General features: G+C 43.6%; 1 protein-coding gene across 1 annotated transcript; it reads left to right on the plus strand.

The window, feature by feature from the left end:
* Window positions 1-13397: 13397 nt before the first annotated feature.
* On the plus strand, window positions 13398-112207 carry LOC147732725 (NXPE family member 1-like). Its single transcript, XM_086958856.1, has 5 exons — window positions 13398-13464; window positions 84733-85442; window positions 88232-88293; window positions 95433-95651; window positions 111313-112207. Exons 1-5 carry the CDS (start codon window positions 13417-13419, stop codon window positions 111846-111848), a joined length of 1575 nt encoding a protein of 524 aa, XP_086814982.1. The 5' UTR covers window positions 13398-13416; the 3' UTR covers window positions 111849-112207.
* The last annotated feature ends 31972 nt before the right edge of the window (window positions 112208-144179 follow it).

Consider the following 144179-nt stretch of genomic DNA (forward strand, 5'->3'; position numbering starts at 1 on the left):
CAAATCCTTTTCTATTTCATTAAAACATTCTGACATGCAGTCTCCCAAAATGGCCACCAGAGACAAAAGAGCCCAAATGTAGCCCAAATATCACCCAGATGTAGCCCAAGTATAGCCCAATGACAGAATGTTCCAGAGTGTTCTAAAGAACAACTAGAGCGCTAACAGTCCTACTTATTACAAAGGTATGGCACACCTGAAGCCATCTTGATTGGAATAAAGTGGTAACTCTTAAAACATTTAATTTAAAAAGAAACAACATGAGGGGGTATATTTTGCCATAGAACGTATGATTAGTGCTGCAGAATGAAAAATTAGGGCACATTTTGAGTGACTTCTCAAATCCTTTTCTATTTCATTAAAACATTCTGACATGCAGTCTCCCAAAATGGCCACCAGAGACAAAAGAGCCCAAATGTAGCCCAAATATCACCCAGATGTAGCCCAAGTATAGCCCAATGACAGAATGTTCCAGAGTGTTCTAAAGAACAACTAGAGCGCTAACAGTCCTACTTATTACAAAGGTATGGCACACCTGAAGCCATCTTGATTGGAATAAAGTGGTAACTCTTAAAACATTTAATTTAAAAAGAAACAACATGAGGGGGTATATTTTGCCATAGAAAGTATGATTAGTGCTGCAGAATGAAAAATTAGGGCACATTTTGAGTGACTTCTCAAATCCTTTTCTATTTCATTAAAACATTCTGACATGCAGTCTCCCAAAATGGCCGCCAGAGACAAAAGAGCCCAAATGTAGCCCAAATATCACCCAGATGTAGCCCAAGTATAGCCCAATGACAGAATGTCCCAGAGTGTTCTAAAGAACAACTAGAGCGCTAACAGTCCTACTTATTACAAAGGTATAGCACACCTGGAGCCATCGTGATGGGAATAAAGTGGTAACTCTTAAAACATTTAATTTAAAAAGGAACAAAATGAGGGGGTATATTATGCAATAGAAGGTATTATTAGTGCTGCAGAAAGAAAAATTAGGGCACATTTTGAGTGACTTTTCAAATCCTCTTCTATTTCATTAAAAAATTCTGACATGCAGTCTCCCAAAATGGCCACCAGAGACAAAAGAGCCCAAATGTAGCCCAAATATCACCCAGATGTAGCCTAAGTATAGCCCAATGACAGAATGTCCCAGAGTGTTCTAAAGAACAACTAGAGCGCTAACAGTCCTACTTATTGCAAAGGTATGGCACACCTGAAGCCATCTTGATTGGAATAAAGTGGTAACTCTTAAAACATTTAATTTAAAAAGGAACAAAATGAGGGGGTATATTTTGCCATATGAATTATGATTAGTGCTGCAGAAAGAAAAATTAGGGCACATTTTGAGTGACTTCTCAAACCCTCTTCAATTTCATTAAAAAATTCTGACATACAGTCTCCCAAGATGGCCACCAGAGACAAAAGAGCCTAAATGTAGCCCAAATATCACCCAGATGTACCCCAAGTATAGCCTAATGACAGAATGTCCCAGAGTGTTCTAAAGAACAACTAGAGCGCTAACAGTCTTACTTATGACAAAAGTATGGCACACCAGAAGCCATCTTGATTGGAATGAAGTGGTAAGTCTGAAAACACTCAATTTAAAAAGGAACAAAATGAGGGGGTTAATTTTGCCATAGAAAGTATGATTAGTGCTTCAGAAAGAAAAATTAGGGATCATTTTGAGTGACTTCTCAAATCCTCTTCTATTTCATTAAAAAAATTCTGACATGCAGACTGAAACATGCACTTTGAATACCAGCAGCAGACGTCCCTGGTGAGCAGTAGCTTTACTACAGTGATCTAATGTGCATCTAGAGTGCTAACATTCAGAATGTATGGCAAATGTGTGACACATCTGAATGCCTTCTTGATGGAACCAAAGTAAACAAGCATTGAAAATGCAATAGATCTCGCCCTCGTTTAAGTTAAAGCCATTCTGTTTGTAATGAGGTGGGTTTTTAGCTCTGCTTTTATTAGTGTTTTTTCAACTTTCATGTAAATAACATGCATCTGTATGCATACAAGTATATGTATGCATGCATTTATGTTTGTATTTATATAGATATACAGATGATATATGTTTATATATGTATGTATATATATATATATATATTCACTGAAAAACCCATAGGTTATAGACCATATATAGTTAGGAATTAGCATTTACAAAACCTTGAAAATTCACTGAAAAAACCATAGGTTATAGACCATATATAGTTCGGAATTAGCATTTACAAAACCTTGAAAATTCACTGAAAAAACCATAGGTTATAGACCATATATAGTTAGGAATTCGCATTTACAAAACCTTATTTTACTCACACAAAACCATTGAAATTCCATATATAGTTAGTTGCACTAACTATATATCGCGCACCCGCAATCCACTGCTGATGATGTCACATATTACATCATTCATGACATGGTCAGTGACATCACTGATGACATCACTGATGACATCTCAAATGACATCACTGATGACATCACTGATGACAACATCCAGTGACTGTATGTTTCTGTAAAGTTAAAATATGTCTTACATATTGAAGAATGAGTGGATGTATAAGTGTCTGGATGAAGGATTTAGTAGGTACATGACTGACTGTATGAGTGAGTGATTAAATGTGTCTCACTGAGTGCAAGGGTTAGTGACTAAACTGTCTTAATTTGTGCATCATTATGTCTGTTGTTCTGTAAACTGTTGCATGTGTTGATAAGTAGCTATATGAGTAACTATATGGGTTATTGATTGGTTGCCCAAGTATTTGTATGGGAGACTGAGTGTGTGTGTGGGTGGCTGGGAGGTGTATGACTCTGTGCATAGATGTGTGAGCAGTTGATTCACTAGATGTATGGTTTCAAAAGTGCATGTGGAAACAGCTGTATGGGCGGTTGACTGTGTGCATGAGTGTATTGGTGAGTGAATGGATATCTCAGTGCTACATGTCAAAGTAAGTACATATGTAAAACACAGTACATGTGAGAGTTGACATATATAAATAACTGTGCATAAGAGCCAGTGAATGTGTGAGTGGCTGTATGGATCATTGTGAACTTGTATCAGGGATTGTATAAGAGAGTAAATATGTGTTAGTATATGTTTGAATAAGTAAAGTTTGTATAACTGTATAGTTGAGGAAATGGAGGTGTGATTGATTCTTTGCATGACTGACTAGGTGTGTGAGTAACTCCATGGATGATTGACAGTCTGTGAGTGTCTGTTTACACTGATTGTATCTAAGGTTATATTAGAGTCTGAAGAGGTTCATCGTATTATCACATGAATGATATCATCAGTGATGTGATCAGTAATGTCAAATGAGATGTCATCAGTGATGTCATCAGTGATGTCATTTGAGATGTCATCAGTGATGTCATCAGTGATGTCACTGACCATGTCATGAATGATGTAATATGTGACATCATCAGCAGTGGATTGCGGGTGCGCGATATATAGTTAGTGCAACTAACTATATATGGAATTTCAATGGTTTTGTGTGAGTAAAATAAGGTTTTGTAAATGCGAATTCCTAACTATATATGGTCTATAACCTATGGTTTTTTCAGTGAATTTTCAAGGTTTTGTAAATGCTAATTCCTAACTATATATGGTCTATAACCTATGTTTTTTTCAGTGAATATATATATATATATATATATATATATATATATATATATATATATATATATATATATATATATATATATATATATATATATATATATATATATATATATATATATATATATATATATATATATATATATTCAATGAAAAAAACATTGGTTTTATGTCATATATAGTTAGGGATTTGCATTTAGAAAACCTTATTTTACTCGCATAAAACCATTGAAATTCCATATATAGTTATAAGCGCTAACTATATATCGCGCACCCGCAATCCACTGCTGATGATGTCACATATTACATCATTCATGACATGGTTAGTGACATCACTGATGACATCTCAAATGACATCACTGATGACATCACTGATTACAACATCCAGTGACTGTATGTTTCTGTAAAGTTAAAATATGTTTTACATATTGAAGAATGAGTGGATATATAAGTGTCTGGATGAAGGATTTACTAGGTGCATGACTGACTGATTGAGTGAGTGATTAAATGTGTCTCACTGAGTGCATGGGTTAGTGACTAAACTGTTTTAATTTGTGCATCATTATATCTGTTGTTCTACAAACTGCTGCATATGTTGATCAGTAGCTATATGAGTAACTGTATGGGTTATTGATTGGTTGTCCAAGTATTTGTATGGGAAACTGAGTGTGTGTGTATGGGTGGCTGGGAGGTGTGTGACTCTGTACATAGATGTGTGAGTAGTTGATTCACTATATGTATAGATTCAAAAGTGCATGTGGAAACAACTGTATGGGCGGTTGACTGTGCATGAGTGTATTAGTGAGTAAATGGATATCTCAGTGCTACATGTCAAATTAAGTACATATGTAAAACACAGTACATGTGAGAGTTGACATCTATAAATAACTGTGCATAAGAGCCAGTGAATGTGTGAGTGGCTGTATGGATCATTGTGAACATGTATCAGAGATTGTATAAGAGAGTAAAGTAAATATGTGTTAGTATATGTTTGAATAAGTAAGGTGTGTATAACTGTATAGTTGAGAAAATGGAGGTGTGATTGATTTTTGGCATAACTGACTAGGTGTGTGAGTAACTCCATGGATGAGTGACTGTCTGTCTACACTGATTGTATCTAAGGCTATATTAGAGTCTGAAGAGGTTCATGGTATTATCACATGAATGATATCATCAGTGATGTGATCAGTCATGTCAAATGAGATGTTATCAGTGATGTCATCAGTGATGTCATTTGAGATGTCATCAGTGATGTCATCAGTGATGTCACTAACCATGTCATGAATGTTGTAATATGTGACATCATCAGCAGTGGATTGCGGGTGCGCGATATATAGTTAGCGCTTATAACTATATATGGAATTTCAATGGTTTTATGCGAGTAAAATAAGGTTTTCTAAATGCAAATCCCTAACTATATATGACCTAAAACCAATGGTTTTTTCATTGAATTTTCAAGGTTTTGTAAATGCAAATTCCTAACTATATATGGACTATAACCTATGGTTTTTTCTGTGAATTTCAATGGTTTTTTAATAGCAAATATCAAAAGCTGTCAAATGTCAAGTACGTGATAGGTAAAAACGTTTTCGTGTTTATGCACGCTGATGTGCTTTGAACGCTGCCCCCCCCCTACCACTCCCCTCTTTTCTCTTAGTAGTACTCTCTCTTTGCAGATAGTGAACGGTAGTTAACGCAGACCTTTACCCCTGTTGTAATCCGTCGTACCTGCTTGTCTCTCCATTTGATTGATTATTATCCAAGCATTTACTGTTTTACAATTGGTTCTCTTTGGATCATTCTCTATTTACAAACAAGCACAAAGTCGCAATACTCTGTTTAGTCTTTGCAGATAGTGAAAAATCGTGAAAAAAAATAAAAGTAATCGAGCAAAATCAGTAGACCACTAATTCGATCTCTTTTTGACCTCGGTAAAATACAAACATTAGGAATAACCCTTCATGAGAAATACGAAAATAGTGAAATGAACTGAGCTCCACACCATGAGGGCTGCAAAACAGCTCGACTCCGCCACCCACACCGCCCAAAATAACGACAAACCCTATGCAAATATTATAAACATACACAACACACCAGCAAAGAAACAGAGTAAAACATTTTATTAAATAACTATTTACATAACTATTTTATACTTTTTATTGCCCGATCCGGCTAGCTCAATCGAAAACTCATGCACTGATAACAAGCGTTGAGAGTTTGTAGAATGATGGCTTCAGATTTTCCACATACGGTGTAGTGGCGCGAACTGGCAGGGGGCGTTTGGATTCTACCCCTTCTCCAAATAAGATTTTCATACGTGAATGTTCGTTCATGCTTTTTGTCCCTGAGTTGCTTCCATGTCACTGCCTTACATAAATGGCATAAGTCCTGGTTGTTGAGTGCCATACTTCAGAGTTCTAAGCAGCTCTTGTAACACTGTTTAAACCTTATTTGCACCTGCTGCAGCTTCACTATTCAAAGTAAGTGGAGTCCATTTGTGGACCTGACTGCATTATAAAACAATGTGATACGGTGCCTCCCTAAACCGCTTGACGGAGGCCCCCGAGGGGCGGTGAGATGGCGCGGACTGGGAGGGGGCACTTGGCTCCTGCCCCCTCCCCAAGTCGTGTTGCCCTGGTGAGGCCTGAGATCGCCCCCGGCATAGGCGGCCGGCTCCCGGGGTCCGGCGGAATTTTTTCCCTTTTGAAGAATCTTCCATTCTGGACCTTGTCCCACAATCCGTTTGACCTGAAGACACGCTGTCGTGGGACGCCCCTTTACCGTTTTAGTTGCCATTCCGCCCGCTTTTGGTACTCTGTGCCTCTTCCGCCATTCAGCTGTTTACCGCCCGCTCTTGCGACTACAACGTCTCGCTCACCATGTAGTTGAGTTGCTCCCACTCTTAAGATTTAACCAAACTTTTTGGACTGCTGAAAGCGGTTGTATTCCGACCGCTGGTTGGTGGAGACATTTTGACTATATTCTGGACCTGCATTGTCGCGTAATGCGTCATATGACGCGACGCGTTAGCGCACCCGGAAGTGCTCCGCTGCGCAAGGCGCAGCTTCCCGGAAACGATCCAGAGCGCGCCGCGCAGCGCGTAACGTAAGCATAACAGGTCATGTGACTTGTTAATAAAACTTTTCATTGGTTCATTTTACTTTTCTTTTCCTAATTATGTAAGACTAGGTCATGTGACCTAAAAATAACACTTTTCATTGGATTAAAACATTTTTTTTCCCAAACGATGAAAGCCCCACCTTGTTTCTGGATGTTTCAGACTGAAGCTGGCGTCACCATGAGAGCACCACCATCTCGTAGTTCCGTCGTGGCCATTCCGCAAGCAATCATGGCAGCCGCTCCCCACCGGAAGCCTGCGGGAGTCGACGGCCCCCAAAACTTTTGTACAATCTTCAAGGCTGAGGGGACGCTTTCGAGAATGGAACCCAAGCCCTGGCAGACAAGCGTCCGAGTTCCAAGGTGTCCCAGGGCCATTTTACTGGACCAGGCCCAAATCCGAAGAGCCGACCGCCATTTTAAGAGTCCTGTGGAAGCCGCCTATCGCTGCACCGCAAGAGTGGGAGCAACTCAACTACATGGTGAGCGAGACGCTGTAGCCGTAAGAGCGGGCGCTAAACAGCTGAATGGCGGAAAAGGCACAGTGTAGCAAAAGCGGGTGGAATGGCGACTGAAACGATAAAGGGGCGCCCCACTACAGCAGACAAGCCTCCGCCATGTGCTTCAAAACTGCATATGTATCTCGTGATATCAAGGTTGGGCAACCAGTACACAACAAGCAGTTACGAGTCCCATTTACACCGGCGCCATTTTGGGCGCGGCCGGGCAGGTCCAGGATCTACTGAAGCATAACAAATGAGGCTGACGTCTCTGAAGCAGTTGACGAACAGCAGGACATAGCAAAAAACATGAACTCTCTCAAGCTGTTAACTCACTGCAGAACAAAACAAGTGAACCTGAAACCTCTGGAATAATTGTCGCTGAAAAGAACAACACACAAAACTCTGTAGAGCCTGAAGAAAAAAAAACAGAAGGGCACTGTAGTTTCAGACACACTTAACACTAATGACTAAACAAAGATATCGTCTGTTTATGAAGCAGTTATCATCTTGACAGAATTGACAAAGAAGTGTACAGACACCAATGCTATTAAGAAACACAAGGAAATCCTAACGCATCAGCATTCTCGGAAGAGGTTGACACAGATAACATCTTAAGGAACAAAGAAAGACCTGTTCACTCTTGACACCCCAGGTGCTGTGTATGTTGCACTATAGTGCTGCATCGAGAAAACGGACAACCCTATTGATGTGGATTTTTCATTATTGCTTATTGTAAAGAAATGGCGACTCCCCCCTTTAGCAGATTAGCTAAATGTTTGCGTAATTTAGGCATAAAAGTTATATTATTGTTGTTGTTGTTGTTATCGTTATAGTTCTGGTTAATTTCAAAAAATGGTTAAATATATTTACAGTTTTTGTTGCGTTCGTTATATTTAAATGTTAATAAAGTTTTAAAATCTAACTTTGTTGGAGTGCTATATATGTTTAAAAAATCGGGTGAATGGGGCCTTGAATCGGGTTATTGTCATGTGTGGGCTTTGCAAGTGTACTGCTACAAGATCGGACATTTCAAACTCAAATGCACGTTCTTTTTCTTACCTTTCCGAAGCATGGAGCGCAATAGCAGGCAGAGAAAGGGTGATGCACGTGTTGAACACTGCCTGGCCTGCAAATTGCTGGCAGTGCCCCCCCGCCCGCTCCTGAAAGAGGGCACGCACACACACAGCCGCCCCGAGTACTTCACAAATCTTTAAAAGACCATGCGCTTGTTCATGAGGCTTAAATGGTTTATCACCCCTTCTAGAACCCCTGCATCGACCCTCTGACGTTTCCTGGAAGAATTAGCACGTAACACAATACCAAGCCCTGTCAGCTGAAACCCCCGAGAAATCATGGGGCATATTATCAAGGGGGTTTATTTCCGCTTTTTTGGCTTTAAAAGCCAAAAAAAAAAGAGATAAAATTATCTCCCTATTACCAAGCTGTCGCTAACACCAGTTAGTGACAGCTAAAAGGAGATAGCGACCATCTTGGGCCCCGCTTTGCATATCAGTGATATTTATCACTAATGACATGCAAAGTGGGCGTGCCAAGATTTTAGCGACTGGAAACAGTCCCTAACCATCGCTATCTCCTATTACCAACTTTTGGAGATATTCGCGCTAAGCGCGAATATCTCCAAAACCTAACACCTGCCCTGAGCAGTTTTAGCCATGTTATCCAATGGGAAGTGGATAACATGGCTAAAAGCATTTGCTGGATAATGCATGAATATCGCTGACTTTTCAACGATATTCATGCATTGCGGCCGTTTTTTATCGCATTTGCGATAAACCTTGCTAATAGCAAGGTTTATGTGCGATAAAATTCGCCAAAGTGCGGCGATAATTTTTGTCTCTAAACAAGTTAGAGACAAAAACTACCGCTAGTTGTTGGTAATATGCCCCCGGGTTTTTCCTTGCAGGAATCGGGAAGCGAAAGACTAGCACTGAAATCAGTAGTCTCACGCCTGAATCGGGAGGGTTGGCATGTCTGCATACTCTACAGCTGGAGCCATAAACTACATCCGCAGGGCTAGGTGATAGCCTAGGTCCGGCCTGGACAATCGGACACAGAGGAAGAGGAGTGTCAGAGGGTGCGGTAGTGAATAGGGTGAAAGGGAGGTGTCGGGCGGGAGCAGCGCAGATGGGGGGAAGTATATGTCCCATGCATGAGAGAGAGAGCGGGGGTGACCAGTGCGTGGGGGAGATGCTTGCGAGGGTGGGGAGCCATGCTGAGGATCGGCGGCGTGCAGAGAGTGGCCCTGGTCAAGGCATCTAAAATGGCTGCCGTGCACGACAAAATTGTGGCATTGGACAAAAACGCAAGATGGCGCAGACAATGTTTATCAATAAGGATTCATTTATAACAAAATATTTACTCGCAGTGACAAAATGGTGGTCAACACTTCCTGATTTCCATCGAATCGAACGTTAACAAACGTCACGCAGCAAAAAAAAAAAAAAAAAGCTCACGCACAGAGCAGTTTTTAGCCATGTTATCCAATGCAAGGTGGATAACATGGCTAAGAGCATTTGCTGGATAATGCATGAATATCGCTGACTTTTCAGCGATATTCATGCATTGTGGCCGATGTGCAGCGATAATTTTTGTCTCTAAACAATTAAAACGAAGCACAAAATGGCGAATTCCCGTTTCGCTACCAGTTTGCGGCCCAGTTCGCGGCCCGTGAAGCGCTTCTACCGTGAAAAATCATTTTTTTTTATTTTCCCCACGGGACCCTTTAATAACCCCAACAACATTCCTAGGGGGTCAAGAGGGGTATACCTTGCCCCCTTTCAATAAATTCCCCCTTCGTTTTTCACCTCTTCTTCTCTCTCGATCCTACCGAGAGATAAGATGGTGGCCGCTCCGGACTCTTTAGAATGTTGACAGACACCGGAGAGCCAATCAGCTTTCTGCGCGCAAAGTTCCGTTTCGCGAAAAGTAAGCGGACCGGATCGCTGCCCGGAGCGCTGTTACAGATATATATCTTGTTTTGAACGTTAATTTCTCAAAAACTACTGGAGCACATATATTGAGACCTAGCAAAGGCACATCGGGCTAACAGTCCCTACAATTTTGCCAAGTTTCGTGCAAATCCATTCAGCCGTTCGAGCTAAAAGTGAGTCCAACCGCCCTATGGAAAAATGAATGGGAAAAACGCGTTTTGGGACCCCCCTTTTTTCTCAGCCCCCCCTTGACGAAACCCCACCAAATTTTCAGGGGCTGCTCAGAAACAAAATGTGCCATTTTTCTGAAAATTTCAGCCGGTTCCGTCCTCAAACGCCAAAGTTATTAGACATAGAATTTTCAAAAATCCCATAGGGAATTAATCCTAACTATATATACCTACTGGCGATAGCCAGTAGGTAATATATAGTTTAAAGTAGTAAATGTTGAATATTTTAATATATACCATTAATATAGTGTTAATTTAATAATTATCACTAATATGTATTTCTATATATAAATATCTACTTATATAAACACACATTACTGTATATAAAAAAAATTAAACTGGCCCCAGCCCTAAAGGCTGCCCCTTTTCACTTGCTTTGAGCCCAAGACACTGCCACCAGCTCTAAAAATTACCCAGACCACAGCCCCTGCTCCCAGCCCCAGCTCTACTTACAAAGCTGCGTCTCGATCCTTCCTCTCCTGATCCTTCTTTTTCCTAAGTCTGCCCAGCCGCTCTGCATCTAAGGGCGCTGACTGCCTTAACCACACATATGTGTGGTTAAGGCATATGCGTGGTTAAGGCAAGCGTTGTTCTGCTTGCCTAGAAACAGCACACAAGGTTAAACCTCATTGTAAATGATGTTTCTCATAAACAAATACTATACAATTGCAGTTATAAACAAATATTAATAATAAATATTTTGAACCTATGTTGGAAAATGTATTGGAGTCTAAGAATAATAGTAGTTATACTATTCACATTCCAGTTTATGCAACAATAGAGAAAGTGTAGGACTCTGGAGGGTTTAAATAAATTATTCCGACTCCAAACAGTGCAACAACAGGGAAAGCCGAGGACATTGAAGGGGTAGGATTTACCATTCCCACTCCAGCTTGTGCAACAGTAGGGAAAGCACTGGACTGCAGAGAGATAAGATTTACTATCCCACTCTAGTCTGTGCAACAGTGGTGAAAGCATTGGACTTTGGAGCGGTAACATTTACTATTCCCACTCCTGTCTCTGGAACAGTAGGGGAAGCGTTGGCCTTTAGTGGGCTAAATGTACTATTCCCAGTTTAGTCTAAGCAACAGTAGCCCAATTACTTCACTTCAAACACAGTACATTTTGAATAACGCTATTATTTTAGAAAAAATATAAAACTCTTATTATAAACATTATTAATTAACATAAGATATATATATTTAAATATATATATATATATATTAACCAATTTACGAAATTCATAAACAATGCGAACATGTATTTTTGTTAAAAAATAATGATTATTTAATTATTACATAACTACTTGCCATCCTATACTCTATAAACCTAGCAACCTACAGCGAAAATATAACTAAAATAAATAAGTATAACACACTTTACATAGCTGATAATCAATTGCGAGACCAATTAATAATCACAAATTAGCAGTTAACTAATTATTACATAATTAACAACACACCCAATAACCCTAAGAAACCAGCAGCACACTTCTAAAACATAACCAAAATATATCATTATAACACAATTTACATAATTATTAATCAATGAAATATTTAATTAAACATTAATAATAATTATTTTATATATATAACTGTTCACCATATACTTCTGTAAAGCTAGCAACACACAACTCAAATATAAATAAAATTATTAGGTATCACATATTTTACAAAATGAATAATCATTTCAATATTTAATAATACATTAATAATTAATTTCTGATGAATTATTACTTAATTACCTTCCCACACTTTATCCCTACAAACCCAGCAGCCCACACCTGATAACTAACTAAAATATATGATTATTACACAATTTACATAATTAATAGTCAATTATAAATTACAACTTTTGTGTTATTAATTATTACCTACCTACCTTCTCACTCTATACCCCTGAAAATTGTGCAACCCGCACATGAAATATAACTGAATTAAATCAGTATAGCATAATATAAAAATTAATATCAATCACATAATTCCTTAAAAATGATTTAAAATAATAATTAATTATTACTTAATTAACTTCCCACCCTATCGCCCCTCAAACCCAACAACCCACTACAGCACTATAAATTACTATTAGGAATTACAATAAAAATTCTAAATTATTACGGTTACGAACTATATTTAAAAAATAACAATTTTACAAACAATAGTAACACATAAAATTAATATGTAAACTAAAAACATTAAAATAATTTTAAAACGATATTCTTTCTATGTTTTTTAAACGATATTAACAACAATGATATTCTTAGCAATTGTATTACTTACCTGAAAAAATGATATTCTTGACAACAATATTTCATCATCACAATATTTTTGTATCACAACATTTTTTTCCCAATATTTCTGTTTCCCGATATGTACAGCTCTATATTTTGTACAAATACCGCTCATATCTCTTTAGGTAATCTTTTTCACATTTTTGGGTGTTATATTCTCAAGTATAAACTAGACCGCCGAGTGATAATCAAATAGCCCAATAAGTATACAATCTGCACAGGAAACTGATGTGTTTAAGTTTTGTTTGCAGTGTTCTGTGTGTGCTGTCTTCATAACCAGTGTTAGTTTAATTACGTTAGACTCACACGACAGCTCTAATGATGTGCCTATTTGTATTTTCCTTTTTTGCAGATACTGACGTCTGCACAGTGTCGGGAGAAAGAAACACAGAAGCCCCTGAAACTCCTAAAATAAGCAAGGACAATTCTGACTCCTCCAATCTTGTCCATGCGTTAAGTCACAATCTTCACCACCATCACACTGCTGGTCATTGCAAAATGGCATCCCGAAATCTCCCAGTCAGGTTTGTATTTTGAGGAGCTTGATCATTGTTCACTGCATCTTACACGAAGCTTTAGGAGATTCATGGGATGCAAATGGTTTATTCTTGTTATCGCCTGCAATAGTGCCTTACTAGAAACACTAACTTGAATATTTACTCACATTTTTTTCAACAGAGCAAAAAAGGCCTTTCTGTTGATGGTCATCGCAACGTACATATTTCTGATTTATCTACTCTTGGCACAGGTAGGAGTTGAAATGTTTTGTTTCTAGTCAAAAAGACACTTTCTTCTGTCAACACTGGACTTGAGTATTTAGCACCACTTGAAGGGAAAAGTAACAGTGAATAACTGCCCCTCGACACAGTTACCATCTGCCAGCAAACATTAAATATTAGAACTCAAAGATGAACACAATAAATATGCCTATATTGGCTGCAGAGAATTTGCCAGCAAACCAGTACCTGCCACGCTGTAGGTGTTCCATAGAGAGTTAAGGGGCATATTAGCAAGGGCTGGCGATATAATTATCGCCGCTTTAGCGTCCGTTTTCGTATATCGTAATATTATCAAGGACACGCCAGCGCGTGTTTCTTTGATCAAGAGCTCGATTTTTCACAGCCTCGCATCGCTAATGAGATGCAAAGAAGGCGTGGCTGTGAAAACTACACATGAAAATATCGCGAAGGCAGCTTTGCGATATTAACAAGGAGGTGCAGCACTTAAAAAAATTGCGCTACCTCGGCCTTAACGCTGGAATTTAACATCTGTTAAATTCCAGACTAAGGCTTATTAATAATGGCAGGTTGATTTATGCTGATACGACCACAGGGTCGTATCAGCAATGTTATTGCTGTTTTCCATGGAACATCGCTGGAAAACCAGCGATGTTCCATGGTAAACACCGCTATCACTGAAATATTATCGCCATAGCGCTATGTATTGTTAATATAGTGTTATCATGGCGATAATTTTCAGCGATAGCCGGCGATAATATTCCTCCCGCTATGTGGGGCCAGTGATAATTAGCGCTGGTTCTTGTTAATATGCCCTATGTTGTTTGAAAGGGTTCACTCACTGAAAAAGATGACCAGGTTGTGCAATCCCTAATGTAAGGATTTTTTCTTTTACACTGTGGAATGCATTATGTGAGGAAATGAAGAGATGCGTGATAAAATCATATTGTGCCAAACAAGACCATCGAATGGTTGATACCAGTGGTTCTTGCGTGTAAACTTGGCTGAATGGTAGGATAAGGATATTCAATGATTTAAGTTAATGAGTGTATCTCGATGGACTGGCATGTCCAACCGAACATTAACAAAAATGAGCAACTCTGGTGTTTTCTCTCTCAATTTTTCAAATGCCCACCCTTTCTTTTAGTCATATTTCAGCTATCTATATTTGACTTCATTTGTGTCACTGGAAAGTGCATACAATTTTCTATGAATGTCCTTTGGTTTGGCTTTGACTTAGTTATTTTCCAGAGGGCACTTCATATATTGCTGGAGATTATCCCTAAACTTGTATATTCTTCTAGAATGATATATGTTGGAAGTGGGGCTGACATAATTTTAAATAATAAGCTGTTGAAAATGGTTTTGAGTAAGTTGAGGGAGTCAGATTTAAGTGTAGGAGCAGAGAAATGTAAGTTTGCTGTCAGTAATGCGGAGAATATCTTGGACAATCCATATTAGCATAAGGTGAACAGCCTTGGGGGAATCCTGTTGAAGCAATTGAGAATGTGCAGAGGTATGTGGATAAGTAGCAATTAATATGTTTTTAGGGCTTGTGGAATGTTATTCTTAATTTGATGATCATTTTTCTGAAAGGACTTAAGTGTTGATTGCATTATTAAATAAGCATTGGCAAAGCCAATAGGGCTCTCCAATACAAGATGTTTGGCTTCGTCGATTTGTTTTAGCCAAGTTGTACAGAAGCATGGCAGCTGTGCCGCATGGTTGACAGAAAACAAAAATGCGCTATTACATGGCCAGTGCCCCCATTCTTTTCGATTTTATGCCTGATTGAGCTCACAGGATCCGATGCACCTCACAACTTTTAAATATCATGTTGAGAGTCATTTTACATTCAATAGACAGATCCAAAGCCTAACACTCCCCACTGAAACGTTAAACTCCAGAGGAGGAGAGGCTAACAGGAAGATTTTAACATCATTAAGCTGTTTGTCGGGCTGGAAATTTAGTCCTGTCACTCAGAAGCAGTAACACAAAAACGAAACATGCCACGATGGGGGTTGTTTTTTGGCCAATTGTGAGAAACTCACAATCTTCCCCAATCTTTTCCCCTTTAAAATGCCCTGAGGAGTAATTGATATCTGGGGCAGGGCAGCAGGGATGCACATCTCAAAAGGCCAGCTGCAATTGTTTATAAAGAGGAAACTTTGCTGAAAATGGGAGTAGAAGTGTAAATCAGTATTATTTGTTGGAAAATAACCTTGGGTGTCAGTTGTATCTCAAAAAGTTTAATGCGTAGTATAATGTATAAAGAGGATTTTTTAAGGGAACGAATAGTCAGGAATCTTAAAAAAAAAATTTTGCGGAAGGGAATGTGTGTCCAAAAGCATGTGCTGTGTTGTCTTATAAGTAATAGGGAAATGAATGACCTCTGTGCTGCTTCCACCCAAACTTCAGTGAACTGGGCCCAAAAAAAGAAAAAAAATCTGCACAGGCAGATCTTCAATACACTTCAAACAGCATTAACACCTTAGTTATTTGATGCTCTCCACAAATTCAGACAAGAGGTTTCTGTAGGTGTGATGGTGATGGGGGTATGATTGCATCAAACAGGTATATCCTAACGAAAAATTGTGCTTCATTACAACCATTCTAACCCTTGACCCCTACTGGGAAGCTAGGGCTTGAAAAATACCTCTGAAAATATGCAAAGCAGAAATACTCAAAACTTCAAAAGCTCTTGAGAGGAGCAATTTAGCCCAGCAGGGCCGCAAATGAAGCTTCTTGAAGCATGATCATTACAAACACAAATAGCTGTGCACTTGAAATCACAGCAAACATCGTAGTTCCATTAGGTCGAAAGTTATATCATGAAATATTAAAAACAGCAATCTGTACCTCTAAGAAAGGAAGCATTTTAGAAGGGCCAAAGGACACACAAATAAGGTAGATAAAAACAAATCAAATGTTTATCCACTTGACCAAAAATGCCTCTTATTTTTTTTTATGTCAAGTGTGTAAGAATAGCATCCCAGTCGCACGTTTCCAAAGAGAGTGAAAGTAAAACTGCAAAATCACATTGCTTAAAAAATACCTGAATCCCAGCGCGACCTAATAAAGTATTTCATTTGTACTTGGTCCATGCTCATCAAAGAAACAAACACACAAATACATGAAAAAGAAAGTGAAATTGGCAGGTGCTGACAAAGGAGATGCAAGACAGTGAGAGTGACAATGAAGCCTCCATTAAGGTTTTTTTTTAACAAAAAATCTCGCAAGCATTCGCTGGCTCAGGCGAGATCTAAAAATGAATGTAGTTGAATGGGCGAAGGAATATGACAAAGCACTTGGGGCCCGATGTAGGTAGGCAAATACCGGTCGGTAACGGCCGAAATTCGGTAATTTCGGCTGTTACCGACCGGTATTTGGAAAATGAGATGTAGATGGGCATTTTACTGATTCGGTAATTTACCGAATCGGTATTTTAAGGAATCGGTAAATTACCGATTCCTTAAAATACCGATTCGGTTAGTTACCGATTTTGCTATGTAGGGAGCACTCAAATGAGTGCTTTTCCCCTTTTAGGATTCGTTATTTACCACCAACTACAAGTTGGTGGTAAATAATGAAAACCTTGGAAAAAGCATTTTTTTGCTTTTCCAACAGTGCCATGTTGCAGACATACATGCCCTTAATTGAGGGGTGCAACAGGGTGTCAAAGTGACACCCTGCCGCCCTTCAATGTTTCCCCCTTTTACCGAATCGGTAAATACAGATACGGTAATTGGCATTCATTCCTATGGGCCTCCAGGCCCATAGGAATGAATGCCAATTACCGAATCGGTATTTACCGATTCGGTAATTACCGAAACTTATCGATTCGGTAATTTTTTCGGTAAAAATACCTACATCCCATTTGCCTGTTCTTAAATACCGAATCGGTATGATTCGGTATTTAAGAATCTGTAATCTGGGATTACCTACATCGGGCCCTTGATGACTTAACAGAGGCTATTGTTGATGCACTGACACTGAAACCTTAAAATGCTAAAGATATGACTATCGTTTGACAGATGGTAGTATGTCTTGTTTGGTTGGAATGGGAGAAAACAAGGTAGGAAAAAGTTTGTTGCATTTGCATGTTATTCTTTCAAAAGAGCAGAAGTTAGTTATTTAGTCATTGAATAGGAGGCCTTAACATGAAGGTGGGGAGTGCACCATTTAAATATTCATTTGAGGGAAATTGCTTCAAAATTTGTACAGATCAGAAACCATTGGTTGAGACTTTCTCTAGAAAAGTGGTTAGAGTCAAAGCTGCTCATTGACAAATGGATTTCTTGAATGCAAGAATGCTGTTTTGTGAGCAAGTATATGCCTAGCATAAAGCATGTGTAGGCTAGAGGCACTCTTGTGGTCTGACACCACGTGATGACCTTTGACTACCATAAATGTAATTATCTTTGATGTTTTATTTTACCCTAGCCTGAATCTACAACATCCTGCATATGCCTTGTTTCTGTTTTTGACTTCTTCTGGTAGTTTTAAAGTGGGAGCTGTCACAGTTAACCCCTTTAGCGCTAAGGTACAATTACTCTTTTGCTGCACTTTCCATTGAAATCAATGGAAAGTCCATGACGAGTTACCCTTGTCATTAGCGGCGAAGAGGTTAAACAGCTTGCCAAGAACAAAACATGTGGGAAGTGCATTTGAAAGCATGAGAGAGAGAGAGAGAGAGAGAGAGGTGTGGAATATACTTTTTGGTCTCGAAGTGCAGCATTAAGAGCAGTCGTGCATAAATGTGCTCTATGTTGTACATTGGGAGATGAAGTATGTGATGCTATAAGCAGTGGTGCAAAAAATGTGCACTGTGTTGTACATTGAATATCGACTTACAGAATATCGTCCTACAAAACATTGACGCTGAAATATCGAAGGCAAGTATATCGACACCCTATCTACAATATGGTAAGTACAAAAATATCGAAACCAAAATATCAATGTTAAAAATATTGTAATTAAAAATATCATTTTGTTTCTGTAAAAAAAAGTTTAATAAAGTAAATAATACTTATACATAAAATAAACATATTTAAATATATTTAATAATGTTTTACATTAATAATTAATACATATTTAATAATAAAACTTTAATTTTAACAAAACATAAAATATATAATATATACTTAATAATAAGTTTTTAATAATTAGTTTCATTACTTATAAATTATTAAAAAATATTATAAATTACAAATACATCTACACACATAAAATAACATAAATAAAAATAAATATTTATATTTAATTAATTAAAAAAATAAATATACTTTCAATATTTTTAAAATTAATGAAATACAACATTGTCTAAAATAATAAATAATACAAAAAATATTAGATACATAAATAAATAGAACTACTATTTAAACTCCAAAAAAACGACAGTAATGAAAACATTGGACAGCGTAGAACGTACAATTACTCTTCCCACTCCAGAAAATTCAACAGTAGGGAAAGCGTTAAATAGCTGTAACAACCGGATTTTCGGACTAGATAGAATCAGACTAAAACACCACTAACCAGCCGAAACGTAACCATCTCCCTCCTCAGGACCTACTTACAAAAGGCACCTAAGGATGGGGAATTAGCAATATACAAGCTTAGATCCTTTACAACACCACACTCATACCTTATAGTCTCGCTGCAACATGGGCCCAGACTAGACTACCCTGAGGCAGTTCCGATTATTTACCATTACACACTGATCACCATCAGTGCTCGCGCAAGCCACAATCCTGTGGGTATACACATTGACAACAGTCAATGCCCCCGTTACACACCGTGTCCTCACGGTGCTCTCGCAAGCCACAATCCTGTGAGTATACACATTGACAACAGTCAATGCTCTCGTTACACACCGTGTCCTCACGGTGCTCTCGCAAGCCACAATCCTGTGGGTATACACATCGACCACGGTCAATGCTCTCGTTAACGCCGCTACACAACCACGATCACTTTCCTATGAATACCTTCTCCATATTGGGAAATCTCTCTCTCTACCAGGAGTACAGATAATACAATATTATAGATTATGGGATAGATAGACAGGTCAATCCTCTCCCACACAAGAATGGCCAAATTACACTATTTTGAGTGCTCCTCTACTCCCTTGCTCAGTTACCATTAACCTGGACGGGAGACGCCTCCGTTCACATAACAGCATCTGACTAGAAGAAAGGTTAACTTTATCATAAGGAAATAACCATCATGCACTAGTTCACTAAGAACTGGGGTATCTTTATTCATTAATAACATCAACAATATAATACTGCAATATAACACATATAGCCTGAAAAGCAAAAGGAAAGGTTAGAATGTGTGTGCACACTAATAAGAAAGGGTCGACGTCACCTTATGAGTATGAAGTCTGGACTCGGTAGTCATCTGGGCTCCCTTCTCGTCAGTGCCTTGGCTCATCTTAGGATCACCCCTGCAGTCACGGATACACGTCTGCACCACTATGCTCTGTCTCCTCCGTTTCCCTCCAAGTCACTGGAACCTTCCTCTATTCTCTGTCCCGTCAGCTGCACTCTCGCTGTTCTGTACTACTCCTCTCTCCTCTCAATCACGAACTGTCTTCACCTTCCAGCTTCGATCTTATGAATTAGTTTCTACCGCTCTGGTATTCGTTCTTTCCACTAACTGCTTCACTCTGCATGCTCTGATCTTAATGTCAAAGCTCGCCAGCTGCTCCAGCTAAAATAACCTCAATCTTTCTAAGAGAGTATTAGCCTTCGGTCTTTCTCGGACTTCAAAATGGCGACTGTCTGCCTTAAGTTGATTAACTACAATGATGCTAACGGCTAGCTGCTGCCTATGAACTGACTCCCTGACTGCTTCGTACTTTCGCTAATATGGAACCTTGTTCATGCATGGAAAGTTACGGCCAGTAATTCCTGTACCTCCCCGTACCAAGGACACGTTCTCAGCTGGCCAGCCTGATGTTATGTCTTTGATACGAAGAAAAATACAGTTCTTCGATAAGGGCCAGCCTGAGCCGGTTCTCTCCAAGCGAAAAACAGCTCATAACTAACACATTACATTTGACCTAAAAGCATCTCAAGCTGCCGAGGCAGAAAGAAAGAAGGAGTCTCTCCCGTTCGAGGCCTACAAGGCCCGAAATAAGCATAACTCCATTAGAAGTATACTAGCAACCTTACAAAAGGACGGATTAATGCTAATACTAAGGAATCTATCCCTTAGCATAAGTTTATAATCCCTAGAATAAAGTAAAGGGCATGGAGTTGCATCAAACGCCTTGTAAGTAGGCCCGGTCTGAGGTTCTAGTCCTCCTATTAGAATGATAGCAGGCTAAAGTCACCTTCAGTCACCTTCATTCAAAAAGGGGCGGAAAACTCGGTCAGAACACTTCACCCTTGACTTTAGACAACTAATCATTTGCTAAATGGAACTAACATCTGTTGAGGAATAATATGAAGCAAAACTAACTGATCTATGTCTAGTACCACATCTACAGGTGTGAAGTAAAGAAGGAATACATTGAATAAATCAACAAATAGCGACTAAAATGCAAATAGTAATCCGGATACCCCCTAATATCTGACGTAAAGAATGTAAATCTGGTAACCAATTAAAGAGACAGTCAAACCAGCCCTGCTCAATGTGTTTTCTAACTTCTTTGGTCAAGTCATGAAGTTTGTAGATATGAGCCTGAATGGATCTAGTATGATCTGATAAATTGAAACAACAAAGGCCCTCAAAGTCAGAACAGTCTTGTCCATGTTTAAGCAAAAGATAGTCGATTGCAGCCCTGTTCTGCAAAATACCTCTGCGTTCACCCTGGGCGTGTCAGATAAAATTGTAGAAGTGTGATTAACAGATTTAACCATCCAACAGGCCATTTTTCCGATGGATCCAGCATTATAGACTGCTAAGGCAGGGACACCCAGAATAGAAAAAACCAAAGTAAGATATTCAGATTCAGAAAATAAATGTAGTGTAGAGTCACCATTGTCTTTTAACATCACTGCATCACGGACAACACAGGAATGCATATTAGGATGTGAAGAAAACATTAGTAAACTCAGTCTGGTAATGGCACAAGGTCCTCCAGTAATATTTGCAGGAATATAAGGCCAAGATGTATTGCCACAAGAGAAAAGCCATCCAGAAGGTAGGAGCATTGTACGATAGTGGCTAGGGGTAACTACAAGACTTTTACAGGTCATGTTATTTTTGACTGAAATACACGACTTCGGTGATCTCCGGGAACATAAAGTCTTTTCATGAACTGTGAATGAAGTAGCACCGTTCAATTTTAAATGCACACATTCAATTATGGCATTTGGATCACAGGTAAGGAAAAAACATAAATCACCTTGCGTGATATTATATGTAATTATTTGGGAATGAATTGGGGATACTGGGTCTGAAAGCACAGTACATAAAGGGCAATATTCATGTGTTGCGAAATCACCAAGAATAATATTAGGACGAGCATTTGATATATTGAAAATATGGGCCAGAGTCTCCAAAGAAGCGGGGACGGCAACCAAACAGGTCGCTAAAATGTCAGTCACCGAACGCATCGGTGTTAAACAGAAATGTGGGGAATTTGTCACCCTTCGTGCCAGGGTAGTCCAAAAGTTAGATGATAAATCCCACGCAGCAAAGGAACGCGGTACTCGGATTATCGAATCAACCAAAGTCTGTGGGTTCCTTCCTCTCCCGACGTAGCAAGCCAAAAGGAGTCCAACGCCGGCACATCCTGCAACAGCAGTCAAGAGAATGATCTGAAAGAAAATCAAATACAGGCATTATTCATTCCCGTAAGTAACATTTGTCAGCCGGGACAGCTTCCCAGCTATCTTTCCCTGGTCTCATGACGAGTACTGTGTTATCATGACCGGTTGCAATAATTTCAGCTTGTTCAGGGGGATTTTTAGGCGATTGCACCCACACTCTCGCTCCTGGATTATCAGTGGAGCCAAAACCTTTTGGTCCTCGAACAGTTAACAAAGTCGGGGCAGTGCCTTTCTGAATCTCACCACTGAAAACAGGCATGATTAGTAACTGAGCAATTCGGTCAGTCTTATGAATCGGTAAATCAACTTCACTGCTATTCAGCAGGAGTACCTTAATCTCTCCCTGATAATCGCTGTCAATGACACCTCCAAGTACTTGAATGCCTTTTAAGGCCAGGCCCGATCTAGGGGCAATTAATTCAAAATTTCCAGCTGGTATACAGACACCAATGCCAGTTTCAATGAAAACTCGATCTCTGTTTTTTACAGTAATGTCATTCATGGCATGCAGGTCCAGGCCTGCGGAACCTGGGGTTGCTCTGCATGGAGCCAGGGCTCCAGGGGAAATTTCCCAATACATCACAGTATTTCCAACTGTATTCGGTCTAGCAGCAACAGCTGGGGGAAAAAAACGCATTCATGGTGATTCAGCATTTAAAAAGGGACGATTATTCAAAATCAACAGTGCCTGAAAGAAATATCCTCTCCAATTCTTATATTTATTGTCAGTTAAGTTACATAATTGATCTTTTAACAAACCATTCATTCTTTCAATAAGGCCTGCTGCCTGTGGATAGTATGGTATATGAAACACCCATTCAATGTTGTTCTCCACACAAAATTCCTGCACCAATCTTCCCTTAAAATGGGATGCATTATCAGATTGAATTTGAAATGGAACACCATAATACAGCATAATCAATTCCAATGTTTTAATGGTGTTCACTTGGGTAGCTCGTTTACAGGGAAGGGCCACTAAAGGGCCACTGTATGTATCAACGATGGTGCAAATATATTGGCAATTTTTACTCATAGGGAGTGGACCAATATAATCAATCTGCCAAATTTGAGCAGGTAATTTTCCTCGGTGTAAATGTCCTTTAACAATTTGGGGCACTTTTCGCTGTCTAGAATGTTGACAGATAGGACAATGCAGTATAGTATCTTTAATCAAATTTAAAGGAATATAAATTCCTCGATCAGCAGCCCACCTTCTAGTGGCTCTCTCTCCAAAATGTCCTGCTTTCTGGTGGGCCCATTTCGCCAATCCCGCCAAATCAGAATCCTGCATGTCAACCACTGCCTCAGCAATTTTAGATTTCTCATCTGCAATGTTGTGAAAAAATTTGTCAAGGGAATCTATCGATGTATGAGCATCCACTTGAAAGATTGTAACAGTACTTTGTGGGAGTAGCTCCCAAATTTCTTGCCATAACTCTTTACCCCAAAGTTCTTTAGAATGCAATTCCCAATTACGAGAATGCCAAGTTGGTAACCAAACCGCCAGTCCGTTAGCAGTGGACCAGGAATCAGTAAAAAGATTACATGTACCAGGTAACTCCTGTTTTAAAACTTGGTAAACAGCATATAATTCAGCAAATTGACTACTCTTTCCTTCACCAGTTGTACTTAGCAATTTTTGTGTGATAGGATTATAGGACACTGCCTTCCAATGCCTTTTCTCTCCTATGTACCTCGCTGAACCATCCGTAAACAACACATGGTTTATGTCCTCCGCGGACAGATCATCAAACGGCTTACCCCACTTAACAGGGGATTCCTGTACTATAGGTACGGAGCAATCACTCACAGTCTCATTCGATGGCGCCTGCGCCACTTGCTCACGTAACGTCGCAACACCTTTCGGTCCCACGCGTGCCCTGGCTTGTATGTACCATTTTCACTTAATCACACTCGCCTCTTGAGCATGTCCGATTCGATGAGTTTTCGGCGAACTCAAAACCCATTGCATAATAGGAATTTCAGGTCTCAATACCACATCATGTCCCAAAGTCAATTGCTCGGTATCCACCGGAGCCCAATAACATGCAAGTAACTGTTTCTCAAAAGGTGTATAACGCTCACCAGCATCAGGTAACTTTTTAGTCCAGAAACCCAACGGTACTTTATTTCTGCCTTGTTTTTGCCACAGACTCCAATTTGCATAAAGACCTTGCACAGACACATTCAGACCCACATCACCGTCACGCACGGGCCACAAATCCAAAGCATACTGAATTGCTTCTATCGCCAAATCAAACGTATCCTGCTGCAGTTTACTCCATTCAAACGCATTCTTTTTACGAGTAACTCTGTATAAAGGGGCTAATATCTGACTCAAATGTGGGATGTGTTGACGCCAAAAACCAAATAAACCAATAAAGCGTTGGGCTTCTTTTCGGTTCCGAGGAACCGCAAAATCAAGAATTTTCTGCTTCACTTGTGGAATCACTTCTCTGTTACCTTTATGCCAATTGATGCCTAAAAATGTCACACTTTGTGACGGACCTTGCAACTTTTTGGGATTGATTTCCCAACCTTTTTCACGTAAATGATCGATGACCTGATCTAACTGAGTCTGAACTTGAACCTGTGTCTCACCTTGAATCAAAATATCGTCAATATAATGACACATCTGAATTTGTGGGTTTATGGGTACTTCAGATAAATGTTCTGCCACCAGCCGGTGACAAATCGTAGGACTGTGTACATAGCCTTGGGGAAGACTTCTAAACGTCATTTGACATCCATTCCACGTAAAACTGAACTGTTCCTGACAGTCAGAGGCAATTGGGATTGAAAAGAAAGCATTAGCAATATCAATAGACGCATACCATATTCCTGGATGCTTCTGAATTCTTTCAATTAAAGTAATCATGTCTGGTACTGCAACAGTCAAAGGGGGTGTATGTTTATTCAATTCGCGGTAATCAACAGTCATGCGCCAAGAATTATCACTTTTACGCACAGGCCAAACGGGATTATTCCAAGCAAAAGTAACCGGAGTTATAACTCCCGCATCCACTAAATCCTGAATTGTAGAACTAATCTCTTCGTGACCACCTGGGATACGATACTGCTTTTGGGAAACAACTTTTGTAGCCTGAGGAATTTTTATAGGGGGCATTCTCAAACGACCAACTCGTACAGGTCTGGATGATATATAACCTTTACTCCCAAATTGATAACAACCATCATCTAGATGCAATGTCATACCTTTTAAAATATCAATTCTAATTATGTATTCCAAAAGTGGCACAACTAAAACAGAATATTCTTTTCGAGGAATACTACCTATTTTCATTTCAATTTTTGTTTGCACTGCGGGGGTTTCCTTTCCACCTAAACCAGTAATTGTGAAAAATTTTCCTTTAAATTTCTTCGATTTTCCATGAATTAGAGTGGTCTCCGCTCCTGTATCTACCAATGCTCGGGCCCTTTGTATATTACGATGTTTCCAAAAAGTTTCAATATCTACATAGGGTCTATTGTCTTTTTGAGCCCACCTGCGTACTGGAGCTTGACCTATTTCCTAGTCATTTTTATTGCGTTCTGACAACCAAGACAAATCAGGATAAATGCTCTCAAATTTTTTGGACGATATAATGTCATGTTCATATCCATCCCCATTACGAAATGAATTCTTGTCATCTGCATGGTATTGTGAGTTTCGTTCGGAAAATCTGTGTCTATCCTCCCTTCTCCTCTTCCCGGGGGATTGATCCCTTTCATCTTTATATCTGCTGTTAACACGGTCATCTCTCCCCCTTTCCCTTTCCCCCTCTCGCCCTCTTTCTCTTTCACGCCGAGGGGACACATCTCGCTCATACCGTCGTCTATCATACCAATCTGAATCATCACGACGTCTATCATCCCCACTGTCATCAGAATATTCACGATCACATTCATTCTTGCGCACACGTCGAGCACCCTCCTTCCGATCCAAACCACGCTAGTGAAACATCTCCCACAAGCGATTATTAGGTTCACCATCAATGTCTTCTCTCTTCACACCATCATCCAACAAAGCAAGAAACATATCACGTCTAGTGAATCTATGATTCCCAGCAGTACGACCCTCAGGTCTGGACTGTCTTTCAGGTTTAACCCATTCGCCCAGCTCACCAAGCTGACGCACAGATTCAAGCACCATAGATAACGCATTGCCAGTCTGATTGATCAACAAAGTCATCATAACCTGTTTATAAGAAACAGGTGAAGAACGGATAATGCGATTCCGCACAGAAGATGTTAATAAACCATCCAACAATCTGTCAGACGTACCCGGAAAAATCGCAGTTTTCATCACTTCCGCTGTTGTGCTGCATCGTGTAACGAATACCATGGCTTGTCAATCAGAGGCCAATCAGATTCAGTAGGGTATTTGTTATTACAACCCTCAGTCGCTAACTGAAGCAGACTAATTTGACCAGGAACATTATAGTTACGGAAATGATCCTGAACAGTAGAATCAGAACTGAAAGAGCAAAATTTCAAGGCATCTCCTGCATCTAACATGATGCCTGCAGCACCAAGTTCATAAAGGCGCACCATCCATGTAAGCAAGGCCTCACCGGGCCGTTGCTGAAATCGTTGCAAAATGTCACTAACTTCCTGTTGCGTAAAATCTTCCAAACTATCCAAAGGAATACCATTCGGATTACCAGGAGCTTGCTGTAATTTACGTCGAAAAAACGGATGCACAGAAACCTCAGGACGAGCAGCATAAGAAGCTCGATCAACAGATTTAGAGGGACAGTCAGATTGAGAAACGTCATCATAATTAGAACAGCGACCGCGGTCGCTGGAATCATCATAGTTGTCAAAAGTATTAGATTTACAATCACGTCCGGTGCGAGAAGACTCGCGCTTGTCAGACTCCTCAGCCGAGGAGCCAGAATCATTCGAGTCCCAGATATTATCATCCCATTCATCAGGATTCCAATCCAGTCCGGCTTTTGCCACGACCAGACGCACTTTCCGTTTACAAACCCGACCACGACGATTCTTATATTTGTATTTAGCAATACGAACAGCAGCTCTTTCAGCTATTGTCTGATAAGTCTCAAGTTTGTCAGCAAGCAATTTATTTTGACATCTCAAAAGAGTATGAGCATTCTGCATTTCAACAACTTTTCTTCCATTTCCACAAATTGTCTCTGTAATTTCAAAAATTTCTCATGTACAATCCTGTACGCAGATAAAACAATCCAACCTCTGCGTCCCAAAATAGGAAACTCCTCACCCTTCACAACTGGTGCTTTCTGTAGACAAGCAATCACATTAGCCGGCTCCGCCAGTTCCAAACAGGAACTCCAATTTTCACTCAAACCAGTAGAATCGGCCCACTCACGGGCCAAAGCCTCATAAGGCGATGATTCCCAGCCGGGAATTTCAACAGGCAATTTAAAAGTAGATTTAGACCTATTCATAACCATCGTGCCAAAAGGAAAAGATATATACAACTATAAACAAATAATATACAAAATGAACACCGTACACGCCGAGCGCAAACCAACAAGATGTAAACAACACTGCGCAAACAGGCTATCGTAAACGGTTCGTGGCGCCAGATGTAACGACCGGATTTTCGGACCAGATAGAATCAGACTAAAACACCACTAACCCAGCCGAAACGTAACCATCTCCCTCCTCAGGACCTACTTACAAAAGGCACCTGTGTACCTACCTAAGGATGGGGAATTAGCAATATACAAGCTTAGATCCTTTACAACACCACACTCATACCTTATAGTCTTGCAGCAACATGGGCCCAGACTAGACTACCCTGAGGCAGTTCCGATTATTTACCATTACACACTGATCACCATCAGTGCTCACGCAAGCCACAATCCTGTGGGTATACACATTGACAACAGTCAATGCTCTCGTTACACACAGTGTCCTACCGGTGCTCTCGCAAGCCACAATCCTGTGGTTATACACATTGACAACAGTCAATGCTCTCGTTACACACCGTGTCCTCACGGTGCTCTCGGAAGCCACAATCCTTTGGGTATACACATTGACAACAGTCAATGCTCTCGTTACACACCGTGTCCTCACGGTGCTCTCGCAAACCACAATCCTGTGGGTATACACATCGACCACGGTCAATGCTCTCGTTAACCCCGCTACACAACGACGATCACTTTCCTATGAATACCTTCTCCATATTGGGAAATCTCTCTCTCTACCAGGAGTACAGATAATACAATATTATAGATTATGTGATAGATAGACAGGTCAATCCTCTCCCACACAAGAATGGCCAAATTACACTGTGTAAAGGTTATTCCCTATTTTGAGTGCTCCTCTACTCCCTTGCTCAGTTACCATTTACCTGGACGGGAGACGCCTCCGTTCACATAACAGCATCTGACTAGAAGAAAGGTTAACTTTATCATAAGGAAATAACCATCACCCACTAGTTCACTAAGAACTGGGGTATCTTTATTCATTAATAACATCAACAATATAATACTGCCATATAACACATATAGCCTGAAAAGCAAAAGGAAAGGTTAGAATGTGGGTGCACACTAATAAGAAAGGGTCGACGTCACCTTATAAGTATGAAGTCTGGACTCGGTAGTCATCTGGGTTCCCTTCTCGTCTGTGCCTTGGCTCATTTTAGGATCGCCCCTGCAGTCACGGATACACGTCTGCACCGCTATGCTCTGTCTCCTCCGTTTCCCTCCAAGTCACTGGAACCTTCCTCTTATTCTCTGTCCCGTCAGCTGCACTCTCGCTGTTCTGTACTACTCCTCTCTCCTCTCAATCACGAACTGTCTTCACCTTCCAGCTTCGATCTTATGAATTAGTTTCTACCGCTCTGGTATTCGTTCTTTCCACTAACTGCTTTACTCTGCATGCTCTGATCTTAATGTCAAAGCTCGCCAGCTGCTCCAGCTAAAATAACTTCAATCTTTCTAAGAGAGTATTAGCCTTCGGTCTTTCTCGGACTTCAAAATGGCGACTGTCTGCCTTAAGTTGATTAACTACAATGATGCTAACGGCTAGCTGCTGCCTATGAACTGACTCCCTGACTGCTTCGTACTTTCGCTAATATGGAACCTTGTTCATGCATGGAAAGTTACGGCCAGTAACCTGCCGCCCACCAAATTCCTGTGCCTCCCCGTACCAAGGACACGTTCTCAGCCGGCCGGCCTGATGTTATGTCTTCGATACAAAGAAAAATACAGTTCCTCGATAAGGGCCAGCCGGAGCCGGTTCTCTCCAAGCGAACAACACCTCATAACTAAAACATTACATTTGACCTAAAAGCATTTCAAGCTGCCGAGGCAGAAAGAAAGATGGAGTCTCTCCCGTTCGAGGCCTACAAGGCCCGAAATAAGCATAACTCCATTAGACGTATACTAGCAACCTTACAAAAGGACGGATTAATGCTAATACTAAGGAATCTATCCCTTAACATAAGTTTATAAGCCCTAGAATAAAGAAAAGGGTAGGGAGTTGCATCAAACGCCTTGTAAATAGGCCTGGTCTGAGGTTCTAGTCCTCCTATTAGAATGATAGCAGGCTAAAGTCACCTTCATTCAAAAAGGGGCGGAAAACTCGGTCAGAACAATAGCCTAGGGGTAAAAATGACTATTCCCACTCCAGAGAGTGCAACAGTAGGAAAAACATTGGATAGCGTAGGGGTAAAAATTACTACTCCCACTCCAGAGAATGCAACAGTAAGGAAAGCGTTGGATAGCGTAAGGGTAAAAATTACTATTGCCACTCCAGAGAGTGCAACAGTAGGGAAAGCCTTGGATAGCGGGTGGGTGAAAATTACTATTCCCACTCCAGTGAGTGCAACAGTAGGAAAAACGTTGGATAGCGTAGGGGTAAAAATTACTATTCCAACTCTAGAGGGTGCAACAGTAGGGAAAGCATTGGATAGCGTAGGGGTAAAAGTTACTATTCCAACTCCAGAGGGTGCAACAATAGGGAAAGTGTTGGATAGCATTGAATTTAAATATAACATACTTATAAATAATTTCTATATTTAAAATAATGTATAATTAAATTTGTAAATAAATCTACATCATTTACAAACAATTAATAATTATTAAAAGCAATTACAATTGAATAATTAATTAACAGTAAATTAACAACAAATACCAATAAATATTAATTAATAAATAATATTCACCAAATAATAAATATTAAACAATAAAATATTTTTCATTACAAAAAAATATTAATTTAAAACGAATTCACAATTAAAAATTATTAAACAATAACTTTATTTTTCATACCAAATAATACTTTTTATGGAACATTGATTACCAATTAATTAAAAAAAAATCCAATTAATAAATAATAGTTACCAATTAAAAATATTAATTGCCAATTACAAAATTATTTACCAATTAAAAAATTAATTACCAATAAAAAAAGTATTTCCCAATTAAAAACATGAATTACCAATAAAAATAATAGTTAATAATTAAAAACAGCAATTACCAAATCAAAAAATATCAATTAAAATAATTAATTGCCAGTTAATAACTAATTATAAATAAAATAATTATCCATTACAAAAAAATCATTAATTAATTACAATTAAATTACTTCCCATCCAATTCCCCTATAAAGCCACAACCCGCTACAGAAATAAAAACAAAAACAAATTAAAATTAATTTATAATTCCTAAAAATTAATCATTAATTTAGTATATTTTTTCATTAATTCCCACCATATTCCCCTATAATCCCACAACCCACTCCAGTACTGAAAAGTAAAATGTACTTAAAAATAATATTATTAATACATAAAAATATTATACATATAATTTAAAACAATTAAAATACTTAACAAAAACATATTACACATACATAATAAAATACTTAAAAATAATAAAAATATCGATATTAGTATTATCGAAATTAGTTACATCGATATATATGCTATCAATATTGCTAACTTTGATATTACTTAAATCAATATAAAAAAATTCGATATTACTTACCTTAGGGTTGATAATCTGTCCAACGATATTCTTGACATCGATATTCTGTACCTTCGATATTTCCAACTCGATATTTCTGTAGGTCGACAATTAGGAATCGATATTTAGACTGTGTACTGTACATTGAGAGATGAAGTATGTGATGCTGAAGGCAGTGGTGCACCAATGTGCATTGTGTTGTACACTGGGAAGTATTATGAAGGTCTTACTATTGGTTTTGACATTGCCTCATGTTATCATGAATTCTGACTCTGCCTTGCTTGAACTTCTCTGCTCACATAGACAGGCATGCAAGTTGTTAGGGTTAATCACGTTCAAGGTTTGTTTTGTGAGAGATTGTTTAATGTACCCTGGAAGGCTTTCATAAGCCTCATCAAGATAAAGGCTGGAACATGTGAGAATGTAGAGGGAATGTGGGAACTTCTTCTTGCTGTCATATGCTTGCCTGGAAATTGGCCAGTTCCAGTAAGTTTCCTTGGCGCAGAGGAAAAGACTCTCAAACCTTCTAGTGTGTTTTGAGATTCTAAAGCTGAGGGTTGTTGACTTAGAAACTGGGATTTTGAAATCTAAATGGGGACGAATGCGTCTACTTCAGTACAGCGGAACCCTGTTGCTGAGGCTCCTAGCCCCAGCTGGTAAATACCCCAATCTGTAGTGGGCTAAGATGCGGTGTTTGCACCAGGTGAAGTGTTGAGTTTTTAATATTGCCATTATGATGTGTGGCCAGTGGCTTTGATCATTTGAGGTGTTTTCTTTGTGATGTGTGAGGGAGTCAAGGTGCATATCCAAAGTAATCATTTGATGTATTTAGTGTATATGTATCTTTCTGATCTCTTGCAGGACATCCAGTATATTTTCTTGAGTTTTATCTCATATTATTTGCTGCTTGTATTTCATATTATTATCCATGCATTCACCTGTTGCATTTACCAAGTGTGTTATTATTGCTTGCATATAAATATATATCTTTATATATATTTGAAGAGTGTTCATTTGACATCTGGGAAACCCTTTCTGTTAGAGAGCATTGCATAAATAAAACCCCAAGCCTCAGTCTAAAAAGAGAGTCTGTGCATTTTGTAAAGTGAAACCCCTTTCTATGTGTTGTGTTTTATGTCTCCTGCTTTGCTTTGTTTAAGCCACTGTGTGGAAGTGAGATTTGTGGAACTCTGTATTATAGGAAAGGCAAAGTAAGACAGCATGTTAAAGTAGATTGTATTTTAAGATTGCCCCGGTGGTGTGATAAACAGATAGAGGAGAATGATTGGGTATCAGTAGGCTGTCCGGTTTTAGGTTTAAACCTATAATAACTGATAAAACCCCACTGAAAGTGAAATAAAAATCACCAGTGAAAACATATAAACACTGAAAAAACACCTGCACAACCACAAACTAAATGCCATTCAAAGAAAGGAAAAAGGGAGTGAAAGAGTCAATTTTTATCTTACCGAAGGGGTCAATACAATGTAACAATGTACAAGCTAGCAGTAAGAAAGTCTGGGCTAACATTATTCTGCTTTAGTTTTGTTGTTTAGTAATGCCACTAAAATATTGTTTCTTCTTCCTTTTGTTTTTTTCAGTTCTGTGGCCTTTGGTCTAAAGATGCAGCGTTTAGAAGCATGTTTTAGGGTTGTTTAATTATTATATAAACTGTAAATAATCAGGAAATATCAAAATCATATTTGATTCTTTCACTGATATGTAGAATGGCTGTTTTCATAAGAATATTTACTAATATGTGTCAGCACAATCACCCACAGAGAATGGGTAAAAACCCTTAATACATCAGCCAGGGCTGAACTGACTACCGGGCAGTTTGGAATGATGCCGAGCTAGGGGCTAATTTCACTGCAGTGGGGGCTGATTTCGTTCATGGAAAGCTGTGTGTGCTTCGAAATAATTCAAGCAAAACGAATTTCATTTAGCACACGCAGGTCTCCATGAACGAAATCAGTCCCCAGCTCAGCAGCATTCCAAACTGCCCGGTAGTCAGCCCGGCCCTGACATCAGCCCCCAGAGTCTAGTGAGTCAGTATTGATAGAAGGCGAATTGCCAACACCTCAAGTTTAAACTTTCAATGCAAGGTATAGTGACAAGTATATGTGAAAAGAGCGCTATCACCAAGCATCTGAGATAGTGTTTAACCCCTTCGCTGCGGCAGCTATTCCGCCGCAGCGCTAAAGGGGCGGGGCGGCCGCGCGGCCGCCGCATGCTGGTGACAGAACCGCTCCGTCACCAGCTACAGTTGAGCTGTGCTGGTGACGGAGCGGTTCCGTCATGACCCGCCCCGCTCTTTAGAACGCCCGCGCAGGCGCGAAATCAGCGCCGCGCAGGGGCGGCGGCCGGGCCATGACGGAACCGCTCCGTCATCAGCACAGCTCAACTGTAGCTGATGACGGAGCGATTCCGTCATCAGCATGGAAGGGGTTAAAACAGAACACTAGACCTTTGGAAAACATGGAATGCAGTGTCGCTGAAGATGTATTATATGGTGTACTACAATAAGTTTAATTTGCAAAATTCTATTTGGACCTCATATACACTATACTTACACTTGTCTATATACCACGTGCTATCAGTGCAGAAAGCAAGCAATATTAAAAGCGAAACGTTCCATAAACACCGGAAAAACACTGTTTCTGTAGTTTTTAATGGCGCGAAAATGTGTAACCACTGATAACCACTGTTTTTTTAAGGTATTGAAATCACTTGAAAACACTGAAAAAACCCTACCAGAATTTAACAAAAATAGAAACTGAAAACAGGAAATCCTAGGTATCAGAAAATGTTGAATCAAGTTGAAGTGGAGCAACTGGTTAAGAAGAATGGATTATAGATGTAGATATTGATATTTTCTGATGGATGTCCAAAGCCAGTAGAAAGGATTACTAATTGAGGAAATTTCAAATTGTAGTCAGAGTTGCCAAAGATGATGGTCTGTTGAGAAGGGTAAACAATTGGCCAGATCTAGTCTCAATGGTCGCACAAGTGGTGGTTGTTCGATAATGATCAATAACATAGTGGAGTGCCAAACTAAATGAATACCTATAACTACCAACCGTATTCTGGCTGTTGAACTTCACATGAGACAACCACCTGCCAATAAAGTATGTTTTAATCATTGATATTTATTTACAACCTGCCTTCAAATATACCAACAAGCTAGATATGCTCAAACAAGAAATTAAATATTTAGACTCTGCCAACCACTAAGCACTCCCCATGATCATAGATTTGAACCCCATCCTCTTTCTAGAGCACACCACTTATGATTCCCAATCAGAATGAGAAAACTGCTTTCAGATACTAAATTAGAATCCGCTGTCAAGATGCACCACACAATGCACGGTTTTCCAGTTCCTAAACAACACAGGACTAGAGACATTGGAAAACAGAATAATGGAAGATTAACAACACATATAACCCACATTTCAGCAGTTACTAGCATGCTACTTGACTATGTTGTCAATGGGGGCTCTATTGAAGCAACACTGAGCACTGCGGGGGCATTTGTTGGTGTTTGAAGGCTCACCTGGAGAACGGCAATACCGCAGGGGTACTGAACTCTGCCCCAGTCACTTCCAGTACACGGCAGCATTACCTGTTGGTCTCCCCCGCCGCCGCTGCTCCTGACATTTGTGCGGCCGCTGAGAGGGGGGACTACAGGCACCAGGATCGCCTACGCTCTGGCGCAGGCGCACACACCCACTTCCACGCCCGGAGGCGCTTGAAAGGCAGGCTGAGCTTCGGTGGAGCTGGGCTCCATTGAAGCAACACCGAGCACTGCGGGGGCATTTGTTGGTGTTTGAAGCATACCTGGAGAACGGCAATACCATGGGGGTACTGAACTCTGCCCCAGTCCCTTCCAGCACACGGCAGCATTACCTGTTGGTCTCCCCCGCCACCACTGCTCCTGACATCTGCGCGGCCACTGAGAGGGGGGACTACAGGCACCAGGATCCCCTGCGCTCTGACGCAGGCGCACACGCCCACTTCCGTGCCCGGAGGCGCTTGAAAGGCAGGCTGAGCTTCCGCGTCGCGGGACGCATGCGGGCAGCATCGGGAGAAGCCCGGGACAAGGACGGGCTGTCTAAGGCCGTCAGAGGCCATCAGAGGCCGGGCTTGGGCCCCCTTTGATATTTGCTTTGGGGAAAGGTACTGTTTGATCTTATTCATTAACAATGGTCAGGAAGAGAACCGATGGACTTAAACCAAATGGAGGCGGAGGGGCTACCCTGGACTCATACTTAGTAAAAGTTACCAGCCTGTTAAATGAGGAAATTGAAAGAACTGAAAGACGTCTCTCTGTGGACCCAGGTCACACCATTACTGCTATCGTACATGATATTCCAGAGGGCGACGATTCCCAGCCACAAATGCTAACCCCAGGGCTACCATGATGATAGACGTGGACCAGGCATCCTGCCCGTCCTTAAGCTGTCATGATCTGTCCCAAAATGTATTCCCATCAGGCTCTATTGCTGTAGTCCCAGTTTGCAATTCTCCACCGCCTGCTCAGAGTAGTAGGAGATGTACTAGACCTGGGGATCTGGCACCACCTATTAAAGCTAAATAACAGAGGGCCGTAAGGCACTCGAGACCAAAGTCTAAACCTATTAAACAATTATCCCTCAACAATCTGTAATCCATAGATGATATATCCAATTCACTTTGGGTAACATTTAAAGAAAAACTGGATCTAACCTTGGGTCCAATTATGAGTAGACTTACCTCTATTGAAGAAAGGGTGATGGCTCTTGAGCGAAATAGTGGCTCAGTTTCCTCAAATAACTACTCCACAATGCCAGCCCCAGTACCCCAGGAGAATCTTAGGCAGCCAGATATGTTAATGGGGCAGAATTTGCAGGAGTCCCTATCAAAGGACCTAGCTCATCATTAAGCATGGGCTGAAAATTTGTTCCGCTTGCGGAATTTGCGGATTTTCTGCGATTTCGAGATCCGCGAATCTCGCGAAATCGCTGTAAAATCCGCAAATCAGCGGGACGAACTTTCAGCCAGGCATTACAGGGTTACAGCAGCAGGTGCAAAAGTTGAAGCTAATTTTTAGTAACCTTTTACAAAAGGGTTACAAAGAAATTAACTTCAACTTGGGCACCTGCTGCTGTAAGCCTGTAAGTGCTTCCTGGCGCCTCGTTGCCTACTTGCAACTATTCTCTGACCCTTGAAGCAGGGTCAGAGAATAGTTACAAGTAGGCAATGGGGCGCCTGTCACGAAAATTAAACCTCAACAGGAAGCACTGACAGATATAAAAACAAGCATTTGCAATGCAATAGGTCTCACATTAGGAAAGTTTTAGCTATTGGTCTTGTAAATGACAATTTATTTTATTTATGTGTTGGTTTTGAAAATAGCTAAATTAATTGCTTTGTCATTTACAATGCGAATAGTTATAACTTTCGCAAATGTACCACCTATAGCATTTGTAATGCAACATGTTTTGTATTTACGTGACTTAGCTGTATTGATATTACAAATTACAATGGCTTTTAATTTTTTTAAATAATTAATACTTAAATAAAAGTGATTTTAATTTATAATGGCAATAGCTTAAACTTTTGTAAATAACAATTGTGAAGATTATGTTCAGTGTATTTTATTGTGACGAAAATCCAAGAACAGAAGTGAAATATTAACATCTTTTTGTGACATTTAATAAAGTTTGAAACATTGAAAGAACATATTTGAACCTGTTGTTGTTGAATGGTTGCGCAGATTGATGCTGGGGTGGCGCTGAGTGGTACTATGGTGGTGCTGAGTGGTGCTGTGGCGATGCTGAGTGGTGCTGTGGTGGTGCTGAGTGGTACTGGGATGGTGCTGAGTGATGCTGTGGTGATGCTGAGTGATGCTGTGGTGGTGCTGAGTGATGCTGTGGTGGTGCTGAGTGATAATGTGGTGGCACTGAGTGATGCTGTGGTGGCGCTGAGTGATGCTGTAATAACGCTGAGTGGTGCTGTGACGATGCTGAGTGATAATGTGGTGATGCTGAGTGATAATGTGGTGGTACTGAGTGATGCTGGGATAGCGCATGTGGTGAAGCAGAGGGCAGAAAGGCACAAAAAGCAGTCTAACAAAGGGCAGAAGGTAAGAAAAACAAGGAAAAAACCGAGTCTAACAGAGGGCAGAAGGGCACAAAAAAACTAGTCTAACAGAGGACAGAAGCGCAGAAAAACAAGGGAAAAACGAGTCTAACAGAGGGCAGACGGGCACAAAAAAATAGTCTAACGGGGCAGAAAGGCACAAAAACGAGTCTAACAGAGGGCAGAAGGGCACAAAAAACGAGTCTAACAGAGGGCAGAAGGGCACAAAAACAAGGGAATAACAGAGGGCAGAAGGGCACAAAAACGAGTCTAACAGAGGGCAGAAGGGCAGAAAAACAAGGGAAAAATGAGTCCAACAGAGGGCAGAAGGGCACAAAAAACGAGTCTAACAGGGGGCAGAAGGGCAGAAAAACAAGGGAAAAACGAGTCTAACAGAGGGCAGAAGGGCACAAAAAACGAGTCTAACAGGGGCAGAATGAATCCCGTCCTGCGTGTTTGTCCACGAAGATGCCACCTTTTTGTGCAATTCCTCTACTCAACTGGAGTACTTTCTACTGTATAATTAGTAATTGCTCCCTCATTGGCTAAATGTATAGGGGCAGATTTACAATAACTGGCGCATTCCCAGGGAAGCACCAGTTATTGTGCACCGCAGCTCCGCCACCCATGGTGCGCCGCATTTAAAATGCGGCGCACCATGTAGCAAAACCCGCACAGATGCGCCACGCATCTGTGCCGTAAAAGTAACGCATTGCTGGAGCTGCGTCGAGCTTGCGACGCAGTTCCAGCAATGCTCTGGGGGGCCCTATCTCCCCAATGCTGCATCAAACCTTGCGCCTGCTTCAAGCAGGCGCAGGGTTTTGACGCAGCATTGGCCTAAAAGTGACAAATTCTTGTAGATTTCACTCAGCCACTTTTGGGAGGCGTTCCTGCGCAGGAATGCCCTCCCCTGCGCCGGAAAGCCTCCTGGTGGTGCAGGGCTTTACAACGTGACGCATCTCTCAGATGCACCACGTTGTTAATACCCAGCACCATGACGCATCTTTTGTGCTGCCGCTGCGTCTCAAAAGGTCTCGGTAGAGGGTCGGAGTGGTGAATCAGAGGGTGGCAGTGATGAACCAGAGGGTGACAGTGATGAACCAGAGGGTGGCAGGGGTGAACCAGAGGGTGACAGTGCTGAACCAGAGGGTGGCAGTGCTAAACCAGAGGGTGGCAGGGGTGAACCAGAGGATGGCAGTGATGAACCAGATGGGGGCAGGGGTGAACCAGAGGGTGGCAGTGGTGAACCATAGGGTAGCATGGGTGAACCAGAGGATGGCAGTTGTGAACCAGAGAGTCGCAGTGGTGAACGAATGGGTGGCAGTGGTAAACCAGAGGGTGACTGTGGTTAACCAGAGGGTGGCAGTGGTGAACCAGAGGTGCTGTGATGAACCAGAGGGTGGCAGTGGTGAACCAGAGGGTGGCAGGGGTGAACCAGAGGATGGCAGTGGTGAACCAGAGGGTGGCAGTGCTGAACCAGAGGGTAACAGTGGTTAACCAGAGGGTGACAGTGGTGAACCAGAGGTGCTGTGATGAACCAGAAGGTGGCAGTCATGAACCAGAGGGTGGCAGTGGTGAACCAGAGGGTGACAGTGCTGTACCAGAGGGTGGCAGGGGTGAACCAGAGGTGCTGTGATGAACCAGAGGGTGGCAGTCGTGAACCAGAGGGTGACAGTGGTGAACCAGAGGGTGACAGTGCTGTACCAGAGGGTGGCAGGGGTGAACCAGAGGGTGCTGTGATGAACCAGAGGGTGGCAGTGGTGAACCAGAGGGTGGCAGGGATGAACCAGAGGGTGGCAGTGGTGAACCAGAGGGTGGCATTGCTGAACCAGAGGGTGGCAATGGTTAACCAGAGGGTGGCAGTGGTGAACCAGAGGTGCTGTGATGAACCAGAGTGTGGCAGTGGTGAACCAGTAGGTGACAGTGCTGTACCAGAGGGTGGCAGGGGTGAACCATGGGGTGCTGTGATGAACCAGAGGGTGACAGTGGTGAACCAGAGGGTGGCAGGGGTGAACCAGATGGTGGCAGTGGTGAACCAGAGGGTCGCAGTGCTGAACCAGAGGGTGACAGGGGTTAACCAGAGGGTGGGAGTGGTGAACCAGAGGTGCTGTGATGAACCAGAGGGTGGCAGTCATGAACCAGAGGGTGGCAGTGGTGAACCAGAGGGTGACAGTGCTGTACCAGAGGGTGGCAGGGGTGAACCAGAGGTGCTGTGATGAACCAGAGGGTGGCAGTTGTGAACCAGAGGGTGGCAGTGGTAAACCAGAGGGTGACAGTGGTTATCCAGAGGGTGGCAGTGGTTAACCAGAGGAGCTGTGATGAACCAGAGGCTGGCAGTCGTGAACCAGAGGGAGGCAGTGGTGAACCAGAGGGTGACAGTGCTGAACCAGAGGGTGGCAGTGGTGAACCAGAGGGTGGCAGTGATGAACCAGAGGGTGGCAGTGGTCAACCAGAGGTGCTGTGCTATACACGACCGCATGGGTAACTTCGTAATGCAAGCGGCCTGCGAACACGCAAAAACCCCACAAACATGCAAAAAACTAATCCCCGCGAACACGCAAAAAAAACAGCGAACACGCAATAAACCCCGCGAACACGCAAAAAACAAAAATCCGCAAATTCGCACAAATTCGCGGATTTTGCGGATTGCAAATTCAATTTCGCATGAATTCGCGGAATTTCGCCCATACTTACTCATCATCCCTCTGTCTTGAATAATTTACCAACTCAGGACGTAGTTACAAATAGCGTTGTCCAAGACTCTAATAACATACATGCAAACCTAGGTAAAGGTGGTCCTCCTTCTATCCGCCAAGTTCCCTCACTAAACACACTTAAGTCCCACCAAGTGAAAGAGTCCTTCCAGTTTATACCAGAGGCTGTACCATTAGTTCTTGTCCTGGCCAATGCTCCCCAATTGGGACCAGGCCAAGTTGAATCATCAGCCACTTTAATTGACAAAGCACGGCATTGGCTGACTAACAACATGAAGATATCTGGTAGGGGTGGCCAGGAATTAGCTAGGGAAATTATCATGGCAATAAGGGTGCCATGGGTGGGTCATCACAAGAAATGATTTGGGGGAGATTGTATAGCTATTAATTTCTCTAATCCTGAAGTGTTACCAAATGTGCTGGCAAACCTACTCCCACCGCAACAAAGGGGCTCTGCAATAATACCATTAACCTTAGAATTCTTCTACGACAGGACATGGTGTTTAAGGAGAACTATGAGTATTAGGCCAAATTGTCTGTCTGCATGTCCCCCATGTTGGAGGGGGACTCCACCTTGTTGGATAGTTTTGTCCTGAGGAACCGTTTTGGAGCCTTAACTGACATGGAGGAATGCGACTGACTTCAGGCTGATATTAGTAACACACTGGGTAAGACCTTATTTAACATCCAAGTATGTGAGCACCAAGTGCAAGGTAATATGGCTGCTAACCAAGATAACACGTTGTCTAACGCCAACTTGTTTAGTATACCAACTAATGATAAGGATATCCAGGAATTTGACATTCCTTTACTGGCTCACCCCAATCCTATTTTAGACCCAGGTGTTTGTGGTAAGACCGTACTTCCTGATATTATCCCAACCCCTACAACTACCACTGCCCGGCCGATACCAGAGAGTGTGGCTGAGATCCCAGTAAGTATAGCGAGGCCCTTTAATGTCAATACGGCCCTCAAGATTACAGAAAATGTGTCCCTACTCTCATGGAACATTGCAGGCACTGGTAACAAACTATTGTCCCCGAATTGATGCAGATTTATAGACCAATATGACATATGTCTTTTCCAGGAGTCTTGGTCAGTGAGCCCTGTTTTTCATGTGGGTTTTCTTACGTCCCAGCAACAAAAAAAGGATGCCCTGCAGGTGGCTTGGTGGTCTGGGTCCGCCAGAGTTTATGCTGCAAAGTTCAGCAAATGTGGTCCCCAGTTAATGATATCATGATGGTTAAGCTTGAATGGAGCAATGACCGCTGGTTGGCCATTTTTAATGACTATGCTAAAGGGCTAAATGGGGGGCACACTTCTGAGATAATATCCTCTCTCGACTCTCAACTAGATGCTCTACCACATCAAATCGCTACTATTGTGCCCGGAGATTTTAATACTACTTTCGAACCTCTCGGCCAAGAAGATCAGGAACTATCTGTAGATCAAGATACTAGATGGGGTATCCCCAAACTTGATATTCCTGCTTTAAAAAGGTGGTCAGTAGTCGCAATCCAATTAAAAGCTATGTGTTTGGAAAGAGGCCTTAGAGCGGCAAATGGGCGAACTCCTTCTGACCAGCGGGGAGCAAATACATTTGATAATGGACGCAATAGTAGCTGTATTGACTACCTGCTGGTTGATCTAAGACTATGGTATAGTCTAGTGGATATGGTTATTACACCCCGACTGGAAAGTTACCATAACCCCCTTTGTTCGTCATTTTTAATTGAAAAGGGATATAGAAAGGACTCGCCACAGGGAGGGGTTTCAACACTTTACATCTTTGCTTCTAACAACATGCATCATGTCAAATGAAATACACTGATTGAAAATCCAGCCAAATTGGCTGTACTTAAAGCAGAGGTTGCGAGCCAACTGACCAACTTAAATATTCAAACCAATGGCTTGGATTTTCCCCAAACCATGGTAGAGGCTCACTCCCGTCTCTTTTCTAGCCTAAAAAGCTATTTTCACAAGAAATAAAAAAGAGCAACCAGGGTACCACAACAACTGATGTAGCTAGGTGGAACAACGTGGATTGTAGACTAGCTCGCCATAAACTGAGTGTTGAATTAAGATCTAAGAACCCCGCTAAAGTAAGAGAGGCAAGGGATTCATATAGGCGCACTCAGAGGACGGCAAAAAGAGAGTGGGACGAAGATAGGTGGCAAGATTTGAAGCATGCTTGTGATGCCAAAAATTCCCAAAAATTCTGGAATATTGTTAAATGGGACAGGGGAGGACAGTTATGTCAAATTGTTAAATAATGTTGCTGCATCCCAGTGGATAGAATTTTTTAAGCCTCAGTATGCCTGCAATCTGACAGAGGATGACCACCCTACACCTCCCTATATCTTTTATGAAAACAAGGTGTTTTCCATTAAAGATGTCAGTCTAGCACTAGACTGTGTCTCAAGTGGTAGAGCCCCAGGTATGGATGGTATCCCTGTCTTTTTAAGCGATAGACCGACCTTGTGCCGGTACATTGCACTACTAGTCAAGTCAGTGGCAAAGGGAACTCCCATCCCACCTTCGTGGAAGGGAGCAGAAATAATCCCTGTTTTTAAAAAGGGAGATAAATCCCTTCCCAGTAATTACAGGCCTATTAGCTTAATAGATTGTGCCCAAAAGATAGTGGACCGATTAGTCCAAAATAAAGTCCAGTTGTGGGTAGAGTAACTCAATATATTATCTACATTCCAAGCTGGATTCCGCCCCTGCACCAGTTCTGTAGATCAGGTCTTTAATTTTATTACAATCTATTGGAGAAATGTGGTTTTGACAAAAGGTACACTTTACGCGGTATTTGTTGACCTGAAATCGGCTTTCGATTTGGTCCCTCGTTGTAAACTTTGGAGAGTCCTTGGTGAAATGGGGATGGCATCTGAGTTATTAACACTCCTGGTCCGCCTACATGAGAACAATTTTGCGAGGATCAGATGTGGGGCACAGGGTGAGGTTACCGATTCATTCCCTGTCGAACGTGGTGTTCGGCAGGGATGTCGCTTGGCTCCCACCCTATTTTCCTTATACATCAATGGAATAGTGGACCACCTCTCTAGATCCCCCACTGATTCCCCAGTCTTGGCTGGGGTTCGCGTACCTGTCCTCATGTTTGCCGACGACACCCAGATCATCTCCCGGACCCCAGATTGGCCTGCAGAAGGCTGTAAACGCATTTGGGGAATTTTGTTCTTCTTGCGGGCTTGAGGTCAACACTACAAAAACAAAGTTCATGTCCTTTAACCAGAATAAACCTTTCAAGGGCAAAATCCTTTTGAATAACACTCCCTTAGAACAAAAGGATGCCTTCACCTACCTATGTATTATGCTCCAGAACAACATGGGATGGAAAGCCACATGGACATGACTATTTTAAAATATCATCAGCTTGTAGGTGTATTAAATTCCAAATATAAATCCTCTTTCACTAAACCAATAACTCCAGCTTTGGAAATATATACAACTAAAGTGAGAAGCTCTGCCCTTTATGGAGCAGAATTATGGGGATTCAGCAACTTGAGTCACCTCCAAAAAGCTGAAAACAAATTCCTACGTGGCTTAATTGGTGTCCCTCAAAGTACCCCGACGGTGCCGCTTCTGCAAGACCTAGGCAGGAAAAATGTGGTGGATCTGGTAAGGCTACGCCCACTCTTGCATTGGAGGCGAATCTGGACCACCCCTGAACTTGTACATTATGCCCAGGGACTGAAGGGCGTGATTCTAGTAGATCGCTTCCACAAAATCCAGTGGTTAAAAGACTTAAGGTCTCTCCTGGTAAAGTTGGACTTGAGACTATTTTGGGAGGAACCAGAAACAGCAATTTTCCCCATAAAAAAACAGTTGAAAGATAAATATTGGGAAATGGTCCGTTTCCTAATCCACAAATCTTGGCCATACTGTGAAGCATACTGGGACACAATTGAGAGTCCTATTGATCGAAAACTGTACTTTCAATTCAGTATAGGAACCATACCAATAAAAGGTTTTATCCATAAATAGGCTCCCACCTCAGAAGAAAACTGTCATAATTGCATAGACATGGCGGAGACCATAGCCCATCTATTATTTGTATGTCCTCTTTATACAGCCACACGACGTAAATGGTTGAGACCTATTTTTGTTCTTCCCTGGGCACTCAGAGGGGTGCAGAAGCTCTAAGGATACTAGAATCTGATTGCTCTCCCCACATAGCTATTGCTCTAGCTAAATTTTTAAGGTGGTCTTGGATTATTCGGGCACATACTTCATTGCCAATTGCTGCTAATTTGTTATAATGCCCTATTCTTATTCCAGTGCTTTGTTTTGATGAAGTAATTTTAAACATATACTATGTATGAGATTTTTAATAGTGCTTGTAATTCGACAGTATAAATTGGAATTGAATACTTTTTTAAATTTTGTGTATTCTATATGTGTTATTTATTGTGTATTGTGATAGTTTTGTGTATTGTATGTGCTTTTATGACTTACTGTTGAATAAATCTTTTTGAATTGAATTGTAATTCACCTAAATTACTTCCATCACTTTAGGGCTTTCAAAATAACTTTAAGAATAGAGTGGCCACCACACCAATTATCTACATTCCACATATTGTAGGTGGAAAAAACCATGGAGTAGAACATCATAGGTTATACCTACAAAGTTCAAGATAGAAATAAGGTGGAATGGAAATCTATTGCCTAAATTAACGGCACCCTGGGAGAAAAAGGCAATTATGACTTAGTTGACCCACACAATGTAAAACACGAATTCCAAAGATTTTACCACCAACTAATTGGAAGCATTCTTAAGGTAGATCAAAGCAATAATGAACATCTTGAACTGCAGTTAATACCTTAAGCAAGGTGAGATGGGGGTCACAGCAGCACTTACCAGGGGTGCTGCACCGCCAACAAAGGATTTCATCACCCTGCATACAGCCGCGGCGCTCTCTGCCATCGAGCGCCGCTGCAGAGACCGGGACTCGGGGACCAAAGGACCACAACCCCCAGCATCCCTAGCGGCCGGAAGCCGCGCACCGAGAGTTGGCGCTAGGCGGCGCATAAACTGCAGCACCACCCCCGGCAGAGCGAGGTCACAGCAGCACTTACCAGGGGTGCCGCAACGCCAACAAAGGATTTCATCACCCTGCATACAGCCGTGGCGCTCTCTGCCATCGAGCACCGCTGCAGAGACCGGGACTCGGGGACCAAAGGACCACAACCCCCAGCATCCCTAGCGGCCGGAAGCCACGCACCGAGAGTTGGCGCCAGGCGGCGCATAAACTGCAGCACCACCCCCGGCAGAGTGGGGGTCACAGCAGCACTTACTTGGGGTGCCGCACCGCCAACAAAGGATTTCATCACCCTGCATACAGCCGCGGCGCTCTCTGCCATCGAGCGCCACTGCAGAGACCGGGACTCGGGGACCAAAGGACCACAACCCCCAGCCACCGAGAGTTGGCGCCAGGCGGCGCATAAACTGTAGCACCACCCCCCGCGACACGGGAGCCGCCCGGGAGAAGCCCGGGACAAGGGTGGGACAGTCTACGGCAGTCCACGGCAGGACCAGGCAGGGCTGGGCCACCCATCGTACATCTGCTGCTAAAATGGGTAAGCGCAAAAATGGAGCCACAGTGGATGATGGTGGGAAGAAGGCTAAAGTTGCAAAACAATCTGACTCCATTATGTCTTATCTTACCTCCGCGGTTGGGGCATTATCAAAGGAAATTGCTACAGCACAGCAAGAACTGGGCTTATTAACCGAGTCTTCCACTACAACTGTACTAACCCCGCAAGTCATCCCCTTAGAGCCTGATGTTATCATCATGAAACCCACTACTGCTACTGTTCCTAGTCTGCCTCAAACTTGCGCACCCCAAACTCTGCTACCCACAGTAACTTTGGACCTACCTGGTAGCCCAAAACCAACCTCGAAAAAGAGAAAGAAGGGCGAGGGTGACTCAGAAGTTAGAAAAGGGGTGGAGGAGACTTTGAAGGATCACCTTGAGGCTCTCTTCGAAGAACGAATTGAACCCCTTTTAGTGGGCATTACGAAGGACATAGTTGATACTATGAACACATGCCTTGAAGGATTGTTAAATAAATGCGTCCTGATAGACGAACTAGTGAAAAAATTTGATAGCACGTCTAAGGGTGTAATACAGGGCCCAGAACGCCAAAGTAAACAGCAGACAACATCAACATTATCAGTGCCTACTACAGATCCTATGGCAGTGCACAATGTAGGGTCAAGAAAACCCCAACCTCTCATATCTACCACCCCACAGGAGGTTCCCCCATCACTACGGGAGCCTACGCACTTAGAAAGCAAGATCCATCTAAACTTGCCCCCAGCAGTAGTACCCTTTGTGGCAGTTTTTATAGGGGTGCCCCCGCTAAGTAAAGGCGAGGTTGAATCCACTGCTACACTCATAGGAAAGGCAAAAAAATGGTGTGATGACTCTAGTAGTGGCGATTCTAACACGTCTTCCAGTATTATTTTGGCTAGAAGGGGGGGGTGGGTGGGGAAGCGAGCCAAAACTGTGAAAGGTGACTGTGTGGTGATAAATTTTGATAATGCTCATTGCCCAATTAATCTGTTCTGGGATGGATCAGACATACGTGAGAACGATAGCCTCAGGGCGGTTCCCTTAGGGTTTTTTTATCCCCCGCAAACCCGTTTTAACTCATATATGAATGTACCACCCAACATAGAGCCAGTGGGTAAGGGGTGGCAAACAGTAACCAGGAAAGGGAGACTATATAGACCTACACATTATAATGAAGGCCTAAGCCTGGATCTGGTAAACCGTTTCAATCCCTTAACTGATCTAAACACAAATGACTGACTACCAGCCCCAATAGCGACACCAATACAAATAAACTCTGAGATGGTGGCTCCATCCCCATGTACATTCCTGACTTGGAATGTGGCAGGGACGAGAGCTAAAAAGACAGACCCAACTTGGGTAAATCAAATCTCTAAATATAAGGTGATAGCTATTCAAGAAACTTGGGACACCTCACCAACCTTCTTCCTAGATGGTTTCTTAAGTTTCACAACACCAGCAAGCTCTAGCAATGCTGGGAGAGCGAAAGGGGGGCTTATTATACTTTTTTCTTTAGATTTAGTAGGGACTTTTAATCAGCTGGTCTCAGGCTCTCCAAACATCTTGGCAATAGAATGGGCAGTTTCCCCAGGGTGTATCATACTCGTAATCAACTTTTATAACGCCTGGGGAGGACAAACTGAAACTGACCATGTGGATCATTTGGAGAACTTTATTAACGACTACAGTCAAAATACACATATTACTTTTGAAATTCTTTTAATGGGTGATTTGAATAGTCATAAATGTAAACTACCGTGCCACCCAGGTGATGCAGAGGCTCCAAATGGAGCTGGCATCCCTCACTTCGAACATACTAAAACAGGGGAGGCACTTGAATTACTGCTTGCTAGCTTTAATATGTATGAACCATATAAAACTGCAATAAATGAGATGGTACCCACTTACAAAGGCTCAATCAATGGGTCAATAATTGATTACATATTCATTTCCGTAGGCCTCACTTTAAAGGTAAGAGATTATAAAGCATCCACCTCACCCCATAGTGATCACAACTCTCTGTCGATTGAGATACACTGGAGTGACTTATGGCGTAAACAAGTGGGACAATCCCGGGTTTGCACCATGGCGGTGCCCAGTAATCAGGGCAGACGGCCTAAATGGGGCAAGGTTGTGGAGGAAAAGTTTATGGACACTTTACTGCCCAAAATTGAGGGACCACTGGAAATTTGTATGGATCAAACTACTTCAAATCTACAAATTATTACAGCTTTTACCTCCTTTTTGATTGACCTCCTGGAGATCGCCATGAAGAGTAACTATTTTGTTTTCAAACAACAATTCTATCTACAATGTAAAGGAGTAGCAATGGGAGCGACTTATGCCCCGAGCTTGGCGAATTTATACATGGATCAGTATGAGGAACATCACTTGTATACAGAATAGAATCCATTCATCAACTCCATATCGATATGGTATCATTACATCGATGATGTGATCATGATTTGGACGGGCTCTGAAGCTGACTTAAAAGACTTCTTTCTCTGGCTTAATGCAAGGTGCAAAGACATACAATTCACCATAAGCTATGACAAAAGGAGCATTGCATTTCTGGATCTTCTGTTTAAAACAGAGGATGGTCTAATAATTTGTGATCTCTATAGGAAACCCATGGAGAGAAACACCATACTGAAATATGATTCCCATCACCCACGGAATCTACGTGACAATTTGCCATTTGGTCAGTATCTGCGGATTAGGCGTAATTGCACCAAAAAATCAGACTTCTGCGATGAATGTGAGACACTCACTAAACGCCTACGTGAACGTGGCTATCCATCAGGACTCTTAAAGCGGGCTAAGAAAAGAGCCTGGTATTGCCCAAGAGAAGAACTAATGACCCCCAAAGACAAAAAATCCAACGCCGCTGGCCTAGTCTGTGTTACCACCTTCCACTCAAGGAGCAACGTTATGAAGAAAACAATAAAGAAATACTGGAACTTGGTGGCATCTGAACTCAATACCGATGTGACTCCACTTTTTGCATTTAAAAGGGGTAGGAATATAAAAGATAATGTGGTTAAAGCCTTCTTGGAACCACCCAAACCAGCAACCCTCAGAGACCATCTGGGTCTACCTCCTATAAAAGGACACTTTAGATGTGGTACCTGCAAAGCATGCCCTCTGTGCATGGATGGACCATCATTTGCTTACAACAACAAGACATATACTTTGCCTATCCTGACAAACTGCAATACTTCCAACGTCATATATATCATCCTATGTCCATGCAATAAACCCTACGTGGGACAGACGACACAGAAAGTGAAGGCCTGCATACTGCAACATATGAGCAGGATTCGGTGCAAGGTGCAGGGTGCACCCATGGTAGACCATTTTGTAACTCAAAATCATGATCCTGAAATTATGCGCTGGCGCATCCTAGAGAAAATCAATGCAAACCCAAGAGGGGGGTCTCTGTCCACTACACTGAGCAGAAAGGAGTGCAAATGGATCCATACATTGAACTCTGTGAGTCAGGGATTGAATGAACACAAGGAAATTTCAAAACAGATAGCCTTACTGTAAGCGGGGTACACTTATCCCCTGAGAGACTAAATATGGACCTTTTTTCCCCTGCTTCCTTGTTCTCGAAATTGCCAATGATTGATGCATTTCTTTATGTTGCAATTTTATAATCGCTATCCCTTTACTGTGATCATAACATATGGTAACACATGAATGTTGATTTGGTTTAAACATGAATTCTGCTTAGAACCACCCACCCCCCTTGGAAAATGTATATTTGGTTTAAACATGAATTCTGCTCAGAACCACCCACCCCCATTGGAAAATGTATTCTTGGATGCTGTTTCCCAAGTTTGAATTTTTGTGATAATAATTCACTTGAATTGCGTTAATTGTCCTTCACCTTAATTCACAAGCCTATGACAGCATGGGCCAGATATAGTGCAGCTCCTGCAGTTACTCATGTAGCAAACGCCCTCGAAGTTTTGAGCATGACGTTTCACCTTCCTACGCCCCCTGTTTGATCGTATGTTGCTTAGTAACCGACGCTTCGTGCGTCCACGAGGAGACAAGTCTTACGTCTCCTCAGCCCACGCCTCCTCTCTGATTGGACAAGTCGGTGTTTGTCATAACTTCCGACTCGGGTTGCCTGGCTACAAGCATATTTAACGTCCCGGGCTCAGGTTTCTCAGTTCGAGCATTTTCCCGGACAGCTCGTTTGGCGCTCATTCCTGTTCGCTAACACTTATTTCTGAAAATACTGCACCGAGGGTAAGTGATCCTATCTGCTGTTTTGAACTAATCTCTATGGACCTCGGACCTCAGACTTTTACCGAGACTAATCCGAACCACTGAGGCATTACCTTGGCTGTTTTAAATAAATCTCTCTAGACCTCGGATCTCGGACTTGCACCGAGTTTAATCTAAATCACCTAGGCACTACTCTTGCCAGCTCAAAATCACTTAGGCACTTCCTAAATATTTTCCTCCCTTCCAATAGTAATCCCCAAGGTTAAACCAGGGTAACTTAATTAAGCTTATAACCAAGGCACTTCGATCTTTATTCTAAAATCACCTAGGCACTTTTGAAATTTGCCCCTCCATTATTGATCTGTACTAATTATGTGGTCATAACAATTCAACTCCACATGGTCTAAATAGTTCCTTTCCATCTAGGTTGACCGACGGGCTTCCCTCTGGAACCACTTACCGATCGACCGATCCCTTTGTAAGTAACCTTGAGCGACTCTTGAAGTATTTATCAGTACTAAAACGGAATGAAGTAATTCCCGTGTATTGTTTATCCTTGTTTTTAATATATAAAAACTTTGCCTTCAGGGAGGCTTGCTTGTTTTGTGTTTCTGAGCTGTTTCAGCCTCCTTTAAAGTCATTCTTGTTACTAACCAACAGAACCACTTTTTTGTTAATCACATATACCCAGGTTCTGAGGGACACAGGGTTACCCCTTTTTGTTAAAACATTCCTCCAACTCTAGCCTCATGTTTTTCATAGCAGAACCTAGTTTAAAGATATAGTCATTGATTACCATGCACTGCTCAAACAGACGCTCAAGCATGTAAAAGGTTGAGTTCCAGCGTGTTGCAACCTACTGGATGAGTCCTTTGACTGGCACTTTACGTACATGTTGAATGCTCCTCAGCTCCTTCCGGGCCTTAAAAGAATGGCTGAAATATGTGCAGATTCTTCGGCAGGTGGTCAGTAACTTCTTGACTTGGTTTTCATTTTTTAAGAAATCTTGAACAACCAGGATTATACAGTACGCCAAACACGGCACTCTGAAAAATTCACCGTCCTGCATGGCCTTAACTATATTACTGCCATTATCCGTGGTAACATAACCAACTATGCGATTTCTTGGTTGCAGCCATTCAGAGACCTTACTGTTAAACTCCTCCAAAATGTTTTTTGCAGTATGAGTTTTCTCCATGGCAAACATGGCTAATGTTGCATGTTTCCGAGTAGCTTGAAAAACTGTATCCAGGTCAACAACTGCACTTGACTTGTCTCTAACCCCTGCAAAAGACCCTGCAAAAGAGACCCAGTGTGCAGTGATGCACATGTAATCAAGGGCTTCACAACTGGTCCACAAGTGGATAGTGTGAACAGCACTCTTCTGCAAAGCTGCCCCAATCACCTCCAGCACATCTTGATGTAGTGCTGGAACCGCAACTCTGGCAATATAGGACCGGCTAGGAACCTTCCATTTAGGGCAGACTGTTGCCACTAATTCTAGAGACCCCACCCCTTCCACGAAAGAAAAAGGTAGAAGGTCCAGCGCTAGTATTTCGGCCAGCTTTGCGTTATACAGACGTACCGTTGGGTGGTCGCGTTCAAATGGCGCCTCCGACCACAACATTCCGCGAATGGTGGGCTGGATAATTTTATGTGATGATGATGATGACGTCTTCAAACCAGTTAGGCCCAGTGATGTAGTTTTTCGCATTGGTGTCTCTCCCAGACTCTTAGTGTGCCTCATAGATGTTGCAGGGGTAGTGGCTGTGGGGGCGATACCACTGCAGTGCTGCTGCCAGGGGTACTGGGTGTACCAGAAAAAATGTCGCTCGATTCTTGACTTCCCCCTGCACAATCAGCCCCTCGTCAGCATCAGATGGAATGTGAATGAATACATTTGGATCAGTTCTACTTTGTTGGGCTTCCCCAATCTTACTTAGGTGCGTATACCACTGGATAGGGTGGTGTTGTTTGAGATGGCCTCTCTGGCCTCAGGTACCATAGTTGGTACCACGTTACACCGACTAACTAATACTTTACAAATCGAACAAACGACCATGTTTGTCGCCTTTGCGCTAACAGTAAAGAAGTCCCAAACTGGGGACGGGTGATGTCTGCTGGTGGTGGAGGTGCTACTTTGACTTTCAATGCCAGATGAAGTGGAGGATGGGCGTGGCTGTTTCAGTTGTTCACTTACAGCACCACTACTTGAGGTTGAGCTGGATGGAGGTCCATACCGGCCCTTCTGACTAAAAAAGATGGAAGCTGTAGGTCGTGTTGGTGTTGTAGTCAACGGTGGTGGTACCAGTGCCACGCCGCCCATATCCCGCTCAGCAGCCATTCGGGATAGGGTCAAAATGTTTGTCTGCTGCAAGCCCACTGGGGCTGGAGTGACGACTGTGATGACTGGGTCGCCGTCAGACTGTTCATAGGCAGCAGAAGACACCACTTCTTGTTCGTCGTCATCACCCATAAGTCGAAGCTTTGTGGGAGCCTTCCTTTCAGGCTTAGCTACCTTTGTCGGCTCATGGCGTGACTCACTCTCAGACTGCATGGCTGGGTTCCAATCATGATCAAGGTCATCAGAATGAAGGGGGCTGGAAGAAGAACTTGTTGTAGTAGTAGTATCCCTCCTTGACCTTTTTCTTGCTGGGGACTTGGAAGACAATGGATAATTATCATCAGGAGGAGTGGCTTCCCCGGATGATACCTCCTCTTGAATATCAGTTTCCTGATGTGCCCCTACTTCTGGAGGAACAAGCGTTGTAGGTAGTTGTGCCGCTCCATGAACCTCTAGTTGCACCACTCCATGCACCTGTCCAAGCGCCTCTCCTTGCGGCTCTACTTGCGCCTCTCCTTGCGGCTCTACTTGCGCCTCTCCTTACGGCTCTACTTGCGCCTCTCCTTATGGCTCTACTTGTGCCTCTCCTTGCGGCTCTACTTGCGCCTCTCCTTGCCCATGTACTTGCGCTTTTACTAGTTGCACCTGTGTTTGTGGCTGTGATTGTTGAACACTCGTCAGCTGAGTTACACCCGGCGTTGATTGGATGGTACTTTCTTGTGATGAGCCAAGATCACTGGTCGATGGTGATTAAACAACTAAAGTGGCTGCCGCAGCAGCACTGATGTTCTTGGACCTAAGTTGGCATTGTGGCACTGAGCCCAATGAAGCGGAGGTGCTGCTTCCAGCTTGGTCCCCGGCGGACACCGCTGCTGATGCAGGCGTAGTTTGTTTTCCCAAAAGAGGTGTCAGTGGGTACACCGGTCTCCTTGGTAGGTGGTGCCACTTGCTTTTTCTGCCCCTTCTTACTGGCAGTGGCACTGGCAACTTTTTTCGCTGAGGCGCTACGGCCAACTTTCTTTGGGGCCATCTTTTTGAGATGTCAGAACAACAGGCCGCAGTTGCACGAGTTGCAGAGTTGTCTTGTCTGTGGCCACACGTGATGTCACGGGATGTTGTGCTGCACACAGCGCTGCAGGACTTCTTCCTGGCACTGGTGGCTCTCTTGTGCACCTAAAAGCAATGGAAGCCAGAGGAACATCAGTTATACACCTCAAAAAATCGAAAAACACTCAAAAATCACCACAATTGCAGGCTATCCATACCCTCAATGATGTTTAAATTCAAGACACCCCACAGAAAGACTAGGCCCATGCACCACTGAGTACCCCTGGGCATAATGGTTGAAAGCAAGGCAAACTGGGTGCAGGCCTGAGCACACTGCCTGGCTTCAAAATGGCCCCTTGACCCCCACCACATGGCCAGGCCCTGCCTGTACCAGGCCTCAAAATGGCCCACAAAAATCACCACGATCCCATGCCATTCATGCCCTCAACGATGTTTAAATTCAAGACACCCTACAGAAAGACTAGGCCCATGCAATACTGAGTACCCCTGGGCATGATGGTTGAAAGCAAGGCAAACAGGGTGCAGGCCAGAGCACACTGCCTGGCTTCAAAATGGCCCCTTGACCCCCACCACATGGCCAGGCCCTGCCTGGACCAGGCCTCAAAATGGCCCACACCCACATGGCCATGCCCCAACAACACCCCCAAAAAGTCGAAAAACACACAAAAATCTCCACAATTCCATGCCATCCATGCGCTAAATGATGTTTAAATTCAAGACACCCCACAGAAAGACTAGGCCCATGCACCACTGAGTACCCCTGGGCATAATGGCTGAAAGCAAGGCAAACTGGGTGCAGGCCTGAGCACACTGCCTGGATTCAAAATGCCCCCTTGACCCCCACCACATGGCCAGGCCCTGCCTGTACCAGGCCTCAAAATGACCTCCACCCACATGGCCAGGCCCCAACAACACCCCGAAAAGTCAAAAAACACACAAAAATCACCACAATCCCATGCCATTCATGCCCTCAATGATGTTTAAATTCAAGACACCCCACAGAAAGACTAGGCGCATGCACCACTGTGTACCCCTGGGCATGATGGTTGAAAGCAAGGCAAACTGGGTGCAGGCCTGAGCACACTGCCTGGATTCAAAATGACCCCTTGACCCCCACCACATGGCCAAGCCCTGCCTGTACCAGGCCTCAAAATGTCCCCCACCCACATGGCCAGGCCTCAACAACACCCCAAAAACTCAAAAAAACACTCAGAAATCACCACAATCCCATGCCATCCATGACCTCAATAATGTTTAAATTCAAGGCACCCCACAGAAAGGCTAGGCCCATGCACCACTGAGTACCCCTGGGCATAATGGTTGAAAGCAAGGCAAACTGGGTGCAGGCCTGAGCACACTGCCTGGCTTCAAAATGGCCCCTTGGCCCCCACCACATGGCCATGCCCTGCCTGTACCAGGCCTCAAAATGTCCCCCACCCACATGGCCAGGCCTCAACAACACCCCAAAAAGTCAAAAAAACACTCAGAAATCACCACAATCCCATGCCATCCATGACCTCAATGATGTTTAAATTCAAGGCACCCCACAGAAAGACTAGGCCCATGCACCACTGAGTACCCCTGGGCATAATGGTTGAAAGCAAGGCAAACTGGGTGCAGGCCTAAGCACACTGCCAGGCTTCAAAATGGCCCCTTGACCCCCACCACATGGCCAGGCCCTGCCTGTACCAGGCCTCAAAATGGCCCCCACCCACATGGCCAGGCCCCAACAACACCCCAAAATGTCGAAAAACACTCAAAAATCACAACAATCCGATGCCATCCATGCCCTCAATGATGTTTAAATTCAAGACACCCCACAGAAAGACTAGGCCCATGCACCACTGAATACCCCTGGGAATAGTGGTTGAAAGCAAGGCAAACTTGGTGCAGGCCTGAGCACACTGCCTGGCTTCAAAATGGCCCCTTGACCCCCACCACATGGCCAGGCCCGGCCTGTACCAGGCCTCAAAATGGCCCCTAACCACATGGCTAGGCCCCAACAACACCCCAAAAAGTCAAAAAACACACAAAAATCACAACAATCCAATGCCATCCATGCCCTCAATGATATTTAAATTCAAGACACCCCATAGATAGACTAGGTCCATGCACCACTCACTACACCTGGGCCTACTGGCTAGTGATGCTTTACAGGCACCCCAAAATTAAAAAAAAAAACATATAACAGTGAGCTAAAATTCCATGACATAAATGAGGATTAAGTTAAAAAAAAATCACAGAAACAGTTGTATCATGCACCCATGACTAACCCTGGGCCTACTGGATACTGTGGATACTCACCACAATATATATTTTGTTAAAGTTGTGAAAAAAGTTTTAGAACTGTAGTTGCCTCAACTGCAATGCCCCAAAATAACAACACCAACTTACTTGTAAAATCTCAAGTCCAAAAGTGATCCAAACTCCAAAGTCTAAAAAGTCCTCAAATACAAATATCCAGCAGCAGTCACAAAAAGTAATCCTTCCAGCTCCACAGCCAAATGAAAAGTGACCAGGACATGGACAAAGCACTGGGAGGAGCCTGCTGGACAGGAACAGTAAGTTGTAGATCTTGGGGCACTTCCTTCTTCCCACCCCACCCAAACAAATGGACTCCTGCACCAAAAAGTGCAGCCAAATTTCAATCTGAGGAGTTATTCTGATTAAAATCTTCATTTTCACAAGGTTTATGCTTCCTCCGGTGGATTTCTTGTGCAGAATTGCAATTTTTGCGCCGCATCTACATGTTCGGCATTGTTTACTCCAGCAATGCGTGATCGCGGGCCTTTATGACGTACTCGCGTTGTCAAACTCTCGCTGTGCAAGATGGCAAGCCGAGATAACGTAATTGCGTTAAAAAAACTCTTGCGCGATCACGTAGCAAGATCAAAAATGGCGCAGCACACGCAAAACCAGGAGAAAAACAACTCGGCGGACTCAGAATCACAGTAAGTCAATGCCGCGCGCGCGATATTGTATTTTTCAAGCGCGACCAAGCAAAATACTTCGTAGCTTGCGAATTTGCAGATTATTGGTTAAATCTGTGCAATTTGCGGATTGTGAAATTGTCAAAAATCCGCAAATTCGCCCACGAAACGGATTTTACGCCCATGCTTATTTACATATTGCAAAGACTCTCTTTTTAGAATAAGACTTGGGGTTTATTCATGCAAAGCTCTCTAACAGAAAGACTTTCCCAGATGCCAAAATGAATCACATTCAAAAACACACACACACATACACTGTATATATATATATATATATATATATATATATATATATATATATATATATATATATAGTCCAAGTTCAATGGTCCCTACACCTCCAGCAGCCGGCTTGGCGAACAGAGACCACACAAATCCCAGTTTCAGGCAAGGATGTTTATTAAAACAAGGTTGACAGAGCTCACGGTCTGACGCGTTTCGGGCAGTTGCCCTTTCTTACAGATAGTCTTGCTCTCTTGTGCCATTTTTTATATATGCTAAGGTGAACACCATGTGATAGTAAACAAGGAAGAAATACTTCGTGTAAATCGGCAATTCGATACATAAAACAGAGGCAATCCAATCTTGGTGTCATTAATCAGCATCTAAAATCATGTGTTATGAATGAATTCATATTGGGAAAATATATACAGGCATGAATGCGCCCAACAATTCCTGCATATAAATACAGTCTATTTTCACAGTTCTAAATACATAAATAATAAAACCATCTGTATATGTAAGTTGTGCTAACTATCCTAGGAACAAATTCATAAATATATATATATATATATATATATATATATATATATTCACAGAAAAAACCATAGGTTATACTCCATATATAGTTAGGAATTTGCATTTACAAAACCTTGAAAATTCAATGAAAAAACCATTGGTTTTAGGCCATATATAGTTAGGGATTTGCATTTAGAAAACCTTATTTTACTCGCATAAAACCATTGAAATTCCATATATAGTTATAAGCGCTAACTATATATCGCGCACCCGCAATCCACTGCTGATGATGTCACATATTACATCATTCATGACATGGTTAGTGACATCACTGATGACATCACTGATGACATCTCAAATGACATCACTGATGACATCACTGATTACAACATCCAGTGACTGTATGTTTCTGTAAAGTTAAAATATGTTTTACATATTGAAGAATGAGTAGATATATAAGTGTCTGGATGAAGGATTTAGTAGGTGCATGACTGACTGTATGAGTGAGTGATTAAATGTGTCTCACTGAGGGCATGAGTTAGTGACTAAACTGTCTTAATTTGTACATCATTATATCTGTTGTTCTACAAACTGCTGCATATGTTGATCAGTAGCTATATGAGTAACTGTATGGGTTATTGATTGGTTGTCCAAGTATTTGTATGGGAAACTGAGTGTGTGTGTATGGGTGGCTGGGAGGTGTGTGACTCTGTACATAGATGTGTGAGTAGTTGATTCACTATATGTATAGATTCAAAACTGCATGTGGAAACAGCTGTATGGGCGGTTGACTGTGCATGAGTGTATTAGTGAGTGAATGGATATCTCAGTGCTACATGTCAAATTAAGTACATATGTAAAACACAGTACATGTGAGAGTTGACATCTATAAATAACTGTGCATAAGAGCTAGTGAATGTGTGAGTGGCTGTATGGATCATTGTGAACATGTATCAGAGATTGTATAAGAGAGTAAAGTAAATATGTGTTAGTATATGTTTGAATAAGTAAGGTGTGTATAACTGTATAGTTGAGAAAATGGAGGTGTGATTGATTTTTGGCATAACTGACTAGGTGTGTGAGTAACTCCATGGATGAGTGACTGTCTGTTTACACTGATTGTATCTAAGGTTATATTAGAGTCTGAAGAGATTCATGGTATTATCACATGAATGATATCATCAGTGATGTGATCAGTCATGTCAAATGAGATGTTATCAGTGATGTCATCAGTGATGTCATTTGAGATGTCATCAGTGATGTCATCAGTGATGTCACTAACCATGTCATGAATGATGTAATATGTGACATCATCAGCAGTGGATTGCGGGTGCGCGATATATAGTTAGCGCTTATAACTATATATGGAATTTCAATGGTTTTATGCGAGTAAAATAAGGTTTTCTAAATGCAAATCCCTAACTATATATGGCCTAAAACCAATGGTTTTTTCATTGAATTTTCAAGGTTTTGTAAATGCAAATTCCTAACTATATATGGAGTATAACCTATGGTTTTTTCTGTGAATTTCAATGGTTTTTTAATAGCAAACATCAAAAGCTGTCAAATGTCAAGTACGTGATAGGTAAAAACGTTTTCGTGTTTATGCACGCTGATGTGCTTTGAACGCTGCCCCCCCTCCCCACTCCCCTCTTTTCTCTTAGTAGTACTCTCTCTTTGCAGATAGTGAACGGTAGTTAACGCAGACCTTTACCCCTGTTGTAATCCGTCGTACCTGCTTGTCTCTCCATTTGATTGATTATTATCCAAGCATTTACTGTTTTACAATTGGTTCTCTTTGGATCATTCTCTATTTACAAACAAGCACAAAGTCGCAATACTCTGTTTAGTCTTTGCAGATAGTGAAAAATCGTGTAAAAAAATAAAAGTAATCGAGCAAAATCAGTAGGCCACTAATTGGATCTCTTTTTAACCTCGGTAAAATACAAACATTAGGAATAACCCTTCATGAGAAATACGAAAATAGTGAAATGAATTGAGCTCCACACCATGAGGGCTGCAAAACAGCTCGACTCCGCCACCCACACCGCCCAAAATAACGGCAAACCCTATGCAAATATTATAAATATACACAACACACCACCAAAGAAACAGAATAAAACATTTTATTAAATAACTATTTACATAACTATTTTATACTTTTTATTGCCCGATCCGGCTAGCTCAATCGATCGAGCATGAAACTCATGCACTGATAACAAGCGTTGAGAGTTTGTAGAATGATGGCTTCAGATTTTCCACATACGGTGTAGTGGCGCGAACTGGCAGGGGCCGTTTGGATTCTACCCCTTCTCCAAATAAGATTTTCATACGTGAATGTTCGTTCATGCTTTTTGTCCCTGAGTTGCTTCCATGTCACTGCCTTACATAAATGGCATAAGTCTTGGTTATTGAGTGCCATACTTCAGAATTCTAAGCAGGTCTTGTAACACTGTTTAAACCTTATTGGCACCTGCTGCAGCTTCACTATTCAAAGTAAGTGGGGTCCATTTGTGGACCTGACTGCATTGGAAAACAATGTGATACGGTGCCTCCCTAAACCGCTTGACGGAGGCCCCCGAGGGGCGGTGAGATGGCGCGGACTGAGAGGGGGCGCTTGGCTCCTGCCCCCTCCCCAAGTCGTGTTGCCCTGGTGAGGCCTGAGATCGCCCCCGGCATAGGCGGCCGGCTCCCGGGGTCCGGCGGAATTTTTTCCCTTTTGAAGAATCTTTCATTCTGGACCTTGTCCCACAATCCGTTTCACCTGAAGACACGCTGTCGTAGGGCGCCCCTTTACCGTTTTAGTTGCCATTCCGCCCGCTTTTGGTACTCTGTGCCTCTTCCGCCATTCAGCTGTTTACCGCTCGCTCTTGCGACTACAACGTCTCGCTCACCATGTAGTTGAGTTGCTCCCGCTCTTAAGATTTGACCGAACTTTTTGGACTGCTGAAAGCGGTGGAATTCCGACCGCTGGTTGGTGGAGACATTTTGACTATATTCTGCACCTGCATTGTCGCGTAATGCGTCATATGACGCGACGCGTTAGCGCACCCGGAAGTGCTCCGGTGCGCAAGGCGCAGCTTCCCGGAAACGATCCAGAGCGCGCCGCGCAGCGCGTAACGTAAGCATAACAGGTCATGTGACTTGTTAATAAAACTTTTCATTGGTTCATTTTACTTTTCTTTTCCTAATTATGTAAGACTAGGTCATGTGACCTAAAAATAACACTTTTCATTGGATTAAAACATTTTTTTTCCCCAAACGATGAAAGCCCCACCTTGTTTCTGGATGTTTCAGACTGAAGCTGGCGTCACCATGAGAGCACCACCATCTCGTAGCTCCGTCGTGGCCATTCCGCAAGAAATCATGGCAGCCGCTCCCCACCGGAAGCCTGCGGGAGTCGAGGGCCCCCAAGACTTTTGTACAATCTTCAAGGCTGAGGGGACGCTTTCGAGAATGGAACCCAAGCCCTGGCAGACAAGCGTCCGAGTTCCAAGGTGTCCCAGGGCCATTTTACTGGACCAGGCCCAAATCCGAAGAGCCGGCCGCCATTTTAAGAGTCCTGTGGCAGCCGCCTACCGCTGCACCGCAAGAGTGGGAACAACTCAACTACATGGTGAGCGAGACGCTGTAGCCGTAAGAGCGGGCGGTAAACAGCTGAATGGCGGATGAGGCACAGTGTAGCAAAAGCGGGCGGAATGGCGACTGAAACGATAAAGGGACGCCCCACTACAGCAGACAAGCCTCCGCCATGTGCTTCAAAACTGCATATGTATCTCGTGATATCAAGGTTGGGCAACCAGTACAGAACAAGCAGTTACGAGTCCCATTTACACCGGCGCCATTTTGGGCGCGGCCGGGCAGGTCCAGGATCTACTGAAACATAAAAAATGAGGCTGACGTCTCTGAAGCAGTTCACGAACAGCAGGACATAGCAAATAAACATGAACTCTCTAAAGCTGTTAACTCACTGCAGAACAAAACAAGTGAACCTGAAACCTCTGGAATAATTGTCGCTCAAAAGAACAACACACAAAACTCTGTAGAGCCTGAAGAAAAAAAAACAGAAGGGCACTGTAGTTTCAGACACACTTAACACTAATGACGAAACAAAGATATCGTCGGTTTATAAAGCAGTTATCATCTTGACAGAATTGACAAAGAAGTGTACAGACACCAATGCATCAGCATTCTCGGAGATAACATCTTAAGGAACAAAGAAAGACCTGTTCACTCTTGACACCCCAGGTGCTGTGTATATTGCACTATAGTGCTGCATCGAGAAAACGGGCAACCCTATTGATGTGGATTTTTCATTATTGATTATTGTAAAGAAATGGCGACTCCCCCCTTTAGCAGATTAGCTAAATGTTTGCGTAATTTAGGCATAAAAGTTATATTATTGTTGTTGTTGTTGTTATCGTTATAGTTCTGGTTAATTTCAAAAAATGGTTAAATATATTTACAGTTTTTGTTGCGTTCGTTATATTTAAATATTAATAAAGTTTTAAAATGTAACTGTCTTGGAGTACTATATTTTTTTTAAAAATCGGGAGAATGGGGCCTTGAATCGGGTTATTGTCATGTGTGGGCTTTGCAAGTGTACTACTACAAGATCGGACATTTCAAACTCAAATGCACGTTCTTTTTCTTACCTTTCCGAAGAATGGAGCGCAATAGCAGGCAGAGAAAAGGTGATGCACGTGTTGAACACTGCCTGGCCTGCAAATTGCTGCCAGTGCCCCCCCGCCCGCTCCTGAAAGAGGACACACACACACCGCCGCCCCGAGTACTTCACAAATCTTTAAAAGACCATGCGCTTGTTCAATGGGAAGTGGATAACATGGCTAAGAGCATTTGCTGACTAATGCATGAATATCGCTGACTTTTCAGCGATATTCATGCATTGCGGCCGTTTTTTATCGCATTTGCGATAAACCTTGCTAATAGCAAGGTTTATGTGCGATAAAATTCGCCGAAGTGCGGCGATAATTATTGTCTCTAAACAAGTTAGAGACAAAAATTACCGCTAGCTGTTGGAAATATGCCCCCGGGTTTTTCCTTGCAGGAATCGGGAAGCGAAAGACTAGCACTGAAATCAGTAGTCTCACACCTGAATCGGGAGGGTTGGCATGTCTGGATACTCTACAGCTGGAGCCATAAACTACATCCGCAGGGCTAGGTGATAGCCTAGGTCCGGCCTGGACAATCGGACACAGAGGAAGAGAAGTGTCAGAGGGTGCGGTAGTGAATAGGGTGAAAGGGAGGTGTCGAGCGGGCACAGGGTGTGATTCTCAGAGAAGAGCAGCGCAGATGGGGGGAAGTATATGGCCCATGCATGAGAGAGAGAGCGGGGTGACCAGTGCGTGGGGGAGATTCTTGCGAGGGTGGGGAGCCATGCTGAGAATCGACGGCGTGCAGAGAGTGGCCCTGGTCAAGGCATCTAAAATGGCTGCCGTGCACGACAAAATTGTGGCATTGGACAAAAACGCAAGATGGCGCAGACAATGTTTATCAATAAGGATTCATTTATAACAAAGTATTTACTCGCAGTGACAAAATGGTGTTCAACACTTCCTGATTTCCATCGAATCGAACGTTAACAAACGTCACGCAGCAAAAAAAAAAAAAAAAAAAAGCTCACGCACAGAGCGGTTTTTAGCCATGTTATCCAATGGAAGGTGGATAACATGGCTAAGAGCATTTGCTGGATAATGCATGAATATCGCTGACTTTTCAGCGATATTCATGCATTGTGGGCGATGTGCGGCGATAATTTTTGTCTCTAAACAATTAAAACGAAGCACAAAATGGCGAATTCCCGTTTCGCTACCAGTTTGCGGCCCAGTTCGCGGCCCGTGAAGCGCTTCTACCGTGAAAAATCAATTTTTTTTTATTTTCCCCACGGGACCCTTTAATAATCCCAACAACATTCCTAGGGGGTCAAGAGGGGTATACCTTGCCCCCTTTCAATAAATTCCCCCTTTGTTTTTCACCTCTTCTTCTCTCTCAATCCTACCGAGAGATAAGATGGCGGCCGCTCCGGACTATTTAGAATGTTGACAGACACCGGAGAGCCAATCAGCTTTCTGTTATCCAATGGAAGGTGGATAACATGGCTAAGAGCATTTGCTGGATAATGCATGAATATCGCTGACTTTTCAACGATATTCATGCATTGTGGCCGATGTGCGGCGATAATTTTTGTCTCTAAACAATTAAAACGAAGCACAAAATGGCGAATTCCCGTTTCGCTAGAGCGGGGTGACCAGTGCGTGGGGGAGATTCTTGCGAGGGTGGGGAGCCATGCTGAGAATCGACGGCGTGCAGAGAGTGGCCCTGGTCAAGGCATCTAAAATGGCTGCCGTGCACGACAAAATTGTGGCATTGGACAAAAACGCAAGATGGCGCAGACAATGTTTATCAATAAGGATTCATTTATAACAAAATATTTACTCGCAGTGACAAAATGGTGTTCAACACTTCCTGATTTCCATCGAATCGAACGTTAACAAACGTCACGCAGCAAAAAAAAAAAAAAAAAAAAGCTCACGCACAGAGCGGTTTTTAGCCATGTTATCCAATGGAAGGTGGATAACATGGCTAAGAGCATTTGCTGGATAATGCATGAATATCGCTGACTTTTCAGCGATATTCATGCATTGTGGCCGATGTGCGGCGATAATTTTTGTCTCTAAACAATTAAAACGAAGCACAAAATGGCGAATTCCCGTTTCGCTACCAGTTTGCGGCCCAGTTCGCGGCCCGTGAAGCGCTTCTACCGTGAAAAATCAATTTTTTTTTATTTTCCCCACGGGACCCTTTAATAACCCCAACAACATTCCTAGGGGGTCAAGAGGGGTATACCTTGCCCCCTTTCAATAAATTCCCCCTTCGTTTTTCACCTCTTCTTCTCTCTCAATCCTACCGAGAGATAAGATGGCGGCCGCTCCGGACTATTTAGAATGTTGACAGACACCGGAGAGCCAATCAGCTTTCTGTTATCCAATGGAAGGTGGATAACATGGCTAAGAGCATTTGCTGGATAATGCATGAATATCGCTGACTTTTCAACGATATTCATGCATTGTGGCCGATGTGCAGCGATAATTTTTGTCTCTAAACAATTAAAACGAAGCACAAAATGGCGAATTCCCGTTTCGCTACCAGTTTGCGGCCCAGTTCACGGCCCGGGAAACGCTTCTACCGTGAAAAATAATTTTTTTTTTATTTTCCCCACGGGACCCTTTAATAACCCCAACAACAATCCTAGGGGGTCAAGAGGGGTATACCTTGCACCCTTTCAATAAATTCCCTCTTCGTTTTTCACCTCTTCTCTCTCGATCCTACCGAGAGATAAGATGGCGGCCGCTTCGGACTGTTTAGAATGTTGACAGACACCGGAGAGCCAATCAGCTTTCTGCGCGCAAAGTTCCGTTTCGCGAAAAGTAAGCGGACCGGATCGCTGCCCGGAGCGCTGTTACAGATATATATCTTGTTTTGAACGTTAATTTCTCAAAAACTACTGGAGCACATATATTGAGACCTAGCAAAGGCACATCGGGCTAACAGTCCCTACAATTTTGCCAAGTTTCGTGCAAATCCATTCAGCCGTTCGGGCTAAAAGTGAGTCCAACCGCCCTATGGAAAACTCAATGTTAAAAACGCGTTTTGGGACCCCCCTTTTTTCCCAGCCCCCCCTTGACGAACCCCCCCCAAATTTCCAGGAGCTGCTCAGAAACAAAATGTGCCATTTTCCTGAAAATTTCAGCCGATTCCGTCCACAAACGCCAAAGTTATTAGGCATAGAATTTTCAGAAATCCCATAGGGAAAAAATCCTAACTATATATACCTACTGGCGATAGCCAGTAGGTAATATATATATATATATATATATATATATATATATATATATATATATATATGAGGTATGTGGCGCTCCCAAGAATTAACCAATGCAGCAAATTCAGCCAATCAGCAAAACAGGAACCAGCAAGACCCAAAGATGGTGCAAATTTTCTTTTATTGAATGTTAGCCCAGCACCAATCCGCCATGACGCGTTTCGGCTAGAGATAGCCTTGATCACATGACATCGTCACGAGGGCTGATCACCCATTTAAAGTGCAAAGTGCCATCACATGTGATAGAAACAGACAAAATACTTTCAATGTTTCCATACTATTGCAACTGATACATTACGGCATAAATGCCGGTATTGCACATAGTGTCAAAATTTGATCTAAAATTGCAGTAAATACAATACAATTAACATCGACCAGGAAATGACTCTCAGGTAAAAATAATGCATATGATTATACATGGCAACGGCTACAACAAACTTTTAAAATGTTATAAAAGTTAAAAGCCGAATAAATAGTTATATACAAATAAAATATAACCATTAAAATTCCAAAAAATTGTGCAAAATATGCTCTAATTGTAATGTTCCGTTGACATGGAATCAAAACAATGTGCAATAATGCCCAAGTGGGCATATGCAAAAAACCTGAGGTAGAGACTATTAATTGTGCAAATACGCTGTTAGTGCAAAACATTGTAATGGCAATAAAGTGCTACCTAGAAAGTGAAAGTGATGATAAATCAAAAACAATGGAACTACAAAGGTCATGGAGGGTATAGGGAACATGTTAAACAATTAAACTTACTGATCCACAGTTCAGAAAAAGGGGGACAGACTTCATTACATAATTTGATCATATAAGGTGCAGAAAGCTGGCAACAGAAGGTATCTTGGTACTTAGAGATAGGTGTGGCAATCCTCCCCAATATTGAGACCTTGCGGTGCCTTAGTGTCGAGTAATATTATATAGCGAGTCTCCAATTTGCATAATAGGGACTCCCTATCACCGCCCCTCCTCTGGGGAGGAACACAATATATCGCAAAATACCTTAACAAAGATGCATCTTTTCCATGTTTTCTCTCAAAATGCCTGGCTACAGGATATGTCGCATCTGCGTGGGTGATAGCTCGCAGATGCTGAAATATTCGCTTGTGCACTTGTGGTCGAGTGCTACCTACATATCTCAACCCGCACGGGCACTCCAGAACATAAACTAAAAACTCAGATTTGCAGTTTAATTTCTGTTTGATTTTAATTGGAAAAGGTGATAGAGGGGTAAAGACCTCCGTTTTACTGATACCGTGTTTGCAAGCTTTACAGGTAGAGCACCTTAAAAAGCCTTTGCTCTCACTGAGCCATGATCCAGAAATCACCTCAGGGCTGCTAGAAACAAGACTATCTTGCATTGAGCGGGCTTTACGATAGGTAATGCTGGGATGTTTGGTCAAGAGTGGGCCAATAATAGGATCACTAGAAACTAAGAACCAATTGTCTTTGACTATTTTATGGATACTTTTATGTTGGTTATTGTATGCCATTATAAGTCTGGTTTCTTCACATGACTTCTCAGTGGAAGGCTTTAGTTGAACACTACCTGAGCCCAGGAGTGTAACCCTATCAATCTTGTTGGCTCTCTTGATAGCATTGTCTATAGTCTCTGTTTTATAGCCCCGTTGAATGAATCGAGCCCTACAGAGGGACTGTGCCAGCCGGCATTCATATTCATTGCTAAATATTCTCCGAATACGAAGCATCTCCCCATAGGGGATACTGCTTCTCAGAGGTGCTGGATGTTGACTATCCGCATGTAGCAATGTGTTCCCTGCTGTGGGCTTACGATATAATCTTGTCTGAAGGCTACCTTCATGGACAAAGATCTCCACATCCAAGAACACGATGGACTGTTTGCTGAGGGTACTAGTGAATTGAATGTTCAGGTTGTTATCATTCAATTCCTTTATGAATTCAATGACCCCTACTTCAGTCCCATCCCATACAAACACCAGGTCGTCTATGTATCTTAACCAAAGTTTTACATTGGAATTCATGGTGGCAGCATGTTGTCTCATCAGGACCTGCTCCTCCCAGTACCCCATATGAAGACAGGTGTAACTGGGAGAGAAGCAGGCCCCCATTGCCACGCCCCTGGTCTGTAAAAAAAGCTGGTTAGCAAACAAAAAAACATTGTTCTCAAGACAGATAGTGATCATATCTAACAACATTCTTGAATGATCCTGGAAACAAGTGTCTCTTTTCCCAATTAAATGTTGTATAGCCTTCAAGCCGTCGATGTGGAATATGCTGGTATAAAGCGATGTAACGTCCATAGATACCAGAACATAATTAGGGCTCCATCTGAAATCCTGAATTTTTCTCAATAGATCACTGGTGTCCAGAATGAAAGATGGTAGGCCTCTTACATAGTCCTGTAGGAAGAAATCAATATATCTGCTCCTATTTTCCAGCAGGCTGTTACAAGCAGATATTATGGGCCTGCCCGGGGGTTGTTGTAAATTTGTATGTATTTTGGAATGAAATAGATAACCGGCATGACAGGGTAATCTTTTTTGAGGAACTTATATTCATCCATTGAAATCAAGCCCTTGCTTCTCCAGGCAGACAGTTTAAGATAGATTTCATTCCTGGCCTTCAAAGCCTCCTGCATAGAGATGCGTCTGTAGCATTCCCTATCGTTGAGTTGTTCATGGGCTTCCTCCAAGTACATCTTGCGCGGCCATAAGACCACGTTACCCCCTTTATCCGATTGTCTGATCACCAAATTTTTGTTCGCTCTGAGCTTTTTAATCAAAGTGTGGTATTCTCTGTCTCTATGGTTGTAGCGCTTAGTTGAGTTGGCAGTCTTGATCTGTAGCTCCTTTAGTTGTGAGGTGACACGGTCATGAAAAATGTCTACATTGTCTTTTAGCATCAGGGGACAGAATTTGGATTTTATTTTGAAATGGGTTGAACAGGCAGTCAGTAAAGGTTCACCGCCAAGTGCTGTCTGGCTCTCTGTAGTTGGACACAATTCCTCTTACTGGAGTTCCAATAATTCTTGTGTCAAGGCTGCTCCTAACGTTACAGTGTCACTATCACCACTCGATGCATTTGTTGTAGGAGCAGTTACTTGAATTGTATTGGCAGAATTCCGATCTGATCCAGTGTGCATTGCAAAATGTTTGCGAAGTTTGAGTTTACGCACAAACTTGAATATGTCTATTTTGGTAGTTGCATAGTCAAAATCTCCTTTAGGACTGTAAGACAGACCCAACGATAATATGGAAGTTTCCTTAGGAGTCAGAATAGTGTCCGATAAATTAATGACTGCTTGGGCGTCAGGATGAAAAGTCTCTGTTGTTACTACTGTTGAGGCTGAGGTGATTGTGCTTTGTTCCACTGCTTTCTGGAACACTGCTTCTTTGGCCTGCCACCTGCGTTTGCGGCGTTTGTTGCTTTTCCGCCTCTCACCGCGTTTCCTGTTGTTGCGCTGGCGGCGGCTGCCTGAGCTCCAGAACATAGGGTTAGTTTTCGGTCCTGTTGGACCATTTCCATCTCCTGCGCTGGAGTAAATTTGCGAAACCCCAACATTTGCTGACGCCTAGCCTCTGAGTCAGATTCACTTTCATATTGTGAACTATCCCCTGAAACTGAAGATGTTTCAATTTGTCTTGTTCTGAAGTTGTGCCAGTATTAGAATTAGTGGTGGGATTGGTATTCAGAGCATCATTGCTGCGTCGCTGTTTGTTTTGTCATATCTTTTAGCGAACGTGAAGATCTGGCCGTTCTCATAATCCAGTCTATCACGCTGAAACTTGTATGCCTTTCTCTTCTTAATGATGTCTTCCTCGCGTTTGAGCCTAATATTCATTTCATCTCTGTATTTCGTTATTTCAGCAGAGGGAGGAAATTTGTCAATTTCTGCGTTGATTGTATCAATTTCCTCAAGCAATTTGACTCTATCGCTTTCGGCATATTGAATAAGAATACCCATTAGGCGTTTGGAATTTTCCAAATTGCATTGCGCCCAATCCGCTAGCATCTGGGGGTCGGGTTTCTCATTCGAAGGGGCTAGTAGGATGCGCAAACCCCGTGGCACGCGTCCCACCTCCAGATAGCCTGACAACGAGATATGCTCCCACCACTTAGATTGTTCGCTTTTGCTGCATTTCTCTAAGCGTTTGAACAGTTCTTTTATTCCAGAGCTTTGCTCGGGTGCAGCATTTGAACTGGGATTTGTAGCAGACTCCCCAGCCGGGGGGTCCGTAAACATGCCCTTGGACGCCTCCATGCGCCCCCTTAACGTGTCCGCGGACATAGTGCAACAGTGGGCAAGATTACAAGCAGGCACACACAGAAACGTTCCTACCGACAATGCAGCACGAAAATGATTCCGGAACTCCACACAGGGGATGTTGCAGTCTGGTAGAGCAGCCGCTCCCGGTACTCGCACAGTGAGCTCAGGATTTCTGGACCAACCAACGCTGGTCTGAAGCCCCCGAACTACTTCCGGTCTTTCCTCGGAAGCGGCCAGCAAGCAGATCCGTTTGTCCCTGGGGCGTGACGGCGTCTCCAACACGGAGTTTTTGAAAAAATTCCAAGAGGAACGTAGCTTCTTGCCGCAGCTTGCCCAGAACGTGGAGGGGTCTCGCAGAAGCCGGGGAAGCTCTCTCGGCTAAAATACGAGGTATGTGGCGCTCCCAAGATTTAACCAATGCAGCAAATTCAGCCAATCAGCAAAACAGGAACTAGCAAGACCCAAAGATGGTGCAAATTTTCTTTTATTGAATGTTAGCCCAGCACCAGTCCGCCATGACGCGTTTCGGCTAGAGATAGCCTTGATCACATGACATCGTCACGAGGGCTGATCACCCATTTAAAGTGCAAAGTGCCATCACATGTGATAGAAACAGACAAAATACTTTCAATGTTTCCATACTATTGCAACTGTATATATATATATATATATATATATATTCACTGAAAAAACCATAGGTTATAGACCATATATAGTTAGGAATTCGCATTTACAAAACCTTATTTTACTCACACAAAACCATTGAAATTCCATATATAGTTAGTTGCACTAACTATATATCGCGCACCCGCAATCCACTGCTGATGATGTCACATATTACATCATTCATGACATGGTCAGTGACATCACTGATGACATCACTGATGACATCTCAAATGACATCACTGATGACATCTCAAATGACATCACTGATGACATCACTGATGACATCTTATTTGACATTACTGATCACATCACTGATGATATCATTCATGTGATAATACGATGAACCTCTTCAGACTCTAATATAACCTTAGATACAATCAGTGTAAACAGACATTCACAGACTGTCACTCATCCATGGAGTTACTCACACACCTAGTCAGTCATGCAAAGAATCAATCACACCTCCATTTCCTCAACTATACAGTTATACAAACTTACTTATTCAAACATATACTAACACATATTTACTCTCTTATACAATCCCTGATACAAGTTCACAATGATCCATACAGCCACTCACACATTCACTGGCTCTTATGCACAGTTATTTATATATGTCAACTCTCACATGTACTGTGTTTTACATATGTACTTACTTTGACATGTAGCACTGAGATATCCATTCACTCACCAATACACTCATGCACACAGTCAACCGCCCATACAGCTGTTTCCACATGCACTTTTGAAACCATACATCTAGTGAATCAACTGCTCACACATCTATGCACAGAGTCATACACCTCCCAGCCACCCACACACACACTCAGTCTCCCATACAAATACTTGGGCAACCAATCAATAACCCATATAGTTACTCATATAGCTACTTATCAACACATGCAACAGTTTACAGAACAACAGACATAATGATGCACAAATTAAGACAGTTTAGTCACTAACCCATGCACTCAGTGAGACACATTTAATCACTCACTCATACAGTCAGTCATGCACCTACTAAATCCTTCATCCAGACACTTATACATCCACTCATTCTTCAATATGTAAGACATATTTTAACTTTACAGAAACATACAGTCACTGGATGTTGTCATCAGTGATGTCATCAGTGATGTCATTTGAGATGTCATCAGTGATGTCATCAGTGATGTCACTGACCATGTCATGAATGATGTAATATGTGACATCATCAGCAGTGGATTGCGGGTGCGCGATATATAGTTAGTGCAACTAACTATATATGGAATTTCATGGTTTTGTGTGAGTAAAATAAGGTTTTGTAAATGCGAATTCCTAACTATATATGGTCTATAACCTATGGTTTTTTCAGTGAATTTTCAAGGTTTTGTAAATGCTAATTCCTAACTATATATGGTCTATAACCTATGGTTTTTTCAGTGAATTTTCAAGGTTTTGTAAATGCTAATTCCTAACTATATATGGTCTATAGCCTATGGTTTTTTCAGTGAATATATATATATACATACATATATAAACATATATCATCTGTATATCTATATAAATACAAACATAAATGCATGCATACATATACTTATATGCATACAGATGCATGTTATTTACATGAAAGTTGAAAAAACACTAATAAAAGCAAAGCTAAAAAGCCACCTCATTACAAACAGAATGGCTTTAACTTAAACGAGGGCGAGATCTATTGCATTTTCAATGCTTGTTTACTTTGGTTCCATCAAGAAGGCATTCAGATGTGTCACACATTTGCCATAAATTCTGAATGTTAGCACTCTAGATGCACATTAGATCACTGTAGTAAAGCTACTGCTCACCAGGGACGTCTGCTGCTGGTATTCAAAGTGCATGTTTCAGTCTGCATGTCATAATTTTTTTAATGAAATAGAAGAGGATTTGAGAAGTCACTCAAAATGATCCCTAATTTTTCTTTCTGAAGCACTAATCATACTTTCTATGGCAAAATTAACCCCCTCATGTTGTTCCTTTTTAAATTGAGTGTTTTCAGACTTACCACTTCATTCCAATCAAGATGGCTTCTGGTGTGCCATACTTTTGTCATAAGTAAGACTGTTAGCGCTCTAGTTGTTCTTTAGAACACTCTGGGACATTCTGTCATTGGGCTATACTTGGGGTACATCTGGGTGATATTTGAGCTACATTTAGGCTCTTTTGTCTCTGGTGGCCATCTTGGGAGACTGTATGTCAGAATTTTTTAATGAAATTGAAGAGGGTTTGAGAAGTCACTCAAAATGTGCCCTAATTTTTCTTTCTGCAGCACTAATCATAATTCAAATGGCAAAATATACCCCCTCATTTTGTTCCTTTTTAAATTAAATGTTTTAAGAGTTACCACTTTATTCCAATCAAGATGGCTTCAGGTGTGCCATACCTTTGTAATAAGTAGGACTGTTAGCGCTCTAGTTGTTCTTTAGAACACTCTGGGACATTCTGTCATTGGGCTATACTTGGGCTACATCTGGGTGATATTTGGGCTACATTTGGGCTCTTTTGTCTCTGGTGGCCATTCTGGGAGACTGCATGTCAGAATTTTTTAATGAAATAGAAGAGGATTTGAAAAGTCACTCAAAATGTGTTCTAATTTTTCTTTCTGCAGCACTAATAATACCTTCTATTGCATAATATACCCCCTCATTTTGTTCCTTTTTAAATTAAATGTTTTAAGAGTTACCACTTTATTCCCATCACGATGGCTCCAGGTGTGCTATACCTTTGTAATAAGTAGGACTGTTAGCGCTCTAGTTGTTCTTTAGAACACTCTGGGACATTCTGTCATTGGGCTATACTTGGTCTACATCTGGGTGATATTTGGGCTACATTTGGGCTCTTTTGTCTCTGGTGGCCATTTTGGGAGACTGCATGTCAGAATGTTTTAATGAAATAGAAAAGGATTTGAGAAGTCACTCAAAATGTGCCCTAATTTTTCATTCTGCAGCACTAATCATACTTTCTATTGCAAAATATACCCCCTCATGTTGTTTCTTTTTAAATTAAATGTTTTAAGAGTTACCACTTTATTCCAATCAAGATGGCTTCAGGTGTGCCATACCTTTGTAATAAGTAGGACTGTTAGCGCTCTAGTTGTTCTTTAGAACACTCTGGGACATTCTGTCGTTGGGCTATACTTGGGCTACATCTGGGTGATATTTGGGCTACATTTGGGCTCTTTTGTCTCTGGTGGCCATTTTGGGAGACTGCATGTCAGAATGTTTTAATGAAATAGAAAAGGATTTGAGAAGTCACTCAAAATGTGCCCTAATTTCTCATTCTGCAGCACTAATCATACTTTCTATGGCAAAATATACCCCCTCATGTTGTTTCTTTTTAAATTAAATGTTTTAAGAGTTACCACTTTATTCCAATCAATATGGCTTCAGGTGTGCCATACCTTTGTAATAAGTAGGACTGTTAGCGCTCTAGTTGTTCTTTAGAACACTCTAGGAGGCTGCAATAGAACACAAAGGAATCAACTGACAGTCTCTGTCCTTGTTGGATGTACATGTTTTACTGAGAATTTCAGACTTCATTTTCACATGACTGAGAAAGATAATGTGAATTTACAGAAAATATGCTTTCAGTTTAGCTTATAGATCCCCTTCCAAACCACTGTGGGAAAATCATGAGATATTAGTTTTCTTTCAAACAATATTCATGATATCACAGCAGAAGGTTTTTTCACATGGTAAAATCACCTTAGAACCCACCACAATTCCTAAAACGAGTATGGTACCATCAACAAATGATTTATAATGTAACTAAAGTCCTAAAACCCTCTATTAACTACAATGCTTTTTAATGAGGTGCTATCATGTATATTGGTCCCAAGATGGCTGCCAACACTTCTTGGATGAAGTGCTGACAGCCAATCAGATCAGATGTGTGGTTAGGCTCCGCCCAGATATATATCTTTTTTTAACCTAAATTACTCAAAATCCACTGGAGCACATATATTGAGACCTAGCAAAGGCACATCGGGCTAACAGTCCCTACAATTTTGCCAAGTTTCGTGCAAATCCATTCAGCCGTTCGAGTTAAAAGTGAGGCCAACCGCCCTATGGAAATTAACATGGGAAAAACGCGTTTTGGGACCCCCCTTTTTTCTCAGCCCCCCCTTGATGAAACCCCCCCAAATTGTCAGGGGCTGCTCAGAAACGAAATGTTCCATTTTCCTGAAAATTTCAGCCAATTCCGTCCACAAACGCCAAAGTTATTAGACATAGAATTTTCAAAAATCCCATAGAGAAAAAATCCTAACTATATATACCTACTGCCGACCGCCAGTAGGTAATATATATATATATATATATATAGATGGCGGCCGCTTCGGACTGTTTAGAATGTTGACAGACACCGGAGAGCCAATCAGCTTCGCTTCGCAAAGTTCCGTAACGCGAAAAGTACGCGAACGGGATCGCTACCCGGGACGCTGTCATAGATATATACATTTTTTTAAATGTTAATTTCTCAAAATCCACTGGAGCACATATATTGAGACCCAGCAAAGGCACATCGGGCTAACAGTCCCTACAATTTTGCCAAGTTTCGTGCGAATCCATTCAGCCGTTCGAGCTAAAAGTGACGGCAAACGCCCTAAAGAAAAATGAATGGGAAAAACACGTTTTGGGACCCCCCTTTTTTCTCGGCCCCCCCTTGACGGACCCCCCCAAATTTTCAGGGGCTGATCAGAAACAAAATGTGCCATTTTCCTGAAAATTTCAGCCGATTCCGTCCACAAAAGCCAAAGTTATTAGACATAGAATTTTCAAAAGTTCCATAGAGAAAAAATCCTAACTATATATACCTACTGGCGACCGCCAGTAGGTAACATATATATATATATTACGGAACTTTGCGAAGCAAAGCTGATTGGCTCTCCGGTGCTGTCAACATTCTAAACAGTCCGGAGCGGCCGCCATCTTGTCTCTCGGTAGGATCGAGAGACAAGAGGAGGAGAAAAACGAACGGGAAATTTAATGAAAGGGGGAAGGTAGACCCTCTTGACCCCCTAGGAATGATGTTGGGGTTATTAAAGGGTCCCGTGGGGCAAATAAAAAAATTTTGATTTTTCGCGGTAGAAGCGCTTCCCGGTTCGCGAACCGGGTCGCAAACTGGTAGCGAAACGGGAATTCGCCATTTTGTGTTTCGATTTAATTGAATTACAAGATGGAGGAAAAATAATGTGAGAAATGGGTATAAGGGGGTACGGGAGACGTATCCTGACTCCGTATGTTTTCTGAGGGTGGTTGAGGAGGCTCATATATGTTGATACTTGTCTTCCAGCGGCTGCGCGTGAGCATTTTTTTTTTTTTTGCTGCGTGACGTCTGTTCACGTTCGATTAGAAGGAAATCAGGAAGTGTTGACCGCCATTTTGACACTGCGAGTAAATATATTGTTAAAAATAATTGTTATAAATTAATCCGTATTGATAAACATTGTCTGCGCCATCTTGCTTTTTTTCCAATGCCACACTTTTGTCGTGCACAGCAGCCATTTTAGATGCCTTGACCAGACCCACTCTCTGCACGCCGCCGATCGTGACGTCTGTTAACGTTCGATTCGAAGGAAATCAGGAAGTGTCGACCGCCATTTTGTCAGTGCGAGTAAATATATCTTTAAAAATAATTGTTATAAATTAATCCGTATTGATAAACATTGTCTGCGCCATCTTGCTTTTTTAACAATGCCACACTTTTGTCATGTACGGCAGCCATTTTAGATGCCTTGACCAGACCCACTCTCTGCACGCCGCCGATCCTCAGCATGGCTCCCCACCTTCGCAAGCATCTCCCCCATGCACTGGTCACACACGCTCTCTCTCTCATGCATGGGCCATAAACCTCCTCCCATATGCGCTGCTCTTCCCTGAGAATCACACCCCGTGCTGAGGAAAATTCAGCCCAGATTACAACCGATGCCCAGGCTGCTGGCACAAGACGCCACTTAGTTCCCATCTTGAACGGTTACCAAATAAAGAGACGGGCGCTGGAAGCAGGAACACAAGAACAGAGTTTTATTTCTCATGAGGAGAGCCTGTCATTTCAAAACATACATACATACACACAAACTCGGGCGGGGGGAGACAGTACATGTATTATATAAAAAAAATCCAACACAAAACATAGAACAGTTGCTGGCCAAAAAGATCTCTTCCTGCATGCTGTGCATCCTTAGCATCCTACTTAATTCATCTGGGGGCTGAGCTCTTTTTACCTTTTTCTTCTCTCGTATCGTCGGCTGCCTTCGCTGGTGGCTTTGGTTGCAAATACTTACACCTTTGCCAATTGGTCGGGAACTAACCTGGTCGGGCTAATACTCAGGGGGGATCTTCGAATCATTCTTTAAGAATGGGTTTCCAGGCTGAGGCAACGGTAGGTGTCAGTCGGGAGAACAATGGGACAGCTTTGAGTTTCATGTCTATGAGAGTGCGAGAAGGAGGTGGTAAATCTTAAACATTGGCAACATTCCTAGTCCTCCAGACGGAGGGTACTTGGGTAAACCTCACCTCGGAATATTCCTTAAACTTTCCCTATTTAGTTAAACGTAGGAATTTATTCATTGGTGCACGTCATTCTTGGTTGTATTATTCGGGGTGCCAAGCGAAGTCATATTTTGTCATCCTGTAATAACCCGTCAAGTTTCTGCTTCAGGCTGCCCTCCCAAGCGCTGGGTTCAGAGAGAGACATAGTCATTGTTTGCTCGTCGTGTATAGGCACCATATTCAAACCCTTTTTCTCCTCCCATCGGCCGTTAAGTCACCATTTTTCCGTACTTTAATCGACGTTCCGAAGTGACCTGCAGAAAAGAGGGAAAAAGAAGGGGCGGGGGCAGCGTTTAAAACACATCAGCGCGCATAAACCCGAAAAGGCTTTTACTTACTACATACTCGGCCTATCTCCACGGGATGCAGTCCCTACCATCTCGGTGTTTAAGCCCAGGGGGACCGGTAATGTGGGAGAGATAATTATCGGAGGCCTGTGGATAGCATAGGTCGCCCAAGTGTGGCATTACGGATCGTGTGCAGGGGAGGGTCAAAACAAAGGGCAGTCGGTGTAAAGTGGGGGCGAGCTCGTGCTCTCCTTTGAGGAAGAGAGATAACCTACAGTGGTACGGGGTCGTTTTCGTTCGTACTAGGGGGGCCAGGTGACATTCCTTCGGGGTGGCTTAGGGGCATTTAAAACAACTTCCCTGATACAGGTAGCATATAAAGTAGAGGCTAAATACCAGGATCTTTATCGATTGCTTTATGCTGTACAAAAATGAAAAACACATACAACAAACCTGGACCATTCATATTTGCAATGTTTCTGCGTACTATACTTTTTAACCCTTAACTAATCGAGCTGCTTCATTTCACCTTTTTTTTTTTTTAAATCGGAAATAGTGGCCATTTATTCGAAACTTACCAATCTACGCGTTACAACTACATTTGCTTTTTCAAAAACCTTTAATAAAAATGTTGGTGCACAAATACGGGCCTACAACCCCGTGGGCCGGCCACGGAGCAGGCTGGAACTGTAAATGGGGGGGGGTATTTATTTGTGGAAAACATAACAGAGTCAGTGGTCGTTGATTTCATAGTAAAAAGTGCGACAAGTGCAACAAAATCATATCGATAATTCATTGTGAGCAAGTACCAAAAGTGTCGACAATTCGAACCTTCAATAAATACAGTAATCAATGATGCATTAGAACTTAATATCAATTCATTGTCCGAACGTGTAATCAGTACCCGTCCCATGTCAATTCATTGTTCGAACGTATAATCAATACCCATCCCGGATCAATTCATTGTCCGAACATATAATCAGTCTTATCCCATATCAATTCAAGTGCTAAAAACTGCATACATATCTCATGATATCAAGGCTGAGCAACCGGGGCACAACAAGGAGTTGAGAGTTTCATTTGTACCGGCGCCATTTTGGGTGAGGTCAGGAAGGTCCAAGTATAGTCAAAATGTCTCCACCAACTCGTGGTTGGACCGGGACGTCTTTCGGCAGTCAAAAAGTTTTCGTTGAAGGGTAGCAGAGGGGACTGGCGACATGAACCATCAGTCAAAGTGGGGTCAAGACATCCCCCCCGTTGTTGCAGCCATTATTGAAGAAAGAAGAGGGATCCCGTTGGCCTCGGCTCCTCTCCTGGCCCAGGGGGGAGGTCGGTGGCATGTGCAAGACATCCCCCCCCGTTGTCGCAGACATTATTGAAGAAAGAAGAGGGATCCCGTCGGCCTCGGCTCCTCTCCTGGCCCACCTTACGCGACGACCTCCCCGGCCGACGGCTGCCAGCAGGACCCGCCCTACACGTGCCGAAGGCCTCGTCTTCCGGATGGGCGTAGCCGCGAACCTGTTGCACTTCGGGAGTTTCCGGAATGGGGGTAGGTATCTGCTGATTTGTATCTATTTCATGTTATCGTTATTGGGCGTGGCGGGCGGTGGGACAGACATGCTTGGAGCAGTTGGGGGGTGGCGGAGCCTAGCTACCTCGTGGCTGCCGTAACGTTAAGCTTGGCTTCTCTCACCACTTTCATGTTTCTTATTTCTAGCGAAGTCAAAAACTCATCAATCGCCTACTGATTTTGTTCGATTTCTTTCCCTTCCTTTTCAAGTGTGTTTCATGCTAAAGTTTCTGTTTAACAGGATACAGTGATTACTTCGTATTTTACATATGTCTTCTTTATTAGGGGTACCCTCCGGTTGAGCCAGATGATGTACCTCTAATAAATGGTCCGGGTGGAACTAGTTTATCAATCAGTGGGGAGTAGATGGGCATGACAGATTACAACGGGGGACAAAGGTCCGCATTACCCACCCTTCACTACTTGCAAAGACTAGACAGAATATTTCTATTCCACGTTATTTGCAAACAGAGAATACCTCGAAAGAACTATTCCTTGAACAATAAATGTCCAGCCAATCAATCAATCAGTGGGGAGAAAAACAGGCATGACGGATTACAACGGGGGACAAAAGTCCGCATTACCTATCCTTCACTATCTGCAAAGGGAGACAGAATATTCCTATTCTTCTCTGTTTGTAGACAGGGAATATCTCAAAGAGCAATAATCGATAAAATATTAGTAGGATTATAACACTTTAATAACTTATAAATATATACATCGCAACAAAAACAGTAAACACCTTAAAACATTTTTTATTAAAACAGAAGCAACAATGACAACTAACAGTAGTGATATCCTGGGCGGGTGATGGAACTGGGATTGTTAATGGAAAAATATCTACAGAGAAAGCTATTGGTGCAGTATACTTCCCCGGAAATTTAAAACTCACAAATGTTTCATTTGTGTAATCGTTTCATAAACATGTACATTAAAAAACTAAATACGCTCCACTGTTTTAGAAAATCTTTACAGCTTGCTAGATCACCTTTTAAAGTTACAACTACGAAAACCTACTTACTTAAGCTGTTGAATTCGGCTTCAAATGTAATGCATAAGTTCAAGCTAGTATATCATATGTCTAAAAGGTTTAACATAATTGATATGCAAATTTAAATACTACCCTTTCTTAATGGTGACACCTTATCTCTCCTATATCCCACAATTTCCATGAGCAAAGCAAAAGAAATTCTGAGGCCCTGAAGAAATAAGGCTTACTCTGGGGTTCAACTCAATCTGGTGTTTGGGAGATTCAATGTTTTAGGGTGATATTCTGTGACAGGGCGCAGGCACCAGAAGAATTTTAGCCTAGTTCATCACATTGGAGAATGAGGGTCTGGGAAAATATCTAATCTGGTGAAGAACCATCCCTTCTTTAAACCCCATGGTGACCAACTATAGTTTATTCTCTATTTCGTTCCCTTGCCATAACAAAATAAAAGTCTTGGTTTATTTATAGAAGGGAATACTTTTTGTTTCTTCCACTTTTTAAAAGAAAAGAGGAGGGGGGGTGGGCAGCGTTCAAAGCACAACATAAATACGAAAATGTTTTTCCCTACCATGTACTTGACATTTTATAGATTTTCATATTTGCTATTAAAAAACCATTGAAATTCACTGAAAAAAACCATAGGTTATAGACCATTTATAGTTAGGAATTAGCATTTACAAAAACTTAATTTACTCGCACAAAACCATAGAAATTCGCATATATAGTTAGTTGCAATAACTATATGTCGCGCACCCGCAATCCACTGCTGATGATGTCACATATTACATCATTCATGACATGGTCAGTGACATCACTGATGACATCACTGATGACATCATCCAGTGACTGTGTGTTTAAATATGTCTTACATATTGAAGAATGAGTGGATGTATAAGTGTCTGGATGAAGAATTTAGTAGGTGCATGACTGACTGTATGAGAGAGTGAATAAATGTGTCTCACTGAGTGCATGGGTTAGTGACTAAACTGTCTTAATTTGTGCATTATTATGTCTGTTGTTCTGTAAACTGCTGAATGTGTTAATCAGTAGCTATATGAGTAACTATATGGGATATTCATTGGTTGCCCAAGTATTTGTATGGGAGACTGAGTATGTGTATGAGTGGCTGGGAGGTGTATGACTCTGTGCAAAGATGTGTGAGCAGTTGATTCACTAGATGTATGGGTTCAAAAGTGCATGTGGAAACAGCTGCATGGGCGGTTGACTGTATGCATGAGTGTATTGGTGAATGAATGGATATCTCAGTGCTACATGTCAAAGTAAGTACATATGTAAAACACAGTCCATGTGAGAGTTGACATATATAAATAACTGAGCATAAGAGCCAGTGAATGTGAGAGTGGCTTTATGAATCATTGTGAACTTGTATCAGGGATTGTATAAGAGAGTAAATATGTGTTAGTATGTGTTTGAATTAGTAAGGTGTGTATAACTGTATAGTTGAGGAAATGGAGGTGTGATTGATACTTTGCATGACTGACTAGGTGTGTGAGTAACTCCATGGATGAGTGACAGTCTGTGAGTGTCTGTTTACACTGAGTGGATCTAAGGTTATATTAGAGTCTGAAGAGCTTCATCGTATTATCACATGAATGATGTCATCAGTGATGTGATCAGTAATGTCAAATGAGATGTTATCAGTGATTTCATCAGTGATGTCATTTGAGATGTCATCAGTGATGTCATCAGTGATGTCATTTGAGATGTCATCAGTGTTGTCATTTGAGATGTCATCAGTGATGTCATCAGTGATGTCACTGACCATGTCATGAATGATGTAATATGTGACATCATCAGCAGTGGATTGCGGGTGCGCGATATATAGTTATTGCAACTAACTATATATGCGAATTTCTATGGTTTTGTGCGAGTAAATTAAGGTTTTGTAAATGCTAATTCCTAACTATATATGGTCTATAACCTATGGTTTTTTCAGTGAATATATATATATATATATATATATATATATATATATATATATATATATATATATATATATATATATATGCAAGCAATAATAACACACTTTGTAAATGCAACAGTTAAATGCATGAATAATACTAATGAATACACAAGGAGCAAATAATATGAGATAACACTCAAGAAAATATACTGGACGTCCTGCAAGAGATATATTCACTAGATACATCAAATCATTACTTTGGATGTGCACTCTGGCTCATTTACACATCACAATAAAAACAGCTCAAATGATCAAAGCCACTGGCCACACATCACAATGGCAATAATCAAAGTTCAAACACATCAAATGACCACAGCCACTGGAACCACACATCACAATGGCAATAATCAAAACTCAACACTTCACCTGGTGCAAACACTGCATCTTAGCCCACTCCCGACCGGGGGATTTAACAGCAGGGGATAAGAGTCTCAGCAACCAGTGTTCTGCTGTACCAAAGTAGACTCGTCCGTCCCCATTCGGATTCCGAAATTCCATTTTCTAAGTCAACAACCCTCAGCTTTATAGTCACAAAACACACACTAGAAGGTTTGAGAGTCTTCCTAGCTGTCCAAGGAAACTTACTGAGACTGGCCAGCTTCGAAGCAAGCATTCTATGGTAGAAAGGAGTTCCCACGTCCCCTCTACATTTTCGCATGTTCCAGCCTTTATCTTGACAAAACTTACGAAAGCCTTACAGGGTACATTAAACAATCTCTCACAAATCAATCCTTGAACGTGATTAACCCAAACAACTTGCGGTTTTGGCTCTGCACACAGATAAAGCTCAAGCCAGGCAGAGTTAGCATTCAGGATGAAATAGGGCCATGTCAAAGCCAATAGTAAGAAATTAATAATTCTACCCAGGTTACAACACAGTGCACATTTGTGCACCACTGCTTATTGCATCACATACTTCATCTCTCAATGTACAGCACAGTGCACATTTGTGCACCACTGCTCATACCACTGCACTTCCAGACCAAGAAGTACATTCCACACCTCTCTCTCACTCTCATGCTTTTAAATGCACGTCCCACATGTTCTGTTCTTTGCAAGGCTGTTCTACTCCGAGGCAGCTCCCACTGAAAGACAGCAACATTACAAGAAAGAAAGCTTTAAGAGAAACAAAGCATATACAGGACATTGTACATTCAGGCTAGGATAAAATAACACACCATATTCAATTAAAACGATGATAGTCAAAGGTCATCGCAGGCTGCCAGACCGCAAGAGTGCCTCTAGCGCTACACAAGGAGAGAAAGATATATAGAAAGAGAGCGGAATAAGAGTGATATGCGTAGACAGCTACGTAGAACGTATAGATTTCCAGTGAAGTAACGTAGATCAGATGGAGGCTGTAAGATGAAAGAAAGATTAAAAACAGTGACATAAGTAGGCAGATACGAGTCGGAGATGGCTTACAGGGTATTGCGACACCTCAGCTCCTGGCTGGTCCTGCATTTTCCCAACAGGAAGCAGCCACCTGCAGCCTCCCTCCCCTAAGCCAATCACAATGCTACAATGGCAGCATTGTGATTGGTGGGGAGGCCATTTTCTCTATGTAGGCTGCATGCAACCTACATAGAGAAAAGGTAGAGAGTGCACATAATGGTTTTGCTCAGCGACAGAGGGCCGACCAAACCATCAGGGCCCACAGCATTGGGCAAGCCACTCTCCCTGACCTGCCAACCTGCTTGCCCCCAACCAGGCATACCTTCTGCTCACTCCTCCCCAACCGGCCCAGCCGCCCTTCCCCAACCAGGCATACCCTTCTGCTTTCTGGCAGTGGAAGAAGCAGAAATATAAAATAATATTTAAAGTACCATTTTGTGTTTCTGCTTCTCGCACTGCGAAAAAGCAGTGGGGTGACACCCCTCCGCCCTATTGGAGGAGCCGCCCTGTCCACAACAGCTACTTATTTGCTGCCCAGTGTCTAGGTAGAGGAATTGGAATGTAAAAAATACGTAAGACTTTTAAAGCTCTGTTTATTTTCTGATCCTTTCACTTAGACAACGGGTACTGAGTGCAGTGCAATGAGTGCCAAAGGGAAAACTAGGTCAACATCTCTTACCCTTGGAAATCCCAGATTGACACCCATCTGTGATGTGGGGGTATCATCTACAATCAAGCTTGTGTGCTCAGCTTTTATCCTTAAAGTATGTTATTAGAGCACATCTTATCAAACATGAGTTGTGTTTCTTGCAAAAGGACTACCCGAACATTTCAAATTAAAAAATATTTGGTGGATGTTGTCACAAAGTACCAAATAATATATATTCAACATTCTTTGTGTTATAGAGCTAGGATATGTAACAGTTTCCCCCAAACAGCTACAAACGTACTTACTATACTATCATCATATTCAAAAAATAACATAAAAGTATTGTATGCAGGTAAATGAAGCATGAACAGAGTAGTAACTAAATAAATGTGCTTAAATTGCATTATTTGCTTCAATTTTTCCATACCTCCCATTGGTGGAAGGCTGGTGAAATACCTTGTTAAAGATTTTTTTTAACTAGTTAGGTTGACACAACTGGCCCAAAGTGTATGGAGTGTACGATTTGCCTGAGATTGTGATGTAAAATAGAATTTGGCATTTCACATCGCACCAGGTTTACTGGCCTAATGTGTATTAAAATAGAACATTTGTCATTCACTTTGCTAAAATTCCTTGAGAGCCCCAAAATCATGTTAAGCCGAGAATAATGTTACTGCCCCTGTTTGCTTTAAAACGCACTATTTGCCACATGTAGTCACAAAGAATGACTCTGTGTTTTACGCACTACATTGGAAAAGCAAAAGGAGCCCCCCACAAGTAATTTTGATTCGGCTCTTATGACGTCTCTGTCTCCACTAATCCATGTGTTAGCCCCCTGCGAAGTTTGAGTCTAGTTGCGCCTCTGGCATGCACCTACATGTAAAATGATTGTGAGTTTCTGGCATACCAGTTTTGTTGTACGCACTAGTAAAAGCTAAGCAGGGCATGCCTGTTTCATACAAAAAGTTTGTGAGAAGCCTGCACCATCTAACCCTCTTGAAAGACACGTTTGTAGGGGCATAGGCGTGGGAAATGTGAGACACTACAGAAAGTAGGGGCACCTCAATAGTTCGGATTCGGAAAGACGCAATACTATGGTCGTGTAATAAAGTCTTGCACATGCCTGCTTTGGTCACACTAACTTCGCTTCCCTCTACACATCATTCAAAAAACACGATTTCACCATTTCCAACACCATCAAAGGTTGAGTTTGCTTTTTACAACAATTGATTATTTAGAATTCCTTTCCAGTCTCACTGTTGTCTTGAGGTAGATTTGGTGTACTCTGTCCCTCAGCCCTCCAGTTGTGTGGAACATAGGTGAGTGTGGAGGGTATGCCAGAGAATGTCTGTAAAATAGTACACCATGTTACATCGCTTGACGATTAAAGGACATATTGCAGCGCACCAGGTTACCTATCCCATTGATACAAACCCAAATCTTGTTTTGTGTTTTAGAATTCCACTTGTTGGTATTTGAGTCCATCTAACTCAGTGAACTTGGAAGTGAAACCTTTGCTGAGAATTAAACAGACTGCGATTGACAACGAAATTGACAAAATCTTCAACAGAATCCAGCAGATGATTCCCCATGTCACTTACACTCACAAGAATCAAACGTCCAGCGCTGAAAATAGCCAGACGACTCTGATAGACCCTAAGCAAAACTACTGTGTTGGAGATCAATTAACCATAAAGATCGATGTATTCGATTATTTGGGCAACAGAAAGAAATATGGGGGAGACTTGTTCATCGGCAGACTCTATTCACCTGACCTTGGAGCGGGAACTTCTGGAAAGATTGAAGATTTTAGTAATGGAATATACCATGTTCATTTTACCCTTTTTTGGGAGGGCAAAGTAAATGTATCGTTGCTACTGCTACATCCCACTGAAGCCAATTCAGCCATATGGAAGGCAAGAAATCAAGGATATGAAAACGTCGATTTCACGGGCACCTTCACCAATCAGACCCACAGCGTCAAAACTGAGTGCAACTTTCAAATACAGACAAAAAAACAATTGTGCGAGTACATCGATGAGAGAAATGGGGAATATTTTTGCTGTGTCAAACCAGACCATATGTCTTGTGACAGTTTTGCTTCCATGATGTCTGTCAACAACGACCACTCCTACCTGGACGACCTGGAGAAATCTCTCATTGTCCGGTGAGTTCTCACAGGTATGAATTAAGTAGAAGAGGCACTCAGAGGTGCATTGGATAATACACAAGAGTTAATTCCTTAACCCCTTTGCTGCGGCGGCAATTCCGCCGCAGTGCTGGGGGGGAGGGGGGCGAGCGGTGGCCACATGCTCGTGACGGAGCCGCTCCGTCACGAGCCGCGGTTGAGCTGTGCTCGTGACGGAGCGGTTCCGTCATGGCCCCGCCCGCTCAATAGAACTCGCCGCGCAGGCGCGAAATCAGCGCCGCGCAGGCGCGGCGGCAGGGCCATGATGGAACCGCTCCGTCATGAGCACAGCTCAGCCGATGCTCATGACGGAGCGGCTCCGTCATGAGCATGGGAGGGGTTAAACACATTTGTCTTCTGTTTTTTAAATGTGCTGCTTCAAGTCTGCCCCAGGCGAAATTTCAGTTAGAAAGAACAACCATAGTGTATGTTATCCAGAGGAGGAATTAAACAAGCATTGGCAAAGCCAGTCGACCTTGTCTGTTAGACCTATTGGCTTTGACAATCTTTTTTGGCCATGCTGTACAGTATTGCACTTGCTGTGCAGCATGGCTATTAGAAAAACAACAATGTGGCTGCATTCAACATGCAAGTTTGGGCCAACAAAATGACACTTGTGTTTTTCCTTTTTTCTTACTGATCCAATGTGCTGATACACGTCTTGTGGTTCAGTAAATTAAAATAAATGGTAAAGACACTGTTTTAAAACACATTTCGAAAGTGCTTAAACTAATAAATAAATTAATAAATAAAAACGATGTCCACCTTGCGGGTTGGTCAGGGGGAGGATTAGAAGCAGAACTGGGAGTGGGGGGAAGAAACAACGTGGACCACAGAAGTGGGGGGGGAGCATACAGAGGCTAGAGAGGCAACATGAGTGTGGATGGGAAAAAGAAGCACATGGGCTGGGGAAAGTAAGGTGGAGAGTGGGGAGAAAAGCATATGGGGAGATAGTGGGAAACACATGCACTCTCATGGGGTGTTTAAAAAAAAGGACAAAAAGAAGAAAGTAGTTCCCTAAAAGCAAGCAATGGTAGGCTAGAAGCCAGTCAATTAAAGAGATGTTAAAGTGGTTCGGCTTCCTAGGAGTGACAAACACAAGATATACACGCTGAGGCAGAATAAGAAGCAGGCAAATAACAGTTACAATGAAGTTAACCAACGGAAAGCAAGGGGCAGGTGCAAAATCCTGTAATCTTGGTAATCAAAAAATGTTTCTTTCACAACCAGGCAGCTTTCTCTGTCTGGTAGGCTCCACCTAAAAAGAGCTCCACTTCCATGTGAACAATCCTTTGCAACTTACTTTATAACCAGTGAAGAGCAGAGGAGCGAACAAAGAGCCCAAATGCAGTGAGGGTGATGAAAGACATCGTCCTCACTTCAAGCCACCTTCATCTGACTGCTACTTGAGACTCATACTGGTGTCTGATGTGATGCTTTGCTGGGCTACCATCACATGCGCGGTAGCTTGCATCCTGCTGCTTGCATAAGATACAACCATGTTCAGCTTCAACAGTTGCATGGTATGGGAGGTACAGAGAAGAAATGTAATGTACACCAAAAATTCAAAACAGCTTCAATGTTTAAAGAAGTTTATGAGGCAAAGTAAGAACATTTGATATGCACTGGGGCCTTTGACCCTCAGATGAGATCAGTACGTGCTGAGGCTCCACTTGGTTTAAATTGTAATCTGTGGTATGATGTCAGACATATGAGTCATATTGTTGGCAAAAGCAAAAAAGTGATATTTAAAGGCAGCGATAACATTAGCTTGAAAGAAAAATGTTTGACAGAAGAGGAGCCTGGAAAAGGCTTGTTAAGCTTAAAAGAGATTTAAGTTATAACGTAGTGTGCTTATTATTGGTTAAGGAAAAGGGGAGATTTACAGTCATTGTAACAGTCAATGAATGGGTTAGCACTATCTTACCGTATAGTTTTTAGGGTAAGGGTAAGGGTGAGTTTTAAGGTTAGGTTGTGGACAAGGGTTTTAGGTTTTGGTGATAAGGTAATACTAGTGCTTAATTTGAGCTGGTGGTTGCTGGTAGGGCCACCCACACTCATTTCGGGGGGCCAGCACTCATTTTTCCACTTCATTCACTTACGAGAGCAAGAGAGGGAACAACACACAAAACGGAAAGACAAAAGAAGAGAAGGACAGAAAAAACATCATAAAGAGATTAAGCAAAACTTGCTAGAGTGAGATAAACGGGTAGCAAGTGTCTGGTGGTGGATTAAAAAGGCATGAGGTGGATTCCTGATAATGCAACCTTTGTATTCAGCGTGCTGACAAACAATTGCACCCAGCTGCAAGATTTAAGGCAGAGCCCTGGGCACCGGCACACCTTCTTTTACAAGTTAAGTACTGTCTGAAAGTTACTGTTCAGTTGCATGTTAGGTTTAGGGATGGAGTAAGTGAGGTTTAGTGGGTGCTGGTGAGGTTTTCGGCAGCTCAAAGCATGGTTGAGTATCTTCAACAAAAATTTACTAAATTGTGAAAATGATGAGCATTTTCGAGCATTTAGCTCCAAAAATAATTGACGAGCTCATAGACAGCATTTATTTTCAAACTATGTTTTTGCTGTCTTTTTTCAAATTTTTGGCTTTTCAAAGATTTAATTTTGAGTTTTCAACCATCAGTTGTTGCTTAGACACCAATGTATATTCTTACAGGAAGGTAGGAAACAAAGGCAAATAGAATGTAAAAATGTACAATTGGAATGAAAATACGTTCGAAATTTGAATGTCACATTTCGTGTGTTGTCTTACAGATCCAACATCGGTAAAGAAATGAAAAAGCCCTTTGAGGATATAAATGTTCTTCAATGTAACAGTGAGTTGAAATATCTGTTGTTCCTGTGATTGTGGTTTATTAGTAGTTATGTTTCCCATTGAGACCAGGTCTTCTCTCCAATCACTGCCACAATATCGAAACCATAAATATTATGATACCAAGATATTGTGCAAAAAATATCGATCACAAACATATCGATTTTCTATACATATAATGGTAACTACAAATATATTGGAAAAATATTGTTTTATACTAATTTTAAAAAATATTTACAAAAAAATCGTTTTGAGTATATATGCAGTTTAAATACATAAAACAAATATTTTAACATATAATATTAATATATTGAAAATTAAATGTTTAAATAATATTAAAAAATATATATACTTACTAATTTAACAAAACACGCATACATAGATACGTTTATATACACGTATATAATGTAAAACTGTTATAAAAAATATTAATTTTAACCTATATTATAATTTTATAATTGTTTTTAAATTTACCAATATAACGTTTTTATATATGTATATATGTATATTTCTGAAACATTTAAAATATTGCCAATTTAGTTATACATAGAAAGTATACAATATATAAGAATACGTGTTAATAAAAATATCCTAAAAATGACATACATATTTCATCAATCATTACAAATAAACGCACTTTCGAAGTCAATTTCTGCAAAATAGGTAGCTTTTTATTGCTTGCTCGCTCTTATTGAAATTTAAAATATATATTTAAATACACAAACACATACTAATATTAAGAATTTAAACAACATTATTAAAAAAATTAAACTCTGTAAATAGTACATATAGTATTTCCACTCCAGTTTATACAACAGTACAAAAAGGGATAAACTCAAGAGGGATAAAATGTACTATTTCCACTCCAGTCTGTGCAACAGTAGGGAAAACATTGGCCCCTGGAGAGGTAAAAGTTACTATTCCCACTCCAGCCTGTAACATAGTAGGGAAAGCGTTGGACTCAGGAAGGGTAAAATGTACTATTACCACTCCATTGGTGCAACGGTAGATAGAGACTATTTCATTTAAAGCAAATAAGACATTTTAATAACTTAATTTTTTTTTTTTAATGTATGGCTAAACTGTAATGGAAATTAAGCAAATTGCATAATTATTCATTTTTTAATAATGATTATCCATTAAAGAAAATAATATGAATTTAATTAAAATGCCACACTATATTTTTATAATCATAACAGCCAACAATTACAATGCAATTTAAACAAAAAGGCATCACAGAATTAAGATATTACCTAATAAATAACACAATGTTTAATAAACTATTAAATAATTTTACATGTAATATTACTTAACCCCTTCACTGCGGCGGCTATTCCGCTGCAGTGCTAAGGGGGTGGGGGGGCCGCGCGGCGGTCCCGTGCTCATGACAGAACCGCTCAGTCACGGCACGCGGGTGAGCTGTGCTTGTGACGGAACGGTTCCATCATGGCCCCGCCCACGCTACTGAACGTTAGCGCAGGCGCGGAATTCGCGCCGCGCAGGCGCGGCGAGAGGGCCGTGACGGAACCGTTCCGTCACCAGCACAGCCCACCCGAGGCTCGTGACGGAACGGTTCCATCACGAGCATGGGAAGGGCTAAAAACCTTCCTACCCTATACCTCTACAAACTAAACAACACACACCTAAAATATAACTTAACTCATATGATAATTTTACAATTTGCATAGTTATCAATTAAATATTTATTAAAAAATTATTAATTAATTATCAATAAAACATTTTTGAATTAACTTCCCACCCTGTACCCCTACAAAGCCAACAATACACATGTAAACTATATAATAAAAAGCTCAATAATTACACAATTTACATGATTATCAATTACACAATGAATAATAGTTAACAAATAATTAATTTGTTATATTTAATTACCTGTTCTCCCTTTACTTCTACAAACACAAGAACCCGCACCTGAAATACAACTTAAAAAATATCGTAATTATATAAAATACATAATGCTCAATTAAATAATTCTTATTATTTATCATTAATTACAAATAATTACCACTCCCACCCTTTACTCCTACAAACCTCTCAACCCACACTGAAAATATAAATTAAAAATTAAATAATTAAACAATGTACATAATTAACTATAAATTAAAGAAATAAAAATATTTACATATAATTATTCGTTAACTATAATTAATTTACTTCCCACCCAAAACCCTTATAAACCTCACAACCTACCTGTAAAATATAACTTAAAAACGACATGCTTTACACAATTTATATAAAGAATTATCAATTAAATAATTAATATTACTTTTAAATCCATTAATAATTAATTATAATTAATTTACAAAACTGTCCTCTACCCCTACAACCCCCGAAATCCACTAAAACATTACATCTAAAAACGACTAAAAATATACAAACTCTATTTAAAAGCATTAACAATACTTATGCAAACTATTTATAATATATACAATAAATACATAAATATAAATTAACTATATTATTTATAACAATATTTTTTATAAACAATATTAGCAACATGGATATTTTTGTAAATGATATTAACAACATAGATATTTTTAACATCTATATTACTTACCCAGAAAATCGATACTCTTGTCAACGATATTCCTGCATCATGGTATTTGTGTATCACAATATTAAAAACTCGATATTTGCGTGTCTCAATATTTTTTACTCTATATTTTGTCCCAATACCCTTCTATCATCTCCTACTTTTCTGGATTCCAATAAAGATTCAAAGTCCAGATCTTTGCTTTTTCTTTGTGGCAATATCTGCCTTTAGCTCTCATTCCATATTTTTCAATATTTAACTGTGCCATTCTCCAGGGCCTGGGAAGCCTAAAAGCCATCTATGCCTTTCGTTCGACCCACATATCTGTGAATGTGATTGCGTCTATGCTATGGGTAGAAGCTCAGCCATGGGCAAATACTCTGGAGTGACAATCAAAATTAGTTGGAAAAGAGATGCCAGTCCCAGTTCGGTGGGCCATGGGCAAGGGAGGTCCACAAGGCCTCAGCCATGGAGGTTGAGGTTGTTTGCTTTCAATGTCCCTAAGTCCACCCCACTATAGCTCTGAAAACTTGGGATAAGTAAAACCCCTTCAAGAACTTGACTCTCAGTGGTAAAAATGGTAAGCAGTCACAAGTTTCTAAAGAAGGTAATATGGGAATGCTTGAGCTCAGCACTCTGGAGTCACACTGCAGTGTAATAAGTTATTGTATAACTCAGTGCTTTACTTCCAAGAGGAAAAGTTATTTAATGCACACCAGAACTAAATACTACACATATTATCAGCAAGATGCAATTTAGGGCATCATCACGATGTCAGGCGGATATGACCATTGCAGTTTAGGGACCGACCGACCTCGGTTCAGCAGTCCCCACACCGCAATTACAATGCAACCTCACATGGTGTGGTCGCAAGCTCCCATTTCTCTATAGGAGCTTGTGCTGCAGTCAGAAAATGGCCGCAGCACAAGCTCCCATGGAGAAATTTAAGGTTCAGTTGATCCCTGCACTGCGTGGCAGGCACCTCATGGCACCTGCCACATAGTGTAAGGATTAACATGGGGGCACCATAGGTGCCCCCCCCCCCGGCCCTAACCAGAGGCCACTGAGGGATGGGTGCCCTGCTAGGGGCCTCCAGAGTCCCCTTTCGACAGGCTTTTCCTGTCTGAAAGCCCAACATGAAAAGCCTGTTGGAAACTGACATCACAATATAGACAGCAGAAACACCGTCCATAGGGGATTATGAAAGGTCCCTGACTGGTCGACAGGCTCTTTGAGCCTGTCGGAAGCCAGTCTAAAAGACCGGATGGTTTACACTCCAACCGCCTACATCATAATTGGGTGGTCGGACTGTAAACCTACCATGTTGGTCAGTAAGCCTCCGATGAGTGACCGGAGGCTTACTGACCAACATCGTAATCTGCCCCTAAGTGTTCTTGGCCCAGAGATAGGTTCTGCAGTTTACCACTCTTGACCCCTGTTCCCTATTATATTCCAAGTAGTTCCCTGCCAAGATCAAAATTATAGATTAAATAAGCTCAGTGGAAGATGACCCCTGTTACGCTCATAGTATGCTCAGTTATTCACTGTTTCATGTTTTCGGACTTAAGAGAGACATGCTTAGACTGTGATGGAGTAGCCCTATTTACCTGCACACAGTCTAAGGTCCAGTGGGTAATCTCCATTATGCCCTCGCTGCATACATACAGCCAGATAGGGAGGAAGATCATTCTCATACCTAGCTCCCCACTACTGGAACAGACTATCTGTACATAGTACAGTCCTGCCCTGCCTTAACCCTATTAAAAAACTGCTTAAAACTTGCCTTGCCTGATTCTCCCATATCCCTCCTTCCTTTGAATGTGCTACAAGAGACCCTCTTGGGGGTGATTCATTTGGCGCTTTATACATTTGAATACCATAACCTAACATGGAGGGTCTGCACACACACAAGTGCCGACTGGTATCTCCATCATTCACTCGCAATCCTGCCCCTGGTAGACTGTGAGTCAGCAGCTCTGACAGGACTTCTCCTGCAGTGGTGTCCTTGATGGCTGGGGTGGCATCTTGCAGGCACGGACAAGAGTTCCTTGGAGCCATTTCGAGCACAAGACCAAAAGCTAGGAGATAGCGCTATGTTAGAACCCAATCCTGGTACTTATTTGTGAAGGCAGAAAGGAATGCTTTGCAGAGCCTCAGAGTCTTGCTGGAGGCTTGTTCAGTCAAGATGGAATCTGGTGCTGTGCTCATCTGGGTCTGCAATCTACAACCTGGGTGAAGTGTCTCTCTCCTGACCAGGTGGCAACCCTTTTATAATAGATCATATGTAAGTTGGAATTTCCAATTTCACCTTAGGAATGTCTTGACATAATCCTAATCAGTAGGTGTGCTAATAAGGTAAACACATATCAATACACACGACGTTTGGGTTATGTTTGTTATTTGACCTTGAAAAGGGCACCTGTCCCATACTGTTGTCACACTGGGGGTTTTTGTCCATGTTATTGAGAGGAGGCTATGACACATTCAGAGGTCAACAGGATGTGACACATTTACAGATCTTCAGGAAGATAAGGGACACCATGTTTAGACCTAGGAAGCTAAAGACTGCCATTTGCTAGACACACCTAGGACAAAATAGAATCTCAGCCTGCACAAACTGGATCCGCGCTCAAGTGTTCAAGAGCCTAAAACTAAAATAAAGATGCCTAAAATCAAGTGATTGAAATAAATAAAATAATAGAAGTATGAAGAAAAGCAGTCACGTTTATGGCATTCCTGGAATAATTTCCGAACTAAGCAATCACAAAATAATCCCTGAATGTGTTTATGGTTGAACTATCTAGGACTAAATATATGTTTATCTTGTAGCTTGAGGTGTATGAATTTAAATTCGGATAATGTTATGAATCTGCACATTTGAAGAAGAATTGTAAAATGTTCTCGCTTTTCCCAGGGCAAAATTTCACATCAACCTGCCTCAACTATTCACTGGAGCCTTAAAACACCTATGGCAGCCCTGGTACAACCAGTAAATGAGAATGTGTAGTATACGATGGCTCTTTAAAAACTGGTACGTCGTGGCTTATGAGTTGCGTGCCTGCATCCCCAAGCTCAGGGCCGGCCTTGGGCATGGGCAAGCTGGGCACGGGCCAAGGGCCCCAATAATTTGGAGGGGCGCAACAGGGAGCTGTCTGGCTTAATGTCATGCAAACAGCAGCTCGTGCATCCCACTTGGTCTCAATCAGGTCTCGTTAAAGCCTTTATAATCAGCCCTTAATGTACCTCAATGTAATTGTTAGCACCCCATCACACCCTAACCTCCTCCCACCTTCCTTACTACTCTGCCATCACAACACAATGACCCCCTCCACACCACAGCAAACACCAAATGATATTTCCGCCCAGCGAGCCGTCCCAGTCAATCTGATTTAGGGCCACCCCTACCTAGGGTGCATGGGGAACATTCCTCCTGATGCACAGGCCGTCACTTTTGGTATTATTGAGAAAGTTCTTCAGTTATGCACTCCGCGAAACTGACATAGTTTTTGAAAAAATATATAAGCACAGCTTTGAAATCGTAAGTTGCACAACTTTGCACAACTTTATTTAAAACAGGGAGCTGACAAAGAGACCCTATACTCAGGGCAGCTGAAATTATGAAATTGTGCGACTGCACCAATTTCTGTCGATTTTAACAAAAAACATTTTGTTTCTAGCTCAAACGGTTCAAAAAAGTTACCAAAAATGCAGTGGCGTGTGTTGCCGTGCGATGAAAGCTCCCTTGTAAAGGTTGACTGGTCATCTTTCTGTAGCTTGCTGCTGTATGTAGATGTAATGAGTTGCAACCTAAGCTTAGAGAGTGTTTACAAGTGCACAAAAGACACAATAATTAAATACTATCACAAAATGTGCCACATTATGCCGCTTAATGTGCCTTTTCTTGCCGCATGAATTAGTCAATCCTGCCACGTGATTTGTCCCTCTCCTGCCGCATAATTCCAGTGGTCCTGCATATACAAATCTTTTTTATGATTAAATCCAAGGAGAACTACACAAGGTCGAATGCACACTCATGTCCAGAAAGCTGATCAGTCTTTTGCAATGAGATGAAAACATCTTCTGCCATCTATGATTTCAGTTGTTGCAATGGCTTGATTCGCTCAGTATTTTTTTGTTTTTTTGTTTAATGCTTTATGATCAGTTTGAAAACGAACAGCGTTGTTGTAGGTGTATTGGTTTAGAGATATGACATGGGAAGCTTTTTTGTCAAGCATTCTTCTAGTAGATTATACTTCAATGTTTATTAATATTTCAGCTTAGTTTCTGGTGGCTACTAATAGTCGCTCTGTATCTCGTATTCGTCTTTTGCTTCATTGTCTACAACACGAAGGGTCATTTCATAGCTGTGATTCCAGACACATATGTAGACCCATTCAAGAGAAGTCTTAAGTTTACATGTCACTTCTATAATAAAAAAGCATTTCAATCACAGCACTGCATTTAAGGTTTTACCTCAGAAAGCGCCAAACAGCCCGCTCTCCATTATTTGTTTTAACACACAGGCCTCTGCGCGCTGTATATTGTGTTATCATTCGTTCACAAGATGCATTATTTTATTTTTGTATCAGAAGGCAAATCATCAAAAGAAGAAAAATGCAGGACCGGGATGCACTCCCCATTCCCCGGCGGCCACTTCCTGCAAAATATCTGGAATCCAGTTGGCTGCTCGATGTCTCCGAGCAGCACCAAGGACCTGATGGACAAGTGTCTGCCGGGGAAGATGATTTATCTAATGGGGGATTCAACTCTTCGCCAGTGGATATCATATTTCCTCAATAACGTGAAAAGTAGGTTCATCCAGCATGTAACTTCAGAATGATCACCGTGCTTCAGCACTGTATTCTTTCACAGGTGTTGACTCCACAGGGCATGTTGAAGCAAAACATGATGGGCACTGCACCGGGACATCGCCGGACCCAGTCACCGTGAATCAATCAATCAATCAATGAGGAGTTTGTTAAAGCGCAACTACTCACCCGTAAGGGTCTCAAGGCGCTAGGGGTGGGGGGGTGCAGGTTCCGTTCCATCAAGGAGGGGGTCTGTCGAAGAGCCAGGTTTTGAGGTTTCTTGCGAAGATGCAACCGAATGCATCTGGTTGGAAAAAAAAGGACTGTATATTTCTTGTCTGTCACAATACAATTGGACTATAGTCCCAGGTACAACGGGGCCAAAGGCAGAGTGGTTACATGGACAGTAGCTTTGTTGGGGATATTGCATTCTAGTTTGGGGTTAAGGCGTCTCTGCAAGCTGTGCGAGGCAGGCTCCTGGGACCTCTTCCTGATGAGGCTAGTGGAGTGTTAAGTAAATTAGGACAGGGGCGCCCACGGGTTCCGATGGCATCTCTAAGGACTTCACAGCCCTGCTTTCAACCTGTTTCTGTGTTGCCTGACCAGTAAACATTTGTTTGAGGAGGGAGTCGCTCAGTACTGGTGGTGAAGCAGCAGAGAACATTGCAGATGCCAGGTGCTCGCATAAACCTATATTACAGGTTCTTGTTCTGCCCAGAATTGACTGTTGTGGCTCAAATGGGAATTACGGACTAGGAACTCGAGAAAAATATGAAGAGAATGAGTTATTAATCCAGATTTCTGCCTATTTCCAATCCATATGCGTAGGTAGTGGGATATATCATAATGCCTGTAATGTCTGGTCCCATTAATGATGAATTACAAAAGCAGGTCTGGATTGGGAACCAAAACCAGCCCCCCTGGGGTGAGGGGGGGGTGTAGCCGACCTTTTTGCTGGTGCCGGTTTCTGCTGATTTTGTTACAGGGGGACGATATTGCTGACCCCTTGTAACAAAAACAGCCCCCAGGGGCCCAAAATCGGCCCCTACTCTGGCGGCCCACCAGGGAAATGCCCGGTGCCCGCTACGGCCAGTCCGGCCCTGTACTAAAGTTTCCAAAACAGTGATGGATGGAATGCTTGAAGTAATCTCAGCTACTGGTACTTACTCGAGCCGCATCCCAATCCATTGTTATTTTGAACACCATGCCCCCTATGGACCTAGCTGTATGCAGCTCCGGCTTAAGCCTGCTTCAATAGGAGTAGTCCAGGCGGAACTGCCAAACCTGGTCCTCCCTGAACTGGAAACAAGCAACCCAGGACCAGTTTAGTCCTTGTTTTAGGCTTATCAGATGAGAATAGGTTGATTCCGAAAAGCAGACTGTGCACAGGACCCACATCTGGGCATATCCATCCCACTTGGGTGACATACAAAAAGTAATGGGTGGAATTTTTGATTTAACCTCAGCCAGTGGTATTTACTCGAGCCACATCTCAATCCATCATTATTTTGAACACCATGCCACCTCAGTTAGTACACAGCTATATGCAAATCAGTCTTGACCCTGCTACTATAGGAAAAGTGCAGCCCTAACTGCTGTTATGACCAGATTCTCAGACCAGATAGAACCAGCTCACCAGAGCAACACCAACCTGGCCAAAACGTAACCACCTCCCTCCTCAGGACCCATCTATCCAGGCACCTGGGTACCTACCTGAGGATGGGGAACTCGCAATATACAAGCTCATATCATTAGGAACACCACTAAATCTATAGGGATTACTAGGAATACTCACTGATTACTGAGGACGTCCATGCCCTACACCACACTCATACCTCATAGTCTCGCGACCACATGGGTCCAGACTAATCTACCCTGGGGCAGTTCTATCACCATCAGTGCTCACGCGGCACCTCTGCAATCCTGCGTGCCTACACACCGGTCTGCAGCCCTTGTGCTCTCTTCCTCACAATCCGGTCCACAATCCGGCGGGCCTAGACACTGGTGTCCTCCCCAGTGTTCTCTAACTCACAGCCCGGTCCACAATCCGGCGGACCTACACACCAGTCTCCCACCTGGTGTTCTCATTAACGCCGCTTACCAACGACGATCACTTTCCTATGAATACCTTCAGCTCTCTCTCTCTCTATGTTGGGAAGTCTCTCTCACTATTCACTAAAGGTTTGCTACTACAATAATATTATGGGATGGCCGAATCACTTAGTGTCAATAATTCCCTAGCTCAAGGGCTCCTCTCTCTCCCTAATTATTCAGTGGCTACTTACCGGATCAGGGGCAGCATCTGTTCTGGCTGTAACACCTGACTAGAAGGAAAGGTTACCTGTGCTTTAAGAACAAGAGACACACACTGTATGCAAGAGTTATTCCCTGATTTAAACGCTCCTATTTCCTTTTGATCCATCAGTTGCTAAAGCATCTGGTTAGAAGAAAGGCTAGCTTTATCATAAGAATAACACATGCACACTGGTTCACTAAGAACTGGGGTATCTTTATTACAATAACAATAGAAAAGGATTCATACACATATCTGCGGGGTCTCTGTAACTAACAGGAACTATAAATAGACTGCACACCGCTGAAAGAAAAGGATTAGACATATAACAGGGACAATGTTATCTGCGGGGTCTCTGTGACTAACAGGAACTGTAACACACCGCTGAAAGAAAAGGGATTAGACATACAGTATAAGGACAAGGTTAATATTTGAAAAGTAAGGAACCATATCACCTAGGGAGTATGAAGTCTTGCTATAGCTGTCATCTGGGCTTCTATCTCGTCTGTGCCTTAGCTCGTCTTAGATCCTCTCCTGCACTCTTGGACACACATCTGCGCTGATCACTCTGCACTGGACTCCTCTCCCCCACGGACTCTCTCTACCTTCTAACTTCAGTCTAATGGTTTCTGCCGCTCTGATAATCGTTCGCTCCACTAGCTTCTTCACTCTATCTGATTGTCTCCATGCCAATGTCCAATTCACTCCAGCTGCTCCCACAGATTAATCCACAATATAACTTCAGTCTCTTCTAAAAGGCATTACTTCAGACTCCAGCTATTCACAACTCCTCCTGATAAGTAACTGCTTCTGACTGCTTCCTTCAGTTCCAGCTCACTGACTGTCTGTCTGTCTTCTCTCTGTTCCAAGCATCTTCTGTCTCTTCTCCTCCTGCAACTCCACTCCTCTCCTCTGCTCCAATTCAACATAAACTCTTTCTGATTCTCCACTCCTTCTGCAACTCCAGCTCAACTCTCTCCGCTCCTCCAACTCAACTAACTGACTCCGCGTCTGCACTTCACTATTATAGAATGCTCTTCCCTAATAGAAATTTCCAACAGAGGGCTGCCTCCCACCGAATTCCTGTGCCAGCTCCAGGGCCCCTCGCGCAACCGCAGTGCGCATCCGCATGTTACGTCTGAACCCAAGAGACAAACACATTCCTCGGATAAGAACCAGTCCAGGCTGGTTTTCCCCTAGCAGACAACAGGCTTAACTATAAACATTACCTTTCCCCTTCAAGCATCTCAGCTCTGCAGGGATAGAAAGCAAAATGGAGTCTCTCTAGTTCTGGGCCTTGTAGGCCTGAGAAGGATGAAATAACCCTTAGCCCTGACAGAGTACCTACACAAACCATACCAATGTGTAATATAAAGTCAGGACCACAGGATCCACCCTCTACTATAGGCAGCATAATGAAAGGACACATAATTATATCAAAGCCAATAGGCAATAGATGGATTAGAGTCAAGAATAAGGGATCTATCATCATATAAAGCAGCTATCCTCTTCTAGGTCTGGAAAAAGGGCTTAAAAGGGCCAACACAAGGTAAGAATACAGATCCTAGATGTGAGCAAGCTTAAAGTCTTCATCACTCCGAAATAGAGCCAAAAAACCTGTCAAGACATTCCACCCTAGACTTTATCTTGCGAACATCTATAAAAAACAACAAACAAATAAACAAACATCAACATAATCTATCAACAAAACCAAAAACCAAAAGACTCTCTAAAATAGATGACAACTTAAGGAAATTCCACCTGAAACTTAATGTAGGGAATACAAATCTAACAACCAACTGAAAACAAATCAAAGCACCCTTGACCTGAATGCTGAAATATAACTAAAATTGATCTGATAACAACAGAAACTAACCAAAGCACCCTTGAACTAAATGTGCCTCAACTTCTAGTGATAACTGATGAAATCTATTGATGTAGGGCCATGTTTGTAGAATGAAAACAGCAAGGGGCCTAAACGGGGCCTACCTACTTCGGTCAACTTAAGAACTAAATGTACCTCAACTTCTAATGATAACTCATGAAATCTATTGGTGTAGGGCCATGTGTATGCAATAAAAATAACAATGGGCCTAAATGAGGCCTACCTACTCCGGTCAACTTAAGAAAGAATTTGGTGAAATCTAACAAATAAACATGACAAAGGGTCCTCAAAGTCTAGGCAAACAGTACTAATAGAAGAAGGACATAACCTTACTAAAAGACACACCTCCCAGGACAACTTAAAGTTTAGGGTGACCACCCTTGGAACTAATCCCACTGTTCTAATTAAGAGTTGATGAATCAAAGTGAAAGTGTAATAACAGGAAAATAAGGATAACCCCATTCCTACAAAATAGCTGGTGTAGCAATATGCATATCAAGCAATAAAATCAAAGAAAGTTATCTAAGTGTGGTGTATACATTGTCTACAAGATAACCATGCCAAAGGCAATAGGTAAAGATCAAACAGTTTGCACCTAGTTCCTCACTGTATCACGCTGTGGAACACATGTGTGCACCATCATTTAAAACACTGCATTCTCTTCCATTGTCAAGACTGTTTTGCAGAAAACAGGAAAACTATGAAATAGGTGAAAGATAAATAAGTGTATCAATAATGAAATAGCATAGCATACTAAAGGCAAAATATATATGAAACATCAAAACCATGAACAGGACTGTGAGACTTTTTTTTTAAGTGGGGCCTGTATATGGTAACTGCAAAAGTGGCACAATGTCCATCTGAAATAGAAACATGGGAAAAATGGAAGGCTCAAGAATGCAGGCCAAAAAATTACATTTCAGACTCCTTCTGTTGGAAAACATAATTATAACCAAATAAAAATGGGTTCAGCATTTCATCATTAGGGATCATAGCACATGACTCGTGCAATACTGTAATTTAGGGTTCAAAAATATATATATATTTTTCAAAAATTCAGTTCGCTTTTTAAAAGATATAACTTTTGGCTTTGTCAAAAAAGTTCAGGAAATCCAGATCATCGAAATTGTAATGAAGAGGTATAAATTCATCTGCCAAGGCAGTCAACTGTGGATTCTTCATCTCTATCCTGTGCCAAGGAAGCACTTCCTCCGATCTGGTCATTAGTCACCAGCTTCCGCCGTTCATCCGCCACCATCCGGTCTGGTCTGGTTTCATATTCCAAAAACAACAAACTAACATAAAAAATAAAAACAATAAGATAAAAAACCAAAGGGAGTGGGAGGGGGGTGGGCCGACTCACACACCAAACACCACATCCCAACAACCTGAAACGAAAAACAAGTATCATTAATCTAGCAAAAATACATTTTCCATTTAAAAAGCACCCCAAGTGCTTTTTCTTGTCGAAAGAAACCTCCTAATTTATAAAAAGAATTCTTCTAAATCCAAGGAATAATCTAAACATTCTATATAAATCATATTCTTTAAATTTGTTTGGGCAAAATCCAATCTTGTCATACACAGCCAGAAGGGCTGGGGCCTAGCTACTCCGTACTCATCTGAAAAACAGCCCCTCCCTTCAGAAAGATGTTCGCGCTCAGAGTTTTGAATCCGCTCCAATAATAAAAAGCAGGAGCCGGGCTACAGTGCGATGTAATTTTGAATCACTGCCAAATGCTGATCTCATTGCAGGAGCAAGGCTACTGCCAACCATTCTGTCCAAGCATCTCTAATCTCTAGTCAGGGAAGCTCTCTGTGCCTACTGTATTTATCTAACTCCAAGGGCCAAGAGTCTGCCAATTATTCTGCATGTGCAAGGATCCCTTATCTGAAGTCAACGAAGCTGTCTGCACCGACAGCAAGGAAGAGCGACTTGACCCCCCCCTTACATAAACATTTCTCCTTGGAAAGAAATTGTAATATAGCCAAGAATAACAAGCTGGCTCTCCCTGCTCTCAGAAGTTACCCGGCCTCCACCCTTTCAAAATTCAGAGCGCGAACAGATGCAGGGCTCATATCAGTCAAGGTCAAAGCAGATGCCTTGAAACTGAAAACATTACAGCCTTTCCCAGGGCAGAAGCACTGACCATTATTTTCTAACTAAGTGAAGCAGACTTAAACGTGGTAAAAAGCAAATTAATAAAGCCTTTTTTTTGTAACTAAGTCACACATGTTAGCATTTTAAAATAATTCTATCATGAAATAGTGCTACTAGCTGCAAGGGAAAAAATATTAGAACAACATTGCATGCAAACACATTAAATTTTTTCAAATTAAACAAGGGGCAACATGTAATTTTGCATTTCATAACCAAGAATTCATAATTTAGTGTGCAAGCTTTTCTACTCTACCTATTAAAAAGGGCCAGATTCATTATTTTCTTTTATTATAAATAGCCATGTTTTCTAACTGAGTGGGTTAACTTTCACACGCTATTCTAAAGGGCAGCTTGCATTGGAAAAATAATAATGTATATTTTCTAGAACACACATTTTTTTTTAAAAGCACACGGTTGCAGTTTACTAATTAAAAGTACATTCTATGATGGGTCTGTTTTATATTTTCTTCTCAACCGCGAAAGCATTAAAGCACCCTTATCTCAATCCGACTGGTTGATTTATAAATTTCCGACCTCCAAGTCAGACACATTAAATCATGTGTTCCAGGGCAAACCCACACAAATTCGTGGACGCATTTCAAATAGAATGTTAAATGAACACTGCTTTTCGCTCCATGCAAGATGTTACCATTCTGTCAGCAAGCTGACAAAGCACATAGGCAGAACCCAGCAACCAATGAAAAAGTCAAATCAAACCATCATTCATCTAAACAAACACTGACTTTTAGTGTCAGCTCACATAACCATGCTTGTCAAACAGCATGTTAAAATAAATACTGCCGTCTCAATCCAAGAGATTAACCCTTTGGCAGCTCAAACACATTCATTCCCCAATGTCTGCAGTACATGGGAAATTCAAGAACTTATCACTCCACGTTTTCAAATAACACGTGCGCACATCTACAAAACAATTTCCCCAAGCATTTGAAAGAGATCCAGCTCTCTCCTGTCTAACGCAACAATAGTATGCTCTGTACAAGCCATATGCACATGGCGCTATTCACAAGCCATATTTACAAGAAAGTCAACAAGTCCAAAAAATGACATGCTCTTCACAAGGCATATGTACAAGGCGCAATTCACAAGAAACACAGCAAGTCAAAATGAGAACATGCTCCTCACAAGCCATATTTACAAGGCGCTATTCACAAGGAACATCACAAGTCATATTACATTGAACACATTTCACATTGCACAGCATAAGCAAATGCAGCAAGCAATTTAATGGGCAATTTAAAAGCATTTTTCACACACATATATACAATTGCATCATCACAAAGATGTAATTGTCTCCCTCATGTAATGTCACCCTTCAAGCCTGACAGTTCAAACACCAAGATGAAAAGCATTTCTTCCACCCTGCATAAGTCAAATGCCATGATGAACTGCCATCTCCTTACACTGCAACTGTTCAAGCCCATAGGCCAATTTTCATGCCGAGTGCCAACCAAAAACAATACAGCGCACACAGGCTACGTAAACAAATTTGTGACGCCAGATGTTATGACCAGATTCTCAGACCAGATAGAACCAGCACCAACCTGTCCAAAATGTAACCACCTCCCTCCTCAGGACCCATCTATCCAGGCACCTGGGTACCTACCTGAGAATGGGGAACTCGCAATATACAAGCGCATATCATTAGGAACACCACTAAATCTATAGGGATTACTAGGAATACTCACTGATTACTAAGGACGTCCATGCCCTACACCACACTCATACCTCATAGTCTCGCGACCACATGGGTCCAGACTAATCTACCCTGGGGCAGTTCTGATTATTTACCATTACACACTGATCACCATCAGTGCTCACTCGGCACCTCTGCAATCCTGCGTGCCTACACAACGGTCTGCAGCCCTGGTGCTCTCTTCCTCACAATCCGGTCCACAATCCGGCGGACCTAGACACTGGTGTCCTCCCCAGTGTTCTCTAACTCACAGCCCGGTCCACAATCCGGCGGACCTACACACCAGTCTCCCACCTGGTGTTCTCATTAACGCCGCTTACCAACGACGATCACTTTCCTATGAATACCTTCAGCTCTCTCTCTCTCTATGTTGGGAAGTCACTCTCACTATTCACTAAAGGTTTGCTACTACAATAATATTATGGGATGGCCGAATCACTTAGTGTCAATAATTCCCTAGCTCAAGGGCTCCTCTCTCTCCCTAATTATTCAGTGGCTACTTACCGGATCAGGGGCAGCATCTGTTCTGGCTGTAACACCTGACTAGAAGGAAAGGTTACCTGTGCTTTAAGAACAAGAGACACACACTGTATGCAAGAGTTATTCCCTGATTTAAACGCTCCTATTTCCTTTTGATCCATCAGTTGCTAAAGCATCTGATTAGAAGAAAGGCTAGCTTTATCATAAGAATAACACATGCACACTGGTTCACTAAGAACTGGGGTATCTTTATTACAATAACAATTGAAAAGGATTCATACACAGATCTGGGGGGTCTCTGTAACTAACAGGAACTATAAATAGACTGCACACCGCTGAAAGAAAAGGATTAGACATATAACAGGGACAATGTTATCTGCGGGGTCTCTGTGACTAACAGGAACTGTAACACACCGCTGAAAGAAAAGGGATTAGACATACAGTATAAGGACAAGGTTAATATTTGAAAAGTAAGGAACCATATCACCTAGGGAGTATGAAGTCTTGCTCTAGCTGTCATCTGGGCTTCTCTCTCATCTGTACCTTAGCTCGTCTTAGATCCTCTCCTGCACTCTTGGACACACTTCTGCGCTGATCACTCTGCACTGGACTCCTCTCCCCCACGGACTCTCTCCTCCTTCCAACTTCAGTCTAATGGTTTCTGCCGCTCTGATAATTGTTCCCTCCACTAGCTTCTTCACTCTATCTGATTGTCTTCATGCCAATGTCAAATTCACTCCAGCTGCTCCCACAGATTAATCCACGATATAACTTCAGTCTCTTCTAAAAGGCATTACTTCAGACTCCAGCTATTCACAACTCCTCCTGATAAGTAACTGCTTCTGACTGCTTCCTTCAGTTCCAGCTCACTGACTGTCTGTCTGTCTTCTCTCTGTTCCAAGCATCTTCTGTCTCTTCTCCTCCTGCAACTCCACTCCTCTCCTCTGCTCCAATTCAACACAAACTCTTTCTGATTCTCCACTCCTTCTGCAACTCCAGCTCAACTCTCTCCGCTCCTCCAACTCAACTAACTGACTCCGCCTCTGCACTTCACTATCATAGAATGCTCTTCCCTCATGGAAATTTCCAACAGAGGGCTGCCTCCCACCGAATTCCTGTGCCAGCTCCAGGGCCCCTCGCGCAACCGCAGTGCGCATCCGCATGTTACGTCTGAACCCAAGAGACAAACACATTCCTCGGATAAGAACCAGTCCTGGCTGGTTTTCCCCTAGCAGACAACAGGCTTAACTATAAACATTACCTTTCCCCTTTAAGCATCTCAGCTCTGCAGGGATAGAAAGCAAAATGGAGTCTCTCTAGTTCTGGGCCTTGTAGGCCTGAGAAGGATGAAATAACCCTTAGCTCTGTCAGAGTACCTACACAAACCATACCAATGTGTAATATAAATATGGACCACAGGATCCACCCTCTACTATAGGCAGGATAATGAAAGGACACATAATTATATCAAAGCCAATAGGCAATAGATGGATTAGAGTCAAGAATAAGGGATCTATCATCATATAAAGCAGCTATCCTCTTCTAGGTCTGGAAAAAGGGCTTAAAAGGGCCAACACAAGGTAAGAATACAGATCCTAGATGTGAGCAAGCTTAAAGCCTTCATCACTCCGAAATAGAGCCAAAAAACCTGTCAAGACAACTGCCAAGCCAGATTATTTATTATTATTATTTATCGATTTATTAAGCGCAGTTGCTGCCCAGGGGCGTCCAAGCGCTGAGTTTAGACAGAGACGTGACAGAACACAGGAGGAGCTAGAAGGGCTTCCTGAATAGTATGGTTTTCAGTTTTCTGCGGAATGGGAGTAGGTCGGGTGTGGATCGAAGATCAAGGGGGAGTGCATTCCACAGCCTGGCGGCGTTCAGTGAGAACATCCTGCCCCCGGACCTAGCTCTCTTTACTCTGGGTACCGCTGCCAGAAAAGCACCGGTAGACCGGAGGTTCCTATTAGGGTGGTAAGGGGTGACAAGGCTGGTGTTGATTGCTGATCCAGTCTTCCAAAAAGCCCGATGTGTGATGCACAGAGCCTTGAATGCCACTCTCTGTCTCACAGGCAGCCAATGTAGGCTTTTCAGTCCCTGTCTAACGGACTGAGACCGTGGAAGTTGGAGTATGGTACGTGCTGCGCAGTTTTGTACCACCTGCAGCTTTCGGAGAGTCATCTCAGGCGCCCCCAGGTATAGGGCGTTGTTTGAGTCTAAACGGGACTGGATGAGGCCTTGTACCGCCACCTTCTTGGCATCTAGAGGTAAAAGTGGAAGGACCTTCCTCAGCGTTCTTAATAGGCCAAAACAGGTGGCAGACAACTTGGTGGCCTGAGTAGAGAAGGAGAGTTTGTGGTCTAACCAAACTCCCAAGCTCTTAACACTGTCCTTGGGGGTAGGAGGTGCTCCTAGACCGGCGGGCCATAGGGAAGAGAAGGGTAGTGGTGAGGCTGGGCCTAGGAGCATAAGTTCAGTTTTTCCCCCGTTCAGTTTGAGGGAGGAGTTGGTCATCCACTCCCTCACGCTCTCCAGGCAGTTCAGCAGGCCGGCCGAGGCTTGCCCACCGTTCTCTTGGGCCAGTGAAACCACTAGCTGGGTATCGTCGGCGTACGACACGATTTTAATGCCGTACGGTTCTATTACCCCAGCCAGCGGTTTCATGTAGGCGTTGAACAGGACAGGGCTCAACGATGAGCCCTGCGAAACTCCACAGCTAAGAGGCTTGATGGTAGATGTTGTGTTGCCATCAAAGATCTGGAAAGATCTGTCAGCCAGGAAGGAACTGAACCACCTTAGTGCGTTTCCCGAGACTCCGATGTTCTGGAGACGGTTCAGCAGAGTGGCATGGCTGACCGTATCGAAGGCAGCACTTAGATCAAGGAGGATCACTGCCACTGATCCCCCCTGATCCAGTATCCTTCGAGACTCTTCGGTAACTGCTAGCAAGGCGGTTTCAGTCCTGTGGCCAGGTCTGAAGCCTGTCTGTGAGGTGTGCAGTAGGGAGTGATTCTCCAAAAACTGGACCAAGAGGGCATTTATGTGTTTTTCCAGCACCTTGCCAGTCCACGGGAGCAATGAGATGGGGCGATAGTTGGAGTGATCGTTAGGGTCCAAATTCGGTTTTTTTAAGAGCGCCCGTACAGAGGCTTGCTTCCAGGCAGTGGGAACTGTGCAAGTGGACAGAGATGAGTTTAGCAGTTCCAGGACTACAGGGAGGATGGCATCGCCTGCCTGCATCAGGATTTCTGGGGGGGCTGGGTCGCGAGGGGAGCCCGACTTAACCTGGCGAGCCACTTTCTCTAAGGTGACATGGTCCAGGGGAGGGAAATGATCAAGAGTCGGCTCAGTAGTAGACAGGCCTGAACAGGGGAGATTTTCCGAATTGGGTGAGTCGGGCACCTCATGATTCAGGGCCATGGCTGGAAAGGTGGCATATATGTTCAACACCTTGTTGTGAAAAAATTCCGCCAGTTCATTACATTGCTCCTTGGTCTTGGTTAGAGGGGGAGCAGTGAGGACATTCGTGCATTGCTTTACTATGTTAAAAATTTCTTTAAGCTTTGATCTGGCTTCCAAGATTTTGTCGGAATAATAAGTTGCCTGGGCTGCCTTGACCCCTTCTTTATAGCTTCTGATCGCCTCTCTATAGGCGGCCTTTTTTTCCAGAAGGAAGTCTACGCGCCAGGCTCTCTCCCGTTGCCTACATCGACGTTTTAACTCTCTCAGCGAGTCAGAGAACCAGGGGGCTGATGTCTGCGCTCGCTTAGAGGACGATTTGCGAAGAGGCAGGAGAGAGTCTAAGGAATTTGTGATCCAGCTAACATAGTTTCCATATGCCAGATTGGGGTCTGAGCAGGATGGCGGACGGGTAGCGTCTAGCTCAAGCCTCCAAAGGTCGCCGGGGAGTTTTTTCCAGTTTCTTCTCATCAAGGTTTGGGGGGATAGTTGGGGGGTTTTATGGGTGGACCAGGTAAACGGCACCAGGTAGTGGTCTGACCACGGAAGGGGGATAGGTTGGGCCGTTATTAGATCCATACTATTGCTGAAAATAGGATCGAGAAGGTTCCCTTTTTCGTGGGTTGGGGCTGTGACCAACTGGGACAGTTGAAGGGCTTCGAGGTCATCAATTAACTCCTTGGCAGAATGGTCGGACGGCGAGTTAAAGTGCAGATTGAGATCTCCCAATACTGTATAACTAGCCGCCGATAGGGATCTTTTTGCTACGATCTCTGGTAGTGCTCTAAGGAATAGTTTTGCAGACTCAGGGGGGCGATAGATCAGCGTACCAGAGAAGGAGTGGTTGGCGTTGAACTCTATACAGAATTCCAGACTCTCACAGCCAGGGATAGTGGATGTTGTGGTGCGGCAGTGGTACTGGTCCTTTATAATAATGGCCAGCCCACCCCCCCTCCCTTCTGGTCTGTCGAGTCTAAAAATGTGATAACTAGCTGGTAAGGCTGTAACAATATCGGGCTCGGATTGGGTCGTAAGCCATGTCTCTGTTAAAAAGAGCGCGTCTGGCTTGTGCTCCTCAAGCAGCATGGCGATTTGTGTGCAGTGCTTGGGCAGTGACCGGCAGTTTTGTGCATACATACAGTATTTCGGAACAGCGGCCACGGGGTTATTCCGGAAAAGATGTTTACAGTCTGGGCAGCTGGGGGGAAGTTCTGTAGGGACATATATATGCGTGCACTGGGCAACGATGTTTCTTCCTATGCTGTGTAGGGCTGCCGAACTATATGGCCTGCCTTGGGAGGTCGGTGAGCCAAGGAATATGGCCCCTGGTCCCGTCAGGTCGCGGACGGGCGCAGACGGGCTTGCCTTTGGCGCGCCTTCGGCGCACCGCCGGCGCGCCCGCTGCGCCCGTCCGCTGCACCTCCGGAAACAGCACATTCTCAAATATCCGATAAGGAGGGCGTGATCTAACTCGGTGGGCGGAGCCCGGGAGGTCGCGGCGGTTGCCTGCTGCCTGCTTCAGCGCCTCACTCGGCTGAGCAGCGACACAGAGCAATCAGGTGAGCAAAGTGCAATTTGTTTTAAAACACAGGTACAAATCACGCAATACAGTTTTTAAAATCAACTTTCAAGGAGGTCCCTCGCTCTCGGCTTTCCGCCTCAAGAGCTCTTATCTAAGCAGCGCTGACACCAGGGCGCGCCTAGATATAGTAAAGGGGGCGTGGCCTAACTCGGTGGGCGGAGCCCGGGAGGTCGCGGCGGTTGCCTGCTGCCTGCTTCAGCGCCTCACTCGGCTGAGCAGCGACACAGAGCAATCAGGTGAGCAAAGTGCAATTAGTTTTAAAACACAGGTACAAATCACGCAATACAGTTTTTAAAATCAACTTTCAAGGAGGTCCCTCGCTCTCGGCTTTCCGCCTCAAGAGCTCTTATCTAAGCAGCGCTGACACCAGGGCGCGCCTAGATATAATAAAGGGGGCGTGGCCTAACTCGGTGGGCGGAGCCCGGGAGGTTGCGGCGGTTGCCTGCTGCCTGCTTCAGCGCCTCACTCGGCTGAGCAGCGACACAGAGCAATCAGGTGAGCAAAGTGCAATTAGTTTTAAAACACAGGTACAAATCACGCAATACAGTTTTTAAAGTCAACTTTCAAGGAGGTCCCTCGCTCTCGGCTTTCCGCCTCAAGAGCTCTTATCTAAGCAGCGCTGACACCAGGGCACGCCTAGATATAGTAAAGGGGGCGTGGCCTAACTCGGTGGGCGGAGCCCGGGAGATCGCGGCGGTTGCCTGCTGCCTGCTTCAGCGCCTCACTCGGCTGAGCAGCGACACAGAGCGATCAGGTGAGCAAAGTGCAATTAGTTTTAAAACACAGGTACAAATCACGCAATACAGTTTTTAAAATCAACTTTCAAGGAGGTCCCTCGCTCTCGGCTTTCCGCCTCAAGAGCTCTTATCTAAGCAGCGCTGACACCAGGGCGCGCCTAGATATAGTAAAGGGGGCGTGGCCTAACTCGGTGGGCGGAGCCCGGGAGGTCGCAGCGGTTGCCTGCTGCCTGCTTCAGCGCCTCACTCGGCTGAGCAGCGACACAGAGCGATCAGGTGAGCAAAGTGCAATTAGTTTTAAAACACAGGTACAAATCACGCAATACAGTTTTTAAAATCAACTTTCAAGGAGGTCCCTCGCTCTCGGCTTTCCGCCTCAAGAGCTCTTATCCTATCCTCCCTGAACCGGAAAAAAGCAACCCAGGGCCATTTTCACACTGATGTGGCACAGTGTGCAAAATAATGATGGATTGGGATGTGGCCGAGTAATTACCAGTGCCTGAAATTCATTCAGCAAAACCAAAAACAAGTCTGGCTTATTTGCAGTAAGGCCAAGCCTTCAAGTGAAAAAACAACAACAATTGCCAATACTGCAATTCACTTGAATGTATATTTGGGTAAGGAGAACAGACCAAAACCGGATCTCCGAAAGACTAAATCATTTAAATAAATTCATTTATTTTCTAATTGTCACTCAAAAGTACATTTTCTGAACATCAACTTATTCTACGTTGTTTCAAAATACATTAAATATACATGAGAGAAAAGAACAAGGGAAAAGAATCCTACATGAAAGTATTTACATTCACAAGTGCTAACAATGTGTGGTTTTCATTCATTCATGTGTCTTCAATCATACTCATATATACCATGTGACAGTCATCCTAAGTAAGTGTTAGGAAAGAAAGTGGGACAGGAAAAGCATTCAAAACAATGCATAAAATAATTCTTTTTGATCAACAACACAGACGAGCAAGAGAGAGGAGAGCAACGGCCACGGCAAGCAGAGAAAATAAATAAATGAAATTCATTCAAGTATTCTATCCATTACTTTTTGTTTACTCCAGTATTAATGATATCCCAGGTGTTGGTAATTCTGGGTCTATTATCACCACCTGGAATAACAAACAACCTACATCCCAATAGGCTGACATCTGCTCCGGCTTCAATGCAGTGATTGTACGTGGTAATTATGCATGTCACTGATTCATGTCTGATGTTATGGTTGATGGCAAAGAGAAAATTGTCTTTGCGAAAATTGGGTCTGGCAAACTACAGTCCTAGCTGATTTCTTAATTGACCTTACCTCTAAATAAATTAAATTAATTCAATATTCTTTTTCCTCCTCAGCTCTCAAACATTTTAATGTCCATGAAAATGGTCTCCATGGAACTATCCGCTATGTGGACATAGACAAGAACATACAACTTCAGTGGATCAGGCATGGACATCCATTTTTGACAGAAAGTCTGTACAATGTCAAAAGTCTTGCCTACGTGCCTCACGAAATTGACAAGCTGGTTGGTGGGGCCAACTACATAATTGTTGTAACGATTGGCCATCACTTCCGCCCTTTCCCACTCAGCCTATTTCTACGGAGAGTCATCTCTGTTCGGAAAGCTGTGGAACGCCTCCTGGCCCGGAGTCCTGATAGCAAGATAATAGTGAAGACATCAAACATCCGAGAGCATTCAGTAGATATAGAGCGTCTGAGTGACTTCCACGGCTATATACATTACCTTGCCACCAAGCAGATTTTTAGGGGTCTCAATATTGGCTTTGTCGACTCCTGGGATATGACTATTGCATCTGCGTCATATTTCCTTCATCCAATTCCCAGTGTGGTTGAAAACCAAGTTCAGATGTTTTTGACGTACATATGTTGACCTATGGGTCAAGTACAAAATTAATGATGTGTACGAATACCGACAATCTGAATAAGGTGTGAAGGGGCCAGATGAAGTTCTGGTTGTATATTTAAATCACAAGGTGTTTATGTCAGGATCTCTAGTTGAATCTGTGGTGGGCTGTGAAGGCAATATAATCAATGAGCTATTCATGGGCTTTCCAAACAACATTGTAATTGGCCCCTAAGTGTGTAATTGGTATGATTATCTCAGGGCAGGGATAGTGAATCGTAACATTGTTTCTATCATGACATTTCTTTTTCAACATGGAGCCAATCGGATTGGGGTGTACTTCTGGTTTTCCTTCTTTAATTACAATTGATATGTCACATAGTTCAGGCATATAAACTTTAAATTGAACATGTTTATTTGCGCAACATCATCTCGTGCCTCGAATGCTGTCCATAGGCCAATTTGCTGCACCAAGAGAGACTGGATAACACTCAGGAAATATTGTGAGGAGGACATGGGGAAGGTCATGTTTTTGGGACATTACTTTATTGCACATAGTGCAGTAAAAGTTTGTGTTCCACATAGGTTCACTTTTTTGCAACACCCGTTTCATATTACATTACAAATATGTATAATATCAGGCACAGGGAAATTAAGCCTTTAATTTTGGTCAAGCACTTAAGGTAGCCATTGGTACTTCACATAGACTGTGTATTCTTCACACAGCCTCAACGTGTTTCACTCAGGTCCCGGACACATCGCACATCCTCCAGCCACTTCACATATCCATTAACCACTTTGCACATCCCCAACTACTTCACAAAGCCTCCAGATACTTCAGAAAGTGTCCAGATAGTTCTTACAGCCTTAAACTACTTCACACGGCCTCCAGATACTTCAGAAAGTCTCTAGATACTTCTCACAGCCTTTAACTACTTCACACTGCCTCCTGCCACTTCTTAGATCCTCCAGCTGCTTCGCACATCCTCCTTTCACTTTGCACATCCTTGGGCCGCTTCACACATCCTTCAACTGCTTCACACTTCCTCTGGTTATTTTGCACATCCTGTAGCAACTTTGCATATCCTCTAGCTACTTTACACACTCTTCAGATACTTTTCACCTCCTCCAGGAGCTTCACACAACTTCCAGCTGCTTCGCACATCCTCCAGCTGCTTCACACATCCTTCAGCCACTTCACACATCCTTCTGCTGCTTTGCACATCCTCCAACTGCATCACACATACTCCAGTTATTTCACACATCCTCTATCCACTTTGCACATCCCCCAGTTACTACACACAACTTGCAGCTACTTGGCACATCCTCCAACTATTTCACACAACTTCTAAATACTTCACACATCCACCAGCTATTTCGTACATCCTTCATCGCACTCCAGGCTCTTGCATCCACAGAGTAAATCATACCTGTGACCTCAACTTCCACCTGGACAACCCCAGTGATCAGAACACCACCTCCCTGCTGGAGAACCTTGCCAACATCGGACTCAAGCAGCTAGTGACCGCACCGACCCACACGGCTGGACACACTGCCAACCCTGTTTTCTCTGCTAGCAGGATCACCACCTACAGCCACCCCAGCAAGCTCCTCTGGACCGACCACCACTGCGTACATCTCACCTTCACAATGCCCAACATACACCACTGCCCTCATCTCCCCCAATGCAGCTGGAACAAGGCCACTGAAGAACGTATCGTTGACCTCCTCTGCAAAACGACCCCACCAACACCAACAGATGCCAACACCACAGCTCGCAACCTTCACCGATGGATCTCCAACTGTGCCGACACTCTGGCACCCCTCAAGAAGACACCAGACAAACAACACTCCAAGAAAGTCAGATAATTCACTCCCACTTGCCATGAGTCCAGACGCACCTGCCGGTGACTCGAGAAGAGATGAACAACAAAACCCCTGAAACCCACCAACCTTCAAATCCGCCATCAATGCACACCACCTTCTCCTCAAAACCACAAAGAAAATGGCCTTCCAAGACAGAATAAATGCCAATGCACACAGCAGCAAAAAAACTCTTCACCATCGTCAAGGAGTATGCCAGGCCCAACAGCGAGACCACAAACGTCCCACCCTCCTAAGACCGCTGAAATAAACTTGGCCCTTCATTCACCAGAAGATCAAGCATATCTACAACACCCAAGACCCTGCCACCACACTCAGCACCACCGCATGCAACCACGCCACACCCCAACAGATCGTGCTCAACTGGATTCACCACACACAATGCACTCAAGACCATGAAGAGGATCCACTCAGGAGCCCCATCACATCCTTGTCTGTACCACTTGTTCCACAGAGCAGCCGCCTCCATCGCCCCCCAGCTTTGCCTCACCATCAACAGCTCCATTGAAACCACCATCTACCCAGATGACTGGAAACATGCCGAACTCAATGCCCTGCTGAAAAAACCGTCTGCCAACCCAACAAACCTGAAGAACTTCAGATCCATCTCCCTCCTCGCCTTTCCTCCCTAGGGCATTGAGAAGGCCATCAACGTCCAACTCTCCGATTTCATCGAAGAGAACCACATCCTGGACACCTCCCCTTTGGATTTCTGAAGCAACCATTGCAATTAAACTGCACTCCCTGCTGCCACCGACAACATCGCTCCCTCCTTGACCAGGGAAATACCGCAGCCCTACTAGACATCTCAGCCATCTTCAACAACATCTCCCACCGCACCCTAATCACAATACTCCACAATGCCGAAATCCACGATAGGAAAACAGTATTGGCAATTGTTCAGTTTTCTAGAAATCCACTACAAGGCACTGAACTGGATCCACTCCTTCCTGACCGGCCGAAGACAGCGAGTCAGACTATCCCTGCTCCTCTCAGAACCTTCAGAGATCAGCTACGGAGTGTCCGAGGGCTCCTCCCTGAGCCCCATCCTCTTCAACATCTATATGGCTCCCATCGCAGCCATCGTCAGAAGCCACAGACTCAACACTGTCTCCTACGCCAACAACACCCAGCTGATCATCTCCCTCACCAACAAACCCACAACCGCCAACATCAACTTTCAAAACGGAATGAAAGCATTTGTTACCTGGATGCAGGACAGCGGCCTCAAACTCTACTTGGACAAAACCAAAGTACTCATCCTGGGACCCACCTCCTCAGCCGTGGGACGACTCCTGGTAGTCCGCGGCACTAGGAACCCCTCCCACCCCTACGGACGACGAAAGCAACCTTGGCATCATACTGGACTCCACGTTATCAATGAACTGCCAAAGCAATGCAGTATCCTCTTCCTGTTTCCACACACTCTGCCTATTTCGAAAAAGACTTTCAGGTGGCTCCCCACAGAGCCCAGAAAGATGGCCAGCTGCGCACTCATCACCAGCAGATTGGACTATGGCAACGCGCTCTATGCTTGTGTCACCCAGAAACAGCTCAGAAACCTACAGAACATCCAAAACACCACAGATAGACTGGTCCTCGACATCACCTGCCGCAGCCACATGACACAAAACCTCTGACAACTCCACTGCCTCCCTATCAACAAGAGAATTACATTCAAGCTCATCACACATGCCTACAAAGCTCTCCATGATGAAGGACCAGAATATTTGAATGACCTTCTCACCTTCCACACATCCGCCAGACAACTCTGCTCCACCCAACTTGCCCTGGCCACCATCCCACTGATCCACCAGACCAGAACCGGAGGAAGATCCTTCTCCTACCTCGCCGCCAAGACCTGGAACACGATGCCACTCCACCTCAGGCAATCCAAGCAGGTGACACAGTTCAAGAAGGATCTCAAAACCTGGCTCTTCGGCTGACCCTCCACACCCCGACGGATCAGCAGCCCCCCACAGCCCCACCCACAGTGCCTTGAGAGGCTCACAGGTGAGTACCCGCGCCCTATAAACTCATGATTGATTGAATAATCTGCTAGTTTGCACATCCCTCAGCTTTTTCACACAGACTTCAGGTACTTAGCACAGCCTCCAGCTCCTATACAAAGTTCTATGTACTTCACAGAGCCCCCAGCTATTGCACAAATCTTGGAAATACTTCACCTAGCCTCATATACTTCATACATCCTCCAGATACTTTAAATAGATTCCACATTCTTCACAGATCATCCAAATATTTCACACAGCCTCAGCAAACCTTACACCGTCACCAGATTCTTTTCCAAGAGCCAGATACTTGACTATATCTCTACACACTTCACAGAGCCTACAGACATGTTATCCATCCCCCAGTGCATAGTTAATTCACCCTACCTTCAAATCCTCCACATATGTCACCTCTGGGTACTGCACACAGCCTCCACATACTTCAAACAGCCTATCAATACTTTAAGTTCACCATCAGCTAGTTCACACAGCTGTTTGGTAATTCACAAAGAATTGGTTATTTCAAACATCCTCTTTGTACTACAGTTACTGCACACAACCTTGAGATACCTCACATATTTCACATATCCCCAGATACTTAACACAACCCCCACATAGTTCATGCACCCTCAGTATATGGCGTATAGCCTATAGATACTTTGTTACTTTATACCTAATAAATATACTTCAAATAGTTGTTAGGTACTACAAACAGCCTCCAACTAGTTCAAACAGCCTCAAGATATTTATTACTACATTCAGATAGTGTGCATCAAAACCAGATATTTCCCATAGCCTCTAGATATTCCTTGCTGGCTTCACAAAATTGACGCAGCCTGCAGTTTTGTCTCACAATTGTAAGATGCTTCACAAAGCCTGCAGATACTTCATATATATATTGCCCATTCTTCAGATAAAGCACACACTCTTATGATCCTTCACACAGCCACCAGCTACTTGACTTATCTTGCAGATTCTCCACACACCCATTAATACTGGATGAGCGAATGCAGCCTCCAGCAACTTCACAAGGCTTCTAGATACTTTACACAGCCCCAGAATACATTACACAGCATCCGGATGCATTACACAGCCTCAAAGCTATACTCTACTCAGCGTACAGATACTTTACACAGCTACCAGCTACTTCACCAATCCTCAAGGCAATGCCTGCAAACAATGCATGCATGTTACCATAGGGTTCACAACCTTCACAAAACGAAAACTGCTCCAGATATTTTTCACTTTCATCACATATCCCCAGATATTTAGCACAATCCCCAGATACTTGTAATGTATCTTAGCTTTTGTTTAGCTCTTACTACCCCTATTTGTGGTGCTGAAGCACTCACCCACACAGAAAGCAAGCAACCATGTGTTCAGTGCATGGTTGGTAGGGTGCTATTTTTGAAATTAGTTTATGTGGTAAGTGTTTTCATGTTGTGGGTGATGACTACTGAGGTACTATTATCGTGTTATGGGACATAGGTCCTGGTGGTGTAATGGGAGAGGGTATGTGAGAGAAAGAAGTGCAAATCATAATTGTAAAAAGGACTAAAACATGTGGTCAGTTAAGCTGCAGTAGAATGGCCATAAGAGCAGTGGCTGTTTAGAGTGTGTCTATAAAAAAAGAGGGGAAATCGCAGATGGTTCAGTAATCCATATGGGGTAGTTTTATTTTACAAAAGAAGGCTTCTTCCTAACATTTTAAAATGTCATCCTAGACAACTTCCACTTTCATTAATAGTAGTGAAGGAAAATTCAGGATGAAAAGAGATAACGTTAGAGAAAAGAGGCTCACCCTAATTCCATTGTACCGTTTTGGCTAAGGCAGCAGCATGGCACAGATTTGGAAGTTCGCGCTTTGTTCAATCATAGCCCAGCTCTACTCTGGACATGGGAGCTTTGTGACAAACACCTTTTATATATGTTTCTACAAGTCATTTTCCTTCCTATCTCCTCTCACTGGCCGCTTTCCCTTTTCCCCTTCCCCCTTACTGGCTCTGCTCTCACATTTGATTTGAAACAATAGGAGCCAATAGGTGTCATTTTCTGTCCTACATATTTCCTAATTCAACTTCTCTGATTGCTGACTCCAGCCAGCAGAGTGTGTTGATTGATCCTTCTGAATACTGCAGCTCAAGTCTGCCTTAGGAGAGCCAAGCATTTGCTTACGTTGCTCATCCAAGAACTCAGGCTTTGGCCACGTAGGCACATTTTAGTGAAAAATAAAACTGCCCCTGTTGGACCTTGCATACTTGGCGGGGTTTCCACGGTCTTTTTGCCTCTATCGCCTGTATTTTTTGACTGTATGCTGGACTTCATTTTTGCTGGTTTGTGTACTCTGAGCACTTTGCCATTGCCAATCAGTGCTAAAGTGCAAGTGCTCCTTGTATAAATTGTGATATTATGATTAGTTATCCATGATTGGCATATTTGATTAACTAGTAAATCCCTAGTATAGCGCACTTTGTGTGCCCTGGATCTGTAAATCAAATGCTACTACAGTGCCTGCTGCATTGATTGTACCACCCACATGAGTAGCCTTGCAAACATTCTCAAGCCTGCCTCTGCAGTGTCTGTGGCACCCACTTTCCAGGCCTAAACCTTCCATTTTCTTACATGTAATGCATCCCTAAGGTAGGTCCAAGGTAGCCTCACGGGCATGGTACAGTGTATATTAAAGGTAGGGCACATAGTGTTTTCTATATGTCCTGATATTGGAATACTGCCAATTTAATTTTTCACTATTGTAAGGACTATCTCTCCCATGGGTTATCATTGGAGCTGACTTGTAACATCTTACAAGTTTAACTTACAATTGGGAAAAGATAACGATTTGGAGTTTGGGTTCTCTAAACTCAGGATTTAGAAATACATGTTTTAATGAAGTTGGTTTTAAAGTGTGTGTTCGAAAATGCCACTTTTTGAAAGTAGGGATTTTCTTACTTTATCATTCTCTGTCTCTGACTGCCTATGGAATCAACTTCTGGTTTAGGCTGATGGCTGGGTTGTTTATGAATTCATTCTAGACAGTCACACAAAGGCAGCTGAGGTGTGCCCTGCCTGCCTGATGGCCCATCAGCAGGCTGATGGGCCTTCCTGGGGTAGAGTTCTGGAAGGAGTTGTCACACCTGAGTAGGGCTATGCCTAGTCTCTCCCAATGCTGTCTCTGCCCCCTGTAGTGTGTCTGGTGGATAGGCATGATCTTGTGAACAACAAAGACTTTCCTCCAAAAGGGTTATAAGTATTGGACCTATAACCCAACATCTTTGAAACAGTTCTGGACGGAGTGCCCTGCCAAGAAGAATAGCTATGGAGATGTCAGAAGTAGTACTGCTCCTCTGCTGTGTGTTGTCCTGCTGGGTTAGGCTGCATCTGCTGCTTCTGTCTGTGGGCAGTGAAAGTACTGGACTTTGCCCTCTTGTATCCAGCTTTTCCAAGGTTCTCCAAGGGTGTGTGTGTGCTTGTCTCCTGTGAAGTCTCAGGACCATCAAAGTCTTCATCTGCAGCATTTCTGAACTCCACTGCTGGGAATTCAGACCGGCCAAGTGGTGCCAATTCCAGTTCTGGGCCCTTGGAGGTGATTCTCCTGTTTCAAGACTGGAAAATCCACGCATTGTCTTTCCAGTGCCATTTTTCCTGCCACAGGTTTGCTGTGTGCTTGAAAAACCAATGTATCGCTGAGGTGCAGCTGATAAGTCAATGCAGACCCTGTTTGCAACCCAAAGAATTGCTGCAGCTCAAGTCCAAGTCCCTGAGTCTCCGACACCCAAGACCCCACTTCAACTCTGAAGCAGGCTGAGCTGTGTGCCTGAAGAAATCGACGCATCACCTGTCTGCGGCTGTGGAAATCGGCACAGTGCCTGTTTCACTGCCACATCAACCAGCAACACGTGGATTTTCTCAGGCATCGCATCAGTGCACTAATTTTCCGATGTATCGCCCGGCCAAAAGGAGTTGCCTCTGGAAATCGATGCATTGTTTCTCCTAGCAGTAAGGAATGGATGAAACACTTCTCCTGCTTGCTGCAGAACAGACGCATCCGTTCTCCTGGGACTTAAGAACTGATACATCACTTTCTGATGCTTTCCTCCTTTGCAGTTGTTTTTTGTCTTGTATTTTGGTGCATCAAAGGTACTTTGTACTAAAATCAACGAATCTATAGAGTTCTATAGACAGAATTGCTTAAACCTTTTAAAAGTGATATCTTGAGTTATGTATGTTGGATTTGTGTAGTTTTGGTCTTGTTTGATTTAGATAAATATTGGGTATTTTTCTACAACTGTGTGGTGTCCATTAGTAGTGTTTACACTGTGTTACTGTGAGTATGATGTACAAATACTTTACACATTGCTTCTGAGATAGGCCTGACTGCTTGTTCCAAGCTACCAAGGGGGTGAGCGTTTCACAAATCCAAGGGGGTGAGCAGGGCTTATATTGGGTGTGTAACTTCCTTATCCTGACTAGAAGGAAGGGTCCCTAATTGGACAGAGTGCGTACCATTGCAAACTTGAGACCCCCATTTCTAACAACCCCTTACTATTCTAAAGTTGGTTACAATGTCTTGGCTCGCTTTGCTGATTCCTGGGCACTTGGTCCCAGCCTACTGGCCTTTTTCTTTGCAAAGGTGCGACCTGCAATCTGCCTTTATGATCATCAATAAAGGATGAAACTATCCTGAGCCTTACCATTCAAGAGAAATCAAATCCCCCCTACTTCTTTGAGACTAGTTGTTATGCCTTGTGCCATCTTTGCTGATATCTGTGCATTTGGCCCCACCCTACTGACCCTTCCCATTCTTTGGGGATCTCCCTTAAGGTTTGCATTTAGGAGTTAAGGGAAAGGAATATAATTGCAGTTAGGATTAATCAGAATGCTCAAGGATATAAAAAAGGAAATGTTATGGATGTTAAAATGTATACAAAAATTCGAATTAAGGCCTCGATTCTGAATGCCGAGGAATATTTGGTTGGATGGTCACCAAAGTTACCAAGAGAAATGTAAATCGAAGTAGTGCAATAAATCAGCATGCACAAATACTTCACCTAGAGGGAGTAGCCAGATAAAATGAAATACAACCAATTTTAAACTGTATCCTGAATGTCAAGCAGCAATCAGTCCCTAGTCTCCTAATTTGTGTTCTTTTCTCTTTCTCTTTTTTATAGTTCCTTTCTTTGCTTCGGACTTTATTCATTTTCTCAAGTTCCTACTTTTTATTCATCCCATTTAAATTTTCTTTTCGTCTTTCTTTCCTTTTTTTCCATTTTTCTCACTTTCACCTCTCTTCCCTTCTGTAAATCTTTCCTAATATCGTTAAATGTTTTTTTCTTTTGAACAAGCACATATTTTTTAGGCATAAAACACTGATGATCCGTCACCCCTCATGTCACTGCACTCCACAGAAACAGCCATCACCAACATACCCAAATTCTTTTGATAATGTTGATCATTATAATTAGGTTTATAATTAAGTATTCGTTGGGTATCTCCTACTAGCCACCCTACCAGCCTTGAGATCACACAATCCATACTCTGTATAGTCTCATGATTTCTCTCCAATTAATATTGGGCTGTTTCTTGGTGGCCTTTACTTACCCTACCTAAGCCTCTGCTGTCAATATTACGCAATCGGCAGGCTTGGGTCCCCTCCTCTGCTTACTGTACACCTAATCTCCGGTCACATAATCTCTTCCCTTGGCTATTCCTATCCTATCTTGGCAAACCATACCCAAGTACTTGTTATGACTCCTATTTGCACTCCTCACATTTAAACTAAAGTCTCAAACTGCTTCTTGGACATCTGCAATTGGAGGCAGGTCACTCACTGGTGCTAGATTCCTCTAAAACAGTAATAATTACTTTCCTGACACTTTGAAAGTCTTCTTACCACTACCAAATCAGCTATGTATCAGCAAAAAACAGAGCACTATGCAAGCTATGGATCCTGGTCTTTAAAGCCATCAGTGGCGACTCACATAACTCTCTCTCGCCCTTTAATCTGAGTCAGTAATATGTGCTTATTTACAGCCTGTGATTAGTCAACAAAACCTGTCCTGCCACTGCACCTTCTTGTGCATCATATAGGTCCAATTCCTTTATTTAATGGTGCAAACTAGGGCGGAACTCCAGCTAATCGGCTCACATCAATTGCAACTGCTGTCAAGAACTATTCATTTCACTAATGTTCTCTTAACTACTCTACCTACTCACCAATGTGTCACTAGGAATATATGATAATGCACTGTACTGTATTCATTTTTCATCATCTAACATAGTCAGCCTCATATCGAAATGTACACTCATACTACAGTCATGTTCTATGGAGTTTCAATTTCTATGTGCAGTATTTTCTATGAAAAATGCTTGTTCAGTGCAAATAAATGAATAAAGAAGCCATAAATATGTGCTGTGGATATTGGTAGTGTAAGACCCATTTCCTGGTAGCCCCGTTCCATAAGGAATGACTTGTAAAGAGACTGTAATTTTGGGTACAAATTACTGTTGCCATATCACAGCACCAATAGAAATTACCCACATTAGTTTTCCACTAACTAATTAAAGTATATATTTTCTCCCCAACCGTTTTCTCACTTTACATGTTTCCACTTTTATTATGAATCTGCACTATAAATTGAATGAGACATATCAAGAAACACTTACCTGACATGAGTACTCGCAAGCATCACATCCACTCATCAAGTCTGGAAGTCTCAAAGAGCTTGAAGAGACAATCAATGTGGACTTCATCAATTTAAACTCGTGTAGTAGACACTGCAAATGTAACTGCTATCAGATTTTGCGGCTTCAAGCTTGAGTATCACATCTAGTCTAGGTTTTTAGTTTGCATTCCGACGTGTTGTAGTCCTGTTAATCCCATCAGTAGCGGTCGGCATGGCTCGCGAGTGGGGGGGGGGGGGGGGGGCGGAAGGCACGGGGTTGAGGGGGCAGGCACAGGGAGGGAGGTAGATAATTTAAAAAAAAGTTTAAGCCTACCTAGTACCATCATGGCAACGGTCCCTCCCCCTCTTAGCATGCAACCCGCAAATAAATACACACCACACAAGTTTTAACTTGGGAAAAACTGCTGCAGGTTTATTACATACAACGTTATGTAATCTGGTGGGTTAGCTTACAGACGATCCAAAGGCAGGCAGCATTCTCAGCACCTGCCCACCTGATAAGCCAAGCAGCACTGTGGCGAACCACCTTTGTACTGCCCTTCTGGTGATCCCCTTCCCGGATCACATGACCATTGGTCCTTATACTCACGCCCCTTTCAGGGCGGAGCATAGCTAGGCAAGCTCCCGGTTGCTCAGGCCACAAGCACCTGAAGGACTAACAGGGCGCAGACACAGGTTCCAGGAACCTCCCATGAGGCTCCTGGGGTTAGGCTCTGGCACCCCCTATGGTGCCGCGCAGAGGTACCCTTCTGAACCCATATGCTTCCAGATCGCCCTGTAACTCGGTCACAGCTCTGGAGACGGCCACAGTCGCCGCCAGAGCCCCCCACAAAAACAGCTATAGTCTTACCCGCTACTCTCCTGTCTAGAGCCTCCTGCCACTCTAACTGAAAGTGAACCATCCCTACTGATGATAGATGGGCCCCATCTATATCACAATAGTCCTTTATGTTAGCCTGGATCAGCTAGTGTCTGATGAAACCAAAGGCCCTTTTGGCCTCTGAACTTGTGCCAAGAACTAATCACCCCATTCGGGAAAGTTCCACTGCATCACATGACTCAGCCCTGTGCCAACTCTGGGCGGGACGATTGCAGACACCATGGGTCAACTTGCCCCATCTATTTGCTGGTCTCGCCTAGCTGCCATCCTTCTAGCACTGTGTGTGCCTGGACGTCTGTGTGCCCCAAATCTGGGACAGCAGCCCACTTGCTGGTGAATGCTCCCCCAACCCGCCTGCCCACTTTAGCTATTATGGCTAGAAGGATTATACATAACATTTGAACAGTCCCTATGCTTGCTAAATCATGCCGCACAGGAGTGTTCATAACTAGCAGTATGTGACAATGAGCAAGGGCGCCCTCCTGCCCTTGCCATGTGTCCCTTATTCCTTATGGGCAGCAGTGCCCACTGTCTATAATATGGTGTCCAACATTAAGGGTAGACTAAGTCCTACTTTACCCCCCTCCTAGAATACTCCCAGAGGGCGGGCGGGGTGGATGTGGGTTCACACCACGCAGCCCCGGCGGTAAAAAAATTACCTGCTCCATTAAATTGTATTTTTTTTAACACTGGACATGCCAAATGTTCTCTTACATAGTAGCCTTTTGTGGTTGACACCTTGTTCCCCTATTTCTTGTGAAGCAGCACACCAGGTTGGCTGACAGCATCCCTACCCAGCGAGGCTAATATAGCTAACCGGGCTGGGCATTGTGCGTAACTGCAGCAACATGTCACCTACCCATGGTTCTGGGGTTCCCTTACTTCGCCCCGTAGACCAGGCGATTGCATAAACCCCTTTGATTGCTAAACCCTGGTGAACACCTTAATGTTGTCAAATCTGGTTTGAAACAATATCTGCCTTGTGCCCATTATTGGATACAATACAACCTTTTGTGGAGTGACAACTACATAGGTGCCTACACAAGTTACCCAACCTATGCATTGGCCCTGACTGCCTTGTGCTCTGGTGCCAGATTTGGAAAGAGCCTTGCCTTCCCTTGCTGCCCCCTGGGATTAAGTCATTCATGGCACTGACCCACAAGGGCCTCATACTGGGCTGTGTAAATGCAGCCGAGGATGACCTTAAACAATCAGCTTGGTGTGGATGGGTGCTAACATTACCTGGCTGAAGTGCAATCCCTTTGACAATCACCCTGACAAGATGTGCCAATGCAGGTAGAAGAAAAACTTATCCAGACCGCCTTACTTCCTGTCCCAGTTATCTGAAGTGTCATGATCCCAGATCCCCAGTACACTGTTTCGGATCACTGACAAAATATCGACCTACAAAATATCGACCTACAGGAATATCGAGTCAAAAATATCGAGGGCAAGAATATCGACATCCTATCTACAACATGGTAAGTACAAAAATATTGAATAAATAATATAGATGTTAAAAATATCGATGTTAAAAATATCGGTTTTTTTTCTTATAAAATATAAATGTAAAATAAAGTAAATAATACTAATAAATAAAATCTACATAGTTAAAAGTATCTAATAATGTTTAAAATTAATAAATAATACATATATAATAATAATAATACATTAATTAAATATATACAGTAAATATATAATATATATGTACTGAAAAGTAAGTTGTAATAATTATTTTACTAATTTATTAATTAATAAATTATATTCTAAATTACAAATACATTTACAAACATAAAACAATAACATTAATAAAAAGTAAAAAATATAAAAAATTAAATATACTTGTAATATTTTTACATTTAATTATATAAAACGTTGGATAGCGTAAGGGTAAAAATTTGTATTCCCACTCCAGAGAGTGCAACAGTAGGGAAAGCGTTGGATAGCGTAGGGGTAAAAATTATTATTCCCACTCCAGAGAGTGCAACAGTAGGGAAAGCGTTGGATAGCGTAGGGGTAAAAATTACTATTCCCACTCCAGAGAGAGCAACAGTAGGGAAAGCGTTGGATAGCGTAGGAGTAAAAATTACTATTCCCACTCCAGAGAGTGCAACAGTAGGGAAAGCATTGGATAGCGTAAGAGTAAAAATTACTATTCCCACTCCGGAGAGTGCAACAGTAGGGAAAGCTTTGGATAGCGTAGGGGTAAAAATTACTATTCCCACTCCAGAGAGTGCAACAGTAGGGAAAGTGTTGGATAGCGTAGGGGTAAAAATTACTATTCCCACTCCAGAGAGTGCAACAGTAGGGAAAGCGTTGGATAGCGTAGGAGTAAAAATTACTATTCCCACTCCAGAGAGTGCAACAGTAGGGAAAGCGTTGGATAGCGTAGAAGTAAAAATTACTATTCCCACTCCAGAGAGTGCAACAGTAGAGAAATCGTTGGATAGCGTAGGGGTAAAAATTACTATTACCACTCCAGAGAGTGCAACAGTAGGGAAAGCGTTGGATATTGTAGGGGTAAAAATTACTATTCCCACTCCAGAGAGTGCAACAGTAGGGAAAGCGTTGGATAGCGTAGGGGTAAAAATTATTATTCCCACTCCAGAGAGTGCAACAGTAGGGAAAGCGTTGGATAGCGTAGGAGTAAAAATTACTATTCCCACTCCAGAGAGTGCAACAGTAGGGAAAGCATTGGATAGCGTAAGAGTAAAAATTACTATTCCCACTCCAGAGAGTGCAACAGTAGGGAAAGCTTTGGATAGCGTAGGGGTAAAAATTACTATTCCCACTCCAGAGAGTGCAACAGTAGGGAAAGCTTTGGATAGCGTAGGGGTAAAAATTACTATTCCCACTCCAGAGAGTGCAACAGTAGGGAAAGTGTTGGATAGCGTAGGGGTAAAAATTACTATTCCCACTCCAGAGAGTGCAACAATAGGTAAAGTGTTGGATAGCGTAGGGGTTAAAATAACATACTTATAAATAAAAGCTTTTTTTTTATAATAAAAATATAAACTATTAAATAAATATAAACCATGTACAATACCTATACATAATTATAAAAAACATGATTAGCTAAATAGATTTAACAAATAATAAAATCAAAAAATAAAATTTTATAATATTTAATTACCAATTAATAATTAATTAACAATTATATTATTAACAAAAAAATTATTTTAAAAACATTATTACTTAATGAAATTTAAATTACTTCCCACCATATTCCCCTATAAACCCACTACCCGCAACAGAACACATGTATCCATCTATGAATTAATTAAAATGAATTACCAATTATTTAAAATTAATTAACAATTAATTAAAATTAATTACCAATTAATTAAAATTAATTTATAATTCCTACTAATTAATAATTAATTAAACATAATTAAATTACTTCCCACCCTATTCCCCTATAAACCCACAACCCGCTACAGAACATATATATCAATTAATCAATAAATTAAAATGAAATTCCAATTAATTAAATTTATTTACCAATTATTTAAAATTATTTAATAATAACTACTAATTAATAATTAATTTAACATAATTAAATTACTTCCCACCCTATTCCCCTATGAACCCACAACCCGCTACAGAACATATTTATCAATTAATCAATTATTTAAAATGAATTACCAATTAATTAAATGTAATTACCAATTATTTCACATTAACTAATAATAACAACTAATTATTAATTAATTTAACTTAATTATATTACTTCCCACCCTTTTTCCCTATAAACCCATAACCCGTCACAGAACATATTTATCAATTAATCAATTAATTAAAATTAATTTCCAATTCATTAAAAATAATTACCAATTAATTATAATTTACTAATAAATCCTACTAATTAATAATCAATTTACCATAATTAAATTACTTCCCACCCTATTCCCCTATAAACCAACAACCTGCTCCGGTACTAAAACATATAATTTGCTTATAAATAAATTTATTAATATATAAAATTAATACACATATAATATTAATTATTTTAAATACTTAAGTTAAACATATAACACATACATAATAAAAAACAATAAAATAGTACAAATATCGATATTTGTGTCATCGAAATTAGTGACATCGATATATATGCTATCGATATTACTAACTTCAATATTAATTACATCGATATAAAGAATTTCGATATTACTTACCTTAGGGTCGATATTCTGTCCAACGATATTCTTGACATCGATATTCTGCACCTTCGAAATTTCATACACTATATTTTGGTAGGTCAATATTTAATGCTCGATATTTTGACTGTGTACCCACTGTTTCGCTGTAGTACACCTGCAGTGGCACCATACCTGGCATTTTTTGTATAAGCTTAGTGTGCCGCCGGCTGGTATTTCGAAGCTTTTGTCATTGCATCCAGCTACATGCTGCACAACCACACTATACCTGCAATACGTCACTACCATTGGCTTAGACAATGCTTGTTTAGTTGTACAAGGTAAATTAAGCCCTAATTTAAACTTTGTTGCATAGCGTATTGAGAATGCTTCAGAACACTCTTAGTGTGTTGACCATTAAATAAAATGGCTCAATTCACTCGAAAGCAAGTTGAACCGCAAAATAAACTGAGACCCAGTACCGCCCCATGAAGCAGCTAAATGTGTGTAAAACCAAGCCGTAGCTAAACAAAACCTCTAAAAGCAGTTTACCAGGGAGTCGTGGAGACCACCAAAGGCCCTCCACGCCCTCCGCACTTCTGCAACAGCCAGACAGGTCACCCGTGCACCTGCCAGTTGCCGAAACCAGAAAGTGGCAGCCGTTTTGAAAATGAAGTGGCGGTGCACAATCCTCGCATAGGAGACAAAAATGGCTTGTGCCGGCATCCGCCTCACACTGGGCAATCTATTTTATTTAACCATGGTGCTTTCTGTGAAACTGGAAAATCATGGCGGAAGCTGCATCTATCCTTAACCTGGCAATTCTCACCGGCACTATGCAGCTCAGTACCTGTGAACTGCGTGCCACACGATGCATCAGTCAACAACCCTGGTGCTCCAAGGCCCAAACTGGTGAAACCCGGCCCACAACCAGAGCGCTGTGCCTGCACTGTTAGCCTGTAGCGAAGACGTTCAGGTCTATAATGTGTTTCTCGTAAGTTACCTCTCATTCCAACATTCTACAAAACTACTGTTATATGTCTATTGGCCACCTATCCAAGCACCCAACATAACTAATAAATGAAGCCTCAACCTTGAAAAGTGACAAACACTGGCCCTGAAATGAGTCCGACAATGCTTGAGCAACTCAGCAGCCTCACTCTCCACAATTACCTGCGGGTTATGGTTATATGCTCACACAACTGGGCAGCAAATAGGTAAATGTCCCAAAATATTGATTACCTTTATATGGTCATACATACTCTTTGTCCATAAGGAGAACCGGGACCATTTCATGGAGCATAATTCCAGTGCATCTGTGAGTGACATCCAGACTGTGCCAGACATTTTCTAGCACTCCACCTATGACAAGCCCATCCCCTGGCTTAGTCACTGCTTATTTGTTACCTACACAACTACTAACCACGCTACTCCTATGAGAGCGACAACTCAGACTGCTCGAGATACCAAAAATGATTTGCCCCGCTTAACAGGATGCTTGAACCTACCGCCAGACTCGAAGAACTATTCTGGAGCGGGGACTAGTTGTCTCCAATGCACATTGAACAAAAAACAACTGCTGTGCTCATCTTTAACCACACAACAAAACACACAAACAGCGCCACCATGTAGCAGCAACCACCAAGGCTGGCGCCTGATGCCCAGCTCCAGAAACCTCCAGCTCAAACCCAAGCTCTGCGAAAATACCAGCGGGGCAAACGCAGACCCCCCTCGCCCCCCATCTCTCCGATGGCCACAGCCGGCTGCAACGTGCGTCCGCGCGTAGGCGCTTGACACTGGACTACATCCAAGTAAATTTATCACAAGTTACGCAACAGCGTCCCCATGTAAAGGACCGCTCTCCTTTGCCACCGGCCCAAATTAAACGGCCCAAATTAAACGCTGCAACATTGCCAGCGAGGCCAACTTAGAGCTTTATCCCTCCGACGGCGAAAAGTGGGCAGCATACCTCTGGGTAAATCTCATTATTACCGCACTTCCGCGCCAAGGCGTTTGCGCCTGTTGTGGGCGCTGCAGGGTTCGCACCTGCCTGACATTTGCTCACCTCATTGATAATTACACTTCAGAATGACAACCCTTGAAGCACCAGGGTTTGAACACATGACAATAAGAGTAGGAGTCAGAGACCTTAACTCGTACGTAGAAACACGACTACCACGAAGGAAGGTGCTTCCTTCCTATTATGTAATTAACAAAATGGGCTCCCTCCATCGTATGCTGAAACTGCACTTTGAAGTTCAGTGTACTAAGAAGGGGGCAGTCCTGCAATCCAGTTAGCTGATTCACCCAGCCACTTCCCCTAGCTTCAGCCGGGCCTGCAGTTGCAAGAATATGAAGCGTCTGAGGGGCAGTGTGACCAGATGCATGTGTCACCGTCGCCAAAGGTCCAGGCTCACCACTGCAAGCTATCGCCTGGCCAGGGGCGGATTGGCAAGGCGGGCATTCGGGAATGGGCCAAAGGGCCGGTGCCTCAGTGCCCTTTGTGAGCCGTTTTTTTTCTCCCCTGTCCCAGTCCACAGAGAGTGGACTAGGAAAGGGGAGAAAAAAAAACGGTCCACAGAGTGCACGGAGACAGAGACTGGGAAAATGAAATCAGCCTCGCTGTGCGGCCAGACAGCGATTGTCAGCTGTGGGCTCTCCTTCACCCCTGCCCTGCCAAGCAATCAAGCAGAGGCTGGGCTGGGGAGGGGTGATTGTTTGCAATAATCGGCCTCCCTGGGGGCCAGGTGTTTCTCAGGTCTTTGAGCCATTTGCACCTCGCCCCCCTGGGGCCCATGCAGCCCAGAAACGGTGTTAGTCTTAACACCTCGCCCACAGACCTTCACATTCAGGGCACAGTGGGCGAGGAAGAATGGGTCTTGCTGTGGGGGCCTGGTGATGTTTGGAGTTTTTTTGTTTTATTTATTTATTTATGCGATTTTATATAGCGCGGACTTTACCGAAGGTGTCAGAGCGCTTCACACTAGGAACAGCAATAATACATGAGGAGAAAATTATAAGTGGACTAATTACAAAAGCAAACGTTAAGTTACATGAATCAAAAGTGACAATAGTGAGCAACCAAAATGATACATTACAGGAGGAAAAAGTGACATGTGTGCAGGTTACAAAAGCGTTCAAAATACAAGTAGAGGTATAATACTGCAATTAATGGCAGACACTCCAGCACAAGAACAAACGTTACGTAGGCAATGGTGGCGCTTGTGCAAGTATCTAAAGCAAACAAAAGTGAGAGGTAGCAAACAGTGTGTTACAAGAGAAAAGTGACTTGTGCAAGTTACAAAAGGGTACCATACACAGGTACAAGGGTAATACTACAGTAAATGGTAAACACTCAAACTGCCAGAACACACTGGGAAGGCACTTCCCATGCACCAGCTTCACCTCAGCCTGGCTAACTGGCTACCTTGGATGACCCAGAAATCTGTGTTTTGTGCTCCCCTGCCAGGACATTTTCCCAAGGCCTGGAGGGTTGATTAATTTACTAATTGCAGGGGCCTTACCTCTGTTCATGTGCTCCTGAGCTGAAGGTCTGGGGAGGGCTGAGTAGGTTAGTAATAGCAGGGGCTTTGCTGCTTTTCAGGTGCTCCTGTGCTGGAGGGCTGGAATAATTTTGTGACCGCACCGGCGGCATGGCAGGGGAGGCCTGGGAACATGTGCAAATATGCCTCAATGGCGATGTGCCCTGCCACGTTGCTAATCTTGCCTCAACTCATGTAAAATTTGCGCACTGAATGTGCATGAAAACTACAGGCGCGCGTGCCCCTTGGGGATGCGTGGGCATGACCTATCCACGATACTGCTGGTGAGGCCAGACCCATGTGGATGCCTAGCTGGAACACCCCAACGACCATCAATCAGGATGCAGCGCATCAGTGTAGACTTGCGGTCCCGGGCTCTGTCCAAGTGGGACCTCATCCAACCGGAGAGAAGTCAGCTCCCCACGTAAACCAGTTACATAGAACACTTCAGCAGCTTGACTTAACCATCCTTTATTACCCCAAATCCGTAGGCCACCTTGTCTACCTGAGCCCTGTGTGTGTTTTTGCCTCGCAATCACATCCCCTGCTTGGTAGATCTGTGTTTAACACTATTAGGCTTACAGAAGTGCATCAGAGGCAATGTTCCTTGGCTGAAAACCCAGAAAACGTGGCGTGAGAATCGGAAACAAGCACGTTTATTCCTGGCGGTGTGGGGGGCGGCAGCTGGTGCTGTACCCCTTTTTATTGTTCACGGTCGAGGGATGCCCGCACTCTGTGGGCCCCTCCCCCTTACCCTTTCCTCAATGCCGCCACTGTTTCCATCGCTCAGAGTGCCCCATATGTGATTCCACTAGCCTATCATTTACCCCACAATTCCCTATCACATTATTATTAGTCCAGCATATCCACCTCCTAGGGACTAGTTCTATCATCTACCTGGCATTTCGTTTTCCAAGCAGGACACCAGCTTAAAGGTGCCCATTATGCTCCACAAGCAACCTGAGAATCTGGGCGTTTTGCATGAACACCTCATGGGAATCAGGGTGCTTGCATGAGCACCAATAGCGTAGAAGACATGTACCTAGTTCTTGCGTTGCAGGGGACTACTGTTTTAGTGTTATAAATACATCACTTAATCTGCAGGACTGCAGTACAGCAAATCATGATTGCCCCGCGAATACATCAGTGAGGTTGAACTCAGCAGGCAACTGGGATGTCCTGAAATGCTAGCAAGGCACTGCAAGGGTGCAGTTGTCCCATCTCAAAACTCCTAACAAAGCAAACAATGTGCCCCCAGAAGCAATCATCTGGAAACGCATGACGGCAGCAACGCCACCCCCGGCACCAAACAGGACCGGCTGACACCAACTCTGGGCATGTATGTATCTCAGGGTGGCAGGCCGCAACCAGCTGACTAGCCCAAGATCACTGGGTGTTGAGACACGCGAGATTTGATCATGGCTTTCTCGAGCCCAAGTCCGCAGCTCCTAGCCCCGACGCCAAAAAAGGCGACCATGGGAGAGGAGGCACGCCATGGCACCCTTCGTGAGGGGAGACTCCTCGACGCAGAGGCTCCATGCACTCGATGCACTGGTGAAGACAGGGCAAGCTGTGACGACACAGCGTGTCCCTCACCGGAGCCCACCGGGCACACCCATCAACAGCACTGTGGGAAGGGGAACTAACAATGCCACGTGACGTGAGGGTCAAGGACCTCCTCACTAGGCCACCGTGACACCTTGGTTGCCCCAGGAGCACCTCCCGGAGCATGCAGCCATCCACTGCACACAGAGATGGGCTGAATCACGGGCCCAACGCCTCCCCCAAAGGTCATACCCACCAACCAAAGCCCCTCCCTCGGCACCTGTGCCATGGATGGCATCAGGTTAATGAATCAATCAATCAATCTACTTATAAAGCGCACTACTTACCCGTGAGGGTTTCAAGGTGCTGAGGGAGGGGGTGCCACTACTGCTCGTGGAGCCAGGTCTGAGGAGTCTTCTGAAGGCGAGCGGATCTTGAGTCTGCCGCAGGTGGGTGGGGAGGGTGTTCCAGGTCTTGGCGGCAAGAAAGGAGAAGGCTCTGCCGCCGGAGGTTGCTCGTTGGATGCGGGGGACAGCGGCAAAGATGAGACTGGCGGAGCGGAGCTGGCGGGTAGGGGTGTAGAAGCTGAGTCTGCTGTTAAGGTAGGCTGGTCCGGTGATGTGGAGTGCTTTGTGGGCATGGATGAGGAGCTTGAAGGTGATCCTCTTGACAACGGGGAACCAGTGTAGCTCTCTCAGGTGGCGGGTGATGTGGCTGCGGCGGGGAATGTTGAGGATCAGCCGGGGGAGGTGTTTGGATGCCTTGTAGTCGTCGCAGGTGTTTGGCCAGGATTCCTGCATGGAGTGCGTTGCCGTAGTCCAGCCTGCTGCTGACGAGGGCCTGGGTCACCGTTCTTCTGGTTTCGGTGGGGATTGACTTGTAGATCCTGCAGAGCATGCGGGGTGTGGTAGCAGGAGGAGATGTCGTTGACCTGTTTTGACATGGAGAGGGAGGAGTCGAGGAGGAATCCTAGGTTGCGTGCGTGGTCGGTTGGTGTAGGTGTCAGTCCCAGCGTGGTCGGCCACCATGAGTCGTCCCAGGCGGAGGGGGTGAGTCCGAGGATGAGGCCCTCTCTCTTGTCCGAGTTCAGCTTTAGGTGGCTGCTCCTCATCCAATCTGCGACGGCCTTCATTCCCTCCTGGAGGTTGGTTTTGGCAGTGAGTGGGTTCTTGGTGAGGAAGAGGATGAGCTGGGTGTCGTTGGCGTAGGAGATGATGTTGAGGTCGTGTTGGCGGGCCACTTGTGCGAGGGGGGCCATGTAGATGTTGAACAGTGTCGGGCTGAGGAATGATCCCTGGAGTACTCGGCAGATGATGTCGGTGGCTTCGGAACAGAAGGGTGGGAGGCAGATGATCTTTGTTCTGCCAGAGAGGAAGGACGTGGTCCAGTCGAGGGCCTTCTCTTGGATTCCGGTTTCATGGAGGCGAGTCTTTAGAGTGTGGTGGCAGACCGTGTCGAAGGCGGCTGACAGGTTCAGGAGGATAAGGGCTGATGTTTCGCCGTTGTCTAGTTGGCGCCGGATGTCGTCTGTGGTGGTGATGAGGGTTGACAAGGGGCTGTGGTTTCATCTGAATCCGGACTGGGATGGGTCTAAGATGTTGTTGTCCTCGAGGTGGCAGGCCAGTTGCGTGTTGAAGATTTTCTCGATGACCTTCGCTGTGAATGGGAGCAGGGAGTTGGGCTGGAAATTCTTGAGAACCTTGGGGTCCTCTTTGGTCTTCTTGAGGAGGGCGTTGATGTCGGCGTGCTTCCAGCTTTCCGGTAATGTAGCTGTCTCGAAGGAGATGTTGATGACCTTCCGTTGTTGGGGTGCGATGGCTGCGTCTGCTTTGTTGAATATGTGGTGTGGGCAGGGGTCTGATGGTGAGACTGAGTGGATGGAGTTCATGACCTTGCGTGTCTCGTCGTCGTTAACGTTGGTCCAGGAGGTCAGGCGGTTGGTGCGGGTGATGTTTGCAGGGGGGGTGGAGTCTGGCGTGGTCGGGGTAGACTTGGTGTTGAAGCTGTCGTGGATGTCAGTGATCTTGCGATGGAAGAAGGTGGCCAGTGAGTCGCACAGTTCTTGTGATGGTGGGATGTTGTTGGCATTGGTGCTAGGGTTGGAGAGTTCCTTCACGATGCTGAAGATTTCTTTCCTGTTGTGTGTGTTGTTATCTAGGCGTGTTTTGAAGGAAGATCTCTTGGCTAGTCTGATGAGGTGGTGATGTCTGTGGGTGGCGTCCTTGTGTGCTGCTTGGCTGTCCGGTGTATGGTCGTGGAGCCATTTCTTCTTCAGATTCTGGCATGCACAATTGGAGGTCTGGAGCTCTTCGGTGTACCAGGTGACTTTCTTGCTGTTGCGGCTGTTGGAGGGTTTCTTGAGCGGGGCGAGGGTGTTGGCGCAGTCGTCAATACACTGTCTGAGGTTGCGGGCGGTGGCATCTGGGTCGGTGGTGTCAGTGAGTGGGTTCTGGGTGAGGGTTGTCGACAGCTGGTCTATGGTGATTTGTTTCCAGCAGCGGCGTGGTAGCTGTCGTGTGCACTGGCGCGTGGTGGGTTTCTTGAAGGTGAAATGGATGCAGCGGTGGTCCGTCCAGTGGAGTTCGGTGGTGTGGTTGTAGGCAACATGGTTGTTCATCAAGAAGACGGGGTCAAGTGTGTGGCCTGCGGCATGAGTGGGTGCGGTGACGAGTTGTCTTAGGCTGAGGTTGGTGAGGTTGTCGATAAGGGTGGTGGAGTTTGCATCGTTGTTGTTCTCGAGGTGGAAGTAACGGCCCCCGAGGAGGATGTAGTCCATGGAGGCGAGTGCGTGTGTGCTGGCGAGGTTGGCGATGTAGTCGCTGAACAGTGCCCGGGGACTGGGGGGTCTGTAAACGAGTGTTCCTCTGAGGGTGGTGTTGGGGTCCATGTGGATACGGAAGTGCAGGTGTTCGGCAGTGTTGAGGGTGTCGTCTGCGTGGGTGGAGACCTGGAGGGTGGATTTGTGGACTATGGCTATTTCTCCTCTGATTCCATTGGTGCGATCCCTGCGAGTGATTTTGTAGCCGTCCGGAATGGCTATGGCGATGTCGGTCACCGAGGAGTCGTTCCACCAGGTCTCGGTCAGGAAGGCGACATCCAGGTTCGCAAACATGGGTCTGAAGAGGGGCGACCCCCCACTGCAGGGGCCCCAGGTGACAAGGTCCCAAGGCCCTGGCCAAGTGAGACCGCAGTGCACTCAGAACCACCCAAGAGAAGCTCAAAGGAGTTGGGGGCATAACATGGCAATCAGGAACGCAAACTATGGTGCAGACCGACTTGTATCCTGCTGTCTCTGTCATTGCCTCTCGCTGTGTGTATACAACAAATCAGCACTCCTGGCTTGTCAGCTATGACGTAACAGCTGAAAACAACCCAGTGTCATCCAAATCCTTCACCTATAATTACTGCGGCTCTCCGTAAGGCCCTGGCAAGACGTGGGTCCACAACCAGTGCAGCATCGGCATCTAGACCCCCGCATTTGCAATACTCCTTCCCGCCGCGCTCAGAGGATCCCCTGGGGGTGGGAAAGCCTAAACCCAAAGGCTCCCAATAACGAAGTGACAATTTACACACCTATCGAACTGCGCTGCCTCACCAGGACAGTGCAGACTGCAGAGCCGCCCAACAAAGCCTGCGCACCGGCTTCCGGCCCATTTGCGCACCTCACTGAGGGCAGAGGGCCAAACCTCCAGGGCAAAACTGCGCTGGCTCTTTGCAGGTAGCCGATGCCGATCCCCTTGTGCGGTCCATCCCCCCAACAACCCAACCCCTGTTCAGACACCACCGCCACTCCAGGGTACCGAAACCGGAAAGGGGTGGGGGGCGGCACGGTGGAAAAGGCAAGAGGAGAACCACGCAGAGACAACAGCCACCTTCCGAGCCCCGCCTGCTGTCCCTTTAAACGTGCAACCTCACGGCAGCCATCGTAACCCCTGAGGGGGGGGTTGGGCTGGGGTTACGCTATATGCCGTCCCCCCCACCAACAAAATAGGGATGACTAGGCCGCCCTGCGCAGCCACCACTCAAGAATCGACCATGAGGAGGGGGGTGCACATGCAAATCCTGTGCCTCCAAGCGCGAAACAACCCCGGAACTCTCCGAGCGCTTCACAAGCCGATGGACCCGCACACTGCCCCAGCCCATGGGCACCGCACCAACGCTGCACACCCAAGAGGGGGAGGAGAGGGTGCACGACCCCTAGGATCATCATTGAAGACCTTCCAGCCGGCGTTGGCAACTCGACTGGGACCCCACCTCGCCCGACTCCCTGCGCACAGGCCCTTGCAGCTCCGCGAGGCGACATGCGGGGCCACTGCACAGCGTTCGGAGCGTGACTTGACCCACATGGCCCTGGGTTACAGAGGTGAGACCTTCCCACTGCACCATTCATTTGGTGTCAACGGGCATTTTGGTAGCCCTCTGCCCAGTCGCATTCACTGAAGCGGGGCCTGCCCCTATGGCCTGGGGACACTATGCGTGGCTAGCGCACGGGCCTGGCCCAACCACCTCTCACTTAAACCTGGTGCCCCCAAGCTAGGGAGGGGGTCGCTACCGAATGCCCCCCCCCAAAAGCCCAGATGCTCTTGCTGCCGTCAGGAGCTAGTTGCTTCCCCCCCAAGGAGTAACCAGGAGCGGGCGTCCGGTGAAGGAAGGCCCGCAAGGTTACCCGCCCGCCCCGACCCTCCAGGTTTATACGGTAGTTGGGTCTAGTCGCAACTATCGTATAAACCTTCCTAAAGCTAAGCCCAGGGCAGGGAACCCCGCGAGCGTGAGCCCGCTGAGGGGGGGCGCACTCACCAGCACTACAACGAGTGCATCAGCAGCAAGTAGGATGGCAAGCAACAACAGCGAGGCAGACAGACAGCGCATCCAGCCCCAAGGCGTCCGCGCTGCGTCCGGTGCATCAAGAGGCAGAACACATGGTGAGGGGCACTTATGTACCCCTCACCCTGCCTGGCGCACCGGACATGACGCAGCACGCCCATGACTCCTCCCAGAGGAGACTCCTCCCTTGGCCAACCCCCCGTGCAAGGCGGATGGGGGGGAGTTAAAGTGGGGGAAACCCCATGCTACTAGAGGGCCGCCCTCCTGAGTGGCCCCCTTTGGAGGCCTCGGGCAGCCGCATTTCCGCCGGCCCGGGTTCTGCATCTTCACTGCTCCTGCTCTCCTGCCTCCGACAGGAACAGGAAGCAGGCAGCCTCCCTCCCCTCCCCTAAGCCAATCACAATGCTCCAGTGGAGCATTGTGATTGCCCGGGACGCTGCCCAGCCAGAGGCTGTAGGGGATGGCATGTTCTCCATGTAGGCTGCAATGGGACCTGCATGGAGAAGTGCAGAGTGTGCATGACTTGTTTGGGAGGCCCGAGAGGGCCGACAAGACAGTCTTTCCACACTCAGGAGTGGGCAAACCACTCCTGCCCTGTCCGAGCAGCTGGGTGCAATGCACAATGAAGCATAAAGTGGTAATAATCAAAAGTGATTACCATTTTATGTTTTGGTTTTCTCGCTGCGAGAAAGAGTGGGGCGACGCTACTCCCCCCCAGTGAAAGTGTCGCCCCTGAATCCCACCATAGAATTGAACAACACAGTACAAACAAACATATGAACTGGATTAGCTGTGCACTCATTGAAATTAAGAGAGTATTCTTCCATGTTTATTGAGACTTTTCTGCTATACGATTCTTCATACAAGTTAATAAAAATATTCCCACAAATGTTCCATGGCAGGAGAAAGCACTGGCTTGTGCACATTAGAAACGGGCAGCCCTGCGCAAAAATCTGTCAGCCACTGAAGAGTGCTCATGCAGAAAGCCTGGGCCGTTTCTACCATTAGGCTGAACTAGGCAGCCACCTAGGGCGGCAAAAGGGGAGGGAGGCAAAATAATCCAGAAACGTCCCTGCGTGAGGTGCAGAAGAGGGCAGAGGTCGTTAAGCCCCTCTCTCAAGGTGCAGGGATCCCCAGCACTGCCAAGGGAGGATACATGTGAGGCCTCGTAAGGGACTCACCAATCACACCACTATCAGAGTGCAGGGACCCTCAGACCGGCCAGGGCAGCAAAGTGCTTGGTAGAGGACTTCTTCCGGTCGTGCTCCTTTCGCACACGCTCAGCCCAGGGTCCCTCTTTTGTCTCAGTTATTCCCATTCATTATTGAAAGGCGCCAGAAATAAATGCGTCTGAAATCCGGCTGCAAAAGTGGGTCGGTGGTGGCCTTGAGAACCTCGAGGGGCCATACATCAGGCTCGGGACGGACGGGGTTGGCGTTAGCCTTTCAGTGCGCCAAGAAGATTATACCAGTGGATCAGGAGTGAGAAGCCAGGCGCTTGTTACTGGTGTTTTCTGGTTTCATGGTGCTGTTAATAATGTTAATAACATGCTACTAATTCCCAAATGGTTTTAGCAAGTAAGTGCTTATCCAAACTTGGGCCAAGTATTGTAGTTTTTTGCATTATGTGAAGAGTGTTCGTGCTATGATTAAAGTAAAGTAAAGTAACTTTTATAGCGTTGTTCTAGGTAGCTCACAAAATTACCAACTGTGTGATTTCCACGTATAATGTGATGGAGCAACAGTGTAAAGGCACATTTAGAGTAATAAGAAGCAATATATACATATAAGAAAATGGTAATTGCTATAATAATTATTAAATAATAACGTGTTATGATCCAATTACCATAATAATAATTACAAAGGAATCCAAAAAGTGTACAAACACGTTTTGTTAATTCATTTTAAAAAACACTGTAATAACACTTTATCAAAATATGTGTATCACATCCCCAGTACTAAGTAAACTATTACTTTTATAGTAAAAATAGTGTAAAAAAAAGGGAAATTAACTATTTATTTCATTGTCATTTTTTTTTTTAAATATTAAAGAATTTTATTATTGCGAGAGTTATAAAAATAACAACGTGAAAGTACATTCGATTGTAGTAACTTTAACACAAAAACAATGACAAAGTTGGGGAATACTTTTATTGGCATACTATTAAACAGGCGAAAAGAAAATGGGAAGGCAGGATTTTTGTAAGAGCCACAACAAAGTGAAATTCCACTTTCATTGAAAGGAGCAGAAGTTATTCTCTGTTGGATACTTGATAGTAGGCATCGTGTGTAAATAAATATAATATTCGCTGATGCATATACAGCCTGAATTATTAGTAATAATATTAATGAATTATTCATCATGCTCGCCTTGAATACATTTCTCCTTCCCACGTTGAAAATTGAAATTTCATTTTCCCGCATCAATCTATTTACCCATTGCATCTTACAATGGTGAAATCCTAGCTCAAACAGATAGACCTTTAGAAAGCGCCTCATGAAACCCAAGTTCAGGCAAAAAGCGCCTTGGGCCCTACAACCTGGCTTCGCATGCACTAGCGCTCTGACTGACACTCTTCTTTCTGGTCACTTGATCGAGCGAAGACTATATCATGTGATGTCACAGAATGCTGCTACCCCCACCCACCCAATCATCACCCACCCTGTCCTTTTGCCACCCCGCAAACAAAAATAATACATTTATTTTCATATAGCGCTTTACACAATGCGTATACAGTTTCCAAAAGCTGCAAATAACAGGTGTCACAATTGCTCTATTTACCTACCTCGGCAGGATGGAAGACCGAGTGTGCTTAGCAAGGATTACAAACTTGTAGCTGATGAGTGATTGTAGTAAAAGGGAGGGGGACAGCATTTTTTAATTCTCGCCTAGAGTGGCAAAACACCTAGAAACGGCCCTGCAGAAAGCTGTGCTAGCAGGGCCCCATCACACAGAGGTCCAGCGGCTCCCACAGGCACCTTGGGGCCCACCAGTAGGGGGGGGGACAATGACAACGGACACAGGGATGGTGTGATAAAGGCCACTTTATTGGAATCAGGTGCACCCTGCCTATTCCCAACCTTGACCTGGGCCGCACAAAACTATGTGTCACTAAATAGTGAATGCCTAACAACCCCCCTCACCACCCCTAAATGGATCCCCAACATTGCAACTCATAACATCATATAACATCCCATGTGCAACCTACCCCCTGCCTGCAACTGCAAAAGACCTCAAGTCCCCCACCGCCTACAACAAGCCAACCCAGGCCTCTTCCAATACCCCCACTACCCCCTTTTTAAATAGGAGAAGCACCAATGACAAAGGCAGAACACCAGCACCTGATCCAGCGACAATACAGCTGTCCCTATTACCTCCACCACCTGTGCACCATCATCCAAGAAAAAACTTCCTCCAAACCACAAAAAAAACCCAGATGGACACCTCCTCCCCCCGGATCTCTCCTTACACTGGGCGGGCGGGCGGGCAAAAACAAGGCCCCCAACATAAAGACCCGGCTGCTGTGTCACAAACCACAAAATGGTGGACCGTGACACAAGCACACAAGCTATAACCACCCCACAGCCCAAAAACAGCCCAAAAATAGCCCAACTGACCTCCCCAGCCCAAAAACAGCCCATCAGTCCTTCCTGTCTGTCTTGGTCCAGTGTCCCCCCCCCCCTCCTACCGACCCCAAAAACCCTGTGGGGCAAGCCTCCCGCTGGTCGGCTGCCCCCCCAAATCCCCATTGGGGCCCACCAGTAGGAGGGGGGGGGCAATGACCACGGACACAGAAATGGTGTGATAAAGGCCGCTTTATTGGAATCAGGTGCACCCTGCCTATTCCCAACCTTGGCCTGCGCCGCACAAAACTATGTCTCACTAAATAGTGAATGCCTAACAACCCCCCCACCACCCCTAAATGGATCCCCAACATTGCAACTTATAACATCCTATAGCATCCCATGTGCAACCTACCCCTCTGCCTGCAACTGCAAAAGACCTCAAGTCCCCCACCGCCTACAACAAGCCAACCCAGGCCTCTTCCAATACCCCCACTACCCCCTTTTTAAATAGGAGAAGCACCACTCGAAAGCTGCAGTAGCTCTTTCAACCCCCCCACTAGGACTCCAGCCTCCTCGGGTAAATACTCATTCCCAAAGCCGCATCCAGTACCTCCTTCAACTGAACTATGTATAGCTCCATCCCATACCGTGAGATATGAACCCCGTCCTCCAGAAAGAAATACACCGCCCGTATCTAAGCTCGGGATGCTCTATCCTGCCTATCCCCTCCCTAGCACAGAAATCCTTAATCTCCCGGTTGATCTTTCTCCTCGTCCTGTCAATAGCTCCCGGGCGCTCAGCTCCCTTCCAACACCTCCTGGGAATAAAATCTGAACAAATCAAATGGCAACCTGACCACTGTCTCCTAATCTCCAACAAATCTTGTTTCATCTGCTTGACCAGTGCTAAACCTTTACATTGCACTAGGTCATTTTCACCCAGATGTCTACCACATCCGGGCACACCCCCCCTGACCACAGTATTCAGCAAGGGCATCAACTCATGCCAGCGCATTTCCCCCTTTCCTCTCCAATGACATCTAAACAATCTGTCATCCAATTCCAAGTTGAGCGTCCGGTGCTTTTCCCATTCAGCCCTCTCAGCCCGCTTGACAAATGAGTGTCCCAACAAGTAAATGTTCAGAAGCGCCACTTCCGGGCCCGCCAAATAACCTGAAAAGACACACATGTAAGAGGGCGGAACACAAAGTTCAAACCGTCCCCTCTAACCCCCTCATTCTGACAAATTGCCTGTAACAGTCTGATTTCCATCGCCCCAGCCGCTTGATCTCCTCCGTCCCCCACCCACACCGCGCTGCCTCCGTCGCCGCCACGATTCTAAAAGAAGGCATCCTAAACGCCTTCGGGTCCTCACCCATATTCTGTAGGGCGTGCCACAGAACCCACAAAGCCTGACCCGCCGTCACCCTGTCGCCTCCTTCCCGATCAAAGACCTCGTCAGCTGACGCCCATCGCTCCGCTGCCAGCCGGTGACCCCACAGCGCCGGACACACACCATCGCGACCACTCGGTCCGAAGACCACCCACGTCCCCAACCCCCCTTTTGATCCGTCTTTGAGCATCGCAAGCGCACCGCCACTTACTGGGCTCGCATCTCCACGTCCTCCCACTGGATACCCCGCCCCCCTTTCACACCCACCATCTCCGACACCCGAAAAGCTCCAAAAAAGCCAGGACATGAGTGTGGAAAACAACACCGTCTCCTCCCCGTTTCGACATACTGACGGCAGCGCAGCAATCAAATCCACCAGTAAAACCCCCGTGATCGGCCGACGCTGCGTCACGCCCGCTCCCCTCTCCCTCGCCCACCCTTCCAGTATACGAGTCCCCAACTCACCAGCCGACGGGGGGTGCTCCCACCACAACTTCCCCATGAACGCTACCGCCGCCAACTTGCCCGCAATCGTGACCCGTGACAAACCTCTGTCCATCAAGCTCAACATGAATCGCACCACCTGTTCCTCCCGCTGAAAGGGATCCCCCCGCCTTACCGTACCAGAGAGCCGAAACTCCTCCCACGCCAGTGCGTACGCCTTCCACGTGGACGCAGCCACCGATGCCCTCACCAGATGAACGACCCGGTGTCTCCCACCGACCAGAGATCCCCCGGGATCGGCGTCTTGAACGTCTCCGCCGCCGTGGCTAGCCCATGGAACCTCTGTCACTGTGAACGAGACAAGGCAACCGCAATGTCATTGTACACCCCTGGGACGTGGCGCGGATGAAACATAACGTCATTCTCCAAACAGCGCAGCACAAAAACTCTCATGAGCTTCAACACCTGGGGATCCCACGCCGATTGCCTGTTTACCACATGTACCACTGACATGTTGTCCAACCGGAACAACACCCGCTTGTGCGCCAACTCATCCGCCCACACCGTGACCACCACCAACAACGGAAACAACTCCAGGAAGGCAATGCTCCGCTCCTCTGCCTGCCACCGCGTCGGCCATTGCTCCGCACACCATCTCCCATCCCAATACAGGCCAAACCCGCCGACAACTGCTGCATCAGAGTACAACGTCACGTCCCACTCCCAATCCTCCGACGGCGCCATCGGCACACCATTGAACCATTCCAGGAAAACCCGCCACATCCGCAAATCCTCCTTCAACCCCGCCGAGAGACGTACGTGGTGGTAAGGCAGCGTCAAGCCCGACAGAGCCAGACCCAGCAGCCTACAGAAGGTACGACCCGCTCGCACCACGCGACATGCGAAGTTAAGGTGCCCCAGGAGAACCTGCATTTCCCGAACCAACACCTTCTGTTTTCCTAGCATGTCGCCCACCAACGCCAACATCGCCGACCTCTTGTCCTCCAGCAGGCGTGCTTCCATGGCCGCTGAGTCGACCTCTATACCGAGAAAGGACAACACCGTACTGGGACCGTGCGTCTTCTCCGGCGCCAGGGGAACCCCAAATTCCTCAATCATCCCTGCCAAACTGTCCAGCAACCGCTGGCAGTCCGTCGCACCGGGTCCCCCCACCAGGAAGAAGTCATCCAGGTAGTGCGTCACCATCTCAGAGCCTGTGCGCCTGGAAAAATCCCACTGCAAAAAGAAACTGAAACGCTCAAAGAGCACGCAGGAGATGGAACACCCCATCGGCAGTGCTTTGTCCACAAAAAAGCCACCGTCAAACTGGATCCCCAGTAATTGGTGGTCCTCCGGGAGCAAGCGGAACGCCGACTTAATGTCACACTTCGCCATCATAGCGGCCCGTCCCGCCACTGACACGAGCCGCCGCGCCACATCCACTTAGGAGTAG

Source organism: Lissotriton vulgaris, chromosome 2_1, assembly GCF_964263255.1.
Source record: "Lissotriton vulgaris chromosome 2_1, aLisVul1.2, whole genome shotgun sequence".
Classification (NCBI taxonomy): Eukaryota; Metazoa; Chordata; class Amphibia; order Caudata; family Salamandridae; genus Lissotriton; species Lissotriton vulgaris.

What these genes read in the sequence shown, in the direction of transcription:
- LOC147732725 (XM_086958856.1), top strand. Translation starts at nt 13,417, where the DNA reads ATGGTCATCGCAACGTACATATTTCTGATTTATCTACTCTTGGCACAG. An exon ending in TTTATCTACTCTTGGCACAG is followed by an intron (nt 13,465 to 84,732) that starts GTAGGAGTTGAA and finishes TTTGTGTTTTAG; the next exon opens with AATTCCACTTGTTGGTATTT. An exon ending in GAGAAATCTCTCATTGTCCG is followed by an intron (nt 85,443 to 88,231) that starts GTGAGTTCTCAC and finishes GTTGTCTTACAG; the next exon opens with ATCCAACATCGGTAAAGAAA.